Consider the following 144179-nt stretch of genomic DNA (forward strand, 5'->3'; position numbering starts at 1 on the left):
TATTCAGGTCAGGGAAAGCAGTCTGAGAAAAAAAACAGAAATCAGGTGTGGCAGATTTGAAGAACTGCGTACATCAGTAGACTGACTCATACGATGCAAGGCCTTACTACTATGGTTATTTTCTTATAAAACTCAGTTTGGAAAGACTGGTTTCATATGAAACCACTAAAAGTCACACATGTTAATTAAAACAATATCAATGGCCATGTTTTCAAAGTTCATTGTTCGACTCCCCCGAAGTGTCTGTAATGACCTACTTTTGCTGAGGAATGATGGTTGAGGATGTATATTTCTTAGGCCCTTTGTCTGGTGTTAGCCTAGGGCACAGTTTGGTGGTAATTACTAAAGTTTTCTAAACTTGAATAATATTCATCCTGGGAACCCTGTACCCGAGGTTGACTTTAAAAATCAGCATGTCTAGGGTGAGAGACCAGTATTTGCTTCACATGTCAGAAAGAATCCCCTCATTAACAACTTTGGAAATAACTCCTTTTGGTATTTACCAGAGTACTGTTTACACACGGCTATATATTCTCTTTTAGAAGACCACTAGAGACTGACATTATACCCAATATACAGACTACTTACTTTGGTAATCCATTCATGAGAATTAAATGTTCTGTGAAAATATGCTAATAGGAAGTCAGCTTTCCTTAAAAAATAATGTTTATGCCAATCATGAATCTAGATATGAAAGAAATGTGTCATAAAATACTATATATGTAAATAAATAATCATTGGAAACCGAGATGCTTAAAACAACCAATTATTGGTTATCAAAAATATTATGTTCTTAACACATGATTGACTTTTATACTGGGATATCTTTTTTTTTTTTCCCATTATAATGGCTTGTCTCACTCATTTTGCTTCATTCTCTACTACATTTTCCAACTGTTTCCAAATATTTTTAATTAGTTGTACAAAACCAGGTAACATCAAGAGCTAAACATTAAAGGTATTATGGAAATGTGTTCCAGAAAAGCACACGCTGACAGAATAGCTCACAGAGCATGACTCTGTGGATTCTAAGCAGTTTTCATAACATGTCCAAGCAATCATGACATTTACCAATTACATTTTTAAAGCAATTTGAGACTTACCTCACACATCCTTTTGTTTAAAATGCTGTAAGATCTGGGGGTGTGAATGTCACCATACATTCATGGGCCAAAATGTGGTAAAAATACATATTTTCTATAAAATTTGGCTGTGAAAACTCGAGGTACTGGAAAGAATAGACAATTCTTCCATTCCAAAGAACCCCTTACATATGGGCTGGCATGCACATAGTGACTTCCTTCCTAAGAGCACATTATGGAAAGAAGGAAAAAAGAATAATTTTATTGTAGAGAAACTTTGCAGATACTACCGCAGCTAGGTGATTTGGTCAAGGTCAATAGTGATAACACTAACATTGGCCGCTGAACCCTTCATGTGATATGATGAAACTGGCATTTTACCTCTGTGGCCTTTCCCACTAAAACCCATAACTCAGGGTAATCATGAGAAATACAAACCCCAGATGAGGAACAACCTACAAAAGATTTGCCCATATTTTTCAAAATAGTCCAGGTCATTGAAAACAAGGAAAGCATGACAAACTGTTAGAGTTTAGGGGTTAAGGCAATATGATGGCTAGATTGAATGTGGTATCCTGGATGGTATCTGAAACGGAAAGATGACATTAAGTAAAAACTGAACAAAGTATGAAACTTGGTTGATAACAATTTATTACTCTTGGTTAATTGGTTAGGACAATTGCCCAAACTAATATAAGATGATAGGAGGAGGAGCTGGGTGTGAGACATAGAAGTTTCTTTGCAACCTTTCTGTAACTCTAAAACTATTCTGAAACAAAAAGCTTACTAAAAAAATAATAATAAAGAGACAATTTACAGGCATACTTGTATTTGGTTTGGCATTTCTGTGCATCTCAAGTATCTTCATCCTATAGCCCATCTAGAACATTTACAAGGGAAAATGAGCAGGGTTAAGTGTGTGTGTGATGGAGGGGAGTTGTCGGGTGCGGGGAGCAATGTTGTCTGGGAAAGACCAATTGTGAAAAATTATCAGTAGTAGGTCTCACGCATTGTACCTTTTGTTCACATCAAACTTTTTTTTAAATTCTGTTTTTCTTGGGGCGCCTGGGTGGCTCAGTCAGTTGAACGCCGACTTGGGCTCAGGTCACGATCTCGCGGTCCATGAGTTCGAGCCCCGCATCGGGCCCCTGTGCTGACAGCTCAGAGCCCGGAGCCTATTTCAGATTCTGTGTCTCCCTCTCTCTGACCCTCCCCCATTCATGCTCTGTCTCTCTCTGTCTCAAAAATAAATAAACGTTAAAAAAAATTAAAAAAAAATTCTGTTTTTCTTTATTTACTTAGAGAGAGAGAGAGAGCAGCCTGGTGAGGGGCAGAGAGAGGGAGAGAGAGAATCCCAAGCAGGCTCTACACTGCCAGCATAGAGCCTGATGCAGGACTCAAACTCACAAACTGTGAGATCATAACCTGAGCTGAAATCTAGAGTCAGATGCTTAACTGACTGAGCCACCCAGGCTCCCCCATATCAAACTCCTGCGAGGTAAGCTGGAAGGTATAATCTGAAAGTCAGAGACAGCACTAAATTCTAAACTGTATAATGATAATGACTTTTCAGTGCCTTAAATTATTAACCTTTTATCTATAAAATACTCTACTGAAATGGAGCCAACACTTTTGTATACAAGTATAAAGGCATTAAGATCAAGGCTAGACATTGAAAGCTGAGACCTGAATTTATTTGAACACATCCATTTGTTAAAGCTTTTCATGTTGGAAACTTGCTTAACTTTCTAAAACCTCAGTTTCTTCATATGTAAAAATGAGGACGGCATGCATGTCTAATGTAGTTATGAAGATCAACCATACAGAGTTTGTTGAATTCTTAGTGTATTGCATTATGTTGAAGACAAGTAAATTAAATAGTGTTAACTCTACTAATTTTTATCATTTGCTTTTTGATAATACTCTGTATTTAACCTATATCCCCAAATTCCTCATATTTATTTGATAAATCTAAGGTATAACATCATGAAATTTTGTTTCTTCCACCTTGGTTTTACACATTAATATGTAAAACTATCATAGGTGTTTATATCCACATAAAGAGGTCTAAATCTAGATATTCATATAGATAAAGTGTTGCCTCTTTACATAAATCACAGAGCGAGCCATTAACATCCCTCATAATTCTTTTTCTAATGGTTAAATAATCTCTGCATTTATTTCTTCCATGTCCTAAAATATAATTTCAAGTCTGGAGGAACTTGCTGTTCTAATAGAATTATGTAATCACAGACCTTCATAATTGGAAGGGTCTATGAAATCAACCAATTTGATCCATTAATAATAATAATAGCTACTTTTTTTTCAGAGCTAACTATGTGTAGTCATTGTGATAATTATTTTACAGCTGCTCACTGAATTTCATTCAAGCCTCAAAACGCCCACAAAGGTCATTAACTTCATTTTTCAGTAGGAGAATTTGAAGCCTAGAGATGTCAAGTATCTAGCTCGAGATCACATAGCTATAAAATTTCTTGACTTGGACTTAAAGTCCAAGTACTTCTGTCTATCTGTCTCTCTCTCTCAAAACTGTGGTCTTAATCATAATGCTGCCTGTTTCCTGATAGTCAGTTTTCCTTTACAATACATACATCAAACAGTATTCCTACTGATCTTGTCCCATACTGCAGGGTTGCAAAACTCATTACTTATAAAGACAGTTCATTCTATCTTTCAACACTTCTGTTCTTATGCTGGAATTATCTTCCTGTAGTGTCTAATAATAGGTTCTAATTCTACCCTGGAAGAGATTATTCACTACTCCATTCATAGTAATAAATGCAATAATGTTTGGTTAACAGCCATAGGTAAAAAAATTTTTTTTCCTTAAAAGTTTACAAACAAAAAAAGAACATACCCCTGTTTTAAAGTTCTCTTAGAAAAGCTTGTCAAACTTGAAACAAGTGCTTGAGGTGTAGAAATTTGATAATATGTCTCAGTGTTAATCTGAAGAGAGAGGCAAGGTTGAGTTAGCCATAAATATGAAGTAAACATTAGTTGCAGTAGGGCTAAGATAAATGTGAACCAGATCACAGGAAACAGGCTGGGAAAAGAAGATTATCCAGGTAGTAAAGTTTTATAAACTCAGAGGGAACAAGCTATGAGGAGAAGAAAAAAAGTAAGCTCCAGTTTAGATGGGAGGGAAATAATGTAAAAGTTTCCTTAAGGAAAGAAGCTCAGAACAGGGTAATACAGTTTTATCAAGAATGCTAGGGGAAATATCTAAAAAGTATAAGGCAGTAGTGCAGAGCTTCTGTATCACCATTAAAACATCATAAGTAACATGAAAATCACAGCAATAAAAGAGAGAATAACATTAAAAATCAATGAGAGGACAAAAATATGCCTGAAGGCTCTGATTCCAGTATATCTGATAACCATTTATATAAAACTTGGAGTAAAACCATCCTTCATTAACATGGACAACTACATGAACAGGGTGATTTGTTGTGAGTATAGATAAAATATACATGTTAAAATATATAATGATCAAGATTTTATACAAAATATACATGCAATATGTAAAGTGTGTATTTATAAGTATTATATATATTATTTTTACCAGTCGGTTCAAGCAGACAAAAAGAAACCATCCTATACCACTTCAAATAGAAGGAATTGAATTCAGCCATACCATCCCCACTCCCCTCTGTAATTTTTATCCAAACTCGTGGCTTATAATACTTAACTTGCAGTTAGAAAACTGAAGCCTAGACTCTTCCTTGAAATGCAGACTTATATATGCAACCAGCAGCAACATCTCCACTTGGTTGTCCCAAGTATAAATTGTTCTAAAATTAACATGTTCTGAAGAGAATGTTTATTCCTTTATCCCCAAATCTGCTTCTGGTCGTCTTTTCCATCTCTTGTTGATTTTGCTTTTTTCTATACATCTCAAAAAACTGACCACTCAAACATAATTTTTCTTTGTTCTTGACCCTCTGCAACAAATCTATTAATGTCATCTTTCAGCTTCTTCTCCCAAGCTATATGTAGAATGTAAGTATTTTCACCTTTTCTGTTGCTCCCAGTCTCAGTCAAAACCCCTTCCTCTCTTACCTGGATCGGTGCAATAGTGGGTTAACTAACCTTCTGTTTCCATTCTTGTCTCTTTACAAATCATCCTTCACACAGTAGCCCGATAATCTTCTAAAAATGTAATTAAGGTTATGTAACTCTCCTGCTTATGATTTCTTATTGCCCTTAGCATAAAATGCAAACACTTTACTATGGTCTATAATAACATACAAAGATAATAGATATCCTGGAGATAGTAGTTCCCTAATCAGATTTTGTTACTGGACATACTTAGAAACAGTAGATCACTAAACTTATTTATCCACATACAGGTCTCTTGACCTTTTAGGCCTCTAATGTCTTCTTAAACTCAGTATTTTCTTTAAACATAACTTTAAAAAAATCCAAAACATGCAGCCCCATAACTTAAATTCCTGGAAATGGAATCTACCAGTGGAACTTGAACCAGCTCTCCATTAACAGAGATATGCCTTTATGAAAAGCAAAAAATTAAATCTGTTGGTTTCCCAGCTATCATTTTCAGCATCTGAATCAATGATGCAATCCAAGGACTGCAGGCCCCAAAGCAATCTCACCCCCAATCTCATATTAAAAGCAAAGAAATATCAAATGGAGAGGAGAGAGTTCTATGAAAGATTACCTGTGACTGTGGCCTGCTGCCACTTGGTAGGACAATCAGCATGCATGGGGGATTAAGCTATATAAACTCAGTTGAATTGAATCAGCTGTCCTAATGGGCCAGAAAATCAACCAGTCTGAGTGAAAAATTCACTTGAAATGGTTGACTGGCACTAGTTGAAGAAGCAACTGAAATTTGTGGAATCCTTAAAATGCCCCAAACTAGGAGGAAAGATACACATATAGTTTTTCTAATCTCCATCTGAATGCTGGACATAGTCTAGACATAGCCTTAGGGTTCTAAACCAAAAGGAAAAAAAAAAAACCCAAAATCAAAAAATAATCGTTTCTCCTAAATCTCTAAAAATATTCTTTAAATTATCAATGATACCCATCACCGTGTAAACCAAGGACAGATGGACCATTACTCTGAACAATTTGCGTCTTTACTTCATGAATAATTTACTCAACGGTCTTACATATTTCTAAGTATCGTCCTTTATTATAATACCCATTACCATAAACAATCTGCTTTTCATGTTGAGTTTTGACATGAAATGTCCCAAGACTTTTTAAATTAGACATGGTTATTCTTATTAATTCAGAAGGGAAACCTGATACTCAGGCATGATAAATGATTTGTTCAAAACCATGCACGTGTGGAATGATGAAGCTGGGATTCAAATCAAGGCCTTCTGAAAATCTATCAGGTCATGTTTTCTTCTTGAAAATTCCCATTCTTAATGACCAGAAATTCTGTGATAGTTTCTCATCAGTTTGCCTACAAGTAAATAAAGCCATGCGGTAATGCTCGTTTATTAAGCAGACCTCACTATAAGAATCCATTAATTTACTAAGTGACTTGTAGAATTGACTATGATTTGGTAGTGGAAGTAATTCTATATCAAGCCCATATTTAACATGACTTAATAATACCAAGAAAAGAAAGTAAAACCCTGTGCACATAGGTGATTTTTTCCTAAATTATGCATTTGTATATAGATAAAATTCTTACAGCTGCCACAGTTTTCCATTCTGAAAAAGCCTCAAAATGCTTTGCAATGAATCAAGTTCTATCTTGAATTGAGTAAGTAAATAGTTCATTTCAGTAGAAACCGTATTGTTACTACATCAGCAATTCTCATTTAAAAAATGTGCATTACTTATTCAGCTATTTGAAAGATGGTATTAAAGAGGAGCTATTTTGTCTTTTTTTTTTCATCTACAAGCCTTCATTTTTAAACTTATAACATTTTGTGTTTTTAAGATATCAATTACCATTTTAAAATCTGCCAGTCTATCTTGAGTTTCTCAGCAAGTTTCTAGGCCAAAGAAAACACTAATCCTTTCAATTTATTGGGAATCAATGTTTAATCCTCTTTTTTGTTCTCATACTTATTACAAATCATAAAGAATTCTGAGTGTCAGTTTAAGAAGTGAAAGCCCTATGTAATATTCCTATTACTTATTGATCAGTTTAAATTAAAAATTTTAGTACTTTACTATTTGAAAAGTAAACCAAAAAATTATGTTTCACATAGAAATGCTTCCAAAACATAATTTTAAAAAGTGTGTTTATGGTAATGTTTCAGACTATAGTTTAAAATCCATAAAAATGAAGTTTTTATTATTAGTTAAGTTCATGATGATTACTTAAAACTTTCCTAATTGGCAAAATCAGCCTTGGTTAACTTTACTAGGAATGAAGAACATGGAGAATAAGCTGATGGACATTTGAATGCAAACTTTAAAGTAGTAAAAATATCCTAAAATTATTTTATATATAGCCTTTTTAAAACGTGAAAGCTCCATAAACCTTTTAAAACTTCAGATAAAAATAATGTTTCATATGGCTCAAAATCTCTCAGAAGTGCCAAATTAGTCTATTTTCTTATATTTCTATAAAATAATTATTACAACATACCTTCCTTAGATTAATATATTTTATTTTTAAGCATATTGAAATTATAGAAGATTCTATATAGACATTCATTTTTATTTTACTTTTAGTGTTTATTTATACACATACATAGATTTTTATGATGATGCATATATTAGATCATATTATTCCTTTGTTTATTCTCTACACAAATACTTAGTAATATCCAAACATATGTCCGACATGGTTTAACATCAGAGGACAAAATGTACAAAAATGCCATCCTCTTTAAGCTCCATTCTAGAATGGAAAGCAGACACTAACAAAAACCAAAAGGAAAAATGTGAGATAGGTTTATGGTAATAAAAATGCCATGGCTAAAAATAAATCAGGAAAGGGGGAAAGATAGAGGGACACAAGATATAAACCAATACAAGGATTTTGGCTTTTGCACTTATTCAGATGGGAGGCCTGGAGAGGAAATTAAACAGAGAAAGACACATCTGACAACTCCATCCATTGTGTTACAGACAGAGCTGAAGTGTGTGTGGAAGAGCAAAAATAACTATTTAATTGATATTTCATACTATTGACTCTATAAGTCTGGTAGCAGTGGAAATATGAAAAGTGGTCGGGTTATGAATATATATTGAACATAGGATATGTAGAATATTTATTAATGATTAAATACGAAATCTAAAGAAGAAAAGCAAAAGCAAGGACAAAATGATAGCAATGCCCAGACTGAGATGGAGAACATAGTAGTGCACTTTCTGGGTCATAGGGTAGTTCTACTTTTAATTTTTGGAAGAAACTTCATACTGTTTTCCAGGGTGGCTGCACCAGTTTTCATTCGTACCAGTAGTGCAGAAGGGTTCCTCTTTTTCTGCATCCTCGCCAACATCTGTTGTTGCCTGAGTTGTTCATGTTAGCCATTCTGACAGATGTGAGGTGGTATCTCATTGTGGTTTTGATTTGTATTTCCCTGATGATGAGTGATGTTGAGCATTTTTTCATGTGTCGGTTGGCCATCTGGATGTCTTCTTTGGAGAAGTGTCTATTCATGTCTTTTGCCTATTTCTTCACTGGATTATTTCTTATGGAATTATAATATTCTATGAAATTGTACCAATATTTATTATTTTTTCTGATAATAAGCATACTCACTTTTAGTGTTTATGATTTCAAACAATGCTTCTACAAAAAATCATTTCATGTGCAATCATTTGTGTTCACATGCCCATATGTGAAGATTGAATATCTTCCAATCCCTGGAATGGGATTTTGACTTAAGAATTAATTTTTATGTTAACACTAAAGTTGGCTTAAGGACTGTTTTCCACCCAAAACCTGTAAAACCCACATTACACCCACAATGACTTAATTATTTTTAGCCATTCAGATTAGCATAAAATGACATATCATTTATGTTATTTTACATTTTCTTGAATACTGTCAAATTTGAACAATTACTTAAATTTTACGCGCTTCTGGGTCTGCTCTTCAGTAAATTACCTACACTTCACTCAACAAATCATGTTCATTTTTCTATTGTAGAAGTTGTCTTTCCTTGGACAATATATAATTGTCTATATTAAAGATATCAACGTGTTGCCATTTGTGTTAAATGTTTTTTTTGTCAAGATGAATCATTTATTTCTTAATGCTTAGAATTTTTACATATATATCTTTCTATAAATGCGTAGGTCTCCCAGCTTCAGGGAGGCAGGTCAGTCAACATTTCGACTCCATTTGTGCCATCACTACTAAGAAGATTAGACAGGGTCCTATAAACCTTATGCCAAGACCCTCCTTATTCCTGTATCTTTGGAACAATGCCTTTCTGTGTTTTCCCTCTTTTATGTTCTACTCAAGTGTCCCAACATTCCTGCTAGGCCTTTGCCCAACAAAAGGGGAAAAGAGAGGAAGTCCCACCAAATTGCCTTGTCAAGAGCCCAAAGCATATTTTGAATGTGGCTGATCGTGGTCCCGAGGAGCTACTGTGACTCAGTAAAAGATAGACTGAAATCGAGACTGAAAAATATGTAGCTGAACTCATGCCACCATATTTAGACAATCTCCTTACACACTCTATTATCTAAAGTATGTATTTCTTGAAGGCACTCATAAAGCTTTATTTTGAGAAATTTAATCTGTCATAGTCTTATTGTTATGTTTAGAATTCCTATGTCTTGCGGAGAAAGGCTGACCTAAGTTTATTTTTTATATGTTTTTCCAATCAATTAATTCATTCAATAAATACTCTGAATACCATCTTTATGCAAAAACCAAACCAAAACCAAACCAAAACAAAAAAACTATTCTCGACTCTAGGTATACAGACTTGAATAAGGCAACTAAGGCCCCAGCCCTTTTGGAAGAGATAGACATTACACAAATAAGTAAATATGTATATAAAATAAAAGTATAAAAATAATTTAAATTGTGGGGAGCCTGGGTGGCTCAGTCGGTTAAGCGTCCGACTTCGGCTCAAGTCATGATCTCACGGTCCGTGAGTTCGAGCCCCGCGTGGGGCTCTGTACTGACAGCTCAGAGCCTGGAGCCTGCTTCCGATCCTGTGTCTCCCTCTCTCTCTCTGCCCCTCCCCAACTCACGCTCTGTCTCTCTCTCCTTTAAAAATAAATCAACATTGGGGCACCTGGGTGGTTCAGTTGGTTGAGCGTCCGACTTTCGCTCAGGTCATGATCTCGCAGTCTGTGAGTTCGAGCCCCATGTCGGGCTCTGTGCTGAGGGCCAGAGCCTGGAGCCTGCTTTGGATTCTGTGTCTCCCTCTCTCTGACCCTCCCCCGTTCACGCTCTCTCTCTCTGTGAAAAATAAATAAACTTAAAAAAATTTTTTTTAAATAAATCAATCAACATTAAAAAAATAATAAAAAATAATTTAAATTGCTATAAATGTTAGCGATATTAAAGAGAGTCATTTGACAGAGATAAACTGATTTTACAAAAAGTAAACATTTAAATTAGGATCTAAAGGATAATCTAAAAGAAATGCAAGAATATTTGCAAATCACGATCACCTTTTACCTGAGGACTAAATGCGTAGTTCATTATCATTGGTTTTATAAATGTTTACAATTGTGCTGTTGACAATTATCTAGAGAGACAAATATATTAATATAGATATAAATATATGTAATATATATGGATACATATATATTCAATAATATATATACACATACATACTATTACTATATATACACACATATATATTATGTTGTTAAAATATATGTTAATGCATAATATTTGCTATAAGGATTGAATCAAATAATATAAATAAATAATAGATAAAGTGCTTAAAATGGCGTCTAGCGCAGAGTAAACACTGTGTGGATTTTTTTTGAGAGAGAGAGAGCTCAAATGTGGGGGGCGGCGGCGAAATGGGTGCGAGAAGGAAAGAAAAAGAGATTGGGGGGGGGGCGGGAATCTTAAGCAGGCTCCACACCCAGCACGGAGAAGGATGCAGGGATCTATCTCATGGATCAGTAGACACTGACCTGGGCTGAAATCGAGATTCAGATGCTTAACCAACTAAGCCAGCTAGGTGCCCCTGGATGTTTCAAATTATTTGAAACAGAGAAGTAATGATATGTTATGGTTCAGTCATAAATAAAAGGTGAAAAATGGGGGAATGCTAAAAATAAACAACAAAAAAAATGCCTGAATTCCTATGAAGAATTTATGAAGCATTTATTCTCCTTTACAATAAAGTCCATCTTGTAGGTGTTTAAATGCATCATTCCATTTCATTTACCTAATGTGCAAATATCAGATGGTTTTTATGCAGTAATATCTAGTAGATCAAATGGGTGAGTGAAAATGCTGTCCTATGCATATTTCTATCATTTTTTGAAGCATAACACATACAAAGAAAAATTTATAAATCTTTAACATACAGCTTGATAAACATGCCAAGTAAAAATATTTGTGGACCACTACCCTGGCAAGAAATAGAACATGAACATAATTTCAGATGCCTCCCTCGTACTCCCTCTTTATCTCCCAGTGGCTCCACTGTCTGGATTCTATTATCATAGATCACCCTTGTCTGTTTCTGAGCAGTATGGGACTGGAGTCACCCAGTAACTATTCTTTTGTGTCTACCTTCTGCTGCTTAGAGTTAGGTCTGTGAGTTTCATCCATGTTGCATATAGAAAAAGCTCATTCATTTTCATTGCATTGTAGTATTCCATTATATGAATGTGTAAGAATTATTTACCCATTCTTTTGTTAATGATTTTTTGGGTTGTTTACAGTTTGGTTGAGGCTGCTTTAATGATTCCACTCTGAATATCTATGAACATGTATTCTGGCTCACATATGTAAACAATTTTGTTGGATATGTATTGTCCATAGGATTGCACATATGAAATTTAGTGAATATTGCTAAATATTTTTCCAAAGTGGTATGCCTTATTTATTTTGTAAGTTAAATGCTGAGAATTTGTATGCAATATTATAGAGGATGAGAAAAGTATTATCTACTGCCAGACATGATTCAACTTCTTTTGTCCCTTAATGTGAATCAAAGCAAATCAAGTTGAGTGGGGAGTTATTGTTAAATAGATGCAGAGTTTCAGTTTTATAAGATAAAAAGAGTTATGGAGATGGATGGAGGTGATAGCTGCCCACCAGTATGAATGCATTTAATACTACTGAATTGCACATTGAAAAGTGGCGAAGATGGTATATTTTATGTTATGTGTATTTTACCACAATATATATATATATATAAATGGAAAAAAAAAAAGCAGGTCAGGTTAACTTGGTCAAAGGGACAAAAATGGTAGAATTGTAAGTCTTCTGAAGGTTGTTTGTTTGTCTGGCTTGGTGTTACTCCCAGATCATTACCTGTCAAGGGTCACAATAAAAAACCTGATGCTTTTACCAGAGCTTCTTTCTAAAATAATCCCTGAATTCCAATTTCTCTTTCCTTCAATTTGGGAATCTTTGTAAGAGCCTGCTTAGTTTTTTGTTTGTTTTTGTTTGTTCATTTATTCTCCTCAACAGTTACTTTCTGTTTTGTTTCTTTGCCTCAGGCCACCATCTAGTTTAGGAATTCACAGCGAGGCTGCTAAAATCTGTAAGCTTTCACTTTTTGCATGGCTTCTGTATTTCAAGTTGGGAAACAGAGATTTGTCCAATTGGAAAAATGGTAGAGAGAGTTGGACTCACCTCTGTGTATTCCGTTCCTTTTAAGGATAATAACCTCTCAGGTCCTGATTATCTTGGTTGTTCTCTAATGCTCTCCAATTTTTAAAGAAAGCTGTCCAGTTTTAAAATAGCCCTTAGTAGAAGGGTTTATGTGATACAAACTATAACCAGAATTAAATATATTATTATAAATTGTAATAGTAAACTTCAATGGCTCTTATCACTCCAATAATATAGTGTTTAAAACTAAAATTAACATTACCGACTGTATAACACTTCCATAAGCACTGTTTCATTTAATTGTCATATGAGTTGGATAGTGTAGTATTGTCTTCCCACTTTTATGGAGGAATATGAAGATTTATAAAGACTAACTGAAGGGTCCAAATGATATGGTTTATTAATCTAACGCTGCAATTCAATCTTACTTCACACTCTAGATTCTCAGATGGGTCCTCCTTCTACTAAAACCAACAGGAAAATTAAAATATCCCCAATTAAAATATCCTTATATGAATAACCCGACCCCTTGAGTACCTCAAAATTGTTAGGTATAAAACTGATCATCTTCCCTTAGTTTAATTTCCCATCACAGTTGATAGAAAGATGATGTTGAGGGTCACATTGTCTCTAGTCCACCTCTTGCTGATCCTTGATATCAATCATAGTTTTGTTCTCCCACCAGATCTTTCTCTTTCTCTCTCAGGATGAAGACAACATGCAGTGACTTGTCACTAGATTTATTAGTGTTCACTAGGATAAACATATAATAAATGGAACTTTTCAGAGTACAAAGAGGCACTATTAATAATTATGATAGGATAAAAGAGAAGAAAACTGGATCTGTGTCAGGAAGACATAAACGTATGATCACCCTGTTGAGCATTGATTTGGCTTGGATTATGGTCCTAAAGTAGATTCATGTTTGTCATTACTAACTCTTGATGGTTGGAAGTGTTGGCAATAAGAGAAGAGTCATAATCCTCAAAAAATTGAAACAATATATTAAGATCATCTTAGGTTTAGAACCTGGTTCCACGACATAATAGCTGTGAAACTTCGAGCAGATATTAACCTCCTTGGTAGCAAACCGTATTGGTTTGCTATTCTTTCTTGACAAATTTGCTCCAAATGCCACGCCTTAAAACTACAGTCATCTATTGTTAATTCATGTATTTTCAGGCCAGCTAGAGTTCATCTGATTTAGACTGACTTCAGCTGAAAATCCCTGTTTCAAGCTGTAATAGCTAGGCATCTCTTTTTCCCACTGCAGGTCTGTGTATCAGCTGGGGCAGCTCTGACACATTTTTTTTTTCTTATTAATTGTGAACTAGCAGGCAAACTAAGATGTGTACTTTATTTTGCAGTGGCAATGGTGCAAGAAGTGGAAACACACCAGTCCTTTATAAAGCCTAGATTCAAAATTTCACACATTCTATTTTCCAAAACAAGTCACCCACGAAGAATTATATATATATATATATATATATATATATATATATATATATATATATACATACACTTCACCACTTTGTTCAAAGAAACTACCACAAGACAAAGTTCATGGATGCAGAAAACATTAAGGAACTGGAGATAATGAGGCAATTTGCCATTCATTCTGAGACTCAGTTTCTTCACTTATAAAATGAGGATAATAGTAGACCCTTGAAGGCAAAATATTCTATATACAATATAATATAACCCTTTGAGGGCCACTTCACTATTATTTGTTGGAGTGTTTGAGATAAATGTCCATACAGCATCTAGTTCGTAGTAGATACCTGGAAGCTAATTTTCTAGTTTTATTATTATTATTATTATTATTGTTATTATTATTAATTATTGTTATTATTAAGAGAGTAATATGTGATGATAAGGGACATTTAAGGAAAATATATCGACAATTACTTTCAAGTATCTTTCTTTGCCTTTCTATCTAACTGTATTCTTAGTAGAGATCAAGGGAAAAGTATGCCTGAAGCTCGATGCTCTTCAGCAAAGGAGTTCCACAATCTTAACATTTTTTTATTTAAAGTTTTAGAAAAATAATGTATTATTCTTGTCATAGCATTTTTTTGTGATTAAAATTTCATGGAACATAAAGTCAAATACATTTTTGGGCATTTGTTTCTCAAATTACTTTTGATGAAACAGTTAAAAATTATCTAAAATGTAATTATAGAAACACCAAAAATTCAGAGTGAGGGCACTTAAGTAATCCAACAGAAAAAAAAAAAAGTATAATGTGCGATGGTGCTGGTAAATACGAATAGGACTTATTTTCCGTTTTACTCTCATTACTTTGGTTTTATTACATATGAAACAGATATTCCAATTGCTTTTGTCTTCTGAATATATACTTTAAATTGATTATTACCTCTTAAAAGTTAACTTCATTTGGTACTTGAATGCTTTATGGTATTAAAACCACACTACAGGAAGTAACAAATGCGTATCTTTTCAATATAATCTGAATCATAGTGTATCAGAAGCAATGAGATTGAGTGTTGATTTATTGGGATGATTTAGCATTCTTTCGTGCCAGGTAGTAGCAATCTACCAATAATTAGTTAGGGGAAATATTTTTATCCTAATCTGCTGGTTTGCTAATACTGCATACCATATTGATGTACTCAAGTAAAGAAAATGGGGTGATAATTATCATCACTATTGATTGATGAACCTCAAATATGGTGGTTATGATTTCAAATGCCGGTTCCAATTAGTCTGAACATGAGGTTCAGGTTAAATATATGCTTCCAGATTAATAGACACATTTCTACTTCCTCTCTCTTCCCTTTCCTGGGGTCATTGCTCTCTATTATTTTTTAAATAATAAGACTACTTGTGACACCTGAGAGGCTCAGTCGGTTAAGTGTCTGACATTTGATTTAGGCTCAGGTCATGATCTCACATATGTGAGATTGAGCTCTAGGATGGCTCTGTGCTGACAGTGTGGAGCCTGCTTGGGATTCGTTCTCTCCTTTTTTTTCTCTTCCCCTCCTCTCCCTGTGCATGCTGTCTCTTTCTCTCTCAAACTAAATAAATAAACATTTAAAAAATATAAATAATAAGACTATCTTTTTTTAAGATTTCTAACATTGAACTAAATTATTTCATTCATTTATTGAAGAATGTTAATGGAGCTTCTGCAATATGTAAGCATTACTTTTGGTGCTAGGATGATACAATAAATAAAGGGATAGGGAAATAAAAAGATCTGTCCAATCCAATGAGAAGAGATACATGTAAAATAAAATAGCATACCTTGTTCAGGAGATGCTGATAAATTTGATGGAGAAAAATAAGGCAGGTTAGAAGTATCAGAAGAGTCCATCTTGGTGGTGGTTTGCCTGGTCCGAGAGGTCTTCACTGAGTAGGTGGGCTTTGAATAAATACTTAAAGAAGATTAAAAAAAAAAAAACCAAAAACACAGCCATACAGATTCCTGGGGCAGAAATGTTGCTGACGGAAGAACCCCAAATGCATCTGCCCTGAGGCCAGAGCTCACATGCTGTGTTTAAAGCAGATCAAGGAAATCTACACAAGCACATCAAGAAAAGTGGTGAAGACAAACAGGCAGGAATAGCATGGTGGTGACGGTAGGATTGTAAAAGCCTTGGAGGCCCCTGTAGTGTTTTATGCTGAGTGGGGTAGAAAGCCATTGGAGGGCTTTGAGATGAGGAACAGCATGATTATGACTTCGTTTCCAAAAGATGATTCTGGATTTTGTTAATAGTAGACTCTAAAGGGATAAGAATGTCAACAAGGACAACAGCTAGTGGCTAGCATGAGAATTGAGGCGACCAAAGATCACAGCTTGAGGAGGGTGGTAGTGGTGGAGGTGATGAGAAATGGTCAGACAATGACTCTATTTTTAAGTAGGTCGAATAAGGATTTCTCACACATTAAGCGGAGAGTATAGAAGAGAGAAGTGAAGTGTGAAATGAAGGCTTTGATGGTTTCTGCTACTGGAAGGATGAGAGAGATATTTCCTGACATGAGACTAAATAAAGAGAAGTTGAATTTAGAGAAGTTATCAAGTGAACTTTGAAATGTCATGAAGACATGTAGATGGATGTGCCAAGTGCATACGTGGATATCCTGGAATTCTGGAGGAGAGGTCTGAATGAAAAGTAAAAACGTAGGAATTGTCAGTTGGAGCTAGTTCTTTAAAGCCACAGCAGTGTTATATCCCCAGAAGAGTGAGTGCAGATGAGAGAAGAGGTCCAGGAACTGATCTCGGAGTGCTCCAATATTTAAAGGTGGAGAGAAAGGAACTAGCAAAGAAATTAGTAGCAATAAGAGAGGTTGAAGACATCAAGTGAATGCCAAAAGCCAAAAGAAGGCATCTTATGTGTCAAATACTGCTGATAGAACAAGAGCAAAGAGAACCAAAAATTTCCCATTGGATTTTTATCACAAGATCACTGGTGAAGGTAATAACAAGATTTTCAATTAGAGATAGATGAAAGCCTAATTAGAGAAGGTTTAAGAGAGATCGGGAAGACAATGCCTAAACTCAGAATATAGACACCTGCTACATTTCATCAGTTCTAAGATACATATTATTTCACGTTTTAAATCTCTGAATTTAGGGTATATTTAAAAATTAATAACATTTTATACTTATGACTACCTAGGCAACTATTTTGCCTGCTTATTCATAAGCTTTGTCACAGTTGTTTAAAATTTCAGACTGGTACATAAATAAAAACTAAAAAGCTCTTTCAATATACATAAAATAAAAATTCTAAGTTATATGAAAGCTTTGATCATAGCTTAATTAGCATTTTTACTTTTGTAGTAGTACATACACTAACTGCAACTTGTAATCAATGTGACTCAAATACAATAAATATGATTATCATGGAGTTTAGCCATAAGAGGAAAAAAAGAGAGAGAGGTCAAGAGCAGGTTTGCTTATGGGATTTAATGTATTTAAGATGGTCAAAATTAGGAGGCGTTTGCATGCTGATGGGAATAAGCTAGTAGTAAACATTGGATGCAGCATGATACACTTGAAGTATGTCTTCTCCATACTTTTGAACATGAAAATATGGCTGCATTGAGTTTATCTCTCAATGGTGTTTTGCTGAAATCATTTAAGATTTCCATTTTGTGTTCACAAGATAGAGAGAAGTTGCTCTAAAATCCTCTGTACATTACAGATACAAAGATCAAGCCCAATGAAAACTATATTTTATGTATTCAAGAAGTATCAACCATTGCTAATAAACATTAACTTACAGTATTCCTACACAACTCCCTATATCTATACCCATTCAATATCTTATATAATTGTATAAATAAACAAGTAATTTAAAATATAAAGGGACTTCAAAAGGGAATGCTTCTATTTATTTTTAACTGAGGTAAAAGTTATCTTTAACTTTTGCATGATTTTATATACATGCATTTATTTTGCCTGAAAATCTCTATATTTTATATCCAATGCATGGGTAATCAGGTGTTTTTCCAACTTACAAATGGGCTTACATTAACCATAAAAAATGATTATCAAAATATTTCTAGAGAAATTAATATTACTGGGAGCTGTGATAAATGGTATATATGACTTCCTACAATGTTAAAAATTTGGACAAGAAGTATAATAAAATAACTGATTTTACCAACAATGAGATTGAAATACACATAGAGTATATTTCTTTAGAATAACTATGGTATATATGGAGTGGCTAGGTTTTAGAGAGTCAAATATTTATGTAGTTCTTGATTTATTAATTTATGGTTCCTTTGCACTGATCCAACTAATATATTTATTTTCCTATTTCTATTGCTGGATAATCAAATATTTCTGGAAATTCTAATAGGTGTTTAAAAAAAGTGTTCCATATTTTATAATTAAAAAGCATAATAATAGAGCTGATTGTGAAAAAAAACTCTCACAATTGTAAAAGCTAGGTATCGCATAATGTGTAATTCTTAACTCATGAATTTATAAGATTAAAAATCTGGGTATAAATTCATATTCACCATTTTAAAGTACACTGATAATCATCTGTTCTTTTATTTTTGTTTCTCTTTTCTTTTGGTCATATTTTGACATTTGTTTTGCTCTTTTTTTAATAAGTATTTTTTAAGTTTATTTATTTATTTTGAGAGAGAGAGAGAGAGGGAGACAGAGAGAGAGAGAGAATCCCAAGCAGGATCCGTGTTTTCAGCATGGAACCTGATTCAGGGCTTGAACTCAAAAACAATGAAGTCACAACCTGAGCCGAAACCAAGGGTCTTGACTCTCAACTGACTGAACCACGCAGACACCCCTTTGTTTGTTTTGTTCTTAATAAAAAGCTGTTATTTAATTTACTTCAAATATTATTTTTGATTGTTATAAAATGTAAAAGTTTTATCTTTTGATAAACCACATTTTGACTATTCTTGGCAACTATTAATCTGTGCTCATTTTTCTTATCCCGTGTATCTTATCACATTAGGTATTTTATGAGTGCATGTTGCTGTACTATCAGCATACAACATACTATTAAATATTCTGTGCAGAATAAATTCAAGAAAATCTCTTGTTACTGACCAGGGGCATATTTTCTTATTCCAAACTTGTCTTGATGACCCAAATTCTTAGGTTATTAATTTCAAGTGTATGCTGAATATGTATATATTCATATAAACTAATGCATATATATGTTAAATTTGTTTTTAATATTCATATTTCTAAAGAAAATTAATAATTCCATAGTGGCTCACTGTGCATATTAACTATCACACATCTAAAAATTATCACTAATGGGGTGCCTGGGTGGCTCCGTCGGTTAAACGTCAGACTTGATTTTGGCTCAGGTCATGATATCATGATTCATAGGTTTGAGCCCAGCATTGGGCTCCCTGCTGACAGTGTGGAACTTGTTAGGGGACTCTCTGCCCGCCCCCTCTCTTATGCGGTCTGTCTCACTCTCTCTCTCTTAAAATAAATAAGTGAACTTAAAAATACTTTTAAAATTAATTGACTACATTAAATTTTAGTAGAAAAGCATATTTTAAACAGAATTATTGAGATATATTATGAACAGTTTAGTAATCTATTTTCTGCATTTTTAGTGTGAGGTAAGGTAATGACTCTACGTAGTGGGGGGAAAAAAAAGTTTGGTTATACATTCCCAAATAATTAAAGGTCATTTATGAAGCTACCTATGAAGTGTTCTTATCTCAACTTGAATAGTCATTCTGTATTACTTGGCTAAACTGTGCAGTTTTTATATGATAACTTTATAGGAGCAAATTTGTAATATAGTAATGAAATTGAATGTTAAGGTTGTGCAATATGAAAACATGTGCCTACTAGAATAAACATAAAACAGAAACACTTCCTTTAAATCTTCTTGAAACTCAGTGTTTTGCTGAGAGATTAATTAGCTAACATAACTCATTCAGCAACAAGGTCACTAGCTATAAGCACTTTTATTTTCATCAGCTTGTTATTGCTTCTACTTTGTGTTTGCTTATTTGTTTTTTGTTTGTTTGTTTCTGTTTGTATGTATGTATGTATGTATGTATGTATGTATGTATGTATGTATTTTGCTTTGTGGTTAGACAGACTTTGGAATCCACAGTTGAGATTGGTAAAATCTTTGACTTTGTGAAGTTTGGCAGGTACTCAGACGGTCATGTGCAAAGGAAATTTCACACAAATGACTTGGGCATCTTCATTCTGGACCTGACTATGATAACACTTTATACTGTGTGTGTGTGTGTGTGTGTGTGTGTGTGTGTGTGCATTTGCACGTGGCTGTGTTTGTCTCCTGCCTGTCTCACTCAGTATCCTCCTTGGAAAGAAGACTTTTAGAAGTCCCTCCCTCCATCTTGTTTTCACCTAGGCTCATTGTATTACCTTTTCCCTAAATATATCTAGGATTTCTCTTGGACTCCCGGAAACAAGGAAATTCTAACTCAACATTTAATTAGAGTTGCCATTTACTGAGCATCAAACATATCAGTTTACATATTTTATTACCAATCCTTAAAATAATCATGAAAGATAGGTACAATTTTCTCCCCTATTATAGACGTTGAAATTAAGACAAACAGCCAAACCACAGAGCTGGCATTTGCCATATTTGGGCTACAAATTCAGTTCTACTTGGCTCTGAACATTATTCAGTATCCAATTCTGGCTTGGTGGGTAATCTAAGAAGTTAGTTTCTACACAATAATTAATAGCTAATAATGACTTCACAAAGTGTCTCTTCCAGATCATGCTGTTACTTTCTCTTTAGGGCAACCAATTGTCTAAGCAGAGACTATGACCAGGGCCGACAGTATAAAGCTGAATAAAGAAAATTATTTAAATAATGTGAATTGAAAGACTGCTGGTTTATGAGTAGATATAAAAAACACAAATCAGACATGTTTATACATATTTATAAATGCAACAACTACCAGAAACTATATACATGAGATCCAAATAATGGATTTGATCAATTCTTATTTGATCAAATAAGAATTACTAGGGGATTTGGTTTGTTTGGTTTGTGTGGTTGGTGTTGATTTTTTTTTTTAAGTGAAGAATGGAGAGGATAACCTATAAAGGAGACCTACACTGCTTGACCCAAACAAAATCATAATGAGATAGAATAATCACTGACCTTGAAAGCAAAGCTATGGCTCATTTACCGGGGAATATGGGTTTTTGGTTTTTTTTTTTTTTTTTTGTAAATTTGTGCTTCAGTTTCTTTTCATAAATACAGATATTTTATTTTTAAGTCCTTTGAAATGATATTTAACAGACTATACAAAATTATCATAATAATCTATTTCTAATAGAACAATGAACTGAATTATCCTTAAATTCTTTTGTGCCTTTGAATAATCAGCTGACTTGTTTCTATGACTCAAGAACAACGTAGCCATCATTCATCAGGAGTAAGATAAATCAATCACAGTGTTTTTGCTATTAGTTTTCAGGTTAAAATAAATTTCAGGTTACAAGGTGATAAACTCTAACCTAGATATAAACAAGCAGGGTGCATTCTATCACAGATTTCATCATTTAAACTGAGTCAATATGGTTAGTATAATAAGTTTTACTAAATGTGCAGAACTTGGAATATAAAATACTTAACTGTCTTAAGGTATTATAGACTTACCTTGTCTAGTAATATAAGTGAAAACTCCAGTCACACATTCAAAATCATTAAAATATACAGTACAATAAAAGAAAAACAGTTTTTATTCTGATTTCTGCTTAATATACCCGGAATATTTCATATTATTTGAAGACATCCACAGTTGAATTTGTTGAGACGGTTCAAAAGTAAATGGAGTTCCCCAGAGAATAATGGAGAGTTGCAATGTTGGTGTACCTTTGTACCTCCCTAAAAAATTCACCACTTCTAAACTTATATATTCAATTTCCATGTAAAACTAAAATATGTTCCTATGCAACAAGATCAAACGTCTTATTTTTATTTCACTTCTTAAAAAACTGAAATCTCTGGTTAAGATTTCTTTAGTGACATTTTTAATATTGAATAAATCCAATCCCTAGTCTCCAGAGCATTGTATGTCTTGTATTCTGAAGTTGTGCCATATAAACAAATTGTTTTTCTAATCCTTTTATATTTTTTAAAGTATATGAAACGTTTAACCTAATTTGTACAACATCATCAAATTTTTATTTCCTAAGTCTTATTTTATTTGCAAACAAAACTCGATTTCCAAAGATATGGATTGTTACTTATATAACTGGATTATGGACTACAAATCAATCCATTTGATATTATTACAGTTAACGTTTCAGCAAATTGTGTCACCAAAGGCACTATGCATTAATCTTGTTTTATTCTTTTTAATAATTCAGTTTTTGTTCTAATGTCATATTTTTATTTTGAAGTAATTTTTCTAAGTAGAAGGAAATGACATGGTGAATTGTAATGTAACAAATCATACAAAAGAATTTATCTACCTGACTAATTTATTTTTCTTGTCTAGTATTAGTTTTTATAATGTCAATGTTCATATCCCCTCCAAAAAATGAAGACTCATTACAAGAACTGTTTTATTTCATTTTCATACAAAGGTCAGAAATAATTCTTAAAGAAGGATTAAAGATGAATAAATTTGATTATGAATTATAATTTCTTTTTAAGCACTCCCACACACATTATCTCATTAAAACAACTCTAGTGTAGGTAATGACATTACTCTTTTATGGATTATGGAAGAAGTCTCACAGGCTTGCCAAAGCCAACACCTTACACCTAGGTGATCTGAGGCTCAAACACATTCATCTGGTTAGAGGATTGATATTTCTTCCACTGGATTAAGCAACTAAGAGCCAACATTTGTTATGCACCTATGTTTGCTTAGTTGTAAATGCTTTGGGGTATTAAACCAAACCCCATTATCTTTCTCACTCTCTCCCTACCCCCATCCCCGTCACTATCTCACTCTCTTTCTTAAATGTGCATGTACACACACATGTATACCATTTTGCAGATGAGAAATTAGGCCACGGAGAGATTAATTAGCTAACTTGTTGCTGTAGTTAATAACCTAATAAGTGGCAAAACTAAAATCAAAGTATAAAGCATACTATTTCCAGTTGAGGCTGTGAAGGAAAAAAAACAAAAAAAACAAGCCTGAATCTTATCTTTGATTTACCATATTATTCCTATTTAGTGTTCTGAAGACAACAGTGTTTCAAAAGTGCTTGTCTTGTGCGTTAGCCAATTGTACTATTTTTCGTAATTATATTGATCTCCCTTTCTAGTGTATTCTGACTTATTATGTTGATTATTTCCCATATTTTGAAATTGTTTTAAATTTCATTAATTTCTGTCCATCTCTTCACTAGTTCTTTTTTATCTCAATCTTTAGTTTTAATCAGGTGATTATTGTCTAACTACTATAATTGACATATAGCAGACCTGCATTTAGATATTCTTGTGTTTGCTTACACTAAGAGTGTTAATTACAAGAAACATTCTCCAAAATAGATCACAAGGTAGGCCACAAGACAAGTCTTAATAAATTTAAAAAAGATTGAAATCATATCAAGTATCTTTTTCAACCAAAATAGAGTGAAACTAGAATTCAATGGATAAGGAAAAGTGAAAAATTTGCAAATATGTGGAAATTAAACAACACACTCTTGAACAATGATAGGGTCAAAGAGAAACTCAGAAAAGAAATTAGAAAGTATCTTGAGGCAAATAAAAATGAAAACACAATATGCCAAAACATATGAGATACAGAAAAAATAGGACTAAGAAAAAAGTTTATAGTAGGAAGCACCTATAAGAAAGATCTCATATCAGCAACCTTTATACCTCAAGGAACTAGAACAACATAAGCCCAAAGTAGAAGTACAAGTATTGAAGAAGGAAGGCAGTGTTAAAATTAGAGCAGAAATAAATGAAATAGGTAACAGAAAACATCAACAAAACTAGGACTTGGTTTATTGACAAGATAAACAAAATAGACAAACCCTTAGGTAGCCTAAGAAAAAGGAGACAAGACTCAGAACAAGTGAGGGGAGAGATTATATCTGTGTCCCAGAAATAAAAAGAATCCTAAGAGACTACTATGAGCAATTATATACCAACAAATTGAATCATCTAGAAGAAATGTATAAATTACTAGAAACAGAAAATCCACAGTGATTTAATCATGAAGACATAAGCAACCTGAACAAATATATAATTAATTACAAACAGGAAATATACATGTTATTTGTTATGTATGTTATTGTTTATATGCTTTTTCTTATATTACTTCCCCTAAATTATAAAACTGATATATATATATGAAAGCTGATGTGTATATATATATATATATATATATATATATATATATACACATATATTGATGTGTATATATATATATATATATATATATATATACACATATATATTTATATATGCAAAACTTACAGTTTTTAAATTATTGACTTTATTTTTATTATTCTGACATATGTCCCTGTTAGTTAAAGTTATAATGGAATCATCTGAATCTTGTTTCAGAACTCTTCTCTTAATGCTGCCACCCTTTTTGTTCTTTCCTGATAACTTCTGGAACTTTCCTGATAACTTCTAGTCTTTGTCTTTTAACTCACCAGGCTTTTCTTTTATAGTGTAGCAGATGGATTATCTTTACCAATCCTTCACCCCCTCCCTATAATTAAATTACACATCCATGTCCTTTGTCAAGTGGTTTTGCAGTGCCTGCCTCTACAATAGGCAAGATTTATAACACAGTCACACCGACTTCAGTTTAACATAGAAATTGTCTTCAGTCAAAGGAGTGTGAGTAGATGTGAAATAAGCAGACTTGAACTGAACTTGCTTGCTTTGACCTGTTCTTTTGTGATTCTACCAACTACATTGAGAATAGTCTAGAATTAGCAGACACAGGTGTGAGAAAAATAAAATTTAATTGCTTTTAGCCTTTGAAATTATAAGATTTTTAAAAGTATAATATTTGACAGTAATTAAGCCCACCAATCAAGTTATTTTATAATTACATTCTGATATAAAGTATTTGACACATATAAAAATAAAATAAGATGTCACTATCAGTGAACTTACTACCCCAGTTAAGAAATAATTCATTGCCAAAGCCATTGAAACTCCTTATTTACTCCTGTCCAATAACTTTATTTCTCCTCTATTCTGGATTTTGTGTTTATCATTCTACTGCTTAACTTTAGAATGGCATTATATATGCATATGTATCTAAACAGTGCATATTATATATGAATATGTCTCCACATAATTTTTAGATTTACCATATTACTATGAGTACATTTCTTAGATTTTATTCACAGACTTATGATCAATTGATTTTTTGACAGTAGTTGTATTAATTGCTGAGTGTAGCTCTAAAAGCCATCAATCTCCTGCCTATTCTCTGTATTGAAATTTGGAAAAGAAAACTAATCCAGTAGCCTTAACATGCCTAGAATAAGTAGCCAAAAAGAAACTTTTTTTGTATAAAAGACTCTCCTTGAAGTGTTGTTCTTTTGATGTCAAGATTTAGGATTTTAAAGGCCTAACTGATTATAATTACAGACATTTGTTTCATTATACTCATGAATGATGAATGATTAAAAAGGCAGCCTATTGAATTCATATATTTCTAATCTATTTTTAAATTAGAAACTCAGAGGCAGTAATTTAGAGTAACAAAGCAAAGATTGTTTTATGGTCCCAGACTTCTCCTTTATTTAATTAAAATTGCTTTAAAAATAATTATTGGGAATAAAGTGTTTTGTTTAACAGGATATTAGAGCATAACACCTTACTGAGTATGCTTTTGAAAGAAGTAATCCTATTTTGCACAAAATTATAGTGGGAGGTTCGCACATAGGATGCACATTTCCAAATATGATGTATACAGTGTTTTGCTTTGTTCTATGGTAATGTAAACATATAGTTTGATTTTAAGGTTTTGGTAGGTGGAACGTGTCAACCTGAAATCAAAATGAAATTTGTTTTGTGACAAAGCTTTCTTTCTTTTTCTTTTTAAGTTTAAAAATAATCACATCATATCAACAAATTAAAGTTGTCGTGTTCTCTTTTAATGACAACATATAGTATATGTTTAATCACAACATATCCCATAAATGTGATATGTTATAGTATACAATATACATATTTTGTAAAGAGACATGTTTTAATTACAACATGTAACATATTAGGACATATATCCCAGATGATGATGGTCCTTGATGTATTTGCACTGAGATAGAAATGTTCAACTGATTAAGAGCAGTTCAGTATTTTCTGCTAGTTTCAGAATGTCTCTTTGCCCTAATTACTGGTGGCACTTTAGTGTGTGTACTCCAAGGCTTAACATCAGCCTAGAGAAGATGGTAATGAACACAATTTAAAACATGAAACTTGCAAATATCCTTTGAAAGGGAGTAAGGATTCATCATTGCTTGTTACTTTATTTGGATCTTCTTTGGGTTTTCACATCAGGTAGTACTGTAAGACACAGAGATGTGCAAAAATATTTATTACCTTATTAAGGTAAACTGTCTTCCCTGCCGGTGGATGATACTTTATAGAAAAAATACAAAATCCTATAAACTTCACAGCTGGAGTCCTGCCACTTTTTAGCTGACAACACGGCCACCATTACTTTTATTCTAATTTTAAGGACAGTAGTAGCAGCACCTCAATTAACCAATTAATCAAAATAATATTCAAGTTTCTGCACATCTAGTTCGTAAAAGCTCTCCCTATTGCACATTATTTCAAATGAATGCCATCTCCTGCTAGGGTGGGTGTTCAACTGCCCTAGAAAAGCACAGTAGTGAGCTCTTTTCATTGCAGCGAAACAAGTTAACAACACTGACACTTAAGTGACCATAATTAGTCCATTGAGATGGATGTGGGAACTTTGTACCTCTCCCGGTGTCACTGTCACAGACTGATGACACCCTCTAAATTGCAATAGTTCATTGGTTCATTTTCCAAATGGTTTTCTCACTTAGAATGCCTAGAAGTCCATTTTTTTTTTTTAAATAAAGGTCTTGGATACTTTAGAAAACAGCCTTAATCGAAGAAAGTCTAAAGGGAGACCTTATGCCTTTCAAATTGCAGTGAGTTTTCTCAGTGTTTATAGGAGAAAGACACATCAAAGGACCATATATAAAAACCAAATCCTTGTAATTGATAATATTAAATATTTAGCAGAGCAAATGTGAAAGTTTAGAAATTAATTTTCCATGAATACAAGTTAAAAAACATAAAAGAATAATAAGAAGGCAAGTTCTGCCCTATTCAAACCAGTTCTTTCAAATGTTTGACAGGCTTTATGAAACTAAGTTTATAATAATAATCAGACTTAAAGTATGTTTTCAGGTTACAGATCATGTGACAACTAATAAGCCAATTTTATTTGAATGCTGTTATATAGTTAGGAGAGAAAAATATGCTGGTGTGTAATTGTTTTTATATGAATATTACTATAGTTTATTTTAAAAATGCAAATAGTATTTTAAAAACTACTTTAGATAAATTTCCCTTAAAAATTAGGGAATTCAAAGTAAACTATTGGCACATATGCCTAAAATTCATACGCAAATTCTTGTGAATGCATAGGAAAGCAGAAAGCAGGAAAGAGAGAATTGCACAGTAATAAATGCAAAATGAGTAAAATGTTGACTTATATAAGGGCATTACTCAACTCTTCACTTTCTCCTTTGAGCCAGCGTAGAAACACAAGAGGTATTTAGAAATCAGAAGACTTGCCTATAAAGCAAAGGAATAGCCAAATCCCTTGATTTTCCAAAGCAGTGATATTATTATTTATAAGGACTCCCTCCACCCGTTGCTATAGGCACCCAAAAGTTTTGGATAAATTCAAGAACATAATATCATACTCAGACTTTCAGAATTGGTTGCTTCATATCACAAGGAAACATTAGTATGCAGCTGATTTGAGAGATTCTGGGACACAAGCAATGTTATCAGAGACCTCTTTCCGTATCTCTCAGTTCTGCTTATCTCTGAATATAATCTTCTTTCTACAGTACAGTTCCACCTCCTGAAAAAGATAACCTCCATCACTCTCAAATTAGTCACCCCAATAAAGATGCATGCTGTTATCTCAGGAACCTCAAAAGAAACAGAATGGTTTCATTTTTTAAAGTCCTAGCATTGACCCAGCTTTTGTGGTGTGCCTATTCTAAGAGCTAGTTAGACTAGCTAGTCACAAGGGAGACTTGGAAAATTCCTCCCAAAACACATACTATGGATTCCATTGTGAAAAAAAAAATAAGATTCTGTTACCAGAAAAATGATGAAAGAGGTATCAACTCAATTAATACAGAAATCAAATAACCATCCCATAGAAAGAGAGGGATTCTGGACACCAAAAACACATGAAGTTGCTACTGGTCTTATACAGATTGGCTTACAAGTGTTTTGTGGATATTAAAAAATAAATATTTAAGAGACATCATTAAATGTTCTCTGAAATGAAAAGTGGACATATCAAACTATCTTCTTTTACATTTTTGATAGGATGTCTAGATTGATAAGTGAAAAGGCTTTAGAGATGCACTGCGCTTAAAATCTTTCAAATTACTGAATAACATGATGAAATTTGTACTTAACTATTTTACTCATGGTAATCTCTTAAATAAATTTATCAGAAAAATGTTCATTAAGGGGTCAATATTGATGTGAAAGAAAGAGTTTAAGGTTTTATTCTTGATCCTAATTCAAATTCTTTTTTCAGCATTTTGGATGAGGATTTAGAAAATAAGTTAGTAATATGTGTGGGTTATAGAAAGCTTGGGGGGAAATGATATATATTGTATCTAATATCTCAAAAGTATCTTAACATAGTAGATTAATAAAAGAAACCTGATGAAATAAAAGTTAATTTAAATCTCAATGTTAAAAAAAAAGCTTTTAGATACATTGTGAATCAAGCTTAGAAGTAAACAAAGAGAATTATTGGGAAGCTTTATTAAAAGACTAATGGACATGAACTTCAGGTAACCTGAACACACATTAACAATGTTATATTTTCACTAAAATGAATTAAAATTATTTGATATGTTAATTAAGATTTCATTTTATAATAATGATAGGTGGGACTTTCATAAGTTGAGAGATGTATTGATAAATTTGAGTATGTCCAAAGATGAAATAATTAACACAAAAAAGGATGTGGCCATACCTAGATTAGAGGGAAGGATACTTAACAGGAAAGTGAAAATTATTTTAAATACTTGAAAGACTTTGACATAATTTTTAGTTCAGACTTACTCTGTGTAATTCCAAAGTTTTATCCAGAAGTTGTATTTAGGTTATAGAAGTCTGGGATCCATAATGAAGGACGTTTTTTTCCTCCAAATAGTGTACTTTTACTTTTGGTTTTGAAATTACATATATTTTTAAATGGTTTTTATTAATTATTGAATTTTCTACAATAATATGATTCAATATGAGATTCAATATGATTCAATAATGACATCTTCTGATGTCACTACAAGACAAATCCACACAAAAAGTATATGGTTAGACTAGATAACTTTGAATCCCAGTTCAAAATATTAAGGCTTTGGATTTCTATAAAATTATTCATGGCTGAGGAAGCAGGATATTGGAAGTATCTGGTTGAAAGAGTAGTTTTCAAGGCAGGTCACAGAGAAATGGCCTGTCTAGCTGGCAGTAAGAATTTGTGATCATTCCACAAAGAAATGTAGACCTAAAGACTGAAAAGCTCAGACTCTTTGGAGGTTTATGAGATAAGAAAAAAACCTCTCTCTCTAGAAATTGTTTTAGGAAATTTCACTAAGTAGACAGTCTTAAAAGAAAAAAAAAAACAGTTATGAAGGACAATGAAAGTAGAGATTAGCAGCCTGAATTAAGGTTAATAGCAATTAGGGATTGTTTTTTCTTATTAATGAATACTTAGTACATTGGAGTTCAAAATGTAAGTGAATTGAAAAGAATTACAAAAAAAAAAAAAAGGAATAGCTCATTTCCATACTATCCAACCTAAAACATACATTTAAACTACTGTATGCTCAGTTTCATTTATATCCCCCATTCCCCAGGAGAGATAATCACTATTCTTAATTTAATATGTAACTTCCCCTTGGTTTTATGTATAGTTTTACCAACAGGTCTGTATGTGTTTTGCATGCTTTGATATCTATACAAATTCATTTTTGTGTATATGTTTTATACATATATTGTACTTTTTTAATGTTTATTTTTGAGAGAGAGAGACACACACACAGAGCATGAGTGGGGGAGGGGCAGAGAGAGAGAGGGAGACAGAATCTGAAGCAGAACCCAGGCTCTGAGCTGTCAGCACAGAGCCTGACAGGGCGGGGGTGGGTGGGTCGGGGGGATCGGGGCGGGTGGGTGCTCAAACCCACGAACTGTGAGATCATGACCTGAGATGAAGTTGGAGCTTAACTGACTGAGCCACCCAGGTGCCCCTGTACATATATTATATATACTTCTCTGCTACTTGCTGTTTTAGCTCAGAGATTCATCCATTCATCTAACACAATCACTACAGTACTGTATTCTGGTGTATTTTCTATACCCACTCTTCTGGTGGAAATGTGTTTCCAGTTTTGTGTATGACTCTATTTGTACAAATACAAATGTATTTTATAGTCTTGGTTCTCAAAATGTGTTATCCTGCCTAACCAGCAACATCATCTTGGAACTTGTTAGATATGCAAATTCTTCATCCCCACTACATACCTGCAAAATTAGAAATTCTGGGTGGCAGTGGGGCCCAGCAGTCTAAGCAATCTGTGTGGGTGAATCTGATGCACATCAGTTGCAAAAACACTGGTATAGACTATACGTGAAGGAAAAGAATTACTGGGTCATATATTGTAAATCTTCAAGCTTATCAGATAATCCTGCATATTTCTCTAAAATGCTTACACCAATTCCCAGTTTTACCAACACTTAAATGAGCTCCCATTGTTCCAATTTTTCAAAACACCTGGAATTGTCTGATTTTTCAAAAATGTTGCCAATGTAGTGAGTGTAAAATATTGTCTCATTGTGAATTTAATTTGCTTTTCCATAATTTAAATGGTAGTTGTACGTATTTTTCTAATTTTATAAGATATTTGTACTTCCTATTCTATGAACTTCTTATAAATTCCATTTTAGAATTGGATTCATTGTCTCTCTTGGTGGAGGATTTTTTTTTTAATTGTTGTTGGCTTTTTTTCTTCTTTAATTTGAATTATGATAGATCTCTATGCTTATCATTTCTTGGTTAAATGTGTGGCCAATATTATATCCAGTGTATAGCTTGTCTTTTTGTCCTTTTTACAATGTCTTTTGATTCATTGGAGTTGGTTTTTTTTTTTTTTTTTTATTTCAATAGAGTTGAACTCATCATCTCCTTCTCTTATGGTTTGCAGAATTGTTTTTAAGGTTTTACTTTTATTCCAGTTATCATACAGTGTAGCATTAGTTTCATTTTTACAATGTATGATTTAACACTTCCATACAACACCCGGTGCTCAACATATTTTAATCCCTTTACCCATTAGTATTACTTCTTAAATTCCACAGATGAGTGAAATCATATGTATATGTGTTTATCCAAGTGGCTTATTTCACTTAGCATAATACACTCTAGCTCCATCCATGTTGTTGCAAATGGCAAGATTTCATTTTTTTAATGGCTGAATAATATTCCATTCTATATGTATACCACTTCTACCTTTTTTTTATTTTTCTCCCTCACATCTAGGATTAGGGCTCGAGATAGGGTTAGGGAAAGAATTTTTTACCTTGTTTTGAAAACACTTCTTTGATAACATGAAAATACATTATGCTTTTTTATTCTAAGGATTTCAGGTTTTTATTTTTAACATCTTTTATCACCATGAAATTATTTTTACATGAGTGCTAAGTAAGGATCCATTTTCCTTCCATAAAGATAACCAGTTGTTCCAGAAAACGTAATTCATTAGCTCATCAGTCCAGTAATCTTCAATGATGCATCTCTTATATGCCAAATTTATGCATATGCATAAATTTTTAAAAAGATATTTATTGTTATTTCATTGCTTAATACTTAGTTATCTAATATGGTCTCCTGCTGCCTTAAAATAACTCTATAATAATTTATAATACTATAATTCATATTAAACCACTGGATTTTTTCATCAGGAGCTTCTTGATGACTTATGACTTTGTGCACACAGACACACACACACACACACACACACACACACACGGGATTTTGTTTAGTTAGGCGTTGAGTATGAGAATTGACATCTTCATGATACTGATATTTTATCCACGAGTGTGGTATATCTCTCCATTAATGTCCGTCTTAACCTCTTACTGTAGAGTTTTATAATTTTCTCCGTGAAAGTAAAGCACATTTGTGTTTACTACTGGGTCTTTATATTATTTCTTATTGCTCTAGCAACTGCCATCTTTTCCTGAATTAAAATTACTCGTTTTTATCAGTGTGTATAAAAACAGTTGTTCTTGGGTTTTGGCATTTTACTCAGCAATGTCAATATAGTCTCAAATAAGTCTAGTAATTTATATAAATTATTTTGAAATTTAATGTAGATAAGTTTTTCCTTAAAAAAAAAGCTTGATATTTTGTGTTTTTATTATTTGTCTTATTTTTCTGACCATGACCTCCAATACCATTTCAAAAGAAGTAGTAATAGTTACATTATTTTCATATACATTTTTGTTGAAGTCATCTCTTCAGGTTTTGGAGATGAACTTAGAGTGCCATAGCAGTGTTTTTTAAAACGTATACGGATGATCTTATTGAATGCTTTCTTTATTGTTGAATCTATTACTATAATATTTTTCGTTGTTAGTGTCCTAACGTAATGAATAACCTATATAGATTATCTAATCTTAAATTATAGTAGCATTTCTGGTGTAAACCCACCTTCACCATTGTATATACCTATTTTTATACATTGATGATTCTATATCTTAATGTTTTTAATTTTTGCATCCAAGCTCATAAGTGAGATTGGCCTGTATATTTTCCATTTTCATGAACATTTTCTTTTGTCTGCCTTTTAAATGAACTGAGACTAGTGGGGATTTATTGTTTTTGTTTTGCTTAACTGGCTTTGGTGTCTGGGAATATATTTATAATTATGAATTTAATTCTTGCAATAGTTTAAGACTATTCAAATTTTGACTTATTTTAATAAGTTGAATGATCTACATTTTACTAAGAATTTCTCCAGTTTGTCTACATTTTAAGATATACTGGCTAACATTGCTCACAATTTTCTCCTGTTATTATCTGGTACATTTTGTATCTATATAGATAAGTCTCTCTTTTTATTTCAAATAATCTTTGTGTTCACCTTTATGTATATTTCATTAATCTCACATGTTACTTCTCTCTTAGTCTTTTCTAAGTACTGAATGTATTAGAACTTTTTTTCTCAGTGATCCCCAAAGCAAAGCAATTAATTTCAGATTCCCACTGTATCTCTGATTTTTAAATTAATGTCTATAAACCATAGCTACCCAGTTCTCAGTAAATTTAAAGGGGACTGATTTATTGAACTCTTTGAATTCAAGTTCCTTTTCCTTTGGAAAGAAAGTGGTGTTTCCAACTAAAAATAATTTGATTATGAAAATAATGATATAACCATTCAGCAATGTATTACCAGAAAATCTTCTTGTGTGTTTTAATGAAAGTCATATAAAATAAGTTTGCACATGGGTAATAAACACATTGCTCATTTACTCAGAAGTTCTACCCTCTCTAATCTTAAGATGATGCATTGTCGTTAGCAAACGTGAATTTCTTAAGCATGTTCACCAAAATCAGTGTATTTAACTCTGTCTGAGTGTTAGAATTACCAGAGAAGCTTTAAATACCCCAGACTACTTGAATAGAAATCTCCCTGTGTTGGGCTTGAGCCCAGGAGATTCAAATGTGCAACAGGGTTGAAAACCACTAGCATAAGTTATATATTTGTGAAACCCTATGCCTTAAATTCATTTTAACATTGACCTACATGGTTCTTTATTAAAAGAACAGACTATTGAGGTCAAAAACCACTGCAGCTAATAGCAGAGTGCTCTTCCTGAACTAATTCGACCATTATAAGACACTTCAAAAGCAATTTCCTAATCTGTATTTTTACACTGTTTAAAATGCTTAAATACTATGCTGCACTTTGTCAAACATTTTCCCATGTAGAATTAACTGTTTTATGCTTAAGAGTATATTTATCTTACTTTAAACTCTTTCCTGACATTAGTGAATGCTAACCTATTTTTAATAAAGCTAGTCAGTTAATCTCAGTTGGTTAGGGCACATAGTCAATACCAAAAATGGGGGGGGGAGGGTGGAGGGAAGGAGCTGTTCCTGTTTAATGTTGTGAAACCAACATTAAGTCTTTGTAACAAGATACCCCCAGATTTGAGTGAGTGATGTGGTAGAAGGAATGGGTGCGTATTTAAAAAATGTAACTGACTTTAATCCACAAAGAAATATACTTTTGTGAAAGAAAATTTATGATGTCAATTTTGTTGTTCCTGTCCTAATGTAACATGCATTTATGTGGCCGTTTGTATTTCTTAGCCAAACATGCTTTTATCAATTGAATCAATTGCTTTTCATTTCAATTTTTCAGTAATTACAAGACATAATGTAATCACTGTCCTAATTACTTTCATACACTAAAAGGAGTTGGGTGTTATTTTTTTTTTAAACTTGTGCTGTTAATGTAATTTTCTTTTTTATTTTTGAGAAAAAAAAATAGTGTAGTCAATACTAGACAATTGTCTATCCTTCCTGTTTACTTTTGGTAGATCCCTCCTGATTTCAGCCCAAGGATTTGAATGAGATATATATCATCGTCCAGCAACATAGATGGGAACCATATATCAGATCTGGCCATCCAATATATTTCATCTAATTGTATGTATGCAGAGAAGGGACACAATGAGGGGTCCATGACCTAAAGCAAGCCAAAGAGATTCATATCTTTTAGGTTAGGTAATAAAGACAGAAGAAGATGGACATCTGTACTACAAATTAAAAAAAAAAAAAATTGACTGTCAATGAAACCAACCAATGAAAGTAGAGCTGAGAACTGAATTTTGAAAGATTCCCAGTGGTATAATTCGAGTCTTTGGAAACAAGTGTTTCCCACATGGTTTTTAGTATGTTGGCAATACATCCCCTTATCCAGTTAATACTTTGTTGTTTTTTGTCACTTGTAAGGGGGTTTTGATTACTAAATACTATCCATGTTTAAATGACACCACTTGTAAGGAATAATATTACAGTATTTTATGTGCTAGCCAGGAAAGAAAAACATAAAAGTTGTCAGTTTAACATTAAGTGCACAATAAATCTCAGTTTCAAATTTGTTAGAATTAGAAAAATTGGTCCAATAGAAACACTGATATATAGTAATACAAAAATTAAGAATGCAGGTTTTTGCAAATGACATTTGGTAAAATATGACATTATAGACACTGAGATAGTACATGGTATGCCTCAGGTTTTAAAGGGTCAACCTTTCTCCCATGGTAAATTGTTGGATACTGCAACTCAGGCTATGTGTTTATGTAGGTTGGGATGTATATAAAATAAGGATATTTAAGTCAGTTGGCTAATTATTATATCTGATCTTAAGTAAATTCTTACAAAGGAAATAATCTGACTTGAGAAGATTGAAGGAAGGAAAAACAGCTTGACTTAGAAAATATATTTCTGTCCAGGGTTCAACATTCCAAGAAACCTGATTATAAGAGAGCCATGTACATTTTAGTGCTGAAAAACCCACATCCCAAGCTCTGTACTAAAGAAAAAAAAAAAAAAGAAAAGAAAAGAAAAGAAAAGAAAATAGGAGGTAAGAAAAGCTCCAAGAGGGAGCTTGACGTGGCCATCAATATGCCCCGAGTATCTTTTGATTTACAGACTGCCTATGCATAGAAAAAAAAAAGAAAAAGAAAAAAAATTCCACACTTTAAAAAATAATATAAATAAAGAGAAATATACTGGGATTCACTGAGGCAGGAATAGGTTCACTTTATTGTTTTAGAGGTGGAGATCCAGAGAGAAGATGGAGAACCATTATTCTAAAGACAAGAGTTATGAGCAAAATATTTTCAAGGGCAGTTGCCAAAAACCAAATACCTATGCTGGGATTAAAGAGTAAAACCTCTAGATCCTTGGCTCTGTTGATTACCCCATGGAGTAGATTGAATGCAGATTTATGGGAGGCCAACATAGGTTTCAATGGAATTAGTTGTATTGCTTGATAAATTCCCAAGTTTGGGAAACAAAGTCTTACAATTATGTAACTCCTAAGGCAATCCCCAGACACTATGATCCAAATCCGTACCAATGGGAAGTCAAGGCTAAACCACAACAATTGCCAGAAAGGTATTTTTCCAAATCTCTTTCTCAAATATATTATAGGAAAATGAAACTGTGAAAACTTCCAAAAAGAAGCAGGAACAGGAAGGTTGGTTGATCAGAGAACTCTCTTCACTGCAGAGCAGGGAGTCTTTGCCACGTGTACAAAAAGGACATTGTGCCTGGTGTGGAAAGATGAATACTATATACCCTTTCTCTATTTTCCCTATCCAAATAAAGTTTTTACTGAAGATGTCCTCCTTACTCACTGCAACAGTGTATTGAGCGTGATGAGGTTGAGTTCCAGACCATAAGCAGTCACTCTGATCCTAGACAAGAGAAAGGCTTATTAGTTTACCAGATATCTTAGACTAGGAGTTTTACACAAGAAGTGCATGAGATATTAGGCAATCCCATACTAAGAAGGCTTTGAAATGTGTCTGAATTAGTTTATGGTATAGTTGTACCATGTTAAGAAAAGATGCTTTAAGATTACCTAAGTTGAAGAAAAGATGGGAATGTCAGGCAGTAGGAGATTAATAAATATTCTGTTCTGTCTGACCTAATTCACAAGCACAGCCCCCAGTCAGTCCATGTTGTTCCATTGCTGCATGAAATCTAGGGCTGGGCATATGACCAAAGCCTAATTGGAGAACTCCAAACACTAGCCACAGTATTTAGTCAGAAAGCAAATCATGGCTTCATTGAAGCCAATAAAAGTTATCCCTGAGATCTGTTGAAGATATTTGCAAGAGATGTTCCCCTGTCTCTGAAATCTGTAGCTGTGCAAACAATTTAGGTTAAATATTGTTTAAACTGAGAACGGAGCCAAAGGAAAGAAGAGTCTAATGAAAAGCAAAGGGTATCAGAGCTGAAACAAAACTACTGGAATCTCTGCATTCTGGTGTTCCTTAAGAGAGCTTCATCCCTGAACTTTTCAGTTATGTGAGCAAATAAACTCATTTGTTTTGCTTAAACTGGTTAGATGTGGGTTTTTTTTTTTTTTTTCATTTTTCAGCAGGCTAAGTGGGAAAATAAAGTAGTAGTCACAAATTCAAAACCTGTGGGGACCAGGAACATCACATATATAAAAGTTGAGAAACTGAGTAGGCAATAAAGCCATAAGAAGTAACAGGAACAGTGAACACCAATACTTTGCTACGCTGATTGTAGGAATTCATTCCACAATTTTATTAGTTTTTCTGATCTTTAAAAAAAAAGTATGAATTTTAATAGGAAGTCTTCTAAAATCGAATTATTGGCAATTCATATTGTTTATTATTTTATAAACTGTATCATGTAGGCCATTTCTTAATAGTCTATGGTTTTTGATACAAATACTTAAAATATGCAAATAATGTATTCATCCCCATAAAAATAATAGACGTCTAAAATTTAGTGTTCACCTTATGTTGCTTCTACCCAATCATCCACCCTAATGTTTCTGAGTTTCTGGCAGAAGAAAAAAATAATTTACATTCTATAAATGTTCATATATCGCAGATTGCCTGCCTTTTAAAACAGAGAATGCAAACCTTGCATGTCTCTTGTGGCTGGGAAGGTGGTATAATAGAGCTAGTAGAAATAGTGGTTAATGTGGTGAAATTTGTCCTTGACCAAAAGGCAAGGATTATCCTCACCCCAAAGCATTCTATGTCAATTAGAAACAAAACAAAACAAAAGACAGGGTGTGAAACAAATTTGTGTAGGAAGCTGTATTTCCGAACTACCAGTTTGAGATATTTGTGACATATTCTTAAAAAGTATATATGAGTATTTCTCGTATGTGTTTAATATGCATCCTAACTTTCCAGAACATCTTTTAATAATGGACTGTTTGAACACTCAACAAGGTAGGATCTTCTGTGTATGTAAATACTTACACCAATACCCCAGAGGTCAACGGCTTCCCTGGGTACAGAACTAAGTGAAGAAGGAAAAGGTTACTACATCAATATAGAAATGGCCTGATGTAAAAATACAATGAATTCTCTGGACAATTTGGCAACCCTGCAAAATTAATTATGCCCTGAATATGTATTGCACCACACTAAAGGAGAAGAATAAAAATTATTTTTGAATAATTGAAATGAAGTATATAAAGGGCATAAATGTAAGCTCAGAAAATTAAAAAAAAGTAAAAGTCATATTGATAGGAGGACTCTGCATCTCATCTCACAAGAGTCAAGAACTCTCTGAAATTCTACTCCTTCCTGTAAGGTGCAGGCATTTATAAATATTTTAGGAGGAATTCACATATGAAAAGGAAAGTACTATGGTCTGAGTTGTGTGCCCCAAAATTCATATGCTGAAGCATTAAAGTCTGACATGACTGTGCTGGAGATAGGGCTTTGAAATGTATAATTGAGGTTAAATGAAGTCACAAAGGTGGGACCTTAATCCAACAGGACTGGTGTCTTTATAAGGAAAGGAAGAGACAGACAGTAGGACTACACACTTATAGAGAGAAGACCATGTGAGGACACAATGAGGAAAACCATCTGCAAGGCAAGGAGAGAGACTTCAGGAGAAACCAAATGTGTCGACACTGTGCTCTTGCACCATCAGCCTCTAGAAACAGTGAGAGAAAAGTATCTGTGCTTAAGCCACACAGTCTGTGGCATGTTGTCATAGCAGCCCTTGCAGACTGATAACAGAAGAGGAACCCAACCCATTTCCTCCCCACCTGGGCCCAAGTGGTAAAATATCCCCCTTCTCCCCTTCCCAATAATGGATCTACAAACCCTGAACCAGACTCATTTTTTTTATTTTGTCGTTTCAACCCAGGAGCAACTGGGACATGATCCTTTTAGTAGAGAGGAGTGAAAAATCCCACGAAAAGAGGGAGGCAGGAATAAAGGGATACAGGATTGTAGGAGACAGAGAAGAGAAGAGATCATTCCAGATGGGAGTTGGTATTTTTTAGACTCCTCAGGAGCATAGGGATATTATATGCAACTCCTCTAAAATTCTAGGGAGTGAGATCCCACTCCCATCTGAACACAGGAATAATTTAATGAGGCCAAGAACCAAGTGTCATAACCACTTCCACACCAATGTACTCTCTTTATGACTACTGGGGCAGGAGGGATGGAGGGAGGGAGAAAGAACTCAAATGATAAATAATGATCCAGTACTCCCAGGTAAATTATTTTTGGAAACACTTTCTAACTTAAAGACATAAATCTACTAATGAAAATTTTAAATGTCATCAAAAAGCAGCAGGAATTCTAATTTGTGGCTTTAGCTCATTTCTAGTCACATCACATTGCAAGTGACTTGGCCACTCAGTTGAGTTCTCACTCACTTATTAATTTCTTCAGCATTACTCACTGGGACAATTAGGAAGGATCCAACATTACATGTAGCACAGAGTCAGTCGTCAATATGAACACCCTCATTCATTTGTGGCAAATAATCACTAAGCTCCAAATATGGACCAAGGCTTATTTTGATGATGGGAATATAGTGATGAACAAAATACATGTTGAGTTATATTCTGTAAAAAGTTACACTCTAATGGGAAGATGAATAAGTGGAAAGGGGAAGATACAACTATCTTATATAATGGGAGTAAGCCTACGGTGTCCTATAGGACCATCCAGGAGGGATGCTTTATGTTCAAGCTTCTGAAGTCAGAGATAGGTGCCACACTTGGGAATTGCAGAGACACTGGGATTGGATTCTGGCTCTGCCATTTATTAGAAATGTAAATCTGGACAAATAACTTAACATCTCAATGTGTCAATTTATTCTTCGATGCAGTAGAAATAATACTGATGCCTATCTCTAAGTATGATTGAGAATTAAAACGAGTTAATATATATAATACTTAAGAGTTCTTAGCATGTAGTCAGTATTCAGTAAAAGTTATTTGTTTTCATTTTATTATAATGAATGTATCTTGGGTTTTTAGCAGGGAAATAACATGGTCCTCTTTCTTATACATTAATTTCTCTTTGCCTAACACCAAATCTGTTCTACTCTAATATCTCTTGCCTTTTGGATGGTCTTATTTCATTTGTGTACATTTGCATAAAAGTGAGTGAAGAAACATGTAATGACCTTGAGGGAAAATGTACATTTAACCCAACTTTTAAAAATGGCCCCAATACTCTGGGGCACCTGGGTGGCTCAGTAGGTTAAGTATCTGACTTTGGCTCAGGTCATGATGTTGCCATTCGTGAGTTCAAGCCCCACATAGAGCTCTCTGCTGCCAGCCCAGAGCCCACTTTGGATCCCCTCTGTTTCCCTTTCTCTCTGCCTCTCCACTGCTTGTGCGCTCTCTCTCTCTCTCTCTCTCTCTCTCTCTCTCTGTCTAAAAAATAAATATTTAATTTTTTTTTTAAATGACCGCAATACTCATTGTAGATTTTCATAATGGGAGAAACAAGACTTGATTCCTCCATCAGATAACAATTTGGAACATGATACATATCGGTCTTATTGTACCACTGAAGGAAGAATTTGTAGAACACATTTCTGAGGCCCTGGCAACATGACCATGCCACATTCTTCTTTTGTATTCTACAATATATTCAGACTCTCCTTTTTTTTTTTTTTTTTTTTGTAATGTGTGTATAGCGAGTTTTAAGGAAAATGTGGGATAGAAGCCTGCCAGTCTGTTTCTCACATCTCACATATCCATCTTAGTGGAACTTTACATGGTCTCTGAATTTTGAAAATCTACAAACAGCTAACTGAACATAACCTACGTACCAAACACAGCATCGGAGTGCTGTGTGCCAATGCCAAAGTCACACGTCTCTGTCCCTCTATGCTCATTTTGTTCTGATCCCCCTGCCAGCTTATGACTTTCCTGTCTTGGGTTCAGTACCGCTCGTCCTCCTTCCACATTTTTCCCTAACTCAGGCTTCCTGCCCTATTCTTTCTTTGCCTTTTGGATGGTGCTATTTCTTTTGTGTTCACTTACATAAAGTCAGCTTGAGGAACACAAATGCATCTTGTAAGAGCTAGGCTCTAAATGTCTTTAATTTTTCTTTATTCCATTTTGTTTTCAGCATCAGTGCATTATGTACCTCTACACTAAGATACAATTTTCTATCTTTGAAAAAGAGGCTGATTTTATTTTATTTTTTCAAGATAACTGGTGGCTTTTTAAAAATGAAAAAGACGGATTAAATGGAGGCAATCATACAGCCGGGTTTACAAGCATGAGTTACTCACAAAGACTGCAAATCGCCAAATAACTTCTTTCTATCTGATATTTTCCTTGACTCAATTCCAAATACATATTAAGTAATGGATTAACTGTTTCCAGGATAAATGCTGATAATAATTATATCACATATAGCTTATGGGTGATAGGAATGCTAAATGCCACTAGACTGAGCCCTGGTTGATTTTCAATTTACTTTCCAAGGCAAGCCTTCTGATACTTCTATACGCCTTTGATATTTGTGCATTTTCATTCATTTTCAGTTTGATTAACTTATAATATGGTATTAATTAGAATTATACTGATGGAATCATCAACTTCATATCTCTAAAGACTACCTCCAGGAAATATTTACAGCTTACTCATTTTGTGCAAGGCATAGTTTTAAAATCTCAATCCTTTTATAGTTTAGCAGTAGATTTTATGGATAAGAAGAACACTATGTGAGATACAAGAACAGCAGCTTCAGTAAATAAACTTCTTCTCAATATACATATTTTGTTTGACTTATATGTGATCTTCATTTTATATTTATATTATGAATAGAGGAGTTTACTTTCTTCATTTAAATTTTCCATCTAAACAAACAAGCACTTTAAAACTGAATGTATAATCTCTAGAAAATTTGAATATAAAAACAACCAATTCTGCAGATTATAGCTTCTGTGTTAACTGCTATTGAATGTGGTTTAATGTTTTGTACCATCAATATACAATTATGTACACATTTTTCCATTTAGAATTTTGTTTTTTCAGATTTGCTAATGACAAATTATCTCAGATTTGTCTTATCTAAAAATGGCATTTTTTTTTTGTTGTTTTCATCTTTGAGGGTATTTTCAACAGACATGGAAACCAAGTTTTTACTTCTGCCAATATGACATTCCATTTTCTTCTGGTTTCTGTTTTTTGTTTTGTTTTGGAGGAGCTATTTTCAAGATTTTTCTTTTCAGAAGTTTGACTAAGATATATCTTAAAAAAATAAACTTTGCTGTCTTTGGATTGTAAATAATGCATTTACAAGGTTTTCTAGGTTTCCTGGAACTATGAGTTTGAAATATTCTTAGCCGTCCTCTCTTCATTTTTTTCTCCTTTCCTATTTTTCTTTCCTTCTGGAACTCCAGTTAGGCATATTTTGTATCTTTCTACACTGTATTGCACATATCTCTTATGCACCTAGCTTTATTTTCAATTACTTCTGCTCTCTCTGCTTTACTTTAAAGTAAATTTCCATTGTCCTGTCTTTCACTTCATTAGCACAATTTTTTGTAATGTCTAATCTCCTCTTGAAGTCATCTAGTGAGTTCTTAAATTTCAGACACTACATTTCTCAGTTGTAGATTTTCTGTTCGATTCTTAAGATAGACTCTAAATATCTTACGCATTTCTCCATTTTTGTCTATCATGTTCCATGTTATCCTCCCTGTTTTATGAAATATATTTACAACAATTATTTAAATTGTTAATCTGAAAACTCCAATATCTGTGTCACTTATCAGGATCTTTATATTCTCTCACTCTTTCTTTCTTTGGTGTCCAAATGTTTCTGCTCGTCATCACGTCTAATAACTGAATCCTCAACCTTGTATTAAAACAGTTAAAAAAATATAATGGTTAAGAATTCAAATGTTTTCTTCCTTCATAGACATTTCAAGTTTGATATAGCAGTGAGCTGAGCTAAGGAAAGTTTATTTTTTGGGTAATAGTCTATTTCTGATTTGTACCTGTCCCTGGGATGAATCTCTACAGGATTTTTAAATGAGAGACTGACCAGATTACTCTCATTCAGCACTCTGAACATATCACTTGAATATATCTTATATCTTATATGAGTGGTTTTTCCACAGATTCATCAGCAATTGGTGTCTCTTTTTTTTTATTTACTTTTTAGCCATTCTGATAGGTATATAGTGATATATCACCATTATTTTAATGGTGATTTTAATTTAGCCTTCCTTAATTGCTAATGATGTTGATGATCTTTTCATGTGCTTTTTTTTTTTTTTTTTTTTTAATTTTTTTTTTTCAACGTTTTTTATTTATTTTTGGGACAGAGAGAGACAGAGCATGAACGGGGGAGGGGCAGAGAGAGAGGGAGACACAGAATCGGAAACAGGCTCCAGGCTCCGAGCCATCAGCCCAGAGCCTGACGCGGGGCTCGAACTCACGGACCGCGAGATCGTGACCTGGCTGAAGTCGGACGCTTAACCGACTGCGCCACCCAGGCGCCCCTTTTCATGTGCTTTTTTACTGTCTGATATCCTTTTCAATGAAATGTTTCTTTATGTCTTTTTTTCCGTCTTTCTGTTGAGTTTGAAAGTTCTTTATATATTTTATAGTCCTTTGTCAGATGTGATTAGAAAATATTAGTCCTTTGTCAGATGTGATTAGAAAATATTTTCTTCTGGTGTTTACCTTGTATTTGTATTGTCTTAATAATATATTACTTAGAGAAAATGTTTTTAATTTTGATTCAGTCCACTTTTTCCTTTCCCTTTTTATTGATTTTAGTTTTGGTGTCTCCCATCCAAGTACTAACCAGGCCCGACCCTGCTTAGCTTCCGAGATCAGACGAGATTGGGCGCGTTCAGGGTGGTATGGCCGTAGACTAGTTTTGGTGTCAAGTCTAAAAGAACTCTTTTCCTAGCCCGAGATTCCAGTGACGTTTTGTTGTTGTTTTATGTTTCACATTTAATTTTGTGGTCTATTTGCGTTAGTTTTATACAAAGTTATATACTATATATACTATATATAAGTATAGAGACTTAAGTTGAACTAACTTTCTTTCTCTTTCTTTCTTTCTTTCTTTCTTTCTTTCTTTCTTTCTTTCTTTCTCTTTCTTTCCCCTTCCTTCCTTCCTTCCTTCCTTCCCTTACTTATTTACTTTTTGCTTCTGGATGACCAGTTGCTATTGCACCATTTGTTGATATTATTATCTTTCCTCTATTAAATTGCTATTGTAAATTTCTTAGGAATAAATTGGGCATAATTTTGTCAGTCAGACTTTGGCTTTTCTATTATATTCCATTGATCTTTGTGTTTATTTTTATTTCAATACTACACACTTCTGTTTACTATAGCTATATAATAAGATTTAAATTTCAGGCACCTGGGTGGCTCAGTTGCTTGAGCATTGGACTCTTGACTTGGGCTCAGGTCATGATCTTACGATTCTGAGATCGAGCCCTACTTTGGACTCCTCACTGAGTGTAGAGCCTGCTTGGGATTTTCTCTCTCTCCCTCTTCCCTCTCACCCACTCTCTCTCTCTAATTTTTTTTTTAAATAAGTATATTTAGGTAGACTGGTTTTATTCTAGTTTATTGTGTATTTTTGAAAATTTTCTAGCTATTTCAGTTTCTTTCCCTTTCCATATAAAATTTCACTGGGATTTTAATAGTAATCATATGAAACCTGTATATCAATTTTGGAACAACTGACATCTTTACTATGCTGAGTCTTCCAGTCCATGAACATAACATGTCTCTCCATTTTTTAGATCTTCTTTGATTTGTTTCATCAAAGTCTTGAAATTTTCAACTTATAACTCCTGTACATGTTTGTTTGGTTTATACCACCATATTTTTTTGAGTAATTTTAAAGATGCTTTATTTGAATTTTGATGTCTGCAGATTCAATACCATGACACTGATGAACCATGATGATCTCATTGTTTTGTGAGTTCGAGTCCCATGTTGGGCTCTCCACCAACAATGAGGAGGCTGCTTGGGATTCTCTCTCTCTCTCCCTCTCTCTCTGCCCCTGCCCCACTCATGCCATCTCTTTCAAAATAAATAAATAAACTTAGAAAAATTTAAAACACAAATTCAATTCCTTGATAGGTAGAGGACTATTTGAACTACCTGTTTCACATTTGGTGAGTTGTGGTAGTTGTCCATTTAATATAAGTTGTCAAAATTTTGTGTTTACTCATAGTGTGTCTTTATTTTCCTTTTGATATTTGTACATCTGTAGTGATATCCTCTGTTTCATTTCTGATATTTATAATTTGTGTCTTCTTTTGTTCTTTGTCAGTATTTATAGAGGTTTGCCAGTTCTATTGATCTTTTCTTTAAAAAACAAAAGCCAGCTTTTTGTTTTATTGAGTTTTCTCTATTTTTTTAAAAAAATTTGTTGATGTTCTAGTCTTATCTTTATTATTTCTTTTACTTGCTGGAGTTTATTTTATTCTTTTTTTTAATGTTCTTGAGGTGAAAGATAAAATTATTGATTTGAAACTCTTCTCTTTTTTAGTATGCATCTAATAGTGTATTCAGCACTATTTTAGTGTGTCCACAAATTTTGATATATTTTCATTTTGGTTCCATTCAAATATGTAATTTTTAAAATTTCTCTTGAGAATACCTGTTTGACACATGGATTATTTAGAAATATGTTGTTTAGTTTCCAAGGGTTTGGAAATTATCTTGTTATCTCTCTAGCACTAATTCCTTTAATTCCATTTTGATCAGAGAACATTCTGTGTGATTTTAATTAATTTCAAGTTGCCAAGGTTTGTTTTATGATCCAGGATACAGCTATCTTGTTATACATTTCATGGATGCTTGAAAAGCATGTCTTTCCTCTATTGCTGAATGAAGTATTCTATAAATGTCAGGTAGGTGTTGCTAATTGACGGTGTTGAGCTTCCTCATACTCTTGATGATTTCTGTGCAGTTATTCTACCAATTGAGAAAGGGGTGTTGATGGATGCAACTATAATTGTGGATTTGTCTGTTTCTCCTTTTAGTGTTAATGGTTATTGTTTCACGTATTTTACAGTTCTCTTGTTTGACCCGTAAACATTTAGGGTTGCTATAATTTCTTGGTGTATTGACCCTTTTATCATTGGGCACTCTTTGTTTGTTTGTTTGTTTGTTTGTTTGTTTCTGGTGATTTTCTTTGCGCTGAACTTTACTTTATCTAATATTACTATATCTACTCCTGCATTTTTAAATTGAAGTTTGTGTGATATGTCTTTTTCTACCTGCTACGTCCCTGGTTGGGAAAAGTATATATCATGGACACATACTGGAAAGAAAGCTGTATAAAACTTCTGAATGGCCACTGTTTTGTCACTCTACATTTCATTTGGTAATAACCAGGCTTTCCAGTGTTAAACTGTATAAGAATAATGTTACATGAATAAGGTCTAACTCAGAAGTGAGGAATATTAGTTATTTGGTTTTGGCTAAAAGGATATTCTAATGCTTGTAATGATCGGGGCTATACTTCATGAATCTTTTCTTTTTCTTCAAAAAGCAAGACAAAAACAGCTCTTACTGATATGTGAATTTACAAAATGACTAAAATTACATAGGCATTCAAATGAATAAAACATATTAAGAAAACTTTTTTCTTGTTTGCCCTATTATTTCAAAAAGACCAGAAAATGATTTATTATGCTTGCTTTTCACAATCTGTACTGTTATTCAAAACAACAAAGAAAACACCAAATAAAAAGCTTCATAAATGTTACCTTATATACTAAAGCAATTTTTCCAAAATTATAACCAGTAATTCAAATAACATGGGTTTTTCTGTTTTTACAAAATTATATGTTTTATAGATCCTCATGTTTTAAAAATCATTTTAAAATGACCAAGATTCTAATGGCTCTTGCAATATAGAAAGAAAATTCTTATGAGGAGCAAAATGGATTATTATGGTTTTATTATGGGTGGTCAAAACTCTGCACAGCTCTATGGTCCATGAGTGAAACAGTAAAATTACTGTTTTATACGAATGTATTCTTACATGTTAATCTCTCAAAGTTTATATATTTACTTCATAGCCATTACTATAATAATGTAATTCTTCAATTAACATTTGATTCATAATTCTTTGTCCTGAGAAATTTTGGTCTTTTGGTAAATATAATGGTGAGGTATAATAAGTTACATTAGAATAAACATTTCTTATATTTTTATTTCTCTTATATATTTTATTTCTTATATTTTATTTCTCTTTATTTATTTATATAAACATTCTCTTATATTTCACTAATAATCAATTTCAAATATACTAACTAGTGCATAATTGTTCAAAATTTACAATTCAATATAGATATATAAAGAAATTTGAATGAATAGATTGTTTTCCTTATAGAAAAAAAGAGAAGGCTGTTCAGAACATTATTTCACATGGATTTTTTTTCTTGTCATAATAAGAGGAATGTATAAAAATGAAGTAACTACCTTCGTGTTATAAAAACTAAGGTAAGCTGTTACTGATATTTAATGCATCATGCATTGGATAACATGATTAAGTAATTATCATGTTTATTTGATTATTTACTATTTATACTTAGAGCTTTTGTTTTTGGTTTGTTGTTTTCTAAGGAATTTGAATCAGCTTCAATACAGTGCAAAGCAATTCTGTTAAACATTCCTTCCAGGGCCTGCCAAGAAAAAAAGCACTTTAAGGGAAGAGAAGAATTGCTATTATCAGGCACCTGTGATGAGTCAATCACTATAGATAAACACTGAATTTATGTCTGTTCATCTTGGCAGCCAAAGCAAAAAGGAAAAATGTGGTTCTCCCAAGGTTGTCTTCAGACACAAACATTTTCTTGGCTCATAATTGAAGGAAGACTTTAACATGTGGTTTCTTATGTTTCGAGACACTGAAGAACATAATGGAAGATGTCTTCACACATTTTTATGAAAAATGTGGACATTGTTCAACTATAAAAGCTACAAGTTTAACACGAGAAGTAATTCAATGAAGACCTTTTTTATGGGACACTGAGATAATGAAGTCCACATATGCTGCAACCTGAAAACCTAACTTAAAACAGATTGAGCCTACCTACCAAATCTGGAGGAAGAGATAATTAACCAGTCCAAAAGAAAGCCTCTTTCAAGTATCAGATGTCTCAAATGAACATTTGGCAAGAACTGCACCACTGTCTATTTAAAGGTCCTGGGTTACTAATATTTGTTTTGTTAATTAAAGATGGAGCCCTACTCTTTGATTAGCTAACCTACAGCCAAATAACGACAACAACAACAACAACAACAACACAACAGAAGAACAAAAACTGTCCACAAAAAAGTTTTAAACAGAACATGCAGACCTCAATATAATGCATTTGACAAAGTAATCTTATAAAATCCATTCTAAATGGTAGTTGGATAAAATGACAATCAATGAAATTGCTCAGTATTGCAATTATTTGTGTATTTTTCTTATTTGTATCCTACTTCCCTTGAAGGAAGTTTGTTGTTGTTGTTGTTTGTTTTTTTGTTTGTTTTTTGGCTTATCTTTGTCTTGTCTACAGCAATGAATGAGTAGAGACACCTTCAGTGGTACACATTTAATAAATGCCATTTAATCAGACTATGTTGTCCATTTCTTTGCTAAGACATGTACCAAAATCCAATGCATTTAGTTTTCAGGTAATTGATTTTAACTTGATTTTTTAAAACAATAATTACTCAAAAATTATGCTAGACTAACTTTAATTTCTCCTTTTGAAATATGAAAGAAATGTAATAATGAATTTAGCTAACCATTTAAGAATCTTTTTAAAAGATACAACAAATAATAATTTTAAACAATACAACAAAATAATTTTAAAATAGATTTAGTTAACATATGAGAGAACATTTCTGGGGAAATGGTAAATAAGATAAATGTAGTCCATAAATTTATGGAGATTAAAATTTAGTGGGGGAAAAGAGAAAAAATTATTTATTAAGTGTGATACACACTAAGAATAAAGAAATTTAAAGGACACGGTACAATATAACCATGTAATGATGTGATTTAAACTATATTAGGGATTCACAAAAAGGCCGAGAAAATAATATTTAATGTGATATTTGAGGAAAGAGTAGAAGTTAGCTAAGAAATGGGAGAGTGAATGAGAGAATATTCCAGAAAGAAAAAAAAAGCAAATTCTATGCTTGAGGGGATACATGGCATGTTTCAGGTCAGAAATACAGAATGACTGAGGCTTAGCATTGAAAAACAGTGACTGTGAGAAATTGACAGATCTCAGAGATTGAAGATTTCAGAATGTGTTGGCAGCTGAAATTCAGACTATTGGCAAGTTGACCATTTTATTCTATTCTTTTCCTTTATTTGAGGGGCTAGATATCATAGCATTATATATTTCAGGATTCCTACAGTAAGGATCTGGATCAGATCTACAACTGAGCAGTGATTGTTTAACTTTTGAAAGGTAGAGGAGAAATAGAAGTTATTATTATTTTTCCTTCTGGTAGACAAGTGGGTTTTGTCAGAAAGGTGATTTCAAGGTGGCTTTGTGGACTTCCATTCCACTTTGATGTTGAGGGTATTTACTGCTGGCAGTTTTCTGTGCTTCTGGCAACTTTTTGATTCCCTAATATCTGGCAGACTTTTGATTTATGTAGTTTACCTTGATATTTAATTACATAAACCCCTAAATTAAATGCATTTCTGTTTTCCTAACTAAATCCCGATTGATAGAGATTTTGGTGTAAGAAATGGTGGGTAGAGTACTCCTAAAATTAAATTTTAAGACATATAGCAGTGGCTTTGTCATGTAAGGTAAGACAATGAGAAATTAAATATAGTAGACTGATAGGAATAGATAATTTTGTTATTCTGTGAAGAAATATATGGCAAAAGAGGCACCTCAATAACTGATGGCAGATTAGCATGCTTATTAAGTCGATAGTCTATGGAAAGTAGTTTGAAGGCTTTAGAATTATAACGTGTGCTGAATACTACTTGCTGCATTGACAAAGGTGGTACAGAGAATAGGTAAATTCATTCAAGAATGAGCTGATTTCAGGGACAGATGACAGTTAATGGAGAAAATTCAGAAATGATGGGCCTCAAATTGTTAAAAAAAAAAAAAAAAAGCTGTTTTAGAACTCTGGTTATGAAGGAAAAGGCCAGAAACGTCTTCAGTGACAAAGGTCCAGCTAGACTTCTCATTATACAAATTGGCTGAACCTAATAACAAATATCATAGTGAAGGTTTTACTTTAACAACAAAGTGATTGATCGTCTCGGGTATCCTTACGATAGCTAGCCTTAATCTGAGAGAAGGGGGTCACATGAAAAGGAAAGGCAAGTGAATCAGACTTGGGAATTATGTCTAGAAAAATGAGATGTAGTTACTGGGATGTAGATCTGAGTGGAAATAAATAGATTAGAGATCAACTAAGTTTTTAAGGGACCATACTTGAAAGAAGCTGTAAACTATTATTTGAAACTCTACATTTTTACCATTTGGGGACACCATGCAACATCTCTTCAGACCTCAGGAAGCTGTTTCCCCAACACATGCTGGTGATATAACTGTAAGGAGTAGAGGGCAAGAAAGAATCTTCCAGAAAATAGACTTGGTGCCCTGAAAATAATGGAAAAATTACTTCCCATGTAGAATAATCATTATCTAATTAAATTTTCCCCTACACTTAGGGTAAGAGGTCTTAATAAGGTCTGACCATCAGGATGTCTCCCATTCTTTCCATTGCATATGGAAGGTATTATTGATGTTATTGTGTCCCAGCTTCTGTGTCTGAGTGTGTGTGTTAGGGATGGAAATAAATTGTCTTTTTTGTGCACAGGTTCTTGTACCTGAAAACCCATAGCTGAACCTGATAGAGTTTTCTGAATTTTGAGTTGTATATTGTGACTGGAAATACTTGGTATTGTCTCACTTGGGGAACCAATGAGTGTTTCAAATGTGTGAGAATAAATAAAATGCATATTGAATGAAAAATACAGTGGGCTGGGGCACCTGGGGGGCTAAGTCAGTTGAGTGTCCAACTCTTGACTTTGGCTCACGTCATGATCTCATGGTTTGTGAGATTGGAGCCCTGTGTCGAGCTCTGCACTAGCAATCCGGAGCCTGCTTGGGATCCTCTCCCTCTCTCTCTGCCACTCTCTCTCTCCCTCTGTCTCTCTCTCTCTCTCAAAATAAATTAAAAAATAAACATTTAAAAAATATAGTGAGCTGTAGAAGAGACTCCTCTAAGTGCTACAAAACCCTTATCTTCTTCCTCCAGCCCATATGATTAGATTTTATTTTCCAGTCTTTTTTGTAGCTAGGTGTGGTGATGTCACTGGATTCTAGTCCATGGAATGTGAGAAGACATGTGTGCACCACTTCTAGGTCAAGCCCATAAAACTTTTCAGTACATGATTCCTTATTCTCACTCTTTATTCCCTGTTCATGCATTTCCCCGTGAGGTTCTAGAGAATGGAGGAACCATAGGATGCGAGGCACATGGGTCTTTGAAATATTTCTTTAAAGACAGCCGTACAGGAGCATCACGTGACTAGAATAACTAGTATGATGGCAGTTAAAAGGACACACTTGCTGCAAGATAGAAAGTGCATTGGAAGTGGGCAATAATAGATGTAGGGACACCAGTTAAAACCTTGGTGGAATAGAAGTTATGGTGAAGATTTTTGTGATAGTATTAAGTGCTGTCAAAAGCTGCTGAGAGGTTATATTAGTTTCTTGGAAATGCCATACGAAATTACCACAAACTGGGTGGCTTAAAAAAACAGAAGTTTTGGGGTCACAGTTCTGAGTGTTAGAAGTCCTAAATCAGGGTGAGATCAGTTCTCGTCATCCTTGGAGTTATTCTTTCTTTTTCTTGAAGGTTGACACATGTTTGTAACCAAAGAGTCCTACTGGCCATTTGCTGCTTATTGAATCCTAGAATTCCAGAACCCTGGTTTCATTTCTTCCCATCTCTGCCCCTTTCAGTTCAAGTTTGCAGTGTTTCTACGGAGATGGTTAACTGACCCCGTGAATCACATGTCTAAAGTCTTCAGCAACAGTTAGTGCAGCCCCACCCTTGGTGTTCTCTCACAGTATGCTCTTTTTTTTTTTTTTTTTTTTTTTTTTTGCAGTTGGATGGGCTGTGACCTTTCAAATCTTTAGTAGTTCCTATTTTCTTTATAGTTTCTTCTTTAATTCCTTTCTTTACTCTTGTATTTTATTATAAGCGGCAAGGAGAAACGAAGCTGCGCCATCCACACTTTACTTGGAAATTCCCTCAGCTAAATATCCCCTTTAATCACCTGCAAGTTCTACTTTCCCCCAACAGCAGTACACAATTCAGCCGAGTTTTCTTCCAATTTATAATAAGAGTAGTCTTTCTAAAGGCATTTCCAAAATCATGTTCCTCATTTCCATCTGAGACCTCATCAGGACTTTTAGCATTCATATTTCCTATTAATACTCTCTTCAAGGTAATTAAGACTTATTCTGTCTTGTCCTTCAAAATTTTTCCAGCCTTAGGGCACCTGGGTGGCTCAGTCAGTTAAGGGTCTGACTCTTGATTTCAGCTCAGGTCATGATCTCAAGGTTCGTGAGATCAAACCATGCATCTTTCTCTGCACTGAGCTTGGGATTCTCCCTCTCCCTCTCTCTGCCACTCTCCTGCTCGCTTCCTCTCTAAATAAATAAAGAAACAAATGAATGAATAAACACTAAAAAATTCTTCCAGCCTCTACTCATTTACTCTATTCCAAGGCCACTTTTATGTTTTTAGGTATTTTTTACAGAGGTACCTCACTTCCCAGTACCAAAATCTGTATTAGTTTCCCATGGCTGCCGTAACAAGTTACAATAAACTATTTAGCTCACAACAAAAGATTTTATTATCTAGAATTTCTAGAGGGTAAAGGTGCAAAACCCAGGTATAGTCAGGACTATGCTCTCTCTAAAGTCTTTAGAGGAGGATTTGCTCCGTGCCTTTTTCTTTGTTTCTGGTGTTGCTGGCAATCCTTGGTGTATGTTAACTTGTAGATGCATCAGTCCAATGTCTTCCTCCATTACCAAATGATCTTGTGTGTGTGTGTGTGTGTGTGTGTGTGTGTGTGTGTGTGTGACTCTTCCCTTTTTATAAGGACACCAATCTTTTTGATTAGGATCCAACCTAACTCAGTATGATTTCAACATGACTTGATTGCATCTGCAATGACTATTTCCAAATAAGGTTATGTTCACAATTACTGAGGTTAGGATTTCCATATATTTTGGTGGGGGGCACAATTCAACCCATAAACAGGATAAAACAAGAAATGGTCTAATTGGTTTCATCGGTTTTAGTAATGTGAAAATTATTGGGGATCAGAGAAAAAGAAATTAATAAATGTGTTGTATTAGAATCAAACAATGTGATATGACTGCTAAAATAAATAATGTACTGTAAGATACTTATTACAGCTTTATTATTAAGGGAAAGATTTATGTAATTCTATATTCCCTTCCTTTTTTTTTTTTCCTAGTCAAAGTCTGCCTATATCACTAAATTGTATTCTGGCATCACAAATTCAGAGGGTCTAGGAGACTAACTAGGATAGTTATGTCTGGAAGCAGTGATATATTTAAAAATAATGTGCTTAGACTGGAAAGGACACAATTTAAGGGCCTTTCATACCTATTTTTGATAGCTGTCTCTTATACTTGATAAACTAGCATTTAGTTGAGAGATTAGGCTTATCCTGTGTAAGTTCAGAAGATTGAGTTAAATTGAATGTAGGCAAAGAATACTTCATCTCAATATGAGAAAGAATTTAATCATTATAGGTGCCTAGAAGTGAAATGTGCTTATTTAAATGATAGCAACATCTACAGTGAGTGGAAAACTTTCAACTGGGATAAACAAATAAAAAAGTGGATAACATTATTGTCACGTTCTCCCAAACCATGTGTTTTTATTATTGTTTTAATTAAGATGTTGCTTAAGCTAGCTGTAAAAATTTATATAATAGACATACAATTATATGCAACTCCTTCTATTAGTTATGACTGGACAACTTTAATTCAAATCACTGAATATTTTTGATAAATTATTTTCTAATTTTTCTCTTTTAATTAACTGTAGTCTAATTCTTAAACTATAATATCCCCCTACCTTCAGCCTATTTTCCTTATCATAACACTTGCTTAATAATTCTTGTTTAATATGTCTCTTACCTGTACTGTAAGTTCCAAGGAAGTATGGGCAATGTGGGTTTTGATCAAAGCTCTCAGTTCTGTATCTACATCTACATTCTATCTGATGTATAAAGCCTATCCAGCTTTATAAAGCCTATTATTTTTGCAAATAATAAATGCAGTTTTATCTGACTTGAGAGGTTTTGGTCAACTGCTCTTCTATCAACTCTTATACACAATTGTGATGGTCTTTTGCTAATTGTCTATATATGAATCAATGCCAAGAGAAATCAATGAGGTATTAAAAAGTCACTTTTCACTTATGGTATTTATCACTTTATTTTATTACTAAATACATATTTGTTGAAATTTGGGGAAACATGAAAATTTAAAAACACAATAAAAACATCATCTACAACTTGAATCTTCTCACACATAATCAACCACTGTTAGCATTCTCACGTACTCTTTTAAAAAATAGATGATAAGTCATGGGAATAAAAGGCACAGCATGAGGAATATCATCAACAATATCACAGTAGCATTGTATGGTGACAGGTGGTAGCTACACTTGTGAGCATAGCATAATGTATGAACTTGCTGAATCACTATGTTGTACATCTGAAACCAATGTAGCATTGTGTGTCAACCATAATCAAAAATTAAAAAGAAAGAAAAAAGTAGATGATTTTCATGGATGTGATTGCACTGTATTCCATAATTTTGAATTTGGCATTCTATGATACCCAATACCAATTCTAGCTACTACATTTTCCTACATTTTTAAGACTTTTACGTACATGATAACATCGCCCCTATTTAACTCTTTTAAATAATGTTACCATTTCCTTAATATTGAGATTGCCTCTAATTTTAGTAGAATTTGTTTTAATAAGTGTGTATATGCTGTCTACCAAAAACAAGGCACTGCCCTAGGTAGTAGGGATACAGAGGTATACAAAACAAGCCTTTCCTCTTAGGAAATGTATGTTCTATTTGGGAGAGAGTATAAATAAGCAAGGTAATGTCCACTGACTGGGATAAAAGAAATTAAGCAAATGGCTTTATAGAAAATGTAAAATGGGATGAAAGCTACCTGAGATAAAAGATGAAAGAAGAGATCTTGGGAAGATGACCCCAAATATGAGATCAAAATGTAGAAAAGTAGCCCCTATGGGAAGAGTCTGGGCAAAGCATTCTAAGGAGAGAGAGCAGAAAGTTCAAATACCCCTAGGTATATCTAACTCTGTTTTTTTCAAGGAGTAAATTTAAGGGCCTGGTGGAGCACAGCAAACAAGGGTGCTGTGGGAATGGTGGCAGATAACAGAGAGTGTTGGACATGCTGCTACTCGTGTTTAGATGTTTGAATTCTATTCTAAGTCAGATAAGCATTCATTAGAGGATTTAAGAAAGGTGTGACATTATTGATTGGTTGTTTTAGAAGGTAAATCTATCTGTCCCACAGAAAAGAGTTCAGGGCGCCAGTGGAAATAGGGAAATCAGTTAGGAGGTGTTGAAATAAGATTAAGGGCAGAGATGGAACTGAACTCCTGGCGTACGAGAAGGAGCCTTAAAAACTACAGTCGGTCCTGTCTATGGAACTGGGACTGGGAACAGCCTGCTCTGTTGGTACTGGTTCCCACATGAAACTAGCTAGTCAGACAGCTGTAGGGCTGGTGTGGAGCATGAATCACCCATCCATTAGGAAGGAGAAACAAGTTTCTACCATCTTTGCATGGATAGAACCTTTAGCTAAGAAAGTGATAGGAAAGTGATAGGAAATACAGCTGAAGTACAACCGAAATACAACCAAAGGGAGGTTGCCACTGCCTCGATCACTTGCAAACCTTAAGTAGGATGAGCTCACTCTCAAATTTATAATCCAGAGGAAAATGCAAACATTTGATGAAGGAGTCAGCTAGGAGAAGAAACGAGAGATTTGTACCTAAAAAAACTAGATTATAACTAGTTTATACAGCAAATGTGAAAGTAATCTAGGAATAGTTTACCAAATAATGAGACAAATAATTCTTATTTTATTCAATGTTTTTCATACATTCAGAACACAGAGACAGCCACCCATTTCATTCTCTGAGGGTAATATAGCATTAGGTGGGGAAAAAATAAACTATTTAATAAATACTTGGAAATGATTGGAAAAATGTGAAGTAAAATGCAACTGAATAAGGAAAATAAAATAAAATAAAAATCACAGTTTAAACTCATTTATAAAATTAGATGTGATATAGCAAATCAAATTCCACAATGTATAAAAAATAGTAACATATGATGATCCAGAATGACTTAACCCAGTAATGCAAAGGCAATTCAATATTGGAAAAAATCTGATTAATATAATCTCCTACATTACATAAATATAAATTCCCAAAGTTTCATGATAAAATAATAATAATAATAGTAATGAGGAGGAGGAGGAGGAGGAGGAGGAGGAGAGAAAAAGGTACAAATATAATATTGGACAAAAGTCAGTAATCATTTAAGGTAAACGCTTAGCTAATTAAGAATAGAAGGTGCATTTAGAAAAATCTGTATTTTTGTTCTTAGAACTATGTAAGATAGGTATGTCAGGTAGTATATCCATTTTAAATTACGGAAACTAATATTTATGAATATTAATTTGGTTAATGTCACACTGGTAGGAAATGAGCAGATTAATACTTAGACTTTGAAACTGTAAGATGATTTTTTTCCCATATAGCTTGCCACCTATTAAATTTCTTGACTATATCTGTTCAGTGTTCAGAAAATGCAATTTAAATAGCTCCCCATTAGAAGTACCACGTAAGAGAATCAAATTAGTTCATTTAAAAAAGTTTCTAGTGATGCGTGAAAGTCTACACTGTTAACAGGAAATTACTTATGGATCAATACTATGTATTTTGCCAAAGAAACATGCTGAAACACAGTAGGTCTGACTCTACCTAGTTTATCTACTAATAGTTAAATAGCTAAATAAATTGCTAACTAGCTAGCTAAATAGCTAAATAAATAAATAAATAAATATCTTTTTTTAAAAATGCTTACTAAGTTCCTCCAGGACATGAATAATTTATGCACTATTATGACACAAAAGATCAAGTGAGGTTTTTTTTTTTAAATATGGAGATTTATTTCCTTTGCTCTGTAGTTGAATCTTTGATGCAGAAGAAGCCATAGTTAATATGAAGAGCTAAACACAATTTAAGTACTTAATATTAATTATTCCTTTCATACAGAGACATGGTTTAGGCTTTATGAATATGCTATTTTAAGTATTCGAGCATTTTTTTAAGCCACCAGCCAAAGAACATCCGCTTTATACTATTTTCTGGGGGAGATGATGGATTACTTCTGAGCCCTCCAGAACGTATTCATTTACTTTGAGCTCTAGACCATATCAGAGATGTAGCTAATTGAAGTGAGGTATACAAGTCAGCAAAGTTCACCGTCCTATAAAGGGAATAAATATCCCATTACCTTTTTATTAATTGTTTCCAAATAAAGTATAACTTTATAACTTTATATTCCACTAGAATTGTCTCAGTTTCAAAATGCTTACCTATCTTTCTTTATACACCCATTGACTGCTATGCATATGTGCACAATTTTTATTGAAAACTTATTCTTTTCCAAGCAATATTTTGGACACGAAGTTACGATGACTGTCTATGACTGACATGTAAACTTTCCTCTGGAACTTGGTTTACTGCTAGAGACCAAATTTATTAAGATAAACACAGAAATGAATACAATATTACAAATATGATAAATGTGAGCAATTCTTAAAAGAAAAAAACATGTGGTCATGGGAGGATAGTTTTAGGAGCTGACCTACCCTGTGAACCCAAGGAGGAGAGGAAAGGATTTAAATTGAGGTCTAAAGAACTAATAGAAGTTAACTAGGCAAATAGGAGATGTGGCCAGGGAGATTGTTTCAGACCAAAGAATGTTTAAGAGCATGTATACGGCTGCTTAAAACTACCCGTCAATAAAGAGGATGTAATAATTAAAAAAGCAAAAATGACACCAATGTAATGCTTCTGTCTCGAGACAATTACACTTACTGTTCCTGCAACAAAAATTTTTCCCCCAAATATCTTATAAACATGGCCAAATATCCCCTTTGTATTGAAATCTTCCTTAACTACCTTTCTAAACACAAAAATGATTCCTTCAGCCCAACTGCTACCCTTTAGAATACTATATTTTCCACCATAAAATACATTCCATCTGACATATTCTATATTTACTTGTTTATATGTTTCTTGTTTGTTGCCCTCTCAGTAGTTTTCCTGAGAACAAAGATTGTATTCCCCTGAATCATTGTCTAGCATATCATTAAGTATTCAACAAATTCTTTTTCAATGCTCAGACAGATAACATAGCCTTTTAGAATGCATACTGTATGCCAGTTACTCTGGGCTTTTTAAACATACGTTCTCCCATTCTATCTTCTTAAAACTATAAAGTTTGCATTATTCCTATTATACTAATGGGACATTTTAGGCTTTGCTAGTTCGATAACTTGTCCATGATTATATAATTAGTAAGTGGCAAAGGTAGAAATTGGACTTGTCTCCATGTGACTCAAAACCCATACTTAAAAAAAAAAACTACATTGCCCTGCATTTTAATTTTATACTTTGTTACCAGAAGTACTAGTACTAAAACTAGAAATAATATAGAAAGAAAACAAAAATGTGTTCCAGCGTATAGATTTATTCTCAATGGGCCTCCCTTTCCTCTGTTACAAGACATAAGTGTTCTAGAAAAGCTACACATTTGTGATTCCTTGTTAAAAGACTTTAAACTACATATTTACTAACTAGACATGATTTACCTAGTTTCAAGTGAGTGGTATAGACCCAGTTGATTTTTTGTGTAGCTAAACCAAGTCTTAACTAGATCTCAAATGCCTGGGAGGGGGAAAGAAAGAGAGAAGAAAGAAAGAAAGAAAGAAAGAAAGAAAGAAAGGAAGGAAGGAAGGAAGGAAGAAAGAAAGAAAGAAAGAAAGAAAGAAAGAAAGAAAGGAAAAGAAAAGAAAAAGAGAAAAAGAAAAAGAAAGAAAAAGAAAAAGAAAAAGAAAGGGAGAGAGAATGGAAGGAAGGAAGGAAAGGTGGGAGGAAGGAAGGAAGGAAAGGAGGGAGGAAGGGAGATGGAAAGAGAGAGAGGAAGGGAAGGGGAGGGAGAGATGTTTGGAAGAAGGAAGGAAGGAAGGAAGGAAGGAAGGAAGGAAGGAAGGGGAGAGAGAAACAGAGAAAGAATTCCCTCTCCAGTGCTTTCACAGTTGATTCAGCAAAGGAGGTAGAAATTTGCATCTTTTTTTTAAGTTTATTTATTTATTTTGAGAGAGAGAGAATGCAAGCAGAGGAGTGATAAAGAGAATCTCAAGCAGGCTTCACGCTGTCAGCCGCACAGCCCTATGCGGAGCTGGAACTCAGGAACCCCGAGATCATGACCTGAGCCAAGACCAAGAGTCAGTTGCTCAACTGACTCAGCTACCCAGGTGCCCCATTTTATTAAGTATTTTTTTTTATTTTTAGATTTCTAAAAAAGTGTTTATTTATTTTTGAGAGAGAGAGAGAGAGAGCGCGCGCGTAAGCTGGGGAGGGGCAGAGAGAGGGGATTAGAGGATCCAGAGCAGGCTCTGCACTGACAGCAGAGAGCCCAATGCGGGACTCGAATTCAAGAACCGTGAGATCATGACCTGAGCCCAAGTCAGATACTTAACCGACTGAGCAACCCAAGGCATCCCAAGAACTTGCTTCTGTATCCTCCAAAGTCGGGTAGATATTTTATTAGAAAGTGTTTTTCAAATGATCTGTAAATCACTGCACCACTATATTACAATATTTTGTTGTCCTAGTTGTCAAAAGTTCCCAGGCCTTTCTCCTAAGCAGGCTAAATTCTCACACCAACATTTCAATATTTCCAGCCAGCTCCTTTCTGGCTTTCATATTTGTAAAGGTGCCAGTACATCCTTTTCAGCATATGAGCCAGTCCTGGACAATCTCCATAAACATGGGAAGAATCTCTATGACACTAATACTGAGGCCGACTTGGCAGAAGGAAATCACTGCTTTCCCCCAAGCATGGAAAAATGCACAATGTCCATGCCAGCTTCCAGGCTGCCCGTGTGTTTGGCATGTTTTTCATCTCTAAACTATAGATTCTCTGATATTTGTTATCCGTTTTATTATTTTCTTGAGCCAAGTCACTTTCTGGCATTCATATCACCCAAACAGAGTAAAGACTTTGTTTTGATATATGTTTGTTTTCCACTTTTAATTTTCACTATATAGGCAACGTTTTTCTCCTTTTCTTTTTTTTCTTTTCTTTTCTTTTCTTTTTTTACCAGAAGTAATTTTCTCCTCTCCAGAGAAAGATTATAGACATATTGTAATAATGCCCATGATTCACAAATATAAACAAATAAAACAAATTTTATATAAATTTATAAAACAGGCAGTTTGTCTTCATTATTCCTCAAGTGATTCATATTTTGTAACTTTTGGCCATGCCTTATCTTGAATTCAAACTACATTAGTGTCAAAGCATGGGAAAAGAAAAGGAGACAGAGACAGGAGGTGGTGAGCAATGACCAAGAGAAAAATGCTTTGTATTGCACAATATTACTGATACTGTGCTTTGTATTGCACAATATTACTGGTCATCACTGTCCCATCTAAAACATCCTCCCTATCTGGACTTTCCTTATTGGTAAGGATTATTATTTCATTAATGCATTAAATTATCTCTTATTTTCTTACGTAACACTGTACCTGAAAAAGCAGAAGAGTTTATTGCAGCCAGTTCAAACACCCATGATCAGAGGTTTTTATTTAGGAAATTTAAACCAAAATAAATATTTAACATGACATTTTGAACATTTAAAAGCTGCTAAATTATTTGATTATGAATAAGATTTCGTAATGTGTCTGGATACAGAAAATGGATGAATGTTACAGTACCATGAACCAAATGGTAGATAGGTTGAGGTTGTCCTGAAAAGTATGTGATAATATTGGGAGCTTGAAAAATCAATGATGTCCCAACATTGGAATCTCAAAGTTATTCATGACACATATTTAATTTCACCTATAGGTGAAGCCTCCAACATGACTCTGAAATAGATCTAATAATATCCTTTACTACCTTACAATGCTTTATGATTTTCTAGCTATATTGACAACTACCTCACTAGGTCTGACCATTTTCAAATTTTTAAGATTTTAATAATATTTCTGTTAGGTTTGTTATGAGTTATTTAAAAAATTTATTTATTTTGGTAACTAAAAAGTGTCACTATTTAAAAATTTTAAAAAATTGTTTCATTGACATTTTCCTTTAAAGGTTGACAAGAGCTCAGGTCTGAGAATCAGAGTCCAAACATCTACCAGTATATTAAAAAAAAAAAGAAGAAGAAGAAATATCATCTTGTTCTCCAGTGCTTGTTACAAATAATTCAACGTTATTGTGAATGTTTTTTAAATTTTTTTAACATTTACTTATTATAGAGAGACAGAGCAAGAGCATGGGAGGGGCAGAGAGAAGGGGAGACACAGAACCTGAAACAGGCTCCAGGCTCCAAACTGGCAACATAAAGCCTGGTGCTGGGCTCGAACTCACAAATCCTGTGATCATGACCTGAGCCGAAGTTGGGCGCCCAACCGACTGAGCCACCCAGGTGCCCCAATGTTACTGTGAATTTTAATATGAGAAAACCTTGTTTAAAATAGAGTTGGGACCCCAGAAGGGGAAGTTCTCACACCCTACCACTCTATTAATTGCAGACCCAAAGGGAAGAGAAGTGCTTTCAAGTCAATACTAATTTAGCTACTACTTTACTAACCCACCAGGAGGAAGAAAGACTCCTCCTCTCCTGGCAACAGCTTAACCAATGAGAGACAGTGACATCTCAGCCAATGAGAAGCCACTAAACTTTGAACTCCTAGTTTACTCCAATGGACTTTTTGTTTACAATAGCTCTCTCAACTTTTTCCTTCTTTCTTTCTTTCTTTCTTTCTTTCTTTCTTTCTTTCTTTCTCTGCTTTTTCTTATTTATAAAAGCGTGTTTTTCTCCTTTATTCTCTAGACTTACCTATGGTTTTGCTATACTTGCTTGTTTCAAATTGCGATTCTCCGCTATTCCTGAATGAACCCATTTTTGCTGGTAAAATAAAATATGAAAATATGTGTGATAGGAGAAAATAAGTACATAATTATAAAGATGAAAGGTTATAAGGATTCTGGATATAGAACCTTTTATATGGTGAGATATGGAAGAATAGTTACAGAGGAGTCAAATTGTTATTATATATATATTAATATGTTAGAAATGTAATATATAATATTATATAAACCCTAGAAGTTAATGTACAAACTAGTTATTCTACACGATATTACTATCCCATTTTTCAAATTAGAATACAAACTGCTATGTTTTTAGTGTAGTAATTCTCCCTTCAATCCTTCGTCTCCCCACACCCTGGCATGTTCCTTCTCCTAATCAACTTTATTTCCATGGCATCTAACATCTCAATGAATGCTGCTATAGCAGAATCAGTGAACTGAATATTGGAATGATATAAAACCTTGTATGGTTCTGTGAAAAAGATTACCTGGACTGAGAGGAGAAGAGGAAAATTATAGTCATTAAGAAGGAATCTTAAGTGAAAGGGCATTCAGAAGGACCCCTATAACTTGCCCCTATCTCCAGGTGGAGTCTTGAGGCAAGGTGAAAATGACAGAATAACAAAAATGTTTGGAAGGATCTCAAAACACAGGGAATGTGTGCAATTCTTTCTAAGGTAGATGGCAAGCTTCATAATTATCTCTCATCTAGCCTTATAGTGTCCTATGCACAGTGTGGTAGGAATGGTAAAATACTGCTAGGAGAGTAGTCAGTAAAAACTGCAATAGACTTACATAATTTTCCCATGCTCACTAGGACTTGGAGAGTAGCAAATATTTTCTGTGCTCTCAGGAACAGAACAGAAGTAGCTGGGATAGTCAGACTTGGAATCTCATTGCAACCAGTAGAAGGAGAATGGAATATATGTATGGACCAGCATACAGCATTTAACTGTACCTAAAGGCAAATGAGATCATAATTCATCTAGAGTTCTTTTTAAATTAATAAAAAAATTAAGACATGGTGAGGGAGAGTGGGGGAGAGAAAGAATCCCAGGTAAGCTCCACACTCAGCACAGAGCCTGATGTGGGGCTCAATCTCATGACCCCGGGATCATGACCTGAGCCTAAAACAAGAGCTGGCCGCTCAACCAGCTAAGCCACCCAGGCACCCCTCATGTAGAGTTCTGAATGACTTGCCATGGATAGAGTTTACAAGGAGATGGAGGTGTGGCTAGAGGGAATTCCATTCTAGAAGCCAAGAGAAGAAAGAGTTTCAAGGGAAGAGAGAGTATAGAAGTCAAGACAGCTAAGGACTGAAAAGCAACCAGCAATCGCTGGTAACTGAGCAACAGCTAGATCAGTCCTGATGGTTGCAGATACCAAATTGCAAGTTTTCAAAAAAGTGGAAACAGCATTTTAGGTGAAAATAGCTAATAGTGTACTTAAGATAGGACCACAAATATTAGCAATGAGGACAAAGCAGTATTTGAGGGGTATACAGTTGAAGGGAGGTGGTATTCTCACTATTGTTTTGACTAGTGGGAGACCATGAAAAAAAATTAGTTGTTGAAAGAAACAGAGTAAGAAGGAACCAGAGAGAGATGGCATAATTTATGGAATAAGTTACCAGTGGGTGTAATTCAGGTCACAAGAGTAAAGTTGTATCTTTGAAAAGGTGTCCAGTGGCCATTTGTTGTGTTAGATTTTCTCTTGGTTATTCAGAGATTTAAGTATTAGCATAAATAAGCCTAGAGAATGTGTTATAAAAACACATTTATATGGAAGCTTCTTTCTGGTCACTTTTTATTGAGTTCAATCTTTTTAATCTTGTTTTGATTCAGCATGGACTAACTTTCTGTTTTATCGATAGCCTTGCCTTTCTAAATATTTTGGATTTCTGTTCTTCTTTGCTCCTCCTTTAAATTTTCCTGATCTGAGTTTCCCCCGTACCTTCTGCTCACACCTGATGGCAATACATAGTTTTGAAAAATGCCATATTATGTTTAAGGCATATGTGCATCATCTGAAAATAGTTAGAATGTGACTTAGACATTTTAGAAATAAAAATCACTATAGCAAAACATCCCAATTTAACTGGAAGTCTGAGCATTTATTTGAACCGCAGACCATAAGTTGTATCACTTGCTATAAACCTCACTACATTGGAGGAGCCTTTGGGTGGCTCAGTCAGTTCAGCATCTGACTCTTGATTTTGGCTCAGGTCATAATCTTACAGTTTTGAGATAGAACCCTGCATCTGGCTCTGTGCTGAGCGTGGAACCTGCTTACGATTCTCTCTCTTCCTCTCTCTCTCTGCCCCTCCCCCACTCATACTTTGTCTCTCTCAAAGTAAATAAATAAACTTAAAAAAAAACTCACGACACTGGAGTTTGGGCTTGCTAATAAAGGTTTCTGTAATATGCACCATTTCTATTACATTGGCATAACTATTACAAAAGTGCTATAGCTTGTGAGACTTCTGTCTTCTCTTCTTTTTTTCTTTCTTTTTTTTTTTTTTATTTTTTTGTCATAATAGGTATGTGTTCCACAGTGAGTTGGATGTTTAGGTACTCAACATTTATAAGGAAACTTTATCCAACACTACCGTATTCCATAACGTCTCACGGGTTAGTTCCAGGAGCCCAGTTAGAGTAAATAATGCAATGGTTGTTCAGCATTTTGATTAACAAGGTCAAAAGATCAAATACCACGGCGACAAAATGTGTTTTTACCATTCAAAATAGAGGCAATGCCAAGGTATTACTTCCATCACTATAAGTAAATTAAGGAGAAATAAACGTGTATATAGAAATTTTTTAAATATTAGGCAATATGGGTCAATATGAAGTTTAAAAAAACAAGGAACTTATTAACTCAAACTTCAGGCAAGGGTAACAAGAAATATAAATATTTTATTCATTTTAAATACCTAAATTTTGCCTTTTGCCTTAAGGAATCAATTGTAATTTCCATAACTGTAATACAGAAGCATTAAAAGGGATTAAGAAATTGTCTGCCAGACTACATCAAACTGTATAATTGTTCACCAGAACAAACAAATTTGTAAAAATGGCTAAGTTGAATAAGAGCTAATGAGGATAGCTGAGTAATATTTATATTCTTCTTTGCTATTATATTTTTTTTGTGATGAAAACACACTTGTTGCACCTTCACAGAACACAGAGAATCATAACTTGCATCAGATCCCATAAACACAATTCCCATTGTTGAAGAGTCCTCTCTCTTTGAAATTATGAAAGAGGGGCGCCTGGGTGGCTCAGTCGGTTAAGCGTCCGACTTCGGCTCAGGTCATGATCTCACGGTCCACGAGTTCGAGTCCCGCGTCGGGCTCTGTGCTGACAGCTTAGAGCCTGGAGCCTGCTTCGGATTCTGTGTCTCCCTCTCTCTCTGACCCTCCCCCATTCATGCTGTGTCTCTCTCTGTCTCAAAAATAAATAAACATTAAAAATAAAAAATTTAAAAAAAAAGAAATTATGAAAGAGATAGTACCATTGTTCTTTTCTTTCTTTCTCTTTCCTTACTTTTTTCTTCTATTCTCCCTCTTTCCCTCTCCCTTCTTTCTTACACTCCTCGTTATTTTCTTCCCTTTGATCCTTCCTTCTTTCTTTCCTTCCTTCCTCCTTCCCTCTCTCCCTTGCTGTCTTTTTTTTTTTTTTTTTTGAAAATCTCAATAGTATATTTACAATTCTAAAACTTGGTTTTATTTATCTCTACCAACATGGCTTTTAAAAAAGCCCTGAATCTCTTATATTTATATGACACCATTTATCTTACCAAGGCCCTATTTAGCCCACCTTTGAAATTTTGTGTTTTACGTATTTATTCTATTTTTAGTTTTATTATGAAAAAAAACGTTTAAGCACAAAAACTGAGACATAATGCATACGAATTTAGAGAAGAGTAACATAGGACTTACTCATCTAATTACCCAGACGATGTCTCTCCACAATCACATCTCTTTCCTTCCTCCACAGAGAACCACCAAATTTTGAAGTAATCATGTTCTCACTTTTCTTTATAGTTCCTAACACCTATGTGTGTCCTATGTTTTTGAACATTATAAATGGAATTATCCTGTATATATTCCATTATCTTGCCTTCTTAACATTATGTCTTTGAGATTCACTTAAGTTAGTACGTGTTACTTTAATTCATTCATTCATTTGCACTGTTGCATTAGGGTTGACCATGAAATATTTATACATTCCACTGTTTATGTGCACTGGGTTGTTTCTATCTTTTACTATTATGAACAGTGCTGGTTCTGGGAGTACTAAAAGAAGTATGGAACTGAAATTAACAGCTAGTGTAGGGCTATGGGCCATCACTGACATGATGCTGAAAAGAACAGCAAGCAAACAAAACGGGAAAAAGCCTCCATTCCATTCCCTGCCCCCAGTCTTCCCCAGTGTCCCCATTTGCAAAACCCAACAGGAAACCACATGAAAATACGATGTGTCATCACTGATACATGTGTCATCACTGTCCCAGCCCCCAAATCACAGAGGTGATTTTAGAATGGCAAATTTGTAACTCAGAGACAATAGTTTAATAACCAACAAAATAGTTGAAATAGTCAATGCAAAAAATTAGAAATATTGGCAGTGCCAATAGAAGATCAAATATTGAGGATGAAGACTGGAATTTACAAAATGTATGAAACAAATACAAGATAGAAAAGGCAACCAGCACAATGAGAAATACCCTGGGAAAGAAAATACGCAGGGTTTGAGGCATTTGAATCCAGATCTGTGTGAGTCCATGTGCCCTGTCTTTTAGTTGTCTTACTGCGCACCACAGAGGATACTGAATTTTTTTTAGGAAAATATCCCTATTTAATTAGACAGACATACCACCTGTTTTTGAAATAATCGGAAGACCAAACTTATACCAAAATTAACTAGAAAATGTTGCTTCTCAAAGATTTTCAGATGAAACTGTGTTTAAAATAGTCTGATCTGTTTTAGAGAAGGAAAATAACAGCAGTAAAGATCTTATTATTAATATTTGCAAAGAGGTAATAAAATTATTGCTCATATGAGACTAAAGGAGGTTAATATGAAATAATACATGTCAAAAATATAAACTGACATTTATTATCAATGTGTGAAGAAAGAGGGGAATGGGAAACAAATACCCAAAACTGGCAAATCTTCAATTACTACAATTGGACTTTTCTTGATAAATTAAATAATTAGTGATTCAGTAATATGAGGTATGATGCTATGCCTTCATCTTTATGTCTTGTTTTTTTTTTCCTTTGAAGAATAAGACAAATTTTTTCATTCACTCACTTTTATAAAGTCAGTTATTGTTTGTATCATGCCTACTTAATTTTTTTTCATACTATTCCTGTCTTTTTTGTCCTTCCATAGAGTTCAAATTCAGTCTTCCTAAACTTCATTCTAGAAAATTTTAAGTGAGCATCTGTCTTTGGTAAACTCAACTTTTGCTTGTTTTAAAATGCATTTCACCTGCTGACTTAAACTTTGTAAACAATTCTAGTTTAAACTTGATTTTTACTTACACATTGTACTCTTTTAATTCATTCTCTTTTGCTTTTTATTTTTGCTATTGAGACATCTAGTATTTATTAAATTGTGATCTTATTGTAAGTAATATTTCTTTTTCTCTTTGTTTTTGTTTTCTTTTGTTTTTGTTTCTTTGTTTTAAGATTTTATTTAAATTTCAGTTAGTTCAGGGGCACTTGGGTGGCTCAGGTAGTTAAACATCTGACTTCAGCTCAGGTCATGATCTCCAGATTTGTGAATTTGAGCCCCACATCTGGCTCTGTGCTGACAGCTCAGAGCCTGGAGCCTGCTTCAGATCTCTCTCTCTCTCTCTCTCTCTCTCTCTCTCTCTGCCCTTCTCCCACTCACACTCTGTCTCTGTCTTTGTCTCTCAAAAATAAATAAACATTAAAAATAATAATAATAAATTTCAGTTAGTTACCATAGAGCATAATATTCATTTCAGGAGTAGAATTTAGTGATTCATCACTTACATACAGTACCCAGTGCTTGTCACAAGTGCCCTCCTTAATACCCATCAACCATTTAACTCATCCTTCCATCCACCTGCCCTCCAGCAACCATCAGTTTGTTCTCTATAGTTGAGTCTGTTTTCTGGTTTGCCTCTCCCCCACTCCCACGTTCATCTGTTTTGATTCCTAAAACTTCTTTTTTCTGAGTATTTTCACATTGGCATAATGCTCCCCAGAGTAAACATCTTTTATTTTATCATACTTGATGCTTGCTGATTTTACCAAGGCTGTAAAATCATTACTCTGTTAGGTCTAGCTAATTCTCAGCTAACATATCATAAAACATGTTTTTTTCTCATTCTTCGTATTCTTTTATTCTGGAACATATGTATGGTCTACATGATAGGAAGATGATAGTTGGGAAGATAGATACAGAGGTATATTATATGTCTATATATGATATACATACGTTAGACTTGCTATCTATCATGTCTCCTCAGTGCTCATGTTTTTCTATTTTCATGCCATGCTTCATTTTAGGGAATTTTCAGATGGTCAGTTTACTGATTGTCTTTTCACCTGCACCTGTTTTACCCAATTTATTGTTTTACCCAATTATTTATTCCGGTTAATTACTATGTAAAATAGAGGCTCCTGACAACATAATGATACATAGTTTTATACACTGAAGGCTCTGCCTCCCTCAGTGTGTTGCAACACCATTCAACTTCAATAATGGTTTTCACTCTTTCCACAAGATCAGAAACGTTGTGTTAAAATAATTTGTTTGGGTTTTCACAAGACTAGAAATATTTTTTCACACTTACGCTTTGTGCTATACAGAAAAACCTGGCTTGCTATCATGGCAGCTTCCTACTTCCTTGAATGTTCTGTGAAAATAACTTTTGAAGTAAATAGACCTTATATAATTCCTAAAAATAAAAGAGAATTGCTATAAGTAAGAGAAATGTTCTTCTATTGCATCAAAGGCTAACAAGAGCTCTGACGATGCGGATTATTTTCACAGAAATCAAGATGGTACAACTAGAAAATATGAAACCACAGAGGGACTATTCAGTTGTCAACAGAGAATAGTTACAAGAATCTCCATTTACCTTAGTTGTACATGCTGCTTCCCTGGAGTTGCAAGTTCTAATTTGGGTTATTCATAATCCTGTGGTACTTTCTGTCAATCACAATGCCTTAACACACACACACACACACACACACACACACACACACACACACACACACAAGTCTAAACAGAAGTACTCTACAGCATAGGCATATAAAACTTGTAGCAAAAAAAAAGTAATAAAATGACTACATCCTCACATTCTAAATGCCATTTGACAGCTTTAATCACTTTATCTTCCCATCATTTTTAAATGTCAAAACCACCTCCAGAGATCTCATCAGAACAAAACATTACTTAACTTGAAAATGCAATTCCCCAAACTTATGTCCCTATTTGGAAGTGGAATAGGTTGCTTTGTTTTGAAAGAAATAGATATTTCCAAAGCCAAATCAGTAAAAAGAGTAGCATTATTTCGAAATAAAGTCAATCTGTGACTATATATATATATATATATATATATATATAAATCTTTTTAATGTTTATTTTTGAGAGAAAGAGAGAGCACAAGCAGGGAAGGGGCAGAGAGAGAGGGAGACACAGAATCCAAAGCATGCTCCATGCTCTGAGCGGTCAGCACAGAGCTGGACACGGGGCTTGATCTCACAAACTGCGACATGACCTGAGCTGAAGTTGGATGCTTAACCGACTGAACCACCCAGGCACCCCAGTGACATTACAGATGCGACAATGTGTTATTTTCCTTGGTTAAGATCTTGGGCAATGGAACAAAAGGACAGGATTTTGAATTCTTGCCCTGTCAGGTTTTTTTGTTTTTTGTTTTTTGTTTTTTTTTTATCTTTGTTACCTTGAACATGTTATTTTTTTACTCTGTATTTGTGTTTATATAAAATGTCATGACATCCAACATCTCTTTGAAAGTATTACTAGTTAAGTTAAGAGAATACTTGTAAAGTGCCTGTAATTTTCTTCATACTACATTGATGTTACTAGTTGTTACACTACCGTTATTCACATGCGGTGCTATTGACAACAGGAGATAGTTTCCGCTTGAAGTTACTGTCCAGGACTATGTGGTGAGAAGTAAACCACTGCAATTATTCCCAGCTGGGAACAGCATCCCTGACCCTGAAAGAACTCTTAAAGGTAGGGATTTGGTTAAAAGTACCATTTACTGATTTAGTTCCTGCATTCCAAATGTCCTCAATGATTGTAATCTTGGTTTGCACGAAATAAAGTTTTCTCAACAACACCACAGTGATTGTTCAATTACTGTTTCCCCTCTACAGGGTCCCTTAGACTTCACTGCCTCTGAGCAATGTTCAGACCAGCTGTAATTGGCGCCTCGTATCCTCTCAAACCAACATCACTACTAAATTTGCCTTTTTGAATAAATGGCTTGCATTTTGTTTATGAGTTTATTTTTAAAGTGTATTTATTTATTTTGAGAGAGAAGAGAGAGAGGCAGAGGGAGAGAGAGAGAATCTTAAACAGGCTCTGTGCTGTCAGTACAGAGCCCAGTGCTGGGATGGAACTCACAAACCGTGGGATCATGACCTGAGCTGAAATCAAGAGTCAGGCACTTAACCAACTGAGGAGCCTCCTTGGCACCCCATGGGTTGAGTTTAAAAAGTGTGCTGTGCTTCGTCAAGTGGACATGCTATTTTTAGTTTTACGCACTTTGATTTATCTATATGTAAGAAGTTGCAAATTGAAACAATTTTAATAGGAAAGATCATGAAATTATAGATATGAAGTATAATTTTGAAAAAAAGTTGTGAAATTTTATAAAGAAATGGAGAAGATGTTGATATAAATTTTTATGGAATCTGATATGTTCTTTAAGCGTTTTATTTTTAAAAACTTAATACATTATTAAATGGAAGTAATTTATGCACCATAAGTAGTTGGAAATGTCCTCCTTCAAATTTGTTTCTATATAACAAAATATATCATTTAATTGGGGATGTACTCACAAACATAGCTTCAATGTTTACATAGCAAATATTCAATAAATATCTACTATATACTGGTCACTGCTCACATACTGGGGATATGATGATTAACGGTGTAATCACTGACCAAGGAGTTTCCCATCTGGCAGAGAAGACAGACAAGAGGACAGATATAAAAATATTACAAAAGGTGCAATAATGAAATATGCACAGAGTGTCTGTGGAATGCATAAAGGGCCCTGAAACCACTCTCAGGTATAGGAGAACCTCCTCAAAAGACTGAGTACGAATGTTCCAGATTAAGGAAGCAATATGAACAAAAGACAGTAAGGCTGTCTTACTGATCAGGGAAAGGGGGTCTGAAAACCAAAAGGTGGAAGCAACTCATTATGACAAGTGCATAGAGACTGACCAGGGGGGTGTAGAGAGGTGAGCAAAACCCAGATCCTAAGACTCCATGGGCCATGCTAATCAATTTTTATTTGATCATGAGAGATACAGGAAACTATTAGAAGGTTTTAAAATGAAGGGTGATGTAACCAGATTAGATTATAGAAAGAATGTGGCAGAGGACCAGAACCCACCTGCAGAGGAAAGGACCCAGTGAGAGTGGATGGGCACAGGCAAGCAGGGGGAGTGGTAGTGTCTAAATCAGAGTGCCGGTGAGGGTGGTTTAAACATTTTGTACAGAGAATCAGTATACTTTGGAGTCAACCTCCTCATGTAAATTTGGGGTCATATTTGCCTTTCCATTTCAGATTGTGGTCATGCACACTTCAGTGAGTTAAGATGAACTTTCAGGGGCGCCTGGGTGGCTAGTTGGTTAAGCGTTGGGCTCTTGGTTTTGGTTCAAGCCATGAGTTTGAGCCCCGTGTCAGGCTCTGACCGCGTGTCAGACAGTGCGGGTGACTTTGCTACCCATGTGTCACTTGTGATTGGGAACACAGACATAGGCCATCAGGTGAGCTTCCATGTCCCTGCCTAATTCTACATGGAGTGGGTAAAAGTGAGTTGAGGCAAAATGATTTCATTGTTGGAAAATGTTAGCCTCATCTACTACAGAACTTAATGAAGAAGGAGAAAAAACTGTGAAATGTCTCGAAATATTTCGCTTACAGATGAAATCATAGTTCAGTGCTGTCAGTGAGATTAGGTCCAAATTGTCATGAAACTGACACCTTTTCTGAGCAATAATTGAGAATTATTGTGTAAGAACTCTGCTAATCATTAATTACTACCATTTGTGAAGATCTTACCATTTGCAAAAATATTTTTCAATCCGTTATCTCATCATGAGAAACTTTTCTTATAATATAATGTATTCTATGTGATATCAGCAATATATTTCGCAAAGTTGAGATCACTCAGACGTTCTATGTATGGGTTAGCAGAGCCATGCTCTTTGCATAGTCTCTCTTGAATGCAGCCAGCCACATCCTTACAGGAATTCATATGTTTGAACATATTACCCTTTATTTGAAAATATCTTCATTGTCTTCCCATAAAAATCTGTATTGATTCTAAAGTTTTGTTACTCACTTATAAGGCACTTAATGGCCATAGACCAATATGCGTGCTGGATCTGTTGTCTCTATATGTCCCTTGTTGCCCATTGAGGTCACGATGAGCAGGCTATTTAGTCCTTCCAAAAGCATAAACTCAAATCCCTTGAAGCTGAGGCTTTTAGAAAATATGTTCCCTGATTGTGGAATGTAGGTGTAATTTCAATTCATTTTATTCCATCTGTCTGCATGCAAACAAAACAAAACAACACAAAAAAACAAAAAAAAAAACAGTGTATTTGGTTACATCTCAAAATGTTTAAGATTATTATTTTTGGCTGTCCTATCTCTATACCTTAGTATATGTATATCTTTAATGAAATCTGCTGATATGTTTTATCTGGTTTATTAAGTTTAAAATTGATCATTTTCTAGCTCCACCAAGGGACATCAAAATTCCTCCTACTATGATTTCCTACTGAAGAGATAAACAGGTTGTTCTGGCACTTGTATTCTAATAAACCACATAGAAAAACAAATTCTAAAAACGATATAAACCCCTTTATTTCCAAAAAATCACTTTAGGTTCTCAAAGAAAAAACAATGTTATTGAGTCAGTTAGTCTTAAAACTAGAGAATTCGAATTATGAAAAGAGATGTAAATTATATATAATAGTACAATTGCTGCATCTCAATATACAAAATAAAATGTAGACAAATCATCCTTATAGAAGAATTCCAAATAATTTATGCAGACATTCTTCTCTCCAGAAGGTAGAACGTGATTCTCTTCTACTTGGGTGTGGGCTAAAAGAGTAACTTATTTCCAAAGAATTAAGTATAAAAAGGGAAAACTACTTTACAATAGAGACAGTTGGCAAACATTAACATCACCAGGGATATGTCATCGATATCATGTTATCTGTAATATGATGTAATTAGAAGGCCATTTCACCTATGTGGTACTCTTTCTCAAAACTCTTAATCCCACTGTAAGCATGAGACACCCATCAGACAAATCAAAATTCAAGGACACTCTGTATCACACCCAACTACTTCCCTTCAAAACTGACAAGGTTACTAAAAATAAAGACAAAGGAATTGTCATAGATGTGAGGATACTAAGGGAATGTGATTACTAAATCCAATATGATACCTTGGATTTGATTCTAGAACAGAATAATGTTCCTGGCAAAACTAGAGAAGCCTGCAGTTAGTAGTACATCACCAATATTACTTTCTTTGTTTTGAGTACCATGGTTATGTAGGATGTTTCTATTAGAGGGGAGTTTCTAGAAGCCACAGTATATCTGAAATTTCACAAAATTTGTTTATTTTACAAACATTTATTAAGCACCTGCTATTCTTAAAAGCCTGTTAAAAATAGCTACGTCTACCATATATTCAATATCATTCTCTTTTTAACATTTGTTTTAATATACAATATCCATAAATGTTTTGAGCCTAAATTTGAAGAATTGGAGAGCTCAAGATGGTAAATGTTTATTAGTCAAGTAACCCTTTACTTTATGGATTAAAAAAAATAGTTCACGGTACCTATCTCTGTGATGAATAATTTCAACCACACACACACACACACACACACACACACACACACACATAAAAGTTAAGTTTAAAGGCAGTTTTACTTTTCTTCATTGCTTTACCTTTCATATTTTATAATATTTTGAGGTTTTTACGTACTAATTATGGAAACCAAATAAAACATGATGCAACATGACATCCAAAAAAGGCCACTAGCCAGGAATAAGTCAAGGTACCATCCACACTAACAGCTTTTGGGAAATTTTGACCACTTGGAGTTCTGTCTCAGTGTCTAAAAAAACAAAGAAAGAAGTGATTTTTAAGAGAGCTTTTAGAATTCTAAACTTTATAAATGTTGATAATACCATGAGGAGAGAAATCCTTGGCAAAGAATAATTTAAAAATAATTTCAATCATTTTCAACTTCATATTTTTGTGAAATGTTTGGCAAGATAATGTATAATTAAAATCACGGCCATAGATTCAAGCAGTCATCACAACTGTAACCTCTTTATGAATATTTTCTTTGTACTCTTTACATTACTATGCCTAATCAGTTAATTAATACAATAATAAAATTTCAAGTGTATGGATGCATGACAATTGACTAAGAGATAACCTAGTATAATATACCAGATACTTAATCTCATGCACAGCAAAATTTCTGTCCTCTCTCTTTCTGGCAACATTTTCTAAAGAACTTTCTATGTCAGTCTATACCTTCAAGGAAGCAACAGTGGAAAAGGGTCACTCTGCAATCCCAGTATTTCCTCAGAAACATGTGAAGTTCAGATTTTTGATACACTCTCAGTGAGTTTGGAAATCTCAAAGGATGAAACTTTCAGCACAATCTTCGGTATTTGTATTTTATCTGTTTTATAAATATATGTGAGTTGTGTGTTTTTATTATTTGTAGTGTTGCGTGGTTTTTGTTTTTTGGGGTTTTTTTGGACAGCAAGACGATATAGGATTAAGGAAATATAGTGATAGAGGGGGAAAGAGCATGCAATATAAGATGTTGATGTAGGAAAGCATGCTCTGTGGAAAAAAGAAGGCAACATTAAATAAGATGTGTCCTTCTCACCTCTAAGTACTTTCAACCAATCAGGGCACATGATGCAAAATGAATACAGCTGATCACTGAGACACGGACTGTGGCTTGTCAAGACCTTGAGCCAAACAGATATAGCAAGTCACTCAGTTCCTTTTCCTTTTCAGAAAATCTTTCTCAGCAAGAGGCAGCTAGTTTTTTCACACAGCAAGCAAGACTCAGCATGTGAAGCTTTGAACAATCCTGCACTGCAGGGAATGTTTTGCAGAAACTGCATGACAAGATTGCCAAAAAGATTACCTCTTGATTTCCTTTGTCCTTGGGTTTATTTCATCTAATAATGGGGCAAAGATGGTGCCTTCTACATTGAAGAGAGAATTTATTCATGAGTCATATGCAGCAAAATTGTTTTAAAATCCTTGTTCCTCATAATTTTCTAAGAAAACAATACCTCATTGAATATAAAATGTATGTTTTTACTTTTAAAAAATGTTTATCATCCTATGATACATTGTAAGTGTAGAATAATTTGTTCTTGCAACAGCTTGAAGCCACAATCCTAAAAAGAAGCATTTCCTCCTTCTCTACTAAAAAGGTGTGAACAGCCATCAGAACATAATATACGGTCAAAGTAAGTGAAAATCAGGCCATTTAACTACAACAGAAAATTCTGTAAACAATATAATACCATAAATTCCAAACATGCTACTTTCATCTGTTACTTTGAGGTGTGGCAAAATAAAAAGAATCTTAGATATCGATTATTATTACGCTAACATATATGGCTGTCTTAGCCTAAGAAATACCATGAGGTTAGTCTCAGAACACCTAGATTCATGTACATTTCTATCATTTATCACTTGGCATTTTAAATTGCATTTTCTTACCTATGAATTGAAAATAAGGATGATTAGCCTGACTAACACATATGATGATTTTGAGGATATAATAAAGTTACATATTTTCTTAGAATTTATAAGGGTATGTTTCATGAAAAATAAATAAAACACTAGTGCACAGAGAAATTTGTGGTCTGTCACTTTCAGTTTACCAAAATTATTCCATGTATTAGTCATAAAGTCAGGGAGTTATGAGTATCTAGGAACTGCACTTACATCAATATATAGATCATCCATGCATAAAAATTAAGAAACATCAGTTTTATTTAAAATTTTTTTTAAAGTTTATTTATTTTTGAGACAGAGAGAGACAGAGCATGAACGGGGGAGGGTCAGAGAGAGAGGGAGACACGAACCTGAAACAGGCTCCAGGCTCTGAGCGGTCAGCACAGAGCCTGACGCGGGGCTCGAACTCACGGACTGCGAGATCATGACCTGAGGTGAAGTCGGAGGCTTAACCGACTGAGTCACCCAGGAGCCCCAAGAAACATCAGTTTTAAATGACACATTAGACCAGATCAACTTATTAATATATGCAGAACATTCCATCCAAAAGCAGCAGAATACACATTCTTCTAAAATGCACATGAGAAAATATGCGGGATAGATCACATTTTAGATCGTAAAACAAGTCTCAATAAACTAAAGAAGATTGAAATCATATCAAGCTCCTTTTGTGACCACAAGGGTATAGAATTGGAATCAGCTACAGGAAAAAAACTGAAAAATTCACAAATATGAGGAGATTAAACAACATTCTCCTGAACAATCAATTGGTTAACAAAGAAATCAAATGAGAAATTAAAAACAAAAACAAAACTAAAAACCTTGAAACAAATGAAAATGGAAATACAGCATACCAAAATCTGTGGAATGCAGCAAAAGCAGTTTTGAGAGGGAGGTTCATAGCAATATAGACCTACCTCAGGAAACACAAAAAAATCTCAGGTAAACAATATAATCTACACTTAAAGGAACTAGAAATAAAAGAACAAATGAAGTCCAAAGTTAATAGAAGAAAGGAAATAATAAAGATTAGAGGAGAGATCAATGAAACAAAGACTAAAAAGACAATATAAAAGTTAAATGAAAAAAAGAGCTGGTTCTTTGAAAAGCAAAATTGACAATTCATTACCTAGACTCACTAAGGAAAAAAGAAAATGGTCAAAAAAATAAAATTAGAAGTGAAACAAAAGTTACAACTGATTCTAAAAGAATACAAAAAATCATAAAAGACTACTATAAACAACTGTGGGCCACCTGTAGACAACCTAGAGGAAATGGATAAATTCCTGGAAACATACAATCTTCCAAGATTGAATCATGAAATAATAGAAAATTTGAATAGACCAATTTACTGGTAAGGGGATTGAATCAGTAATCAAAAACCTCCCAAAAAAAAGTCTAGGACTAGATGGCTTCACTGATATTTAATATCAAATATTAAAAGATTCAATATCTGTCCTTCTCAATCATTTTCAGGAAATTTAAGAGCAGAAATCATTTCCAAACTCATAGTACAAGGCCAGCATTACCCTGATACCTAACCCAGACAAAAATGCCACAGAAAAAGAAAATTATAGGGTGATATCTCTGGGAAACATAGATGCAAAAATCCTCAACAAATTTTAGCAAACTGAATTTAAAAATATTTTGAAATTCATAAACCATGATCAAGTGAAATTTATTCCAGGGAAACAAGGATGTTTCAATAACTACAAACTAATCAATATGATATACCACATTGACAAAATAAAAGTTAAAAGTCATACAATCATCTTAACAAATGCAGAAAAACATTTGTTAAAATTCAACATCCTGCCTGGGGAATCTTGTTAGAAGACATGATAGTCTCCTTATATTTTAGTTCCCTGTTGTTTCAGTGGTGTTTAGCTTCTCAACAATCTGCTTGTAGAAATAACATCACCACTCCCACAACAACCAAATGAGTAGATAAGTGCACAATATAATGCATTTAGTGATGATTATAGGACTATCTAATAATATTCCAAATAGGGACATCAGTGGGAATGTCAAATCCAGTAGAGAGAAAATAGTTTCAAATGGCAAAAACGTACATGTATGTCTGTGTTTAAGTTTTCACATACATGTATATATATGTATGTATATGATATATGTGTATATGTTATATTGTATATGTAAAACATATGTACACATGTGCACATGGATTATATATATGTATCTCTTACAGTATCATTCTTCTAAGAATGTTTTATTAAATCCCTCACTTATAATGTAAAAATACTTTTTGAGCAAAATGGTAATAGGAAAAATACTTGGAAGCATGTGAGGGAGTTTTCTACTCTCTCTCCACATGAATTCAAGTGGAAAAGAAGCAATTATCATGGTAATTCAAAGATAGAATAGAAAAAAAAGTGCCTAAATTATCTGAATAGTTAATGAAATATCTGAGCTTGAGGCCTCAATTATCCAAGTAAACGAATCTGTTTTCTACTACAGTTTGCATGTACATTTAATGAATAAATTAAATTTGCCTAAAGTTCTGATTTGCCTAAGGTGCCAGAGAAGCTCTTCTCTGTCCTCAAGGTACAATTAAGTTTCTGTTGGGCTTGGCACAAGATTATTCAACATATAGCATATTATTGTTATTCCCAGGCATGTTATGGTAAACTGTGACCCAAGCGCACTGAGCATGCAGGCTATATTTACACGTAGCCAAACCATCCATATGAAAAGGTGCAAGTCAGCTTGCTTTGCCTGAATGAATGCCATAGGAATATTGCTCATTTGATAATTAATGACTCTTGATAGCTTAACTTTTTCTTTTTATTAACGTTTTAAAATATCAAAATTATAACCTCAAACAGTATTTAATTAACATGACCAGAGAGGCCACTGCCCGTTCAATTTGGGCTTTTGGGGGCATTTTTAACAATCGTGAAAATTAAAAAATACAAAATATTATTTCTTGCCAAATAATTGAAGTTAGCCCCATTTAAACTTTCAGAATTCTAAAATGGTAAGATGTGATCACGGCCTCATTTTTGTAATGCAGATATAGGAATTCCTTGAATATATTTAAGAACTCCTAAACTCATAGTATACCCTTGATAGATGTATTCAGTTTAATTGATTTAAATGAATTATTTAAAGAGGATGGGTGGAGTCAAACTTCCAAAGAGAGTGGTTTTGTTTATTTTAGAAATGTCATTATCATCCATGGTCTGTTGTCATCTAAAAACAAAAGACCAAAGGGCATGTCTATAGCGATATTGGCAGATGTTCTGGGCTAAGTCGATTGTAATTCTAACTTTATTGTAGAGCACATTGCATATTTTGAACTTATATTTATGCTTTAAAATTCAGAGATCATCGCTGAAGTGACTTCTCAAATATATCAGTAAGAAACAGCTTGTTTAGTAAATGAAGTATCAAAATGCTATGATCATATTCTGTTCTCTTTGATGAATTGAGTACTGTACTGTGAATCTCCCTCTGACACCCTTTTTTCTTATATATACCTAAAATTCAAAATTAGATATGCATGCAACTTGCCAAGAGCTCAACAGTACTGAACTGCCCTAAAGTTTTCTTCTAGATAAGATTCAGCTGCCTTGCATCTGAAAGCAATTGAGGACACATTTTAACATGAGCTGAAATAGATTCAGGCTGAATGTTCCATAAGTGGTAGAGAGGGCAAATAATAGATTTTTGGAAGTGGAAACCATATGAGGTCAAACCTAAATTCAACAAGTTAGATTCATGCTGCCAATGATCATGGTCGTAAGAATCAAAAATAAAATTGTTTTGTGCAACTATGCAGACTGATTGTGGCTGGTCATGGCCAAATACATCTTAATATCTTCACTTATCTATACTTTAAACAACTTTACACATACATGGTTTACTTCAATTCATACAAACACTGTGAAATAGTCAAGTCAGAGAAATCACCCATATTTTCCATGTAAGAAAAGTGTAACTTTCAGTTATGTGAGTTGCTCAAGGTTTCATGAGTAAAGTAGCCTCCTTCACCTTTACTCCTAGCCCCAATCTATTTTCATCACACTGTAATATTTTGCCAATGCCTAATGATCCATTTATATCCCCTCAAATTCATTATAAATACCATTAATCTGCTAAAAGAGCAAAAGATCAAAACACTGTTATTTTCTTCATATCTTTCCTTTCTTTTATTTTTTCATGATAAATGTATTCCTTAATGTTCATCGCGTCTTTCACTCATATCCCCGTCTACTTCTCCTCTGGTAACCATCAGTTTGTTTTCTGTAGTTAAGAGTCTGTTCCTTGCATTCTTCTTCCTCTCTTTCTTTTCCTTTGCTCATTTGTTTTGTTTCTTAAATTCCACATATGAGTGATATCGTATGGTATTTGTCTGGCTGACTTACTTAGCTTAGGATTATACCATGTTGTTGCAAATGGCAAGATTTCATTTTTTAATGGCTGAATATATTCCATTATATATGTCACATCTTCTTTATCCATTCATCTATCCATGGACATCTGGGCTGCTTCCATAATTTGGCTATTATATAAAATGCTGCAATAAACATAGTGGTGCATATATCCCTTTTAATTATGGTTGTTGTATTTTTTTTAGATAAATACACCGTAGTGAGATTCTGAACTGTAGGGCAGTTCTATTTTTAATTTTTTAGGAACCTTTATGCGTTTCCAAAGTGGCTGCACCAGTTTGTAATCTCACCAACAATGTAAGAGGATTCCCTTTTCTCTACCTCCTGGCCAACACTTGTTTCTTATGTTTTTGATTTTAGCCATTCTATTGGGTGTGAATGGATATCTCATTGTGGTTTTGATTTGCATTTCTCTGATGATGAGTGACGCTGCACATCTTTACATGTGTCTGTTGGCCATATCTTTGGAGAAATGTCTGTTCATGTCTTCTGCCCCTTTTAAAATTGGATTGTCTTTTTTGTATCTTGGGTTGAATAAGTTACTTATATATTTTGCCATACTAACCCTTCTTAGATGTGCCATTTACAAATATCTTCTACCATTCTGTATGTTGCCTTTTAGTTTTGTTGTTTTCTTCACCATGCAGAAACTTTATTATGATGAAGTCTTCTTCATGTCTTTCCTAAAATGAATTTTTAATAGTAGCAAACACAAGTAAATTAAAAACAATTTCTGAATCAAACAAATTTGGAGGAAGAAAATTATGACATTATAATGCAATATTAAAAATACATTTTGTATCTGACTATGATTTTTAATTATAGTTTTGAGTAAAGTAATGAATCAATTACTTATATTTATAATCGTATCTATAAACGATTTCTTATTTAAATCTGGTGCCTTTCCTAGAATGCTAATACAAAATACGCAAATCATGACATACTCTAGAATTATTTTTCTTATTCTTGACATATCAAATATAAAATATACCTAATATATGATTTTGAAAATGCACAATGATATGGCTTCCAATGGGAATTTTTCAATAAGAATTTGTACTCTTTTTGGCATTTATATTTATAAAGCCAATGTTTTTTTTTAATTTTTTTAAAGTTTACTCACTTTTGAGAGAGAGAGAGAGAGAGAGAGACAGAGCACGAGTGGGGAAGGGGTAGAGGGAGGGAGACACAGAATCTGAAGCGGGCTCGAGCCTCTGAGCTGCCAGCACAGAGCCTGATGCGGGGCTCGAACTTACATACTGCAAGATCATGACCTGAGCCAAAGTCAGATGCTTAACCAACTAAGCCACCCAGGCGCCACTAAAGCCAATGTTTTAATATACATCCTTTTAGTATGAATAAAGAGTTAAAATAATATTGATGTTATTTATTCTGTATGAAATTATACATTCTCAACTTTCTTTGACCCTTTCAAATGAACAATATAGAGCCTGACTTTAATACCAGCACAGAACAATAAGGGTGGAAGTTTTTTGTTTGTTTGTTTGTTTGTTTGTTTTTGTTTTTTTAATTTTTAAAGTTTCTTTATTTTTGAGACAGAGAGAAACAGAGCATGAATGGGGGAGGGGCAGAGAGAGAGGGAGACACAGAATCCAAAGCAGGCTCCAGGCTCTGAGCTGTCAGCACAGAGCCAGATATGGGGCTCAAACTCACGGACCGCGAGATCATGTCCTGAGTGAGAGTCAGATGCTTAGCTGACTGAGCCACCAAGCGCCCCAAGGATGGAAGTTTTGAAACCAATTTTGTTTTGGAGAATTTTAAATTTGGAAGCTGTTGTAAGAAATACTTATGGAAAACTAGAATTAATTGGATTGACTGTTAAAATTCTTAACTTAGCTGAAATTTGTTTAGAATTAATTTTATTTTGAGTCTATTTTCCAGATATTCAGCAGTTTTCCTATGTATTCTACAATCCATATGTATGGTAATCTTGATAAAATAAGGTGGCTACTGTCTTCACATCTCTGGGACCTACTGAAACATCTTGGGAAGTAATTACTTGGCATTTGAAAAGTAACATTTAATATACCAATCAAGCAGTTATTCTGTCATTATTGATATCAATTCATAATAGCAGAAAAGTTGAAAATAGCCCATGGGGAGAAGATTGTATGAAAAAAAAATAACTAGTTCTTTTGTATGTTGATTTTAAGTGTACATCATATACACTTTACATATACATATACATATTTAATAATATCTGAGACATGAGCTAATAACCAGCTTAAGTCAGTTGCCTCCTCCAATATAGAAAAATTAGCCTATCATTCAATTATATTAATTACTTTTAACTGTTTACTTATTTTTAGAATTGAGAAAATCATTTTATTACTAAAATTAATGAGATTTGTCAGATCCAGCAAAATAAGACCTATGCTTTCTTCAAGTTCCAAATATATGTGAAGAAAAGATAGAAAACTGAATTTCAGTGTGATTGTTATTCCATGAATACAGACTACCAAAAACCATAATATCTTTCTTATTCCCTTGGCTGAAAATACTAGGTAATGCTTATTGACTGCATTCTATATATTGAGCACAGCCCTATGAAGTTAATATTATTATAAAGTCCATTGTATGGATGGGGAAACTGAAGTCCTATGAGGTTAAGTAAAATGCTCATACCCATTCAGTTGGCAAGTGAATTTAGTCATCTAGTTTGTCTAGGCTGGAACTCATGCTCATATTTACTAAGCTTATGTGAATCTTCAATGTGTGTTGCTTTTTTTCCCATTAGCATTATTTGACATTTGCTGTTGCTGTTGTTAATCCCAGAAACCAGTATTTCTTACTATACTGGCCAAAATGGGACTTTTATGCCTTATATTTGATTACATTATTCTAACTGTTTATCATGCAGAAAGTTAGTTGTCACCTAAAAGAGTTTCCATTCAGAGTTAAATAACTATGTGTATAGTAGAGTTTTGCTATTATATTCACGTGAATTTTTGATTTTCTGAATAAGTTAATTTTGTTATGTCAAACATAATCAAAATATTCTCACAGATTTAATCAATGTATCATAACCCATTCAAACTATATCAAGTAGGTACTCCGAGCTATTTTTCCTTGATATGTTCACCTTGGTTAATTAAAGCAAAACTATGAAAATTAAAACACCCAGTATATTTTCTATATCCTACATTAGAATATGCTGACAATTTTACTTTATTTCCTTGGTATATGCACCATGGCCCTGATCTTTGTATTATGTAACATTGCTTCCTCAACGTCTCCTCAGCGAATAAAAGATCAACTTTAAACCTTGTCAAGTGGTGATCAATATCAGTCTTCAAGGAATAGCTTACAACAATAGAACTTCAGGACTCCTTAAAAAGACACACTGTTCAATTGCTTTAATACATTTCTGTCAAAAACTGTAATACTATGTTTGAATGTAAGGTATTTTGAATGCTATATATAGCATTTACAATGTCAGAAGTGACTGTTCCTATAGGATAGTTTTCTCTTATGAGCTGATATCAACATTTTAAATGATAAATAATAAGATTTTTGTCTATACCAACCACATTAATATATCTAATACAAATCAAGAATAGCTATCCATGGTCTTATTTGTTTTTAACTGCTAGATATTTTATGCAAAAACATTAATTAAGAAGAACATTTTCAATCAAATTCAGTTACTCTACTTTTCAATATAAGGGGACAATAATGTTAATAAAACCTAGTAGTAGGGTTGTTTTTCTTCACTATTTTATGCCCATTTGTGATTAGAAACATATATTAGTTATATTCAGGACAGGCACAAGGGAAGGAAGGGTTTTTATAGAAACCAGAAAAAGCCCAAAGCTATGATTATATTTAAGTTTTGTAACTTAGCCAAGTCCATTATTCATATTTATAATTTAAATAGGCATAGTGCTCTCAAAATATTTAGACCCCTCCTGATTATATTAATATTTGATATTTGATTAGGTTAAAATGCAAATGTGAACCCTCCATATGGTGCAGAGTAGCAAAGGAACAATATGTTCCATGTGGCCAAGCCACCTTGGATCTTTCAATAATAAATATTCACAAGCTCCATTAACACCACATCATCACTACTTAAATTTTAACCTACCAGGTTTTGGGTCAGTGATAAAATTTGGTCAGTATCTATATAACAGCAGAATTAATGCCAGTAGAAATTGCAGGGCATGAGAGTGGACAATTTTGCTGAAATAAGTAAAATGAAATCTTGCAGTAGTATTTTCTGAAATGCAAAAATTGGTTCAAATAAGAAAACACCCTTAATTCTAGAGAGTGAAAGAAAATATCCAGTAAGACTAAAAATCATGAAAAAAAAATAAAACAGTCTAAACAAATTAGGTTCCTCTTTTCTTTCCTTTTAGAAGGCAAAAGGATTCTCAAATAATGGAAGACAGTGATTCTGATAGGCATATATTATTTTAGATATGAGAGCTGGATAGTGAAGTCACTTTGCAAAGGCTATATATTTTAGATATGTTTTTCAAGAGCGAAATAGGTATGAAAAACGTTGCTGGAGGGTAGTAATGTTGCTTAGTGCATGGAGAAGAAGATGCCAGAGTAATGGAATTGATCCCGTGATATTTCATGTCGAAGGTGAAGTTCACAGGGTGATTTTTAAGGATGATACCCAGTTTAGAAGAAGAGCAAATACAACAAATAGGGCATTTTGGGTTTGCTCTTCCATCTTCCACTTGGAGGAACCATGTGAGGAATCACAGTTCACCCAAGACTGAAAGTGAGGCTTGGGAACTAGACTAAATGAATTAGTTTGTAAAAGGGATAGGTAGGAGGCCTAAACAGAGTACAAGATCCAAACAGAGTACACTTCAGAACTATCACATGGTTTGCCTGGACAAAGAGATATCTTCCTTTTAAATGTGTTAATTTAGACAGTGAAATGCTGCAATCGTTTTTGTATGATAATAAAGCCAGCTTATGAATAAAATGGACAATAGGCAGGGCACAGTAAATCACAGATAAACATATCTAGAATCTTGGTGACAAGGAGAACAACTTGATGGAACCATACTGAAGTTCACAATATTTCACGACTGATTCAAGTATCCATGCCAATAAATATCTTGTATTAAAGCAAAATGGATTTTTTATTATTTGCAAAACAAGAATCCTAATCAAAGAAGGAAAGAAAGAAAGTAAAAAGAAAGAAAGAAGAAGAAAAAGAAAAAGAAAAAGAGTAAATGGGCCAAGATTTAGTCTCACAATTAATAAAAGAAAAAAGGTGAACACTCACACACACACACACACACACACACACACACACACATGCTTACAAGTAACTCAAAGCACATAACTTACTTAAGTGTTTCATGTTATTCAAATTCTAAAATTTCCTAAGTCAGATAATGATCTTTTCTTGTCTTCACTTTCATTATTTTTAGCTCCTTGTTTTTAGCCAGAGTTTTCCCATGTGAGCTGAGCATAGAGAATATTGGAATTTTCCTGTGGATCTTAAAAGTCTTATTCCTTGAAGAATAGGGGACTGCATTATTCATTGAGGAGTTAGGAAATGTCATAGCTTGGCAATTTCACTATCTTTAAGGAGATGGAGGAGGTCAAAGAACTTTGATATTTTGGGCTTCTGATCCCATATGAACCTTTCGTCCTTGTGGTGGTCACTCATCACATGCTTGTACTTAGATGCTACAGTAGCAGTCTCAGCAACTTAATCTGGGGCTTCACTAGAAAGAATTTTCCTTCGCTCTCCACTAACCACCTAATCTTAGCTTATCCCTCTGGGAGCCCACACTCTCAGCATTTTCTTTCACCACTCTGTAGAGTCTGTGACTGCAGTGTAAGCAACACCCGAATGGCTCATTAAAGCTATTATTATTAGCTTTAGACAGTCCCATGAGGTCTGCATCAGCTTTTACCCTATTTAATTCTATCTTTGCACTGAGTAGGACTATATTAGAACAAAGATGCCTTGGTTCCTGAATAAGCAGGAAATAGCATTATTAAAAAAAAAAACAAAAAACAGCAAACAGCATAGAGGTAGAGATAGCAATGGATTTAGTAGGGTTTTAACAAGCTACATTGATGATGAAAATTAAGATTATTTCCCAATATCCCGAGAGAAGGAAATTCATAATTAACAGGGCTTTTATTATCCTCTTTAAAACTGCATATGAAGTATTTTGACATGACTAAATAATATGCTGCAGACCTGAAAGTTCTATTACCTGGAATATCTCTTTCTAGTGTTTGTGGTTTTCTGACTCATTAGTTTTATTTTGTGACCCCTCAGCCCACTACTGAGTCCCCTATGAATTATTTCTGAGAGTTCTGAGGTGATGTCTTATATGTGCTCAATGAGTCCAATGTTGGTGCTCTACTCTGCCAGGTTCTTGTCTTACTCAGTGCTCCCATAGACTCTGCCTCTGCCCTAGTGGGTGTCAGAGGTCTCCGAGAGCATTCTCCTGCTTCACTATACAGCTGGTGTTCCACTGTTTCTCTCTCAGGTAGGTGGTAGCTTTCCACAAGCCTCCACCTCCTTTGTCATCTCTCCACCTCAATGCCTGGCCCAGTAGTACTCAAAAATGTTCTCTGATGACTCAAAGCTGTGAGATTTTGCACTAATTTTCAGGAAATTGCAGTGAACATCTATCTCTGATTTTAGTTACATGATATTATGGGGAACACACCACAGCGCTGCATGGGTACCAAGGTGTCACAGAGTCCACTGAAATGGCACTTCTAGTCCTTTTTCTCTCTAAGGCATGGACCTAAAAGACTGTAGACAAAGATACGTGCAAGTTACCATGTTTTACTAAGAGCTACACTCTAGACTTTCTTATTAGGTCACATTTGTTTTGTTTAGCTCAGTCCCTTAAAATGAGTTGCTTCCCATGGGAATCTCCAGATTTCCACAAAATAGAATTCTGTTTGCTCTATCACTTTAGATCTTCACATGTGCCCCAAATTACCTATAACTCAACAGCGTACAATTTAGAATTGTAGCTCAAATTAAGCTAGTTCATACTTCTGCTATTTTTATCTACAGTCTGCTTGAGTAGCAGGAACTGAGTCACTCATAAAAAGTAGGTTTGCAAATTCATGAACATTTTCAAATTTATTGGAATTATCTTCAACTAAAAACTGAAAACCTCACTCAATACACTAAACATTGTAATTCAATTCAGAATTAAATTAATAGCATCCTAGTTTGACTGCCTCTCTGTAGGTTCGAGAGTCATTTCTTTCCCTATACACGTCTAAAGCCTTCAACCATCTGCAAATGCATTGTCAATTCCTTTTTTTTCAGTGATCCTGATTTATAGATTTTATCCTGTCTCTTCTTTACCAGATTATTCTCTTACAATATGAACATATCCACACTGTACATTTTCTAATGAAAAAGGGGAAAGAGTTGGCCTCAACCCTATGACACACTCAAGGTAACCTCCTTCCCTTCTTCCTTGCCCAATCAAACCTCATTTATATTTCCTTACTGTTTTAACTTGCAATCTAGTTTCTGCCTCCCAACCCTCAAACCAAGTTGACATCACAGGGAAAACACACCCAAATTAAAAAAAAAAATCTCACTTTTCTCCTTCCCTCAGTTGCCTGTCGAATCAATCTATTGTCTGAACACAGTAGAAAGCAGAGGACAAGAGTCTGTTGATGCAGTTGGCCTCCTAGTGCAAATGAAAATTTCCAACCAAAGTGTTCTTGCCAGTATCATACCCATTTCTTTGGAACTGCTCCAAACTCATAGTGCTGGCAGAAAAGATGGATTTAAATAGCTGTAGTTGTAACGTATATTCCTGTTCTCATGACCACAGCTAGTTCGGGTTGGAACATAATCATTGTCTAAAAAGAATTGATCATATTCTGTTTCCAGGAAATTTGCATTTAGGGCACAGAAAGCCAAGCACTAAGATGCTGCAACAGTAAGATCTTGCAGAATATGGGCACGAGCCAACGACATGGTGAGATGAGGTCTGAACAAGCTGTTTTAAGCAAAGGCATCCTCTCAGCTAGAGGAGACAGGAACAGAAATGTCCAGGAAAAATGAGTTCAGAATCCATTAGCCTCCAGATGAGTAGCTAACTAATAACTTCATACTTCTGAATGAGATCAGTTTTAATTTATGTAGAATTCTATTTTATTTATTTTTTTAAGTTTTATTTTTATTTATTTTGAGAGAGAGATAAAGAGCAAGTGGAGGAAGGGCAGAGAGAGAGGGAGACAGAGTCCCAGGCAAGTTCCACATTGTCAGGACAGAGCCTGATGTGGGGCTCAAACTCACAAGCCGCAAGATGATGACCTGAGCTGAAATAAAGAGGTGGACTCCTCACCAACTGAACTGTCCAGGCACCCCTAGAATTTCTATTCTTTCTGAAGTACATTTTTTAATATGAGCAAACTTGTCGAGTTTTCTTCCTTCCAAATGATGCATAATTAAGACTATTCAAAGAAAGATAACAAAGGATTTATTTTTTAAAAAAAAAGAAAAATCAAGGAGAAGTTTGTATGTTTCTACAAAAGACACAGAAAAATACATATTGAAAAAATATATTTTCCGAGTGAACACACTTTACTGAATTATACGGTAAATTGACTCAATTCTTATATTCTAGATTAGTGCCCAATCACAGTTTTTTAAAGTGTGAGTTTAGTCAGATATTTATTCCTATAAACCCTCTATCGACAACCAATCAGATTTTGAATAAGTATGTGAATCAACACTTGCCAGAAAAGCATATTGATTATTAACTGACATCAATTAAAAAGAAACTGACAGTAGTGGCCACTTCTAAGTATTTAGCGTAGAATCTAGGGTTTCTATTTCCATTCTTTATGCCCTCTTATGTTTCATTTTGACCATAAAGTTATTAAGAAACAACACTAGTTAAACACGTCTTTTGAGTGTTTCTTAGACAGCTAAAGGGAACTGAAGATAAGTTACCAAAATTATTTATATATTTACCTATGGAACTACATTTCCACTTTTGGAGTCACTATGGCATATCTCTTTAGCAGCAGCAGGCGATGAGAACTCAAGAATTCTTTTTGTATACTACTTATATAATGTACAATTAAAACCAAGTCAGTTTCACTCACTACAACCGTGTATACTGTGTAGAGCACACCTCCAGAAAGTACTATTTATATAGACCATGACGGGAATGTTCATTTCCTCTCCTAGCTGGGCAATGTAAAAATTGAACAATCATTCAATTGAACAATTGAACGATCATTGCCAGGACTTGGCAATTAGGTCACATCTACCAGAACAATTAGATGCTTTAGGTTTGTGTTTCTGAAAGCTCCCAAAGGGCAGGACTGTTGTTCTTTTAGTTCACTGTGTATCCACACCTCCAAGACTAGTGCCTTGGATATGATAAGATTTTGTTGCATGAATGAATGCTAAAAGCAAAACTATTAAAATCGCTTGTGTCATTTAATGAAAGAACACCAGAAAGCTGACCTCCCTCTAAATGTCCTACATAACCATATGAAAGACTGGGCATAAAAATTAACTGACTATTGGAAACACAATATTTTGGTAAATTCTGGATGGATGTACACAGGGAAAACTCCAATCCTGCACTCTCAACCCAACTGTCAAATAGAGTCTTTCTGGTAAGTTTATGGCCAATAACACTTAGGGAAAAAAACTTGAATGAAAAAAATAAGATAGGAGATTTACAGAGTATTTTGTCTGCTCTACACCATGGCAAATAATAATTTAACTAAAACTTTGAAAATTAAATAAAATCTAAAGCTCTCTTTGAGCCTTTAATTAAACTTACTCGTATTATAGATAGAGCAGGATGGTCTAACTTGTAGAGGAAATGGAGATTATAAAGTATGGAAATATGGTTTACTCCTTAAAATTATGTATTTTGAGGGCGCCTGGGTGGCTCAGTCGGTTGAATCTCCGACTTCGGCTCAGGTCACGATCTCACGGTCCGTGAGTTCCAGCCCCGCGTCGGGCTCTGGACTGATGGCTCAGAGCCTGGAGCCTGCTTCCGATTCTGTGTCTCCCTCTCTCTCTGCCCCTCCCCCATTCATGCTCTGTCTCTCTCTGTCTCAAGGATAAATAAACGTTAAAAAAAAATTTAAAAAATTATGTATTTTGTAAGGCATCAATATAAGGTTTCATGATATCTTCATTGTGAAAATTAATATTTACCAAGTCAGTTCCTTGTGCCTTTATATATGATACCTTTCAATAAATGCTACATGATAGTGTGTGTTATTCATAAAGGAATTAGATAGCTATTTAGATCTGCTAAAGTTCATACAAAAGTTAACATGTACGGGAGGGAAGACAAATTAGTAAAGCTATTAATTGTGTTGCTGAGTCTAATCATTTGTTTGTTTTAGCTAGAATTTTCTGCCTTTATTGCAGTCATTAGTATTGACAGTGAATAATCTTGTGTTGAAAATTCCTCATTAGGTTAGGATTTTTTTTTTTTAATTTGTTGCAAAACCTGGGATTCTGTCAATAGGGGTGGATATAGTGATACTTATAATAAAGTCATGGGGTCTAACTTAAGCTAAGAAATTATTTTCCATAATAGAACCATGAATAGAGTTCATAATTTTGCTGATGGTTCTTCTCTCTGCAGACATTAGCCATCTAAAGGCAAGAGCATGTTGTAAATCAAGTAATGCTTCCATTAATCATAATGGGAGTTAAATGTATGTCAAGAGAATGAATCCCCTTAGGTATTTAAAATGAGTTTCAGTTACTATACATCTGTTGATATAGCTTGGTAAGGTATTTTCACACTTTGAAAGAATCACCCCTTTCGGCAAGATTAAATAAGAAAGCATCAGATGAGCATGTCTTTGCCAAGCTTCTGAATTTCAAACGCTCCTGAGGACTCCAGGAAGCATGTGAAGCAGCATCTGTGAAATTTGCACAGGAGGCTGGGAGAGTGATCCAGACTGCCTGCACCTCAGGTAACTTAAAGACACCCAGCATAACACACTTTCTGCCAGCTACCTGCTGTAGCCCCACCAGATCTCCAAGCAAGGCAGAGTTCCTCACCCAATGCAAAAATGATAAATTTGTCTTCTTGCCAGGTTTATGTAAATACAATGAATTGAATTGTCTGACTTACTTTTTATAATTAAGTCATATATATATCCAGCAAAGGCAAATAGTTTCCTAATTTAGGGCATTGTTACCTTTATAAAGAAAAAAATTATTGGAAAACTGTATCTATGGATGCCTTACAGAGATTAAAAACGAAGAGGAAGAAGAAATCCAAACAAAGTTGTTTAGAACTCTTTGGCCTTTCATGATGTTCCGGTTTCTCTATAATAAAATTAAGGATTAAAGGTTTAACGTATAAATGCAGAAGTACTTCTGCACTGAAACATCTTCATTTTTATGTAATTGGAATTTCAGAGTAGCTGGAACCATAATACTTAATGGTATAAGAATAATAAAAATGAAGGCTAAGAGATAAGAGACTAGGAGGGAATAAATAAGTGTGTGTGGAAGACATCATCAGCATTAAGAATGTTTAATATTAACATTCAGAATATTAAGGGCCAAAGACTAAATCCCACAGTTTTGTCAAAGTTTCATACAAAGAACAGTAATAGAAAAAAAAAAAAGAAGCCAAGAGTCTAGAGGTACTAGCTTTCCATGATTGACGTGTGGACACTATAGATAAAGGCTAGTAATATATGGGTGGGACCATACGTGCCTCAGGGTGGATATGTTTTGTCATGACTAGTCACATTTCACATTTGATATTTAAATAAATGGCACAGAAAGGAAATACATAGTGAGATTCATAATTTTGAAAATAACACCAAACTTTTGGCAAGATAGCAAAATATCAAGTTAATCACTATAAACGAGGAAGATTTTATGAGGCTGTGCAGGGGTTAAAAAAAGTGGCAGAGAGATTTGAACACATACAAGTGTAAGATAAGTACTGAAGTATAATATGAATGCATGTGTAAGATGCCAGTAAGACCAGGAAAAGGATTTAGGCATCATTTTCCTGATGACGGTAATCCAATATGCTACGTGTTAAAAACACAATCCAAAAATATTTCATCACTGAAAACGCACTGGAAACAAACAGAGGAAAATGGTTAGGTATTAAAGTGTATCTAATATGGCAGGCACTAGTCTAGGCTCTAAGGATAAAACACCTGATAAGGTCCCTAATTTCATGGAAGTACAGTCCAAGGTAGAGGAAAGACTACTACCAGTATGTATATTTCAGGAATGTCAAAGCACGCACCTGGAATTTTCTCCCTGCAGATGTAAGCAAAGCTCACTTCTTCCGCTTCTTCAGGTTTTGGCCCAAATCCCATTCTCTCGGAGGCTTTTCCTGAGCACGTATTTAAAATTGCAATGCTGTTACTGTTGCCCAGCACCCTCCATTTTCTCGCTTTATTTTTTCTATAGAACACTTATCACCACTAACGTATCAATGATTTTACTTGTTTATTTGTTTATTACCTATGTCTGCCAACTGGGATGTACATTTTACAGATATGAGCTTTTGTCTGTTTTATTTACCGCTATAACCCCAATGTCTGGAAGAGCCCTAGGCACTATAGGGACTTAATACATTTTATTGAACTAATGAGTAATGTCATGTTTTGAAGAAACTAAACTAAACCAATTGGATGGAGATTCGTATGGGTTGAGGATTATGTTAGATAGTGGGGTCAAGAGGGCCATTTAAGTAGATGATGAGAAATGAGAAGGAACCTGTCCTATAAAGATCTGGGGAGAGGCAATGTCAAAAGGAAATAGCAAGTTTAGAAGCCAAAGGCAAATATGAGGTAAGAGAAGGGTTGTAAGGGGGGATGGGGTGGGGAGTAGGGGTGGGGACAGAAGACAAGATGGAACCATCAGAGAGGCAACAGCCAAATTAGGTATTGCCTTGTAGGCCATATAGTGTTTGGGTTATATTTTGAATACAATTAGATATTGTTAGAATTTTTTTAAAAAAAATACACTCTTTAGCTGTTATATAGGGTATTGATGAAAGGAATATAGTGAGGAATAATAGAAACGGGGAGAACCTTCAAGAAGCTTTGGCAGTGGTACAAATGTTAGTAGGTTACGGCAGTATAACAGCATTGGAGATAGTAAGGGAGGGGCAAGATCCGGGTCAAATCCTTATTCAACTCACAAGCTTAGTGATATTGGGCAAGCTATTTAATCACTACAAGCTTTGGTTTATCAATAAAAGGGGAATAGTAAATTTCTTACTTTGAGTCTTGGATGATTAGGTCATGGTAAAATATTTTTAGGTTAAAAAAACTTAAATCTGATGATTTTTGCATGGACTAATTCTCGAGATGTAAAGATATACGTGCATTATTAGAAACACATGGTAGGATACCCACTAGATATAAATAACAGATACGACATTTATTCCCTCTTGGAATATATGATTCAGAGCACTTAAAATTTGGACATATGCCTGAAAACCACCTGCAGATGAAACAAAATACCTCAGAGAGACTCAGAAACTGGGCATATCAGGAGCACATGCTCTGATCTGATTTCAGCTCCTCTTCTAGAATTAATGCTCCCCATAAGCCTGCTTTTATAAGTTAATGCAAAAGAAGGTGAGGAGTCCATTTACCCAAAGCCTGTCAGAATTTCAGCCCCTATTCTGTTCAAAGAGAACATAAACTAAAAGATTTTATTACTATTGTTCACCTTATATTGATAAAATTATTCTCGAAAAGTTATATATTCACAATTAAGACAAAGAATCAGAACTTATGTGACTAATATACAAAACCGGGTTTCTAATATTGATAACACTCTCTTCAGTATTGTCATATTTATTTTCAAAAACTAACTTAAAGACAACTATTGAGTTAAAGACAAACTATTACGATTTTCTTAATATTACTGTCATTTTAAATATCATTTTCACTGCTATGGAGTAACACCTAACTCCACAAGCAACTGTGAAGCAATATGTAAACCACTGAAAGAAAAATGAAGTGCTCAAATAAAAGTATAAAACACTATAAATCATGAGTAATAAACAGTTACACTGTAACATAATCCTTTTATCAATATCCAAGGCCCTAGGACTTATTTATTCATTTATTCTTACAGAAAGAGCCCAAATTTGATTTATTTATCTCATTTCAATTAAGGAAAAGCTGCCAAATCTGTTTGTACGGTAAATCCCAAAGATCTGTTAAGAAAAATAATCCAAACATGGAAACAAGGCAGATAGTTTTTACTATCATCTTGGAGCACTGGAGAGCAGGCTCCCCCAGTATTCCTCCTCTAAGGGAATGTACCTTTGTTTGACTTGCTATTTACTATAGATTTACAGCCAGAATTTATAAAGGTTAGTATCTACTTGTATATCGTTGTCTAGTAGAGAAGCAAATGATTTCTTTCCAATATAAAATATAACCACAAACTTTGCAGTTTTAATGACCTATTGGACGTTAAACTATTTTGTGTCTATAGCTAATTTATTTCCTTATGCCCTTTCCAACTAACTATAAAAATTCGTGTGTCTCAAATGTTCTCAATCTACCTTACCATCCTAGTGGGTCCTTCATTAATTAATCAAATACATCTTTGATATGTGCTCACTATATATTTGTTTGAAACATGATTTTGACAATGAAAGTTACACTGACAATTTTCAAGCTTCCAACAAAATGTTGAAGCAGATTAAGCCTAATTTATAAAAAGAAAAAAACTATCCTGTGCACTTTTATTTTTCTTTGGATTTTGGATTAACTCCTAAGGTGCAATAATTTACCTTCACTAAATTTCTTTCTTGCTCTCTGGTTTTATTTTTGTTTCTGGTTCTTGGCAAAGTTTGGTCCTTCTGCTGGTTGGTTCATGTTGAAAGAATCATTCCCTATAGGGAACAGCAATGGTTGAGAATCAAATTTTTTGTTCTGACCATTTGGTGATCTCTGGCAGGAACCTCTCTAGGGTTAGAAATGAAAAAAACATTTATTTGTTAGTCTTCTTTTTCCTTGTTCTGCTCTTTATCCACAATGACTTTAATCAATTAAAACATTTCATGCCCACTGGAAAGAAGAAACACCTTTGAGATCAGGGAAATGAGCTTTTATGTTCCATTTAGAAAAATCTTGGTTAAGATGCAGACCACAAACTGCAGGTTCTCTGTGTGTCTCAGTATCTATAATTGAAGAAAGCCTTTATTCCTTATATAAGAGTTTGATTTTTTTTCTTTTTCTTTTCTTTTTTTTTTTTTTTTTAAGAGAGAGAGAGAACTAGTTGGGGAGGGGTATAGGGAGACAGAGAGAGAATCTTAAGCAGGCTTCATGCCCATCACAGAGCCCGACATGGGTCTTGATCTCTTGACCATGAGATCATGACCTGAACCATGATTAATTTGGAGGCTTAACTGACTGAGCCTCCCAGTTGCCCTGGTGACCCTGAGTTTGAAACATTTTTGTTCCTCATCAGTGTACACAAATTAGATTATAACTTCTCTTAAATAAAAGAATTTCTATATTTACATTTTATAGAAAAGAAAATAAAGCCAATAGTAAAAAGTAACATAAGATTTCTAGGGATGGAGAAGGAAGAAATGACTTCGCACAATTTGAATGTGCTAGTCTTAAACAAGGAAAACAAGTTTCTCTCAAGTTAACTAACTCAGAACCATTTTATGTTAGAATTCAAGTTTACATAATCAAGGTGAATCTCAGTTAAGGCAGGCCAGTTTTATAATCTTGGTTAAAATGACAATAGTTTCATCTGATCTTAATCATTTGAATTATGATACAAATATGCATCATATTTTTAAACATGCTTTTGGCTTATTTCTCACGAAATATTAATTAATATGAACTTTCTAAACTTCTTATTTTGGTATATAGATCACATAAACTAATAGTACTACTATATTAATGTTTAAGATTATAGAATATGTATATTGTTAAAACACATTAAATTATAATTTAGTGAACTTTTAGGAATTCAACAGTGCTCTTACTCTCCAGGATGTCAGTTTAAACATAATTTCTCAGATTATTAGTTAATTTAAATTCCTGGGACAAAACTAGATTGAATAAATTGTAACTTTTGGATACCTGAATAATTACTAAATAAGAAAAAAATTCAGAATTCCTGCCCAATTAATATATATCTAATTTTGTTTTATAATTTAAAATGTCATAGAATGACTATTCCTTTTGGTCTTGTTTATAAATGTTTATTTTTGCCATTTAAGAAAATGTTAAAGAAATAGTTTAATCTGTAATAGTTCTCACTATATATTTTTTTTTCGCTCTCCTTCCTCTATCCCTCTCTCTCCCCCACTGCAAGGGAAATTACTTTTGTCCTAAAACAAAATGCCAGTGTCTTCCAGAATGGGAAAAAGATATACAGTAAGACAAAACTTAAGTGAATAATGCAATCTGTAGAATGTTTGGGTAGTTAATTGTATTTGCCTTAGTTTACAATTTCTTATGAGTTGAATTGTGTTCCCCCAAGAGATGTATTAGAGTCCAAATCTCCAGGTCACTTGTAAATGTGACCTTATTTAGAAATGATCTTAGCAGATATAATCAAGTTCAGATGAGGTCTTAGGGTAAGCCCTAATTTGGTATGACTGGTATCCTTACAAGAAAAGGAGACTGGTACGGAGGGGAGAATGCCATGTGAAGAAGCAGACAGTCAAAAGGAGGAAGAAGGCCCTGTGAAGAGGGAGACAGGCATTGGAGTCTTGTTGCCACAAGCCAAGGAATGCCTGGGGCCACCAGTAGTTGGAAAGAGCAAGGATGAATCCTCCTTTTGTAGGCTGCACAGAGAGCATGGCTCTACCTATAGACTTCTAGCTTCCGGTACTGTGAGAGAATAAACTTCTGTTGTTTAAAGCAACTGAAATGTAGTAATTGGTTATGGTAGCCCTGGAAAACTAATATACAATATCTGTAAGCATTGAATCTGAAAATGAATGGTGACATTCATCAAAACATCAAAGTTGACTCCTTTTTTAGGGTTTGTTCATTAAAAAGGAAACATTTGTGGTTTCTCAATTGCTAAACGTTATGTTAAAAGCAAAATGAAAATTTTGGTTTTCTCATGGATAAAAGAACTAATTGGTCTTAGGGTATTCAGTCTGTCCTTAACAAATAGTAATAAGTACTAATTTTTATCTTTTGGATAATCTTCCCGTATATCAGAGACAATATTTTGCCAGAATAATTTCCTGTGGTTTCTTTGGTCTTGGTTTTATCCTTGATTATTTTTAAAAGCAAACAATGAGTATTCCTTGCTTCAGAAAAAGCTATGTTTCCTTAAATGTGTATTTCCTTTTTTTAAGTATATATTTTTAAATATTATATTGTCCTTTTGGTTAGTAGGTGATTAAGCTAAAATTGTTTTTCTCAGGCATGCGTGTTCATATCTTAATCAAATGTTCATAACCTCTTTGATAACTCATTTGATTTTGCCATCTCAAGATCTTACGATAAATTCAGCAGAAAATATAATTTTCAAGATGTCTTTTATGCCCAAAATTATCTTTGATTTTCCCAAATGGCTATTTGCAACACCATAATCATTTTTTTCTTTCACCTGAAAAAAGGAGGATACCAGAAATAATTAAATTTGTTTTGTGTGCTTCTTTATTACCAATTAGCTGAACAAGAGAAGAAGTGTCAGATAAAAGGTGAAGCTAGCCTTTCTTAGGTTAATTCTAAACAAGTAAAATTACTAGTATAAATGTCTTAAAATTACATTTTAAGATATATCGATTTCCCTGGGAATGTATCAATGCCTTCATTGCCCAGAATATGTTCTTACCCTGAAGGGAAACAGTAATCAGTTTCTTAGAAAAGAGTTATTTATTTCACTCCAAAACAATCTTGTCCATTATGATACTGTTCGTTACTGTAAAGAAAAACAGTCTGTATTCAGTCCATCAAACAGGTGATTTCTACTTTGCCCCTCATGCTTGCCTGAAGGCTCCGCTACAAACTACAGATTTTGTTGAATTGTTAGCAATGAAGGACAGTCTTTCTGGGGAAACAACAACTATATCAGGTATTTTGTTTGCTTCCTTGTTTCCAGAGAGAGAAAGAGACAATGCGCATGAACAGGGGAGGAGCAGAGAGAGAGAGAGAGAGGGAGAGAATTCTAAACAGGCTCCCTGCTGTCAGCGTGGAGCTCAGTGTGGGACTCGGTCTCATGACCATGAGATCACGACCTGAACCAAAATCACGAAATCAGATGCTTAACCAACTGAAACACCCAGGACACCCACTGGCTTATTGTACATTAATTGACTTTGTCTCTAATATAGCAAACTTATATGCATCCTGAGAGATTATATTGTTTGTTTTTCAGACTCTTAAAGGAGCTTTGCCATTCTTGATCTATAAGGATATATAAATATTATCTTTGATATATATATATATATATATATATATATATATATATATATATATAATTTTGAAATCCAGATAATGGAGATGTTAAGAGCTACACATTGCTATCAAAAGCACAAATAAGAGATATATCTATTTTAATAGCTAGTGAGATTGCCATTAAAACTACTATACATGAAAGAAGTTCCTTTCTAAAGGGGTTAATGATTTGTTACTATAGAAAATTTTAATCAATTTTTAGAAAAGAAAGATTTGAATTTTAAGGATTTTACACGTTTATTAAAATATGTTAAATAAGCATTTAAAACCAAAGGCAAGTTAGAAAATTGTATTTGTATACTATAAAACTGACAAAGATCGTCTTGAAGGGCTTCAAGAGCTCTTAGAAAGTTGTATGAAAATATAAATATCTTACGTTCTAACAATGGGCAAAGGATATTTGGAAAAGAGAAAATATAAATAGTATACACATAAAAATGTTCAACTTCACTGGCAAAGGAACTGTTAAAAGCTACTTCTACACTGCTATCAAAAGCAAAAATCAGAGATATCTGTATATTAATAACTACTGACATCACCATTTTTAATTATTATACACTATTATTATATAAATATGCTCCTTCCTAAATAAGTTAATGATGTGTTACTACATTTTACAACATTCAAAGTGCTAAAATTCGATGTTAAAATTCAATGTTACAACAGCTGTAGTAAGCGATTCAACTTTTTGTTTTATAATGAGATTTCTTTTCTCTTAAAAATAGTCCCACATGTATGCATTTAATGTCATAAATTTGTGAGGTGGTTAACCAAATGAAGTGGTATATTGATTTCAACCCAGATGGATGTCAGTCTGAATCTACTCAGATTTGTTTTACTATAATTTAAAAACAATTTTTTAATTTTATTTATTTATTTTGAGAGAGAGTATGCCCAGTGCCTGCATGAGGCGGGGAGGGGCAGAAAGCGAGGGAGAGAGACAATCCCAAGCAGGCTTCAACCTGACAGTTCAGACCCAAATGCAGAGCTCAGTCTCAGTAACCATGGGATCATGACCTCAGGAACCCAGCTATCATGACCTGGGCCAAAATCAAGAGTCAGACAACCAACTGAGCCACCCAGGCATCCCATGTTTTACTATAAGTTTTTAATTTAAGAATATGCCTACTATAATATATTGAAAAAATACTTCAATATAAAGCGTTAAGAACATTATATAGAAATTCTTGATTATTATAAGATAATTGACACAACAACACATGTCCTTTTGAATAACTGAAATAATTCAGATATTTTATAGGCATAACTATAGGCTATATAGTTAAGTCAATTGTAGTATACCAATTCAAGGAAGTGTTTTGTGATCACTAAAAGCAATTATTAAGAGGACTGTGTAATAATTTAGATAAATTCTATTTTGTAATATAACAGAAATAATATAGTTATATTATTATAATTAACATTTGTGTGCAAAAAGTTAAGAATGAAATGCTCTAAAATGTCATATATTTTCAGTTTCCTAAATGCTATGTAATATTGTTAAATTTCATATTATCAGATATTTAATTGATTCAAAAAACAATTTATGAGTCCTTTATATGCATTGGTTATATTGAAGTGATGATAGCCAAATATATTTTAAAATATGAATAATGCTGTTATCAGTAAATTCAGTTATCCTCAATAGCTGGTATATAGTAAGTACCCAAGAGAATTCAAATTGAGTCGGAAACCTCAAATTTGTTACCAAAGATGAATCCATTTGAGTTACTCTTACTTTGGCAATTTTAGCTTTTATTTAATTATCCATTTGGTTCCGTGAAGAACTGCAACAAATCTTAGAAGGATAAATCACTCTTTGTTTTGCAACATTGACATATCTACATATGGTAATCGCGTGAACTTTCTTTCGTCTAAGATCACATAGATTGTAGAGGCAACTAATGGGGATGAAAGAATGTTCCTGACAGTAGTGTGGAGACTCTCACACCATGTTAAGAAAGAAAAAGGAGCTAGGGCCATCCAAAGCAGAGTTTCATAGCGCACCCTCAAGTCTGACATTCTCCTCCAGGCTCCTGCTAAAAAATTTGCTTTTAAAAAAAGATATCAATAAGTTATATGGAAATCTAAGAATGCCTATCACCACTGTGGAAACAAGATTCAAGTAAAGGTGCGCTGAGGGAGGATCCGTGATGTACCTCGGGTCAAAGATATCCCTGCTATGAAGGAAGAGTTGCCTGTGCTTTGAAACAACAGAATTTAAGCCTAAGGGAGGCCAGTGGGACATTGCCCTCTCAGAGTCATCCCGGCTACGGTGCAGAACTTTGTAAGATGCTGCATGAAGTGCAGATTGGTACTTAGACGCGGAGTGAGCTTTGTGAAAAGGCGCGCCCTCATCAAAGAGCTGTGCCACAGTGGTTCAGAGAGCGTGCTGTCAGACTGTAAGAATTCAATCCCAGCTCCACATATTATTCACCGTATCCCTTGGCCAATGACCTCTCCCAGCGGTTCTCAAAGCTTTAGCGTGCATCAGAGTCACCTAGAGGCCTACTGAAAACACAGGTTGCTGCTTCCCACGCCCAGAGTTTCTAATTCAGTGTGTCTGAGATTTGGCTCCAAACTTTCAAGTTTTGAAGGGATGCCAAACCTGTAATCTGGGAACATTCTTTGAGATCTAGCGTTTCACGTCATTATACTCATCTATAAAATACTAATAAGCAGAGGTCCGGTGTATGGATTAAGTGAAATAATCTATTTGGGGCTCTGCTATGGTGCTGGCTCCACAACAAGCCCTATCATTAACTAAAATGAATGTACAGTATTCATGCATCTATTCATCAAACTTTTTATTGAGTCCCCTGTTCTGGGCCAAACAGTTAATTATAGCAATGAATGGATTATCAAGTTATGGTAATCCTGTCATCACAGAGCTTAACTAGGGATGTGAGATAGACTGAGTGTCCCTGTCCCCTCCCGCATCTGAATTCATATGGTGAAAGCTACTCCCTGATGTGGTGGTGTTTGGGATAGAACTGTTGGAAGATGATTGGGTCATTTAGGGTAGAGCCTCATGAATGGGATTCTTGTACTTAGAAAAAAGACTCCTGGGTGGCTCAGTCCCTTAAGCCTCCGACTTTGGCTCGGGTCATGATCTGGCAGTTCGTGGTTTCGACCCCCACCTCAGGCTCTGTGCTGACAACTCAGAGCCTGGAGACTGCTTAAGATTCTCTCTCTCTCTCTCTCTCTCTCTCTCTCTCTCTCTCTCTCTCCCCCCAACCCCCAACTCGCTGTCTGTCTCTCTCTCCCAAAAATAAACAGTAAAAAAAAAAAAAGAAAAAGAAAAGAGGGTCCCCTGGGTGGCTCAGTCTGTTAAGCGTTCGACTTCGGCCCAGGTCGTGATCTTAGGGTTTGTGAGTTTGACCCCCGCGTCAAGTTCTGTGCAGATAGCTTGGAGCCTGGAGCCTGCTTCAGATTCTGTGTCTCCCTTTCTCTCTGCTCCTCCCCAGCTCATGCTCGCACTCTGTCTCTGTCCAAAATAAATAAACTTAAAAAAAAATTTAAAAAAAGAAAAGAAAAAAGTCCCCAAAGAGCTTTCTTGCCTTTTCCACCATGTAAGAACACCAAGAAAAGACAACTATCTCTGCACCGATAAGCTGATTCGCACCAAATACCTAATCTGCCTTGATTTTGGACTTCTCAGCTTCCAGAACTGTGAGAAAAAAATTCTGTTGCTATAAGCTACTTAGTCCATGCTATTCTGTTACAGCAGCCCAGATAAACTAAAGGTGACAAATGGTAAAGTAATAATTAAACCAGTTAGGTAGTATGTCAGATGGTTATTAAAGTCGTATCAGTGCTATTACTGTTGGTGATGTCAGGGGGCTGGTGAAATAGGACCATCAGGCAAGGTCTTTCTGAAAGTGATATTTATATAACTACTTGGAGGAAGTGAGGGAACGAACCAGTCAGTGGGAGAAGAACACTCTAGGTGGAGAGAATAATATTATTTTTGCAATATGTAATTCCATTGAAAGAAGAAGGAAGGTGAGAAACAGAAGAAAAACTGTAGGTGTGTAATGAAAAGTCCCAAGAGGATGTATACAAGAAAGTGAACAAGGATCAGTTTTCAGAATCCATATGATTTTTTCCTTATTTTGTTTTTGTTTACCTCAAGTTTTTGCATAACTGTTTAACAGTGTCAGCTACGTAATTTGTGGGGTCTATTGCTAGATGAAAATGTGGAGCCCTTGTTCAAACAGCTGAAAGTGTGCTGTTAGCTGTCTCTCTTCTTGCACATTCCTTCTCTCAATTCGGTATGATATTTTTTGTTGCTGTTATGTAATGTCATTCTCATCCTGCATTTTACCATTCTTCATCATACCATGTAATCCTAGCTTTAAATGCAAAAGTTGGAGCATTTGACTTTCACCAGATCACCAAAATTTCATAAGTCATATTTCATAGTTCGTGCACACCCATATGTTTCTTATTACCAGAACAGTAGAAACACTGCATAAAATTAACCCCACTTTATTTCACGTCCAGATATGTGCACACCCTACCGGTACTTTCTACATGCTGTGGACTAAGGAAGAGCTGAACAGAAAAGGAACTATGTGTTTTCCTATTATTCCCTTTATTTCCCTGTCATCATTTTCAGTGCAGGTGGTTGGCTAACAACTGATGTAGTATGAGCCAGAAGTGGCATGACGGGGGTCTCTTGGCATTTGTATTTTTTTAGGCCACAATCGCCTTCTTGTGTCCCAAGCATGCTTTAGTTTGAATGGCAAGTGTGGCCTCTCAAGGCTGTTAGGGTCTCTGTCATCTAAGTCTCTCTTCTAAGTTACTTTATACTGGCTTTAAGTCTTTCTGTTCTCCCCTGCATTGTGGGTTCACCAGTATTCTGGATTTGGGGGGCATCATGAATGCTGTAAGCAATGGCGAGGCTAGGAATGGTGAACTTCCATTTGCATAAGTCTTTTGTCCCTTCAGGCTTCACTAACAGGGCACGGTTTTCAAAGTAAAGTTGCTAAGCATTTGGAAGGAAGAAGCAGATCCCTGAGCTAAGCACAGTACCTTTCTGAGCATGAGGCCTTGCTTGGTTGCGCAGGTCACATGCCCATAAAGCCAGTTCTTCATTATAACTTTAAAAATCACATCCTCTGGTTATACTAAATAATCATAATGTGCATGTGAAACCAAATATTAAAGCAATTATAGTTTTAATGAAGTCACCAGGCTATAATAGACGTTGACTCAGTTAAAAGTCTATCTATGGACTTTTTTTTTCTAGGATGTGTAGAAAGTATTCTCTGAGCTCCTTCATTTCCCCACCACCAAGGGGAGTGGAAGTGTCTTTATCTCAAGCCATAAAAGAGATCTCAGATGAATGACATGACAAACCACCCATGTGTTTCTTGTGGCTGGAGGCTCTGTGACCTGGTGTCTGGTCCATGCCTCAAAAGGCTAGAATAGTCAAGAGTAAAGCAAGAGAGACAATAAAGGGCTATGATTGGGAAAAATAAAATGATTCATGGTGGAATATGTCAATGGTCACTGCTTTCCATAGACCATATATGGCTGGTGGGAATCAGCAGGCAGAGATAAGTCCTGTCCCAAATGGCTACCCGGAAAGGTGAAGGCAACATCAACAGTGAGAGTCTGTGTGTGGAGTGAGTGGCTCACAGAGGAAACAGCCAAACAGAGGTCTCTTCCAAGTGGGTAACAAACGCACTGTTAGAAACCAAATTAGCCATGTTAAAATGTGGAATTTGAATTCCAAGATAATCTATGAACCACAACCACTTTGTAATTCCAGATGGAATGCTCTGAATCTTTAAGCTCCCTCACCAAGACATCATATCTTTTTTAAAGCAGATGCCTCTTGATTTATGAGCATCAAATTGCTATCTCATTTTCTGAGAGATAAAACCTTAATACTCAGTGGCAAATATGTAGTGGTAACCATGTTGTTTTCAATTTAGAAAAGCCTAGGAGGAACTATAGATTATTTTAAGAGACTTTCAAACATCTCTGCCTTCTATGCTTCAATTACACTTAATATAGCACATTAGCATTAGTAACAATGCAAGCTCTATTCTGGATCAGAGACACAAGGCATGGACACCCCAATTCTTTCATCACCCCCTATGAAAATTTAATGGTGATTTCCAAAAGGGCTTAAAACTGCTATTATTGCCGTTATCCATTTATAGAATCCCGTATTAACAATGACAGGAAATAAAAGGTCTTCCTCTTAATGACTTTCTTGTTAACAGGTTTTTTTTTCCAAATTTAATCTTTCATTAATTACTGATTTCTGATCCAATAAAGCTCGAGTGCCTACAAAACCAATTATACAACTTTGACAAAAACAAAGTTGTCCAACTTCTTCTTCTTAAAATTAGCGTTTTTTTTTTCCTACAGCACACTTAGATTGTAATCTCCTCCAGGGCAGGAGCTATAAATTCAGAATTTTTTTAAGTACTTCAGAGCTTCTAGAATTGTATTCTATACACAGTATATACTCAATCAATATTGATGGACCGCCTGCCTATAAGATCTGTACAAAGTAATTTGCTGCTCTGTGGAAACTCAGAAATTTGAGTCCCCAAAGATTACCACTGCCCTAAAGGGTAGTGAATAAGTAGGGGAGGGAGGACATAAAAGATTAATGGTCATTTTCACTGTAGCAGATGTTTAGGAGGGATTGAGCATAGCCATCCTCTGCCACATCACACAAACCATTTTGTTCTACTTCTGGATTCTGTTTGCCTTAAGGTACCTGCTGTCCTGTTCTTTGAGATGACAAGGAGATTTACAGCCAGAAACTGTATCTATTTTACTAAATGATGCAAAGCTACAGACCCTCATGATTTTACAAATATATATGGCAAGAAGGAGAAAGAATTTGTGAACAACAATAAAAAAATCAGCAAGTAAGGACATATGCCAGTGTTCATTTAGTGGGAAAGAAGTTTACATGGAATTAAAAATGGTTAATAAAAATGAATTTGATAAATTAGCTAAAAGCAGGATAAAAAAAACAGTCAAAAACAATTCCAAGGATTCTATTTACACAAGACACTTGATTAGAGACCTTAAAAACAACACTCTCTTTGTGAGTATCATTAGGATGGGCAGACTTCTCATGTTCTGAAACATATCTGTCCTTGAGATTTTTCCATGCTGCACAAATCTTTCTGTTCATTCAGAAATATTATGGGTCCTACAAATTCAGCATGCCTGGATCAGACATTAGAGGTGTGTGTGTGTATGTGTGTTTGTGTGTGTGTGTGTCCTTCTTTTTTTCTGTCTTCAAGTGTTGATAGATTAAAATTTGCCTCCTTAAAATGAAAGGAATAACCCCCTAAATAGGAGACAGATCACATTATTTTTGGTACTGAGGGTCATACATACGGTCTCTGTACTCATCACTGCCATTGCAATATGAAAGCACATAGACAAAGTGAAAGTAAATGGGAATGACTCTGTTCTGATATTTTACTTACAAAAACAGGTAGTGGAGCAGATCTGGCTTATAAAACTCTAGTATTCCAACTGCTGTTCACTAGATTCAATCTCACAAATGAGCATTTCCATGGGTTCAATTGCTTTTCATTCAGTGGATTTTCAGAAATGGAGGAGACACTTGTGTAAGCTGTAGAATCAGGCAAATCAAGACATGTGATTCTGGAGTAAATGAATTAATGTTGAATTATACAAATCAACCTGGCTGTGTTTTGATGGTAAATTTACCAGGAATACTGTTATAAGCATATATTGAGATCTGACAAGATTTCATCAAAAATATAATGAAAACTAAATTCAGGCTCATATGTCATTAAAGCACATATAACTTACTATTTATTTTTGTATCAAGAAAGAAATTTACGGTGTGGATAACACCTGCTTTTATGCCAAGTATCCTGTCGATATGTAGTAAATAATAAATAAAACACCCTTAATTCCCATTTTCTTAGCATTTGTTTTATTGAATGGATTTGAATATTTAAATAAATCAGTCTCTTCTTGCCCACTGCCACTCCCCTCCATAGCCTAGATCAATGGTGTGAGATCAGGAACCTCAGACAGATTGAGATCAGGGAGACAAACCTCCATGGATCTGTTATTCTTTCATTAACATGAAAATACTTCATAAAACTGAAAACATACAAATCACACTAACTTTTATGACTTCCTGTTTACAAATACATATACATCATTCATCTCTGCTAGTTATCCCATTTGAACAAATGTCACTGGGTCATTCATAACAATAGCTCCGATTTTAAACTGTCGTTTAATATCCCATGTCTGAAGAAATAGACAACAAAAGGATTCATGTATTAAAGAAGAATAGAGAAATTGATTAGAAAGATATTTTCCAAATGATGCAAGCATCTTGAGTAAAAGAAAGCATTATTAGAAAAAGGAGGCCTAATTTTATATAAATTTGGATCAACAGCAGTGATATTGCCACATGATTCCAGGCACACTATGGGATACTCTTCTGGAGGCTATCTTAATCTTAGTTATCAAGAACGACAGGAAGGCATGGAGACTCCTTGATGTTCCTTTTTTTATTATTAAAAAATGTGTATGTGTGTGTGTGTATTTTCTGAACAGGTGTAAATCAACAGCACTACCCCCCTACCCCGCCACTTGTCCACACTTTTCAGTCTTCCAGTTAAAAGTTCTAATTCATATATATACCCACCCAGAAGCCAAAATTTGAATAAACTCCACATGAAATGATGAACTAAATATATTTCAGTATTTGTCAGGCCCCAGTTGGCTAGCTAATATTCAAATCAAAATCAGAATGCTCATGAAAACCAAATGCAATCTAAAGAGCAACATCTTAATCCTATGAAATTGTCTCTGATTTTTTAATTGTAAAATGATGTTATTTTATTAGAATAATAAATAATTCATAAGGTATATATATGATGAAAATAAAATCTGTACCTCTGTAGTTACAAAAAGCTACACATAAAGTTAGAGCTTAATTTTCTTACCCAAAGTTTTCTCCACTGTGTTGTTGATCTGATCATTTATGGTCTTCAATCTGCATATATATTTGACATCATTTGTGAATGCTTTATGACCTACTCCGAAGATTTAAGTCAGTTTTATGTGTTATATATAACTCTTCTGCAAAGAGTTGTTTGTAATAGGCCTAAAATCCATTTGATCCTAATGTCCTTGTATTATCTTTCCAGTGTCTAAGCATAATGTTCTTAGTCGCCATTAAGCTTAATGAGAGCTATTTGGCACATCTATGAAAAAATATCTTCTGTCTTCAGAAAATTTGATAGCCAGAGAAATATCATGATTAGGATTTTTTCCCACTTGCCAACAGTGAAATTAATACAGTAAAATATTAACCCCCAATTTACATTTTTTAAAAGTGTAGTAGAGATGAAATAACCAGGATGCCTTCAATAATAAAGCATAAATATCAACTTCAAAAACAAGTTTCCACCTTTGAGAAGACCAAATCCATTTAATGTTAAGTGAAAAGCAGAAGTAGGGTAATTTGTATTTTTTCAAATCAAAAATTATCTTCTATATGTGGTCCAAATTTATAGATTCATGTAAACATAATTTTTACATTTGCTAAGATCAGAAAGAAAGTGTTACTTTTCTTGTCAAAAACAGAAAACATTGGTAAAGACAAGTGACTTTACTTTTGCTAAGTTTGCTTCACATGTATACAAGGAAAAAGTCAAATCAGATTTGTTAAGTATAAACCTTGAACAGACATTAGCATCAGTGAACTATCCTTTCCCTTTTGGTTGGATAAAGTATTAAAGAAATGGCTTTAAATTAACAGAAAACAATAAAAATAACAACATAATAAGGCAATATCCAAATCAGGTGAATAAGAGTGGCATCCGACTCTTAATTTCAGCTCAGGTCTCATAGTTCATGAGTTCAAGCCCTCCATTGGGCTCTGAGCTGAGTGTGGTGCCTGCTTGGGATTCTCTTTCTCTTCCTCTGTCTCTACTCCTCCCTCATTCTCTTTCTCTCTCTAAAAATAAATAAACTTAGGAAAAAACATCAACCACCACCAACACACAACAAACAATGAAAACACATGATTTGAGGTTCTAATGGATATTTTTAATGTTTTTAAATATTATTTTAATGTCCATTTGTTTTTGAGAAAGAGAAGAGACAGAGCACAAGTGGGGGAGGGACAGAGAGAGAGGGAGACACAGAATCAGAAGCAGGCTCCAGGCTCTGAGCTGTCAGCACAGAGCCTGATGCGGGACTTGAACTGACAAACCGTGAGATCATGACCGGAGCTGAAGTCCCACAGTTAACTGACTGAGCCACCCAGGCACCCCCTCTTATGTATATTTTTAATTTTTTTAACATTTATTTTTGAGAGACAGAGCACGAGTGGGGGAGGGGCAGAGAGAAGGAGACGGAGAGTCCAAAGCAGGCTCCAGGCTCTGAGCTGTCAGCGCAGAGCTCAAAGCGGGGTTTGAACCCACAAACCCTGAACCCACAAACCTTGAACCCACAAATCAAGACCTGAACTGAAGTAGGGTGCTTAACCACCTGAGCCACTCAGGTGCCCCTCCTCTAATGTATATTTTTAAATGTTGAGAAGTTTCTATATCAAGTCAGAAGCACTGAAATGAAATAATTAAAATAACCTACAAATAAATGCATATTCCTGGACATTTGCCAGTTCATGAACTTTAAGTATGGGGGAAATAAAACCATTTACATTAAAGAGTCAGGGGTATAAATAAACTGCTCTAAAACTTTGCAGCAAAATGGATTTCTGAAGGATTTCAACAATTTAAACTTAATAGCAATTAGGTTTAATACTAAATCCAGGACTTACAGTTAAAGTGTCTAATGGGAACAGCCCTATGGAGATTGAATAAAAACTATAAGTAATAGTAAAAATTACCTTTATTTGATGCCTTCTATGTGCCAGATATGCTTCTCATCTTTGATTATTATGTGTAATCCTCATTGCAATCCTCCGAGATAGGTGCTATCATTGTCTGTATTTTACTGAGATAGAAGCCAAAGAACAGATACTTTAAATAGCCTAACAATATCCCAAGGTAAATGGAAGGTAAGTGGTAACATGTCTCACTTACCTACATGTTGGCTACTCTATCTCCCTTCCAATACTTTATCAGTCAGGAATATGGACTAAAATGGATGTTTCTTCAGAAGGTTTAGCCAAAGTGAGCATAATGTAGGGATTATCTGCAGTGATTTGGGCAAGGTTAGAGAAACTAACCAAAGCTGAAGAAACAAGTGTAGCAGATGTGGTGGTGTTCTGCCCAGCTCTCTCCTGGATGATTATCCACTCCTTTCCCCCACTATGAGAAGTGCTGGGCTCACAAAAATTGCCCTTTGTCAAAGAAGGATATCTCGTCCAAAGTTATGTCCCTTCTCTGGGAAGCCCACATTTATCGACAGATCCTCAGGGAATGCAAAGTCCCAGGCTGCCCACCATGAGAATCAAGCTTCTCTTAAGGGCCATCCCAGCCTCAGAGCTGAAGTCACATTGTCACTGCATCAGAGGGTAACTTTTCTCTCCGTCCATTCCTGCTCCCTTCCATCTCAGCAGCTATTTTTCCTTAATAGAAATATTCCTCTCAGAGTCCATTTTTCAGGGAACTGACCTAAGACATCCAGCAAGCTGTTAACATCACAGGGCCTGTCTGGGCAAGAGAAAGACAAAGAGGTGCTTCTGAAACTCAGTAAATATGAGGGCCATGAAAAAAGAACTTGCACATCAGGAATGGTGCCTGTAGGAATGCAGCACAGCTAGTATTTTGATGGGGCACGGAGGCATAGAGAAGGATAAATATCCAGAATGTTCTCTCTTGATTTTCCTACCACATGCCTGTGACTTTTGCTGCCTGATCCCAACTGAAGGAGGAGAGTAGGGGCCATAGGCAATATACTTTATAAAGTATCTATGAAGTATTTAGCCTCCTGGAGGAGCGTAGAAAAGGACAGGAAAGACGAGGTGGACAGTCCAAAGAGGGACCGCAAACCAAGAATAAACAGCACAGTTTAGAAGACAAGGGCTTACATGGTGCTCAGTCTTAGATGATTTGAGAATAACAAGGTTCACTGGGATTTACAAACCAGGCAGTCTTTGTAAATCTGGATGCATGCTGCAATTAAGTTGTCCTAAATAAAGGGTCAAATAGAATAGAAAACCTTGAGATAATATATAGTCAACAGTCTAGCTTCTATAACTTTCCTCAAAAGGGTATTATGGTTTGAAAAATGCCCGAATTGAACATAAATAATTTATCATTACTCACCAAAACAAGTCAAGACTGGAGTAGATCAAGGTATAATAAATGCCAGAGGTGGATCAGGGGCCAAAGACGCTATAGAGAAAAGGAGGGTCAAAAGACTACACGAATAAATCTTATTGCCTCCTTCAAACATTTATTTTTTAAATAAAATCATCTAACTTTATTTTTTTCAAAAATGTGTACATTATTAGTTCATTTGGCAGAATTGTGAGAATGAACAGAAGAAACAGATTTGAATGTGTAGATTTCAGGTGGACAAACATAGCAAGCATATTTTTAAAGAAAGGACTTTACCTTCCTTTCCTAATAACTTCCTGCTTCATTTTTTGTGAAACAACTAAAAAAAATAAACCTTTATTATTAGTAGTACCCAGCGAATTAATTTAATTTAATTTAATTTAATAATTTTCTCATTTTGGGGTGCCTGGGTGGCTCAGTCAGTTATGTGTCCCACTCTTGATTTTGACTCGGGTTGCGATCTCATGATGAGTGAGATCAAGCCCTGCATCAGGCTCTGCACTGACAGTGTGGAGCCTATTTGGGATTCTCTCTCTCTGTCTCTCCCCTCCTCAACATAAATAAATAAACTTAAAAAGATCTTATAATATGCTTTCTTCAAATAAATGTGTTCTTCACACAATCTCAAAGTATATGTGTACATACACACACACACACACACACACACACACACACACACACACATACATGTATGTATATATATAGTGAAAGACCAGAACAGGTGCCTTAGCAGAGGTCTGGGCACAAGCTGATACTATATGCAAGACCCTCCCTTCTCCTCTCATCATGAACTAGAAAAACACCTGAATTTTCTCAAGGATATGTGAAAAACATATGGACTGCAATTTGGTACAAGTTGCAATTATATTATTAACTTTGAAGAATTCCAGTTACATGTAAGTTCTATTTCAATCATATCTTACACATTAGTCATGGTTGCAAACAAATTTCTTCATTTGATCAGTGGGCTGGCTATAATGCAGTATACCACTGAGAGGGTAGAACAAGATGATGCATTTAATGGAAGGTGGCTAGGAAGAAAGGGGAAGATAAGACAGTAGCATGCTGCCTTATGAACAAGTGAATTAAGTAATGAAAACAACTCAGAACTCTGGAACTGTCCTCTTATTCCAAGCAATCTTTTTGGCCTAAGGTTATAATGCATCAAGTCTTGGCACCAAAAGTTACATTGGCTCTCACTGGCCAGAGTAAGAGAATTTAAAGGGACAAGATAAAGTTTTCTTATACACAGAGGTCAGGCAACATTCTTGTTGAAAATGGTTGCTAGAACTTGAATTTTTCTGAACTGGAAAGCAATTTCAGAAATTGTAGGTTATTTCCTCTTTATTATACAAAGAAGGAAACTGAGACTTGGGGATAGAGTTAAACAATAAGTGACATGATCGAGGCAAGACCTGGGCTTTCTGAAATGCTTCCTTTCTTAGATGGTTCACACAGATATCTCTACCTAGTCTGCAGTGAGCCCGGTGGTTTTTAACAACAGATCACATCTTGACAATTCTGGACCCAAGTGTTATTATGGCTATAGTAATGACAAAAATAAACAACACAAAACAGTTTTATAAACAATAAAGAATTGTACGCAGTTATGATTGTTATTGCTATGAATAGTATCTCATTCTTGCCTTCTCCTATGTCGTACATGGTGGGGTAGAGTGTGGAGTTTCTCTGGTTTTGCTCCATTGATCAGGAGAAAAAGTGATGGATTAGCCTTTCTTATAAAATTAAGAGGGTGCCTTATTTGTGGCTTGAAATCATTTAACAGAATATAAAGAGCCCTAATGTCTGACTGTTGTGGATTGCAGTGTTCACCTCCATACATCTAATGGCTATGACTATTGTTTTCAGCAATACAAACCAAATATTTCGTCAGCATCCAGTTAATAAATGAGGAAGCTGGAACAGGGTGGCAAAGTTTAAAGTTACCATGAACTGAAAACACTTGTTCTGAAAAATATTACTTCAGTGCAGAAGACAGACCAGCAGAAAAGTATTAGATAAGGGACAGAAGGAAGGAACCAAGAAACAGAGGGAGTGAGAGAGTGAGGGAGAGAGGGAGGGAGGGAGGAACACTTTCCTCTGAAACACGTCAGCCTTTCCAGTTCAGACCTGCATTACTTTGATTCTAGAATGGCATAGATCTTTTGGACTGTTTAATATAATATTGCACAATTAAGAAGTGTACTCCTTACATTCATCCAGAAATAGCTCCACTCCTTGAGCTCTATATCTGTAACCTAGATACAACTTCCCCTCTTATGCTTACACCACCTCCCCCCTGCTTCTTGCCAATTCTGTCATCCTCACCCCCACCCGTCCTTCAGCCACCAAGTCCCTGATTCACTAGTACCTTGAGGACATTTTCTTTCTTGGTCAGGTCAGTCAAAAACATGTGCAGATGTTCAAAACATGATCTATTTTATGAGTTTGACATTTTTACTGCATTTTTTCCCTCAGAAGTTAATTCAGTTTTACTGTTGAAGAAAACTGTCATTTCGCTGTACAAAAAAACACTTTGCTCTGAAAATGGCAACATTTCTCCCTAGGGCAAAATGGTGGCTTGTGAATCCTCTCCAAAAGAAAACTGAGACGTGACATGAAGTCATCATTTTCATATGAGCTGCCTATTCGTCCTTCCATTTCTCTGACAGAAGTGAGTTTTATAACTTCAAGGATAAAGCAATTTTTAGGAGACGTTCTGGGTTTCCTGAAAAATAGATCACAAGCTATTTTTGTTGTGGAAATTCTGAATACAGGACCAGAAAAGATAGAGCAACCAAATTGGAGACCGATACAACTAGAAACACTAAACCCATTATCCTTGCAAGTATTCACTTGAAGAAGTGTAGTGTATAACAAATTATTTACTATGCTCATCTTCTCATTTGCCCCCTTCTCATGGAAGACATATTATCCTGAAACTGGGTTATATTAAAGATTGAATTTGTTATACTTAATGCAGCAGGCTAAATCGTGGTCCCCAAAACAAAAAAGGATATATCAAAATTTTAATCTATGGAATTGTAAATATTATGGCCACATATATGTTTAAATTACGCTCTTGAGAAGAAGAGTCTGGATTATCCAAGTGGGCCCTAAATGTAATTCCATGTATCCTTATACAGCAGAGTCAGACAAGGAGATGAAATGTGACCATCAAAGCAGAGATTGGAGTGATGTGGACACAAACCAAAAGAATGCCTAGAGACACCAGACAGTAAGGTCCTGGCAACACCTTGTTTTCAAATTTTTGGCCTCTAAAACTGTGGGGAAATTCATTTCTGTTGTTTTAAATCACCAAGTTTGTGGTGATTTGTTACGGGAGCCCAAGGACACTAATAAGCCTATTGAATGAAGAGTTGGTGACAACAGCTCATTGAAATGATGACTGAAATTTTGGTATGACATGCCAAAGGCCACCTACCATAAGAGTCAATGTGAAAGCAACAGAATCTTCTGCTTTTGGATTTTACACAATGCCTAATCTATATCACGACATATGATTTGCTTATTCCAGCTGCTCCTTGGTGATTGAAAACTTGCCCATGGATTGAAATTGGAATTGGGCAATTCTATGACTTGTCTCTCCTTAAGCATGTTTAGAACTTCCTCAAGAAAGTTTTCTTTCTTGGGGTGCCTGGGTGGCTCAACCAATTGGTTGAGCGACCGACTTCAGCTCAGGTCATGATCTCACAGCTTGTGAGTTCGGGCCCCGCGTCGGGCTCTGTGCTGACAGCTCGGAGCCTGGAGCCTGCTTCTGATTCTGTGTCTCCCTCTCTCTCTGCCCCTAACCCACTCACATTCTGTCTCTGTCTCTCTCAAAAATAAACATTTAAAAATTTTTTTTAAAACAAGAAAGTTTTCTTTCTGAAGTGTACAAAAACAATCTGCCCTTTCACTGTTTTAACTTTATCTTTATATTAAATAAACTATTTTACCTAGATATTCATTTAATTTATTATTAAATATTATTTTAAATACATTATTTACCTATATATTTATTTAAATATAAAGGTGATGATGTCATAATAATTTTCATTGTGATCAAGGCAGCTTTAAATGACTTTTATTCTTTTATAAGTGTCCATATAATGGATGTCATTGATATTTCCATACTTGTTCCTTCCATGGTGTCTAGAAAATCGTGTTTTGTAAGCAGTGCTTACTAACAAAATAGCTAGGAAAAATGATGCTGCATAATCTTTTATGTCCCCCTTCCTAATTTCAGTAGTCATACCTAGAAATTACAAATGAAAAGAGAAGAGCAATGGTGTAAAATGACAATTGGATGGAACAAAGGTGCAAATCAGAAAGCATGGCAGAATTCAGGGACTTAGGATTGAAAAGAAAATTGTTTGTGGCCATGTTATTCTCGTGTTCCCTCCTCTTCAGCATTGAGTGGACAACTTCAGCATTGAGTGGACAACATTGAGTGGACAATATGTGAAAACAAGATGCTTTTGAAACAGGACATAGTCCATTCAGGAGCTTTCAAACTTTCTGGACCCAAGAACCGTCTATATGACACAGGGGGCCTGGACAACACTTTAACAATCCTTGTTCTGCTCTGTGCCATTGGGCACATGGTCTGTATGAGCATTGCTGTAATTCCAAATACTGTATCTCAGAGCAAATAAAGATATAAAGGTGGAAAATTCACGTGTTAAAACAAAAGAAAAAAAGAAAAACAACTTCTTTTTTTAACTAGCTGAAGGCTTCCCTGGGTGAAAGAAAAAAAAAAAAAAAGCCTTCTCTCATCGACCATTGTGTTGTCGGTATTGATTCTGTCTGAACAACAGTCAGTTGATTAGAACATGAGTTGAATTTATTATTTCCTTTGATTCACTAGTATATGTTCTTAAAACTCTTTTTATTCTGTTTCCATTAATTAATAATTCTATTTTGCTCAGAGAGTACCTGGACATCTACCTGTGCTCACCACATAGCAAGTAGTGTTTTATAAAATCCAAACTTTATAGCAAATATACAAGATAAATATTTCAAACATAACTAACTATTCCTTATGGTGGTTGGAATTTGAACTTTCAGGGATCAGCAGAAACATGATTCAAAGAATGAGCAAAGAGAAACTAAGCCAAAGAGAAAATTTTGTTAAACAGGAGGAAGGTTGTTTATAGTGACTCTTCAAATTTTATTTTCTGATGAATGTGCTGCAAATAATCCTCATATATATAATTCTATTATATGTGTATAATTTTTGCATATAAGAACCCTAAATAAACTAACTGGTTTCCAAAGTGTTTTGTGAATATTTATGTTAGAATTTTCTTGAATCCGTTTTCTAGGCACATAATTTATTATAGCTACTATTTATTTTAGGATTCTGTAGTGCTTTATTGTTTATAAAATACAACAGGGCTAAGCCATTTCAGGACTGACTCAAGTAAGTTAACATCTGATATTAAATAAGGGATTGTGTTTTAAGAAATAGAGCATCTACACAATATTTAGAGCTGGATGGCTCATAGTCATTTTTTTTAAGTTCGTTGGTATAAAAGTTAACTTTGCACTTCAGAAAGTTTAAAATAAAAGTAAATGATAGGTACTTGCCAAGGAAGACTCCCCAAAGAGGTCAGTGTCAAAAATTCTTATAACTAACTTAGGTATCTTAGTAGAGAAAGTGGAAGCGAAGCCACCTGTGAAGTATTTGTACAAAGGTAAGGAGAAGTCATTTAGAAGTCATAAAGTCTCTAGCCACAGAGAGCCATAGAAGTCATTCTGGACAAACTCCTCCCCTTTAGAGAGAAGAGAATTGAAACAATGCTCTCTGCTGATATTTGCAACTCTTGGAACTATGGATCGTGTCCTATGAGGGAATGCACAGAGTCAAGGGATAATTCATTCTTTTTTTTTAATTTTTTTTTATTTTTATTTATTTTTGGGACAGAGAGAGACAGAGCATGAACGGGGGAGGGGCAGAGAGAGAGGGAGACACAGAATCGGAAACAGGCTCCAGGCTCCGAGCCATCAGCCCAGAGCCTGACGCGGGGCTCGAACTCACGGACCGCGAGATCGTGACCTGGCTGAAGCCGGACGCTTAACCGACTGCGCCACCCAGGCGCCCCGATAATTCATTCTTAAGATGAGTGGTAAGCACTCATTAAGTCCCAGATATTCTGTAGGTGTGGGGAAAATAAAAACTAATAATACCCAATCCTTGTTCTCAATGAGCTCATTGTCTTTTAGAGATCAAGAGAGAAATGTGAATAGGAACAGCTGCACTGACTGTTCTCAAGGAATAATGATAAAGAAATTTGTTTCAATTATAATGAACATTCCAAATACGTAAGGCAGGGAGCATATAAAACAGGGAGTATGGACAAAGGGAATTAGGCGTAGCCTTCTTTGCCACCTTTTTTTTTTCCCACTTAAACTCTCCTCTTACTGTTTATCCCTTCAACTGAACAAATTCTGCAGCTCTGTCTCGTATTCTCTCATTTGCTCCCTTGCTCTCTTCCATTTAGCCTTTTGCAACTCTTGCAACTCTTACTCAATGATTGACAGTTCCATCATATTTTCAATCTTTATTTTAAAAGTCCCCTCCATCTTTTACCCTTGCTGTGACTTGGCTGTTCTCTTAGTACAGATTGCATCTCTTCTTGCCCTCTTCGGTGGAGTCTATTCTCATATGCCTCAATTATAACAGAATCAGGAGGAGAGGTCAGTGTCCTTTTTGCTTTTTATCACTGTCTCCAGAACTTTTGGCAACTTTCATCTTATTAAAATATAAAAACAAAATTCTGACTCCTTCATGGCTCAGAGCATGCCACTTTATCTTTCTATTTGTTCTCTACTAAATGCCCAGTGGACTTCACTTATGAAATGAAAACTTCAGCATCTGGTTCAGCTTCTTTGCCCTGGCTTCCATTGTCTCTTTTAAAAAGTTCTACATAACATGCAGATCTCTTAATTCTTTATGTCCCTTTAACCCATTAGCTATTCTTCCACTCCCATAAAAATAAATATAGCCTAAGACAGCAGTGGGAAAATAAAATGGCATATTTCATATTGATTACTTGTTGAAATGATAATGTAAGGGATATATTGCGTTAAATAAAACATTATTAAAATTAATTTTATTTATTTACTTTTACTTTTTACTTCCTTTTATGTGGTTACTAGAAACTTAAAAAGAATATGGGTGGTTCTCATTTTATTTCCTTTAGACAGTGCTGATCTAGGCCTTTCTGATATTTCCCTTTGGTTAATCTTAATTATTGAGACGGATGAGTTAAAACAAACCTAGAAATATCATTCATGTTTGTCCTCAACAGAAACATCTCATTCATTTCTTTTGCATCCTATAAATAGAATTTCTGTTTTTCTCTCCCTGCTCACTTATACTTCAAGTTCTTTGAGGAAATCCCCATCTGGTTTTCATCATCATCACTTCCCAAGGAACGCACAACAACTTCATTATAGGAAGTTGAAAGGATTATTTTCAGCCAATATCATATTTGGATCTCCTAGAAACATTCAGAACTGTTGACATTTTTAAACATTTTATCCTATGACTTCCATAATCCTTTTTTTTTTTTTTTTTTTTTTTTTTTTTTTTACCTACTAGCTTATTCTTATTTTACCTACTAGCTTATTCTCTCTCTTTCAAAGATCTATATGTAGGTATTTCATGTCCATTGTTTATCACTAAAAATGTAGTTTGCACAAATGTGTTTTTTTCTATAATTCAGACACTCTCTGTACATCCTTGTCTGCTTAATTGTTCCACTCATTTAAAAATTTTAAATGTTTATTTATTTTTGAGAGAGAGAGAAACAGAGCTCAAGTGGGGGAGGGGCACAGAGAGAGGGAGACACAGAATCCAAAGCAGGCTCCAGGCTCTGAGCTGTCAGCACAGAGCCTGACGGGGGCTTCAATTCAAGAGCTTGAGATCACGACCTGAGCTGAAGTCAGACACAACCGACTGAGCCACCCAGGCACTTCTCCACTTGAATTTTCTAAAGCCAATCAAACAAAACATGTCCAGAACAAAATTACAGAGGCTCCTCATTTCCTTTCTTACACTTGATTTACAGGTTCTTACTTCCTCTTAAATGTTACCTACACATCTAGTTGCATAAGCAAAGAACATGGAATTATTGTTGATTCCCCTCTCTTTTTGATTTCCCAGTATAAATGCATTCATAAATTCTATTGATGTCTTTCGAATGAGCCTAGTTTTCTTCATTTCTACCATAACCACCTTGGGGCCTGCTTCCATTCCTTAAGTTATACTGCAATAGCTTCCTGTCTAATATATGTGTGCATCCCCTTGGTGATTTTCTAATCAATTCTTTACATGCAGCTGGCCTGATCTTTCGAAACACAATCTGATGCTGTCACTATTTCCAAACTGGTTACAACCCTTCGGTACATCTAGGAATGAAAAAAGAAAAATAAAAGGTGGGGGGCAAACATGCACACAAATGGAAATACACCTTAACATGTCTTCGGGTTAGTGCGTGATCTAAGTACCATCACTCCAGCATCATTTGCAACAGAGCCCTACCACTCTACCTCACTCTCCATACATCCCAATATCAGCCTTCTTTCAAGCCCTTAGACCAGCCATCATCCCTCCAGAAGAGGCTTTGGAAATGTTTTCTTTGGGTAGTCTTAAATCTATTCTATATGTAACTTATTTTGGATTATCATTCAAATCTCTACTTAGTGCACTGTTTTTTGTTTCTGTTTTTTCCTTCAGGCAGGTGTCCCTGACTTTGTTAAGTCAGATTTCAATGAATCTCATTGTACCACATACTCTTCTTCATATTCCTAATGCAATTTATATTTATGGAACTATATGATATTTTTTCTACACCCCCCACCCAAAGACCTAATGTGCTGTGAAAGCATAAACTGTTTCTTTCTTTTCCTAACTGTTGTACCACAAACGCTGGTGCAAGATCTTCTCATGCAATAAGGCACCGGAAGTATTTGTTTAATAGTGAATGTTGAAAGGCACGGGCTATGTATGTTTCAATCACTTCTGTATACTTAACATCTGCCAGATGGCCCAGCACAGAGTAAAATATAAAAATACATATATACATACATATAAACAAAACCAAAAATCTGATGAACTAATGAATAAATAAATTATATCAATTGAGTTAAAAGAACACTGAGAATTTTAATAAAGTGAAAATCTTATGATATGTGGATAAGTGTAGAAAAAGCTTAGGAACCCTGCTTTGGGAGCCCCAGTTGGCATGATAAGGAGTTTGTACATAATTTGAATGTCATAGAGATCAACTAAAACATTTTGACCAGGAGTGTCACCAAATCAGATTTCCACTCTAGAAAGATTAGAAGTTGTGCAGAGTTGAATGAAGGGAATCAAGACCAGAAACACAGAGACTATTTGGGGGAAGAGTTACAATTATAAAACGTAGAGATAAGTACATAAAATAAGGAATAAGGACTGGAATTGGAGAGGAAGCTCCAAAAGAGGCAGAATCCACAGAACTTGAGGCCTGACTGAATATATATGACAACTAAAAATGGGGTAGGATCATAGGAATAAAAAAACACACACAAAAAATGAATAGGCATAGACATTGAAAGAAAAAAAAAGTTTCTAGTTTATATACCTGAGTAATACTTTTTTTAAACACAATTTGGAATACAGTTAGGAAACATATTTGCGGTGAGAGTAACTGTTTCTGAACATCTTAATTTAAATATATGTGTAGTATCAGAGTATAGATGTTCAGTGGACTAACTGATAAGTACCTTGGGCTCAAAGAAACCATTAGTGATGTATACTAGAAACTCATCAAAATGTTGTGTCATAGGAACTGAAGTCTTAGGAGTAGCAGAGATTACACAGGAAAAGAAGGTCCAAAATAAAAACCAGGGACGCCAAAATATGATGGGTGCTAGATAAAGAGAAGCTAGAAGAGAATATCAGAAAGAAATAATCCTAAATTAAAGGGCAAAACTTGGTGCCATGGAGCTCAAGGGAAGTTATAGTTTGAAACAGAAGAAAATGACCAATAGCTTTACATACTCCAGAAAGGTCAAATACTAGATCTGAAAGGAGACCATTAGATTTACAATTAGGAGGCTGTAGGCGACCTTTGGCTGGGCAGCCTCGGTGGAAAGCTGCAGGTGAAAGCTTGATTGAAGTGGGCTGGGAATTGGGAATGGGAAGAGAATGATTTCTAAGTAATGTTTGAAGAGCTTGAGAGAAGGTCAAAGTTTATCATTAGAAGGGGATAATAAAACTGAAGAAGTGTTGTGTTTAGAAATTATTTTGCCATTATTCGTATTTCATAACATTCTATACTGGTAAAAGATTTTCAAATGCTTTCTGAATTATACATAGTCGCCTTTCATTGTGTTATAAGGGTCAGATTAGCCAACAAATAGGCAATCTCTGGCTTTCTGTGTTTCTGTCCATTTCAACAATGCAGATAATCGGATTCTACACAACAAACCAAATTGGCCATTAAGACAGGACAAATTCCACATAGGCTGCTTTGAGAACTAGTGCTTTTCATCATCATGACACAGACCGTGGCTTGGACACTTGCTCAAGGTTACACATAACCCACATAATTGGTATTATGGCTCCTGGGCTGCTGAAAGTTAATCATATCTACCTCAGTCCTTTACTGGGTATAGTCCTTGAAGTAAACAAAAACAATCCCCCATTCCCTAATTTAGTGACCATTCTATTGAGTCATATACCTGCAGCTATTATTTGATATTGGACATTTTACGGTAGATAGAACATATGGGCTAAGTTTAATGAGAGTAAAGAATTCTTAGTGGAATCTGAAAACTGATTTCCTTTTAATAATGATAACACAATCAGATGCTTTTTTGGGAGAAAGGTTCCATTTTGATATAAAAATAGAGATAATTTCTGGTTTCTTATTATCCTTAAATGCATTAAACTAATGCCTGAGGTCCTCAGAAAAGAATAATTGATGTAAATGATTAACACAATTTTCAGATTTTGGGTCACTGTATTCAGGGCCAGGGTCTTGATCCCCTAAGAGGCTGTGATTAACCAATGGTCTGACTTGTGCCTGCTGGAAGGTTTCACTAATCCTTGGCAGTATTATTTCATCAGTTAGTTGGATTGTGTCCAGTTTATTTGGCAAAAAATTTGTAGAACCATGCTGTGTCCATTATCTCTCCCTGACAATGATTTAATCTTATTGCAAGAGTGTCAAAGCTGGTTACTATGCTAGCTTGCTATTCTTGAATATGGAATTTTATACACACTCATATTTTATACACACTCAATTTTATACACACTCATATTTAACTTTGTGAATAAAAATTCACACTCATATACACACTCATATTTAACTGTGTATTATTTTATACACACTCATATTTAACTTTGTGAATAAAAAATCTCTTTAAAATAATACAAAAATTATTAATTCATTTATTTTTATGTGTATGTCTCTGTGTGAGAGTGTATGTGTATGTGCATCCATTCATGTTCCAAGTACTCCAACAGAGCACAGAATTTATGGATAAAAATATGATAAGAAATGGTTCTCTAGCCTTTAAGGACCTATTGAACATTTATTTGTCCATCTTGTATATTAATTTAATAGCACTATTATATGCTATGTAATGGGTTAGACTCTCGAAATAGAGAAAATGAATAAGGCGTAAGAAATTTATCTCTTAGTTCATTTGGGCTGTTACAACAAAAATACCATAAACTAAGTGGTTTGTGAACAACAGAAAATTATTTCTCACAATTCTGGAGACTCAAAACTACAGCAAGATCATGGCACCGGCAGATCCGGTGTCTGGTGAGGGCTTGCTTCCTCAAAGACGGCCATCTTTTTACCGTGTCTTCATATGGCAGAAAGGACTGGGAGCTCTATGAGATCTCTTTAACAAAAGAGATCTCATTTGTTAGAATTTGTTCAAAAAATGCAATTGTTAGAATTTGTTCAAAAAATGTGTTGTTATTTGAGAAAGACCTGCTATGACTTTCTTTATGTGACTCCACCATGATCTTAGAGCTCCTGGTTTTGACCTGAGCCCAAAGGAGAAGGTGGTCTTTATTAAAATAAAATAAAATAAAATAAAATAAAATAAAATAAAATAAAACAAAATAAAACAAAATAAAATAAAACAAAATAAAATAAAATAAAATAGGGGCGCCTGGGTGGCTCAGTCGGTTAAGCATCCAACTTCGGCTCAGGTCACAATCTTGGCTCGGGTCACAATCTCGCGGTTTGTGGGTTCAAGCCCTGTGTCCGGCTCTGTGCTGACAGTTCTGAGCCTGGAGCCTGCTTCAAATTCTGTGTCTCCCTCTCTGTCTCTGCTCCTCCCCTGTTCACTTTCTGTCTCTGTCTCTGTCTCTCTCTCTCAAAAATAAACATTAAAAAAATTCAATAAAACATAAAATAAAATAATAAAATAAATAAAACTATATGGTATGTTAGAGGTGATATGGGTCAGAATATGTGCTTGGAAGAGAAATCAAACACCGTTTAGTTGGAGGCCAGTGAACAGGGGAGATTGGTGCCTAGGTTGTAATTGTAAATAAGATAATGAGAGTAGGTGTCATTAAGAAAGTGACATTTGAGCAAAATTTGTGAGTCATGAGAACACCTAGGGCAAAGTCTCTAGGCAGGGAGAAAAGTGAGTGCCAAGGCCCTCAGCTGAGAGTGTGGCTGGCAAATTAGAGAACAGCAAGTAGGCCACTGAGAGGAAGCAGAGCAGGAGGGTTAATTTTATGTGTCAATTTGAGCGGGCCACAGGGTGCCAGGTTAAACATTGTTTCTGGGTGTGTCTGTGAGAGTGTTTCCAGATGGATTTGAATTGGTGGACTTGGTAAAATGGATTATGCTCCCCAATGTGATTGGGCATTATCCGTTCCATTAAAGGTCTGAAGAAAACGGAAAGCAAAGGAAGGGGGTAAATTTTTTTCCCGTGCCTCACTGCTTGAATGGGGACATCTCATCTCATCTTTTCCTGCATTTTAACTGAGATTTACATCATCAGTTCACCTTATTCACAGGCCTTCAGACTCAGTCTAAATTACACCACCAGTTTTCCTAGATAACAGGTCATGAGACTTAAACTCCATAATTGCATTAGCCTATTCCTCAAAGTCTGTCTATCTATCATTTATCTATCTATCTATCTACCTATTGTTATTGTTGTTGCTATACACTTCCGCATCCCCCTACCTCCCTCTTCCTGCTCCTCCTTCTCCTCTTCCTCCTCTTCTTCTTCTTCTTCTTCTTCTTCTTCTTCTTCTTCTTCTTCTTTTCTCCTCCTCCTCCTCCTCCTCATGGATAATTTTGGATAATTATACATATTATCCATTTATATTATATTATATTATATTATATTATATTATATTATATTTTCTAGATATTCTGGATAAGCATACAATATATAGATACCTCTAGATCTATAGATATATTTCTATCTATAGATCTATATATACCTATAGATCTATATGGATATCTATGTATCCTATTACTCTGTTTCTCCAGAGAACCCTGACTAATACACAGAGTGAAGGAAGATACTAGTAAGAGGGGAGATCAGAGAAGTAATAGGGACCAGAAGATATAGCAATAGCCTTGTAGGCTATTGTAAAGTCTTCATCTTTTCTTCCATGTAAGACAGGGAAATCATCCAAGGCTTTGAAAAGGCAAAATTATACAATCTGATTTTTGTTTGAAAGGATCTTTTTAGCTGCTGAGTTTAGAACAAACTGTAGAAGGGCTATTGCAAAAATATTCACAAGGAGTAACCGTCATCTCTGGCCTCTATCATGTAAGTCACAATCTGAAATCTGCTGTTTCTCAATTGCAGCTAGATATGAGGATAGGAGAAGAAAGCTAAAGTGAAGATGAGTTCTTTGTAATTGTCATAATACCTAATGTCATTTTTATTAAGCAGCCAGCAAACACTTTTAATATTGTGGAGTCGTATGTTTTAACTCCAGTTTACAGAAGAGGAGTCTGGGTCAGAACTCGGATCAAGATCAATCTGACCTCAAAGCTCATGCTTTTAACCACACCTCACGCTTTCCCAAACTCTTTAACACTCCTCAAATTCTGTAAACATCCTAAATATACCCCTTTATTAATTATTAAAAACACATCCAAGCAAGCAATGTACATAATATTTTTAAAGAAGTATAGCAGAGGGGTGCCTGGGTGGCTCAGTCGGTTAAGCGTCCGACTTCGGCTCAGGTCATGATCTCGCCGTCTGTGAGTTCAAGCCCCGCATCAGGCTCTGGGCTGACAGCTCAGAGCCTGGAGCCTGTTTCGGATTCTGTGTCTCCCTCTCTCTCTGACCCTCCCCTGCTCATGCTCTGTCTCTCTCTGTCTCAAAAAAAAGAAATAAATGTTAAAAAAAAAAAAAAAAAGAAGTATAGCAGAAAGTGGCCAGGAATGATATATGAGTGCTAGCCTCCTCTTGCCCTTGCTGATAAAATTAAATTACACTCCAAATTTGTTTCATTTCTATTTTTGAAAAACTGGAAATATGATTTTTAACAGAATATTCATTAGATCAAAATTTTATTATAACAATACAATCTGATGGTCTTCAAAAGATGATGGGGACTTACACATAACTCTTGAAATACCCCAGGTTTAAAAGTTATCCTTGCCTGGGCCAACCAGTGTTACTGAAGCTTTCTAAGTGGTGCTATGGCAATTACCTTCACTCCTCCAGTAATAAGGATTCTCTATTTCAGTTTTCCATCTCATACATAGATAAACAAAAGGAACAATCCTAGGTTTAGTTTAGACAAGTGATAAGGTACTCCTCAAATTGTTTTGGTTTTGAGGATTATGGCCTACAATGTGGCATGGAATGAGGACAAACTGGTTATGATACCTCAGTTTATTAGTTTACTCGCTGTGAGTCCTGGGTAAGGTGCTCAACTACTCTGAACTCATCTGTATTATGGGCATAATATTTATTCTATATTGTAGTTAAATGAGATCCTGTGCACAGCTCATTCAGTGGAGTATATAAATATATGGATGATTAGAAACCATTTTCTGTTTTGCATAGAGCAGTATTGTCTACAACAAAAGTGAAAAGCTGCATTATACAAGGAACAGCATTTTGGTTGGCATGTTCTTGGAAGGATGATGATCATCCAAATGTTTCTGCTGATCTAGACACTTTCTCATGTTTAGAGTTTGTCCAAGCTGGTTGGACTTGGCAGAGGCCACTTTCAGGAACCCAGTTCCACCACTGGTTTGTTACTTTGTCTCTGTGAATATCTGTGAATATCATATAATTCTGCAGAGCTATCAGAAAATCTGTGAATATTACCTTGCTCCGCATTTTCAGTAAAGCTTATTCTCTGTATTGGAACATTTGTGTCACATTGCCAAAACTCCAAGTTGACAGGCTTTATCAAAATTGAAGTGTTTAACACCACACGACCATATTCTCCTGCCAAATTTTCTACAAAATTAAAATTTAAGAGAATAATAATCCAGTGAATTGCCGTCATACCTGTGGTCATTTTTTTTTATTAGACCAAATTCATAATGAGCTGCTGTGAGTCAGTAATAACTCATTATTTAGGACTCAGTCTCAGGAACACGCTGGGATTAGGCCTTGGTCAGGATCTCATGTACTCAAATATGGTCATGAGTTTTCTTATCAAAAATGAAATCATTAAATAAAAATCTTGGCTCTGATGACCAACCAAGTAAATGAAAATAAAACACACCCACACGCAAAAAATAGCAACTCTGTTTTCTAGATGAAGTCTGGTAAAATGACAAATTTATCTTTGCCTACTTTTCTAAGAATATTATAAATGTTGTAATACAAGAATGAATATTTTCTTTTATTTCTTGTCTTTATTTCCTTGCAAAATGTTTTCATGTGTTTCTTGACAAAGACTGAGAAGGAGGAAAATGTAGAAGTTGGCTTGCAAAAAAAAAAAAACTTATTGGCCTTATCCTTGGCCTTTTTATCTTAGGATAATGATGACAAGAGTCATAAAATTACCAATAAATATTATCATTTTAGTAAATTGGGGAATTACACAAAATATAATACAGAGGAGAGAAGTACCTGCCTTTTTAGAGAATAAACAACATAATATAACACTACAGGGCTTGAAGGAATTTCACGTGGTCCAGTCCATTCTCCCATATTCTAACTAAAAATAAATAAATAAATAAAAATCTCTTTTAAATAATTACAAAAGTTCAAGCAAGTTTTTCCAAAGGTAGATGGTTTATTAACCTAGTTCTGAGACCAATACTATTGCTTCTTTAGAGTATAGGCCTTTTATAATTTTTGTTGTTTGTTTTCTAACAGTTGACACATTTGTGTTTACACTCTGTTAATCTTTCACATTTGCCTCTTCAAAGGTAAAAATAATGAATACTAGAATAGATTGAAAAATATATAATTTGTATTTTACTGTTGAATTTTTATGAGTTAAATGTCTCTCCATTTCAAATGTGTTCTCCTCCCACAGTGCTTTAGGTGACATTTTCAAATGTGGAAAAGACCCAACTGTTCAATTGTGCTCATTCGTCCAGACACCATAATTTGTCTGCGATTGGAGCTCTTCAGTGTTCCAAAATGCCTATGGGTAACTGATGTCTCATAGCTCCCATTTGGTGTCATATCAATGTGTACCATCCCTGGAAAACTTTGTGAATGGCTGATAAAATCCAGGGAGAAGGCCAGGTATGCAGATGACACTCCCATGATCGTTTTCCATGAGTGGTGTCTTCCTCTCCTAATATACAATCCACCAAGGGATAATTCTTCACTCAGTTTAATTGAATCACTCACTTTTCCCCACACAGAGCATACAGGGTGGAGGGCTGTTGGGGGTTGTTTGTGCTAAAGAATTAATTGACTTGAGTTTTCCATGTGTTATAACAAAGTGGTTTGAAGGATGGAAGAGAAGCAGTTGGTTTTATGGATCTATAGCTTACTTCGGAGTTCTCAAATGGGGGCTGATTTATCCAGGGGGTAGTGGGGAGCCATTTAGCAATGTCTGGAGAGTTTTTTGGTTTTTGCAAGTGGGAGGATCTACTGACATCTAGTGGGTAGAGGCCAGGGATGATGCCAAACACTCTATAATGCACCAGAAACCCTCCTACCACGAAGAATTTTCCTACCCAGAAGGTCATTATTACTGGGCTTGAGGAAGCTTGTTATGACTTTAAATTTGACACTTCCCCATCTCTATTGTACACATTTTTTTTTCGGAAAGCGTATTACAAAAGGAAGCTTATGAGAACACAATCTTGGACAATTCTGAACTTCATAGGTCTCAGTGAAGGAAACTTAAAAAAGTCACTGGACTTTCTTTTCTTTTCTTTTTTCTTCTTTATTTTTTTTTTTTTAAGAGAGAGAGAAAAAAGGAGACAGAGAGAGAGAACACAAGCAGGGGAGGGACAGAGAGAGAGAGAGAAAGAGAGAGAGGGGATCCTAAGCAGATCCATGCTGTCAGTGCAGAGCCCAATGGGGGCTCGATCCCAAGAACTGCAAAATCAAGACCTGAGCTGAAATCAAGAGTTGGCACTTAAGAGACTGAGCCACCCAGATGCCCCAAAAGTCACCTTACTTTCTAAAAGCAGACTTGTGAGGCATATTGTCAAATGGAGCTCACAAAGCATTATCAGACTCCTTTTCAAAGTCTTCTAAAATTTCCACCCAGGGGGCACTTAGGTGGCTCAGTTGGCTAAGCGTTGGACTCTTGATTTCGGTTCTGGTCATGATCTCACAGTTTGTGAGTTCAAGCCCCACGTGGGGCTCCATGCTGAGAGTGCAGAGCCTGCTTGGGATTCTCTCTCTCTCTCACTCTCTCTCTCTGCCTCTCCCTACCCCATGCTGTCTCTCTCCCTCTCAAAATAAATAAATACAAACTTTAAGAAATAAATAAATAAAATTTCTACCTTCTTGTATATGCCTATCATAAAACTAGAGAATCAAAAATTTTGGAGAGAATTTTTGCTTTCCCCACCCAGAATTAAAGGGAATTAAGAAGGAAGCCAATGGAACATCTGACATTCTAACTGACCATGAGATTAGCTATGTTTTCTCCCTGCCCCTGGTGTTTCAAGAGCCCTTCCTCCAGCCAGTTCTTAAGATCTCAGTTAATGATGGGTTGTAATGTTCTATAGCCAGCTTGGCTGATGTCGTTTAAAAATTACCTCCCTATAGGGGCGCCTGGGTGGCTCAGTTGGTTAAGCATCCGACTTCAGCCAGGTCACGATCTCACGGTCCGTGAGTTCGAGCCCCGCGTCAGGCTCTGGGCTGATGGCTCAGAGCCTGGAGCCTGTTTCCGATTCTGTGTCTCCCTCTTTCTGTCCCTCCCCCATTCATGCTCTGTCTCTCTCTGTCCCAAAAATAAATAAACGTTGAAAAAAAAAATTTAAAATAAATAAATAAATAAATAAATAAATAAATAAATAAATTACCTCCCTATAACAGCTAGTGACATGGCTCTGGACAGGCCATCAGTGAATCCAATTAAAAACCTTATTTCTTCCATGCTGTGAGAGAAATCAGGAGCCTGGGCCTCTGTTCCAGGGCTGCTAGACCACAGAGTTCCATGAAAGGTGTATTTGACACTGTCTAGTCCCTAGGCAGGCTTGAATGCAAAAAGCCTTCATTCCCCAAGGCCAGACTTGGGTTCTTCTTTCACCCCCAGACTCACAGGTAGGTTTTCTCCTTCTAACAGTAAGATTGCAGAAGATGAAAATGAGGAAAATGGTACAGGTCTTCATGTCCCGTAGTAGACGCTTAAAGCTTTTGCTGCAAAAAGATATTTTCTAGAAGGAAAAATGGGTAAAATAGGTCAGGCAGGAGGGAAGCTTTACAAATTGCATGTATGCCACACTTCGCACTAACATTTCTGATTTTAAAAGCAACTTCTCAAGAAGGGTCAAACAGAATTCGGTGTGATAATATAATTAAAGACGTTTTCAATAAGTCAGCACTTATTTCAGTTTCGTTTTCCCCTTGGATTGAAAACTGTGTAGGCAATTAGTTTAAATTAGGCTACATGGGGATATTATTTGTATAACAAAAATAAGTTTTTCTTTATAATTAAATTTAATGGTGTTGCACCAGAGAGAAACTGAACAAGTTCCTAAGACTTGCCTTGCTCTAGTCAACCCAGACTTCTGAGATCTGTTATTATAAGAAGTCATTTTGCTATTTTCATGACATGGTTTGCATTTTTAACATGCTAAGCAGATCCTTCTGGCTGCAAAGGAATTTTAAGCAATTCGTTTTTTTTTCTGGGGTTCATCTAAGTTCCAATGCCTCCTAGGTTGTTTTGATGTTGCTAAAACCTTGCTTTTGTTTTAATCCTCCTAAAGAATGTGAACAACAGCTTCAAATTATCATATTATCTGTATATGCACATGAATTTAAGATAGAAACTTTGGAACTATTCCTATGTTTTAATCCCTTGTTCACGAACTGATTACTCATTAACACGACCTAGGTATATAGCATGTTTATACACATGCACACAAACACATATATACAAAATATATATTCCATGTATAGTGCATCATTTAAAATGTTCCTAGGGTGTGTAACTTTTATAACAAGAAAACCTAGTAAAGGAAAGAATACTTGCTATTCCTTATGACATGACAAATCTAGATTTGGTGTACTTTCTCTAGATTTTGTCCTTGGTAGGGAGTGAGTTGGTTTTCTAATATTAAACCCTCTTTCTACCAACATGAGTAGGAACAGTGATTTTATATTAACAGACACAAGATTTTCTGGTAGCTAGACAGTCTTGGATTTTCATCCCACTAGGTCATTCACTAGTTTAACACTTCAGGGAGGTTACTTCAGTTCTTCTAACCATGGCTCTTGCACGCATAAATTGGGAAAAATAACGCCATCACAATAGGCTGTTGCAAAGGTCTAATGAATTCATATGCTAAAAATGCTAAACACAGTCCAAACAACCAGGTAACAATTGGTGAGTAGTTATAATCATTGTTAACTGGTTTTGCTGTCATTAAGAGACAAAATGAGGAGTCATCAGGTGGAAAGGAAACATCAAATAATGCTACTCAAGTTTGAGTTTATTAAGTTGACACTCTTCTATCAGCCACTCTGGCCTTCAGAGTAATTAAAGCAGGTTCATGAATCAGATCCAAACAGATAGAACTGCCTTATGCCTGCCCTGCCTTTTTCTCATGCTATTCCACAGGCCTGGAATATCCCCTCCCACTTGCTGCTTAGTAAATGGCTATTAATTTTACGGACCCTGATTCAAGATGTATTTATTCTGCAGAGCTGTGGCTGATCTTTCCAACTTCTAGCTATATTTGGTACTTTTCATCATAAACCATTGGTTATTGCCTGAAATGTAGAGATCCAAAGAAAACACCAAGGATCTTTGCACCCTGTCTGTTTACATGCTTAATGGGATTATAACATAATGAGGCCAACTCCACCAACATTCGCAAATATCAACTTTTTGGTTATCAACTACGTGTTATGTAATCTAATTCTGCATTTTTTAAAACTGTCTCATGAGATATTCTAGTTAACTCATGTTTTCACCACCATGAAAAGAGTAATCTGTGCTTTAAAAAAAAAAAATGGAGGAAAAGTACACATGAAAGAGTTGCCAAAAATATAAACGTGAAGTTGCTTTGTCGAGTAAGCCAAAAAACCAAGAGGAGAAAAAAAATGTTTCCTCACAATTTCCAGATAAAGACTATGGAAGTACATCAAGGTAGAAACACACCCTTGGAAACAGGTTTTAAAAACAGCATATTAAAATACAAAGAAAAACACAGAGAGAGAGGAAGAGAAGGAAGGACAGAGGGAGAGAGAGAGGACAATTGTGATTTGAGGCAGTTCTGAAGCAAAGCAGGTTTTAGGCAAGAACTTTTGGGGCACCAGAATTTGAGAGAATCCTGAGATGAAAATTTGTAGAGTAGTCTTCTTCTGGTTGAGAAGGGAGTGAGCATATTGGAAGGAAAGAGACAACTTCAGAAGTCTGTGAGAAATGACAAGTATTCTCTCTCCAAACCTGGAGTGAATAAAATACATTTTGAAAAATATTTCAAGTAGTGTTAAAATAGGCTATCGGAGTATTTATTAATGCTGTCAGACTGCTACAGGACATGCACATTTAGAATGAAAATCTAAAGTCTGCTTCACAGAGGTCTGTTTAAAAGAATTGTGATCTTTATATAAATACATGGTGTTCTCTTTCCTTTCCCTCTGTAAGAGAGATCCCTTTAGAATTCTCCAAATGCAGGTGCTTTTGAATTCAGTTTTCCTTGAGCTAGAATGGAATATTGCATGTAGTTCTTTGAAACCAGCCAAGATTTGTGATGAAATTCTCAGGAAAGCTATATATTGGAGATTTTTTACAAAACAACAAAAAATCTGAATATTAAAAAAGAAAAGACAAAACAAACAGGGAATGGTCTAAATCCTGACAGTTTGTCATAATCTCACTAGATTAATTTAAATCTGGATAAAGGACACTTAGCCTTTCAAATTTTGGTTCATGAATCTGAAAATCTTGGCAAAGAGTTTCCTTAAGTAGTGTGATATTTTGTATTTAGGATATAACTTGTTGAATGTTAATTGTGAGGAGTTAGGACACAAGGGTTGTTTAAAAGAAAGTACCATAAAGTTCATACAGACACAATGAACATGAAAAATGTTATTCTAGTTTGCTCCGTAACACCAAAAATAGTAGTTAATTTTCCTAATATCCTATATATAAAATCTTTTCAATCAGGATATTAGAAGAAATTGTGTTGCTTTCTGTCAAACCTGTTTACATTGATTTGCTATTTGTCAGAGGAAAAATAACCAGAAATCATTGCTCCCATAATTGTTCAGATATAATAAGTTGTAGTATTATTTCCTATTGTCAATAAATAAGCAAATAAACAAACAAATAAATAAAGCTCACATAGACTCTTGTGAATCAACATACTTTCTTTAAGAGGACTAAAATTAAAATTAATAAATGCTAATATTTTGAAACAAAAGTTTCATTTATTGAAAAATCCATTTAACATACATTGTGTTTTATTCACTATTTATATATTTAATTGATGATGTATTTGATTCAAGCCTGGGATATAAATGTAGCATTTTAATTAACAGCTGATAGCTATTACTAAGTAAATGATGTATCTAATTTAATAGAGCTGAACTTATCTGGCTCTGAAAGTGATTGATCTTTTCTTGAGAGATTCATCCATATCAAAAGGTGATGTATCTCTTTCACTATAAGCTCACTCAAATCTATAATGAATTTGTGTGTGTGTGTGTGTGTGTGCGCGCGCGCGGAGGTAAGACAAGGAACAAGTTTGCCCTCAAGTGGACTTCAAAGGGAGATCAGAGTTTCTAAACAGAGAATAGGGGAAAATGTTGACATCGTAGATTTACATATTTGGAATCATAGGGAAGAAGATAAAATACATGCCCCATTTTTTATGGAAGCTCTTTCCCTCTGGGAGCTTATTTTTTGTAGGTGCTTCCTTATGCATTACATTACTGAAATGCCATACCATGGTTTTAGACATACTTCAAAATATTGAAATATTATTTGGCATCCATTAGTTAGTTTGTTAAATTTTTAAAATGTTTCAAATGTCTGCCCTAAAACCATCTAAAACTGGTGGTGGTTTGAAAAATCTCTGAAGTCTGAAAAAGATCTGAAAATATGAAAAATCTCAATTTTTCCTTCTCCAATAGACGTTCACTGTGCTAAGAAATCTTCATTGAATGTATAATTAAAGCTAGATGGCAATTTCTTAAACTGGGTTTTACCTTTTAGATGCACTAAATAACCTAATTCTTATAACTTTAGCAGCATCTGACCTGTGTCAAGTAAATCAGCTTTACTTCCTCCTACCAGTGTACATCCAGACTATGTGTTTAATATTATGTAGCTCTTTTTCGTTATGCTGGACTTAATTTTATCAGTAAATAATTTGTAACTTCAGTTCAACATTTGCAATTTGTTCTGAAAGAATCCTAATTTTTAAGCAAAGTTGTTTTTCGCAGTGCTAAGAAAATACGCACAACATCTGCAGTTCCTAGAAGATAGTAGTTGCTAAATAAATTTTTAATGAATGTGTAGATGAACACCATCTTTTTTGTTATTCTAACAATCTGGCATATTTTTTTTTATCCTTTTTTCATTCTATGATTCATATGTTGTGAAAAAATACTAAAAATTTGATAGAAATAAAATATTACTTTATCAGAGAACTTATTTCCATCTTGACATGATATAAATTTTATTGTGGTGTCAGTAGTTAAGAAATAGCTTTTTTGAAAATATGTTCCCAGTTTTAATGTAATCAGGGAAATGTTACTTCACGGATGTATACTAAATGAGTACAATTTGTTTTGTTTTGTTTTGTTTTGTTTTGTTTTGTTTTAATTTGAGAGAGAGAAAGAGTGCCTGTGCAAGCATGGTAGGAGCAGAGGGAGAGGGAGAGAGAATATTAAGCAGGCTCCACCCTCCTCATCCAACCTAACTCAGGGCTCAATCCGTGGACCAGGGAATCCCTGGACCTGAGCTGAAATCAAGGGTCTAGGGCTTAACTGACTGAGCCATCCAAGTGTCCTCTGTTTTTTGTTTTTTTTTTATTATTTTTTATTATTTTTTATTTTTATTTATTTATTTTGAGAGAGAGACAGAGAGAGCAAGCAGGGGAGGGGCAGAGAGAGAGGGAGAAAGAGAATCCCAAGTAGGCTCCGCACTGTCAGTATAGAGCTGGATGCAGGGCTCAAACCCACCAACCATGAGATCACGACCTGAGCCAAAACTAAGAGTTGGATGTTCAACTGATTGAGTTACCCAGGGGACCTCTCTTCTTTTTAATTTTAGAGAGAGAGTGACAAATCATTTTTTAACGTGTGTTCACACAGGATTTTTCTTAATTGAAATAAACATAGTTTAGAATTAAAAATAAACAGCTTACATACTAGTATTGGCTAACTTGTGCTAAAATTTAAAAAAATCTTAAAGGTTTATTTTCTCATTCCGAATCCAATGAGGCAGGAGGAAAAACCTGGGGAATTGTCCATCAGCTTTTAATGCTTTTACCAGGAAGTGGCATATGTCAGATCCTGACCGGTGCAGGTCACATGGGAAATATGGAAAATCAAGAGAGTGCAGACGGTAATTTCCCTATATGCTAAAAAGTATGGGGAAACCTGAAATAGTGAGGAGTGGCTTTGTCTATCATAGCTTGCAAGAAAGTAATAGCTTTTAAAGAAATCAGAGTATTTGTATGTGAAAAAAAGTTAAATTAAAAACAAAGAGCATGGCAGAAGAAAAATGCAGTGGAAAAATGTAGTTTTACTTTAAAAATGCATGTAACTCTAGGTGATTCACATGTAGAGGATCTTTCTGCTTTATCTTTTCTGGTTTAAGTTATTTATCTGATTTATCTTTGCATATTCATAGCACTTAATATATCATGAACAATATTTATCACATAGTAGGTTTTTAATATGTATTTTTAAACATAAAAAGAATCAGCAGTAATGAATGTGACACCATATCTAAAATCTTGGGTTACTAACTTTCTAAACTGTCAGATTATGGCAGAAGAGATTAAGATAGCATAGGAAGTCACTGTGAGGATGGTTAGTGAGAATCTGAGCTTCTGGGGTCCGAATATCCAGTGAGCCATGGCCAGTGTCAGGAGACAACAGTGAGGATTCTGGGGGAGATAGAAACTGAACTGAATGATAGAATTCTACCCAAGAAAACAGAATCGGAATTTTTAGAGAACCAAAGTTATCTAGAAATCTGTATTTCATACCAACTAACAAAAAACCAAATTAAGATAGTTCTTATTCACAGCAAGATTTTAAAACCAATTGACTGGACTTGTAAAGGCCCTTATTATACTGACAATGTAAAATTCCCTTACATATTTTTCCAGAGTCTTCTAATTCTTACAGAAATTTCCTTCTCTGCATGTCTTATTGCATTATACAATTAATCACCTTAAATTTATGCCGACTATTATTATTCATCTTTACTTCACTCTGTAAGAAATTTTACCCTCAAACTTATGGTGTACATTTTACAAAGTACGTTTGATAATGAACTTAGACATAATGGAATTTAACACTATTATAATAACACCCTGATTAACCAGAATTTGTTCTGGTTAATTGCATTTTCTAATAATTACACTTAACAAGCGAATTCTATTCCTTTAAAATGTTGTCAAAATTCTTCCCTTTCTCAATTGCATTAGTTCATTTACTACTTTCATAAGTAAAACATAGATGAAGATAATTGAATCTCTCTGATAATTGAGAATCTGGTAGTGCCTGGAGGGATCTCTTTCTAAAACTAAATACTCAACTTTGTATTTGTCCTAGAGAGGTAAATGTAAAGATTCACATAAATTTGAGTGACTCCAGAAATGATCCAGACTTAAAATTTTCAGAAACACAACACACACACACACACACACACACCTTTCCATTTTATGACAACCTTTCAAATTTCAAGAGAAGCCAAATATTTTTTTACTAATTGAGGATTCAATTTAATTGAATTCTATTGACTCAAAGTCTTATCATGTTGAAAAAAAGTTATTTTTCAAACTCAAAATTCTTCCCAGTATCTTAGGATGATAAAACATCTTGCAATTACTGAATATCCAATATCTACTTAATGGTTATATAATTATGTATGTGTGTATGCTTCTAGATTTATTTGCACAATTATGGAATATTTCAAATGTACAAAAAAGTATAGAGAATAGTATAACAAACACTAGCATACCCATCTCCAAGCATAAAATTTTGCAATCAGCCACATGTTTGAGTTTTTAAAGACAATACCACTTTCTCTTCCTAAATTTACTGTTAATCACTCTGTTCTATATATTTACTCTATGTACTGTTCTACTTTTAGCATTTGATAAATGTATTTCATATTTATATACTTCCATATATTTATATAATTTCAGAAATATATACTATATATTTTCTATATATTTTTATACACATATACATGCATTGTTTTTCCATTTATAGCCTGTATTATATATAGAATATATATATTTAATGTTATCAAACTATATGTTAACTGTAAGTATTAATCTACATTCTGCTTTTTTAAAATTTTGTTCAAGATTAGGATTTCATTATTTTTCCACTTGCTTCTTCATATTCTAGCTTATTTATTATGCTGTCATGTTATATTTAATCATATGAATCTACAATTATTTTTTCTCCAGTAGATAAATATTTTAATTGTTAAGAAGTTCTTACATCACCATGGTGCAATAAATGTTATTATACATGTCTTCCATATACATATATGAGAAAGATTTCCCGGGATATATGCCTAGATATGGAACTTGAGTCTAAAGTTCGAGGCATTTTCGCTTGATGACATAAGACTAAAAGTTCTCCAAATGAATAGAACGTATCTACACACATAACAACAAGGTTCTGTGGCTTCACAACTTTGCCATATTTGTTATGATGAGAATTTTAAATTTGGGCTGATGTGATAAATTTACAAACATACCGATTTGGAGTGGTAGCCTACATTTCTCTGTTGTTATTTATCAGCTCCTTAAGCATTTATATCTCTATTTAGTTTTACTGTTCATTAAATTGTTCATGTTTTATGCCCAATTTTCTTGGGCAGAGACATTAATTAGTAGTTTAATGGCATATTCTATTAGCAAGGTTATGGTGGAATAGTCACTGTCCTACATCGCTGGTGGGAATGCAAAATGGCATGTCTTCTCTGGAGGTGAATTTGACAATGTCTAGTAATATTTCATGCATTTCTACCCTTTGAGCAATCCCATTTCTAGGAGCCTATTCTGAAGATAAGCTGGTAAACTATAAAAAAAATGGATCACAATCTGTTTGATGCAGACTATTTGTGTAGCAAATTTTGGAAATAATTCCAACATCCATCTGGTTGAGTAAATGCAATCAACAGAATGGAATTCTGTGAAGCTACAAAAATAATGAGGAATAAATTTATATACTATTACAAAATTATTACTCAGTTTAAAAAAACAAGGTGAAGAAGACAAGGGTATGGAATACTGTCATTTATCTCAGAAAGGTGTACATATATACACACAACTCTTTCTTAGATAAATACTTATATCTTTCATATATATGTGTATGTATGTATATATATAAGCTAATTTTCTTTGAGCATATCTTATTTTAGTGATTTGAATACATAATCATATTTCAAATAAAACACTAAAAATAATTAATAAAAATGGAAAGAAATAAAATATAATACATTTAACCTATTAATTTTACTATGATTTAGTTGGTAATATAACCAGAGGTGAGTTATTTCAAATCCCTATAAATATAATAATTTGACTATACACACCAGCGATATAACCTAAGATTTTTTAAAAAATGGAAAAAGTTAAACTGTTTTCGTTAATCCTGTTAGTAATAATGTTATTATTATGCTGAACGTTTTATATAATTTTATTTTTTTAATGTTTATTTATTTTTGAGAGAGAGAGACAGAACATGAGTGGGGGAAAGGTAGAGAGAGAGGGAGACACAGAATCTGAAACAGGCTCCAGGCTCTGAGCTGTCAGCACAGAACCCCACGCCAGGCTGAAACTCAGGAACAGTGAGATCATGACCTAGGCCAAAGTCAGATGTTTAGCTGACTGAGCCACCCAGGCATCCCCACATATAATTTTATATAATTAATGTGTATTGAATATATATTGTTATAAATAAGTATACAAATAAACATAAAACTATTTATTTACTTAATTATACACTTAATTATGTTATATGATTAGGTTATACTTCTATTTGTTATTTAATATTGTTCAACATGAAGGAAAACACCTTTTTTAAAGAACACAAATTCAAAGGTAAAATTTTTAAGAATTTTAAGGCTGTGATAACAGAGCATTACACTAAACACAAAGCCTTTCTGAGCACAGGATCTTGTGCAACTGCCCTGGTTGGCTGTCCGTGGAACCTGCTTGTGCACATTCCCATCCTGCCTGAGCCTCAGAAATTTTGTTGTAAAATATGGTTAATGATTATATCTACTGGTTGAATTAAGAGAATAACTCTAATAAATTTCTCATAAATGTCTATCAGTGCATTTTCTTGTTGGATTCTTTCTATAGTTAGACAAGCAGTACAGTATAAAATAAGGGTTCATGGGGCTCCTGGGTGGCTCAGTTGGTTAAGCGTCCGACTTCGGCTCAGGTCATGATCTCAAGGTCTGTGAGTTCGAGCCCCACGTCGGGCTCTGTGCTGACAGCTCAGAGCCTGGAGCCTGTTTCAGATTCTGTGTCTCCCTCTCTCTCTGCCCATCCCCTATTAACGCTCTGTCTCTCTCTGTCTCAAAAATAAATAAATGTTAAAAAAAATTTTAAAAAAGGGTTCATGAAACTTAAAAGTAGGTAGGTATATTCAGTGAAAAAGAAAAAGAGAATTTAAGTGGAAGAAAGCAATTTGGCAGAGATTAAAAGCAGATTTCAGTGAAAAGGGACACAATTTAAATAAAAGAAAGAAAGAATGACTGATGGGGAATGGTTCAAGATTAGAAAAGGTTGGGTCCATAAAAATTAGCATGAGATTGGCCTTTGGAATAAAAAAAAAGCCAAGTTGTCCTTCCAGATGAATCACAAGGAATTACAGTGACCACCAGTAGCATCTAACCATCCTTTATTCCAAATCTTGCCCTCTCCTCAACTGCTGAGAAATTTCTTACCCGTCAGACATCCAAAGATTATATAATATATAATCCATATATAATCCAAAGATTATAAAAACCACCAAGGCACAAAGCCCTGAAGATATTTAAAAGCAAATGAGTGTCACTCAGATTTTGTAATGCTAGATTTGTACTTAATTTTAAGGCCTATTTTGTGAATTAAAATCTTATTTTGTTAACTTTGTTTCTTACTAAATTATACACATACATCTTCCTGTATAATTTTTTTTAATTTTCTGCAATGTGTTGGAAAGAAAAATTATTCTTTGTACATTGAAAGAGGTATTTAATTATGATATTTTAGCATTAAATGGACCATGATGCAAAATTTGGCATAATTTCATTACCAGATTGAGTAGATCTTAATATAACATATTGTAGGAGGACTTGCATGCCCCTAGAATGCTGGTAAGAAGAAAATAATTTATGAAAAAAAAAACTGAAAACAAATCTAGTCCATTTGACATTTTTATTTTGTAATTTTGAATATTTTCTATTTTTTTAAAACAACTTTTTCACACCACTATAGAACAATTAAGAAATGGTTGCCTTTTGCTTTGGCCTTTGGGTATCAGCTACAGAATTGCCTATGTTGCTTGCATATTTTGACTTATGTGATATCTATAGTGAGAAGGGGATATTGTTTGCAAGTACAGTTACAGATAACTACAGCATAATAAGGTTTAGAAGGTAATTAAAGGCACAGTGCAATAAAGAAGCTGCAATGTCTATTGTACCTATGGTTGCAGTTAGTAAAGAACATGCCTAAAACATAGAAAGTGTTGGGATGAAACCAATTGAAAGTGTTATGAAAATGTAACAATAATAGGAAAAGGAAAGTCATAGAATTTCAGAAAGTAAAACAGGAAGGATTTTAGATGTCATCTCACAGAAAGTTCCAGGGTCTCTGTAGATCTTCCATGACAGAAAGTTGTTCCCTCATAAAATATGAGTAAAGTTATCCTAAACTTGTGTCCTAAGCCTGTAAGAGATTGTAATACATAAGTGTGCATCAGGACTTTTCAAATATGAGGAACAAGAAATATCTGTCACGCTTCTTAGACTTTCATGCCCCCCCCCCTTTTTTTTCTGTTAGAAAGACACATCAAGTGCTCGCTTCGGCAGCACATATACTAAAAAAAAGAAAGACACATCAAGATTTTGAAGAACACCTCTTCCATGTTGCATTTGGCAAACACTGGTTTTATACATGATCTTAGGTCAGGAAGTGACTTTTTCAAAATTACCCAAATAATTGGCTGCAGTGACAGAGGGGCAAAGGATATGAATGTTGTAGGACACAACTTCTATATGTCAAGCATTTGACATATAGTCATAGCCATTATAATCACCATTATAGATGAAGATGGAGGTTCCAAGAAGGGACACAATTTTTAGTCATAGGGCTACTTAATAGAACAATTCTGATTTTGTTCCAAAGTTGACAATAAACTCTTTCTACTGCAAAAGATAAAACAAAATTTTAATTCAATTTTTAATATAAAAGGTATATTTGGATATGATTTACCAATGTTTATTAAAAAGCAATGGATGACAGTTAATAGCTCTATAGTACTTACTAATTGCCAGGAAATATTCTGATGATTCTAATAGCATACATTCTATATGATTTAATACAACAACAGGGCAAGGTAAATACTACAAAAGACAGGTAAGGTAACCTGTCCAAGGTTCACAGTTCATAAATATTGAAGCTGTTGTTTGAAGCCAGATGTTGTGTTCCAAAGTTCTAAATATATACTACATCTTAGGGAAACAATATAAAATATAAAAAAATAAATTGTCATACTTTGAGTCAAATAATCAAAATCACCATTCCATAATTTTTGGAGCACTTGCTATGTGCCAGACATTGTTCAAAACACTAGAGATAGAATGCTAAACCAGACTAAGTTACATTTTCTCATGGAGCCTACATTTTCACGAGGTGGAGAGTAAATTTTAACATAAAATAGATATATATTGATATAATGATAAAGACTAAGAAAAATATAATAGGTAAGTAGAATTTTAAAAGGGGGTGTGCTAATGTGGAATTGGTATCTACTTTAGTTACCAAGGTGGGGAGGGTTGCTTCACCTACAAAGCGCCATCCGTTGGAGCCGAGTTCTGAATGATGGGGAATACTCCAGGTACAAGTCTGAAAGAGCAAGTGCAGAAAAAGATCTGAAGTATAGATAATCTGGGCAACAAAACAAAGCAACAACAAAAAAAACAACCAGCAAGCTGGCCAGTAGACTATGTTGAAGAGATGGAATTTTTTCCTAAATGAAATTAAGTAAGAAGCCTTTGCCAAGACTTTGCAGAGAAGAAAAAAATTGGCTTAAATACCCGGCCCATATCCACTGGCTCTGACCACTTAAATATTCTTCAGCTGATTTCCAACTGCCTGTATCTGCACCTCTTTGGGTCTTTCTCTGAAGCTTTGGAAGGAGGAACTGCTCTCATGCTAGTAAGCAAATGTACTGGAAATCCTGAGGCAGCTCCCAGGCGATGACTGCTGTATATAAACACCAAAGTTCTCTCACCCTTTTTTTGGTGGGATAACTCCAAGGAGCCATTTTCCAGAGCTTCTTTGGGAGATTAAGCTTTAATAAGCCACAGAGATAGCTGGCTTTATTGGCTGTGTTATTTCCTTTTTCCACTTCAGATTTACTTTCTAAAATGATGACTTTGGCTGCTGTGTGAAGAATGAACTGAAAGCAAGTACGGGGATGATGGCCCATTTCAGTGCTCCAAGTAAAAGACGATAGTGGCTTAAATTAAAAAGTGGAGATGGAAGAATGTGGGTACATTGAGAATACACGTTGAAGGTAGGGCCAACAGAACTGTTGATACATTGCTTAAGTATGTGCCAGAAGAGAAGATTCATTAAGCAGTCATAAAGTTTTCACTTGAGCAACTTTGTTGATGGTGATGCCATGTACTGAGATGGAAGACTGGGAGGCTACACTATGAGCAGAATGAATTAATATTCTATTTGCAAAATTCTTTTTTTTTAGTTTTATTAATTTTATTTTTTTAATTTACACCCAGATTATTTAGCATATAGTGCAACAATGATTTCAGGAGATTTCTTAGTGCCCCTTACCCATTTAGCCCATCCACCCTCCACAACCCCTCCAGTAACCCTCTGTTTGTTCTCCATATTTATGAGTCTCTTCTGTTTTGTCCCCCTCCCTGTTTTTATATTATTTTTCTTTCCCTTCCCTTATGTTCATCTGTTTTATCTTTTAAAGTCCTCATATGAGTGAAGTCATATGATTTTTGTCTTTCTCTGATTGACTAATTTCACTTAGGATAATACCC

The sequence above is a fragment of the Panthera onca genome, chromosome C1 (assembly GCF_046562875.1).
Source record: "Panthera onca isolate mPanOnc1 chromosome C1, mPanOnc1 haplotype 2, whole genome shotgun sequence".
Taxonomy (NCBI): Eukaryota; Metazoa; Chordata; class Mammalia; order Carnivora; family Felidae; genus Panthera; species Panthera onca.